Genomic DNA, 144,179 nt, shown 5'->3' with positions numbered 1-144,179 from the left:
TTGATTAACCTGTGTAGCCCTGTGCAGCCCTTCCTGTAAGCATATTTAAAATGTTTTACTGTAAATGGGTCTGTTTGAATCAAAAGAGGGCGTACCGCAATATCGCAAAGGAGTGTCACTAGAACTTTATGCCAGTGAGGACTAAAGCCTACACTAGGGGCCTGATTTTAATGAAAATGAATGTGAATACAGTGTTCAAAAATTAGTGTACATTTATTTTGGTGTGTGTGTGTGGGAGGGGCTAAAGAACATTTTAAGTGGATAAAGCCCCCCTAAAACAGCCTTAGAGACATCCCTGAATTAAAGGCTTCAGACCGCCAACTCTGGGGCCCTGAGACCACAGAGATGCTCAGTAAGCACTCCACACACGCTGATCTTCTCCTGTCATTTCCACGTCCCTGTTGCTGAGATCATTGTCTCACTCCTGGCTCAGTTACAGACCTTTTACTATTTGCCGTCTTCTTCTATACTATTGACTGCGCCAGATGGTTGCTTGTATTGAATTTCATTGTATAGCACAACTCACTTCCCTTATCTGAAACCCTTTTTTTTTTTTTTTTTTTTACAATGATGCACTAGCTGGATTTTCAAGAATGGTTTGTATCAAAACTGCCACTGAATGTTACCATAATCCATCCATCCAACTTCCAACCTCTCACTCAGCCTAGGATCCCAGGGACCCTGGGTCTTTCCTGGACAGCACCGAACAACCTCTCCTGTTTTACACAAGATATATCTATATATACTGCCAGTTTTTGAGTACCATAGACTTTCACTATCACAGTAATTACTGACATTTCTTTGGAGGTTAGAAACAATCCGCTGCATTAAAACGGATCTGCAAGAGAGCCAAAAGCTGGAAAATGGGGTGAACCCAGAATGATACAACTGTATTTCTGTTGCATTAGCCAGCCGTCATTGAGTGTGCCCGCGTACTTGTACATGCGCACTCTGTGTATATTAAAGTGCACGGAAATTAAACAGGAAGCAAAACAGAGCCAGGCAGAATGCATTTAAATTTGCATAAGTGTCTCTCTCCTTTTTTTACTACCAACAAATGCAATAAAGGGCACTGGTATTTTTGTTTTTCAGCAGGATGTTATCCTTCCAGGCCCAAACAGACCCTTCTCTGTATAATGTCTAAAACCTGACGCGCTGTTGAACGCGAATGAATGTGGTTTATTCTACCATTAAGCTGCGACTATTCCTGCCTCAAATGTCGCTTTCATATGAAGCCTCCTGGTTGGAGTTGGATGTGGTCTGCGTATAGAACAGGTCCCCATACTGTGTGGCACTCGTCACTGTGGTTAAATTACATTTTTATTTTTTATTTGTATTTTCCCACGAGTCCACGTAGTCGCAGTTCACACGTACTGTATACATATGTACAGTTTTCGTCATCGCATTTATCCAGCCTTCTTTTTTTGAGTACAACTATTACAAGAAGAATACTGTGTAACTTGCTCTGGGAAATGACATTTAATCCTGCAATCAAGCGAGCTTTCACTTTTATTAGTTTATATTACATTTGCGTTTGCTCGCGTCTTTTATGTAAAACTGAAACATTACAGGCGGGACATTTCGGTAACTGCATCTTTTTTTGAGGATGACGCACAACGCACTAAATCTGATGTACGTTTCACCTTTGTAATGTAAGGCAGCGACTTGAATATAGCCCTTTTAAGAAAGCCACGCAGTATCTCTGAACGGTATAGTTATATAAAAAAGCTAATCACACAATTATCCTGTTTTGAGTCGCGGGAGTAAAGCAATAATGCATTATATTCTTAATCTTATCCTAATATATTGCCCTTATTAAATAACGACGTTAGTTTTCTGTGCTTATATGGAGATTTTTATATTATCTCTGTTTCATTGACTGAGAAAGAAAAGCCTCTTTTCCATCTGTCAGCGTTCGTGTTTGCTTTTTCTGTTGTATACTTTCCCTAGCATTTGATAAAGAAAACATGACGTGGAAATGTCAATGGAAATATGAGTCGCAATGTTTGGACAGATTTAATTTTCAGCATATTTAAATAAATGCTTTGCTTACACAGATGTTGATTTGAATAAATATTGTAGAAGAAATCTGTGTTAATACATAAATAAATAAAATTCAAGGGTCTGATAATCGCTAATGAAGCGGGATAAGATAATATTGCATATATGATAAATTGATTATCGATTTTCTGAATAACCATGAAAAAAACAAGCTTAAATTAAAGAAAGAAAACACTGCGCTCTTTTCAAACCAGCCTCCCTCTCAGTTCAAATAAATCCCATCATCTCCATGACAACAGTTGTGCTGGTAACATGGAAACATATTAATGTAAAACCATGGCAACGTTTTCCAATTGAATTAAGCAGCACCTGTGCACATTTCAGTGGAAGATAAAAGACAAACAGTACTTTCAGTTGGTAACGAACAGCTGTGTGTTTCAGACAGAAAATCCATGGTTGTGTCCTTCATGCGACTTTTTTGTCTATAAAAATAAAAACCGCAAAATGTAAACGTGTCTACAAACGTACTTTTTACAAGATGATAAACCTAATGCTTTTAGAATTGTTCTTGTTCACATCGTGATAATCGTTTCATGTTTAGCCTACTTTATTTGCAATGCAGTTCAAAAACCTCAAAACAAAAGGTTACAGCAACTTCCATTAAGATATCCCAGAAATTAGCAATAAACTCATACATTATAATACATTTTCATTGTGGACAACACACAATTTGTAGTACTAATGCAGCACAGTTCCAGTGATTTTATATTATTAAAGTGATGAATAAAAGCATTTTGCATGAAAGAATTAATACTTAATGGAACTGTAATTCATACCATCCAAGTAAAAACAGGTTTGTTACATTATTTGGTATAATATTTCTGATAACCTGTGGCATTATTCTGTCATAACTATTTCAAGCCAGAGAAAAAAATCACAGTGGTAAAGATATACATTTTTCTTTTTTCCATTGTCTCATTACAAGTGATGATCCAATCAGTGTTCTTTTGTTTGCTGGATGAGCCATTCAGAAGAAAGGGAACAGAGGGAGGGGTGTGATTCTGTTGAACCATAGTATATTTCCTCCATAACTGTGCCACCAGGGTAAAGGATTTGAAATATTTGCCATCAAGAGCTTATATAGACTGCAAAATGTAGTCTTAAGATTTTATGTTTTTACCACCTTCCCCATTTTCTCCCATCTACACTCACCTAAAGTATTATTAGGAACACCTTTTCAATTTCTCATTAATGCAATTATCTAATCAACCAATCACATGGCAGTTGCTTCAATGCATTTAGGGGTGTGGTCCTGGTCAAGACAATCTCCTGAACTCCAAACTTAATGTCAGAATGGGAAAGAAAGGTGATTTAAGCAATTTTGAGCGTGGCATGGTTGTTGGTGCCAGACGGGCCGGTCTGAGTATTTCACAATCTGCTCAGTTACTGGGATTTTCACGCACAACCATTTCTAGGGTTTACAAAGAATGATGTGCAAAGGGAAAAACATCCAGTATGCGGCAGTCCTGTGGGCGAAAATGCCTTGTTGATGCAAGAGGTCAGAGGAGAATGGGCCGACTGATTCAAGCTGATAGAAGAGCAACTTTGACTGAAATAACCACTCGTTACAACCGAGGTATGCAGCAAAGCATTTGTGAAGCCACAACACGCACAACCTTGAGGCGGATGGGCTACAACAGCAGAAGACCCCACTGGGTACCACTCATCTCCACTACAAATAGGAAAAAGAGGCTACAATTTGCACGAGCTCAGCAAAATTGGACAGTTGAAGACTGGAAAAATGTTGCCTGGTCTGATGAACCTCGATTTCTGTTGAGACATTCAAATGGTAGAGTCAGAATTTGGCGTAAACAGAATGAGAACATGGATCCATCATGCCTTGTTACCACTGTGCAGGCTGGTGGTGGTGGTGTAATGGTGTGGGCGATGTTTTCTTGGCACACTTTAGGCCCCTTAGTGCCAATTGGGCATCATTTAAATGCCACGGCCTACCTGAGCATTGTTTCTGACCATGTCCATCCCTTTATGACCACCATGTACCCATCCTCTGATGGCTACTTCCAGCAGGATAATGCACCATGTCACAAACCTTGAATCATTTCAAATTGGTTTCTTGAACATGACAATGAGTTCACTGTACTAAAATGGCCCCACAGTCACCAGATCTCAACCCAATAGAGCATCTTTGGGATGTGGTGGAACGGGAGCTTCGTGCCCTGGATGTGCATCCCACAAATCTCCATCAACTGCAAGATGCTATCCTATCAATATGGGCCAACATTTCTAAAGAATGCTTTCAGCACCTTGTTAAATCAATGCCACGTAGAATTAAGGCAGTTCTGAAGGCGAAAGGGGGTCAAACACCGTATTAGTATGGTGTTCCTAATAATCCTTTAGGTGAGTGTACATGCAATTTGATCACGACACTTGGAGTGTCAGAAGGGGAAAGGTGATTTACGCAGTGGTTGGCAGGGTTCCTTTAATGCGTTACCCGCTAATCAGCTAAGATAACTTTTTCCTTAGCAGATTTGCTTGTCCGCTAACTTTGAAAACAGCAGACCAATTAGCTTCCGCTGTTTAGTTCCGCTAACTGTAAATCTGCTAACATTTCGCATGTAAAGTGAATAAAGTTTAATGATCAAAAACGTTTGTAAACGCTAAAATCATACATATTTGTTCCAGTCTATTGCGAGCGTGTCTTAGTGCTGTACGTAGTACTCCAGACCCGTCTTGGTCTCAAGACCGCTTTTTTTCGGTGTTGGTCTCGTCTCGGAATCGACTTTATATTGACTCGAGGTTTTATTTCAAGACCAGTCATGACCATGGCGCCATGTTTGTAGTCCCCAAGCAGCTTCACCGAGGGCAAAATGTAAGCATGGGTCAGGTGTGAAATAGGGCTTCTCCGATAAAAAGGTTCATATCTCGCAAACGGAATATCACAGAAAGAAATTTTCTGCCCATGTTTATTACGGAGACTGCAGAATCCAACAATACCCAGTTGGGTACGTCCTAAATATGTAATCTGGTAATCACTCTAGTCCTACAGATGGGACTCCAGTGCTAAATAGGCTAGAAGTTTAGCTCTCTAGGTATGTTTCTAAGGGTTTCAGAGCCGAAAACCAAACCAAAGCTAAATTAATATAATCAAAGTTAGTGGTTATTGTTAGCTTCCACTACTTTTATTTATTTTTTTGCGGTTTATCAGTTTAGCGTTAGTGTTAAACTTTGGAGTTAGAGGATTAGCGACTATTGCAGCTAACTTTTCGGTTACCTGTGGCCATCATTGGATTTAAGTCGCAGCTATCCATGCATCCACCTTCCAATGGCTTATCCAATCTCCGGAAAAGAACAGCAAAAATGGTAGGGAAACAGGCTGGGTAGGATATCTATTGCAGAGCACACACATTTAGAGACAATAGGCAGAGATGCCAGTCCACCAACCTGCATGTTTTTAGATTATGGGAGGAAGCAGGATTTTCCAGAGGATATCCATGCAAACACAGCAGAACATACGAACTCCAAACACACAGAGGTGAAATTTGAGCCCTTCCTCATAACACAATTAAAATAACGCTAAGTGAAATGGAGTGATTATAAGGCAAAACCTGTTCACCAAAAACTACAAACTAAAATGGTTATAGTTTAACAAGGAACATAAAACAGATTACTACATTTTTTTCTATTCAACATCTTACCTCTGATGGACAACTTTTAATGGGCATGATTTTACCTCTGAGCCATTACAGTATATGTTCTAGCACTACACAGTAAATAAAGTTACAAATACAACTATAATAAATAATGAAAGACAGCTTTTGGCCAGACTCTCATCATTTAAAATGAAAATAATCGAGTCACAGATATTGTTGATTATTTAATATCCCAGTGGATGAGGATTCTTTAAATGTTTATATTTTAAAACTCAGAATTTCTATGTCATTTCAAAATGTACCGAATATGTTTGTCTGTGGAATTTATAATGTTTTATTCACAAAAGTAGGAATAATAAACTGGCCAGAAAGTACTTGTCCCAGCTCTATGTGCTTATTTTTCCATATCCTAGTTTCTGCTCCTCTTTACCACTGTTTAGTGGTAAAGAACTCTTTAGAACTCTTTTAAGAACTCTTTAGAACTCTAGGATATGGACAAGTTTTTTTTTCTTTGTAATTTTATGTTTTTCATGTCAGGTATCTGTTGTAGGTCAATGGCACCTCTGATTATTCTAAATAGGACTGTACTGTACCCCTTAGTGGCCAACCAATCAAAATTACCCAATCATGGTATGTTGCCTTACATTTAAAATGCAGCTCAGCAAGTCTGTAACACTGGCTTATATCAGCAGTCCAAAGGTATGTGAGTAGGCTCATTTGTGTCACTAAATTGCCCATAATGTGTGTGCATGTCCCTGATGATAGACTGCCCCCCCCCCCAATAATACTTAGAATGGTCCCCCCCAACCAGGATAAGTGGATAGAAGATGGACGGTTAGTTGATTACATTTTCTTTTTGCCATTTTTATTGCCATTTTCTACACAAATGTCCTGAATTTTATTCCAAGTCATACATTTATATGTTTACAAATGCATAATTTGATCAGACCATTTATCATGAGGTGCATTTCTGTGCATTTCAACAAGCAGATTATTTATAATTACTAATAAGACCAGATGGCACTGAAGGGAAGCTGCAGTAAATATATCACTGATCACATCGCTACATTTGCCAAGTTTGTATGTGTGTCTACATGTGGCAAACAAATATGATTACAGTGAGGCCACAGAATTCACATTGTCACATTGTTGTGCTGGACCTAAGGATGTGTTCGGTGCTGTCGGTATTTGCCCCTACTAGCCATTGTGTCATAAAATACAACCAACTCTGCAGCTGCAGGCAAGATTATAGGAAGGGAAAATGTCTTTTTGTGTTGTGAAGTTTTATAGTATGCAGTAGCAGTAGTGTAGATAAAGAAAGGAAATCTGAAATCACAGCACAGGAAGTGCTCTTTGTCCCATCCATAAAGTCATAGTCCATTTAAAACTGAATTACCGCACAAAGTACAAGTGTCCATTTAAAGACCTCTTTGATACATTTCAAAGGAATGAAAGTTGTGTGTGTTGTGTGCTAGCTGTTGGTTTGAAATGGGCCGCATTGTCCGTGTCACCAGTTCATGTTAAAAGTGAACTGATTTCAAGAGAAGGAAAAGCAGTTGGCACCCTTGAGCTCTTCAATGGCAAGCAAGTATTGCAGATGTAAACCTTCTGCATTGTTACACCAAGGCTGACAGAACACATTTTACAGTTTTGCTCAAAATCTTCATGGACGTGCACCTAATCATCAGAAGGACACTTCAGTCAAAGCTGGTTTGAAATGATAGTACAGATAAATCAGGTGGAATAGCCAGTTCTGTTCTATCATGTTGTGGTGCTGCATAAATGAAGGACTGAATACATCAGGCAATTAATAAAATACAATTCTGGTTTAAGAATGTAATTATCTGAAGTGAGACATGAATAAAGCAGTAAAACTTAATTACAGGCCTTCAGATTTTGAAGCACTGATTTTTGAAATGACAGCCTTGGGTGAGAACTGATAAAAATAGTATATTAGAAAAATATTTTTAAATAGTGCGTCTGCAATTTATATGACCAGTAGGATAAGTGGTTATAGAATATGGATAAATTTCTGGTTGAGTGTGAATTCTCCTTCTGTGAGCATGCCTTGTTTAAGGTTCCATTTAATTATTTCAGGCTATTGAGCCTTATGAACTGAGGGAATGTTGAATAGAGGCCCAGGTGTTGTTGGGTAACCTTGGGTGTCCTTGGCTTTCAACATAACACTGTTACGTTTCTTTCCTCTATTGTATTCTACATTGTCAATTAAAACAAGTATGGATGTCACTGGCAAGCTGCACAGACAAGTAAATGTTCAATTTTCAATGTTCTCAGGATGTTATAAGAAAACATGAAAGTAAGCGTTCCCTGAGATGGACTGGGATCCTGTCCAGAGTGTCTTCTGTCTTGTTCCCTATGTTTGCTGTGATGAGATTCAGATTCAGTGCACCCTTGCACTAGATAATTAGTAATGGAAAATGGAATTGTGGGTAACAAAACCCCTCCATGAATTGCCACCTTATCGTGGTGGAGGGGTTTGTGTGACCCTATGATCCGAGGAACTATGTTGTCATAAGCGCTTACCTTAACGTACGGCTCGGACTCTGGAACCAAACTCCTGGAGAAGAGCTGCACTCTACTACACTGTGCAGTTGCCCATGGTGATAGACTCTGGGCAGGTGTGGATCTACTTATAGCCCCCCGGTTTGGTGCCAGTACGTTGGAGTTTACCCCGTGAACGAGAGGGTCACCTCCATTCGACTTTGTGTTGGAGGACGGGCTCTGATGGTTGTTTGTGAGTACGTGCCAAACACCAGTTCAGAGTATCTGGCCTTGTTGTTCTGCTGGGGGACTCTAATGCTCACGTGGATAATGACAGTAAAACCTGCAAGGCTGTGATTGGGAGGAATGGCCTGCTCGACTGGAATCCGAGTAGCGATCAATTATTGGACTTCTGAGGAGCTGTGGCCATAAGGTTGTTGGTGCCTGTTGCAGCTGCAGTCCCCGAACCCAGTGGTGGACATCAGCGATAAAGGGAGCCGTCAGGCTGAAGAAGGAGTGCTTCCAAATTTGGTTATCTTGGGGGCCTCCTTAAGCAGCTGACAGGTATCGGCAGGCCAAGTGCAAAGCAGCTTTGGCGGTCGGCGAGGTAAAAACGAGGATGTGGGAGGAGTTTGTCGAGGCTACGGAGAAGGACGATTTTGAGTTTCAGCCACATGATTTGCTCTGTGGAGGAGCAGGGACTTCGTGTTAATAAGCAGGTATACCTACTGTATAATAATGTCCACTGAATGTACTGGCTAGTTGGCACTTTCCTCCAGGTCATGCCATATGTAATGGCCGTACCAGTTATGTTTTTGCAGAAAACAACTGTAGAGGATAAATGCATGAATGTTTGTACAGTGATTCCATTCACTACTAAAATCCTGTGCGCATATTTAATTTTCTGTGTCACTGACAGGCTGCAGTTACATGGGTTATGTAATTTTTGCTTGTTATTATGCTTCAGAGTCCTGAATGACTTGCATTACAATACTGTACAAAACCGCCAAAATCTGCTCTGATACCTGATATAAAACACATATTTTTCATTACACTAGCAGTGATCTGAAAGCTTACATCTGCTGATATTCAATATTATTTTGTTTAAATCTATACTGACAGTTTCATTTTAGGTGATCCAACAATCGACTGAATAATGGTCTTTCAAGCAGGAATGTGTTGGTGAAGCTGCCACGTTGTGACCCCTCCTCTCTGGCCTTCTTGTTCCAGGCTGGCTGGCTGCCATTTTGTCTTAAAAGGGCCAAAGAATTGGTGGAAGTAGCATAGACAGGAGGTAGACAAAAACATATGAACTAAAGTAGGTGCTTAGGTAACTTTGAACTGGGTTTATTGGCATTTATTGACTGGTCATTGTGAATTGCCACCAAAGGGCCAGTGAAGTTCTCCTTCCTGAATTTATAATGCACAACTTGACTGAGGTGATTAAGTTTGGATATGAATTTGAGCAGTTGATACTTTCAATGCTGTCCTGTGAGAATTCACTACACATGAGTGTAAATACAGCAGGGAATTTTGTTGGAGCTAAATGGAAATAGCCTTTTTGCAATAAAAGAGCAGTCATGTAAATTTTTTGTTTTTATAGTATATAGAAAAGTACCAAATTTAAATAATCACAGCCCCGTATTTCATATGCAGATAGATGGATGGATATTTATATATTATTAATTGGTGAGCAGTACTTTTGTCATGATTTGGGTGTTTAGCCAGTTAGTCATTCAACCAGCAAGCTGCTGTCATTTATGTAGCTATAAAAGAATTTCAGAAGTTTCCCCCATCACAAAGAGCAGAGATCTTACCAGGAACAAAATGGCTGCCAGTCCCCCATTTAATCCCTGAATCATGAGGCACTCATCCTGGGTAGTCATTGACAGCAATCGCTGAAACTATCTGCTGCACAGTATGACCTTTATGATAAATATACCCACTGAATGACTTCCAAATCCTTTAACAAAGGGTGGACATTCCTGGCTGGTACACATGGTCCATTTAGCAAAGCAGCATCATGATGAAGTCATGTGAATTCATTAGATTAATTAAGAAGCAGCAGGCTATAGTACTTCTGAATGAAGAACTGCAACCTATCCTCCCAAAGGAAATATACAGAATTAAATGCAGCAAGGCATCACAGGGAAATCTGAATGTAATAAATCGAATAGGAAAAGTGACTCATCAAAGGTAACCCTTGATGGGTCATGAATGCCAGTATTATATGAAGGTGTAACCAAGTTGTTATTGATGTATTCAAAATGAACATATGGACCAACCTTGATGTTGCATCTTAGCACCTCCTGTTTCATGCCTGATGATAAAATTTGTCCGATAATTCAGCCCATCCATCTTCTATAACCATTTATCCAGCAGAGTCCTGGAGCTTATCCGAGGAAGCACAGGTCGGTAAACATCTTAGGTAGGATGCCAGTCCATCAAAGGACACACGTTCATATTATGAACAATTTAAAGACACCGATTCACTTAACCTGAACTTGGAGTGTTGGAGGAAACTGAGGTACCCAGGAAAAAACCTATATGACATAGTAGAGCATGCAGATTCTACATGCACACATGCAGCATGACCAGGAACCAAACTGCCAGCCCTGTAGGTATGAAGGTGCAGGGCTTCATGCCCATACTTTCAATCTGTTAACTAAAATCACCGCAATCAGCCTTAAAAGTCCCTGGCTTAACTTTTTCCTTCGAGATATTAACTTTATTAAGGTGCCTGGTGGAAATAGGCCAGATGTCTGAAGGTATTTTACACTTTCCCCCACAATAATAGCAGCAGGACAGGACAGGGGAATGACTGTCATTGTAGGCTGAACCCAGAAAGATCTATTTTCAGCACTCATTTGATAATGAAAACAGAATTTCAGAACCACTAAGCTCTAAGGGTTTACAAGATTAGTTGAAGTGTTGGACTGATCAGCTATAATAATATTACAGGGACATTGAACAAAGGTACATTTGATGTTGATACTTCTAAAGGTTCTTCAGCATCCAATTTCCATCTTATTTTCTTTCTTTGCAGAACTGGACATTTTAATACACTGATGGATGTGGATTGGATGTTTGCTATACATTATGATATCAAGAATATTTTTTTCAGGCATTTTCAAGGCGGAATGAGATTGAATGCCATATTATTGACCTCCACAATCTAATTTGTTTTCTGTCCAATCTAAAATATTTATATGAAATTTCATTTTATTCAAAGGGTCCTCTAATTTGTGTATAATGCAATCCTGGATATTTGATTTTATTCATTTTAAGGAACTTTGGTGGTTTAATCCAAACAAGTTCAAAGTGCTAGCCTTGTACAGCAAGTTTTCCACACAGCAGTTCTGCTTATTGTCATTTTTAAGTCTAATGTTGCAAACAAAGACTAAATTGAGACATTCCTACATGAAATAAATATTAGTCTCAGTGTTTAGGATCAAGGCAGAAATGAGATGCAAACTGTCTAACAATAAGCAGTGAAATATATTTAAAAAGTCAATAAATGTAACATATAATCATTAATATTTAATTGGTAAGAGAAATGCTGTTAGGCAGCTGGTGAAATGAAACACAGGTGGGGCTGTTTGTAAAATGATTTTATATTAATTCATTTTTTTTTACATGTTTCCACTAGTTTCAACCACCTTTGTTTTGAACTTTTGTCTCCTATCATTACACTAATCGTACGCTTCAAGCAGAATCTCTGATTATTTACATTTTCTTTATTTTTGTTACGTTTGCCTTCCTCTGACCTACTTCCGTTAATGGTCCCTTTTTTTTCCTGTTGGAATATCAGTTATATTTTAAAACTCATAGGTTAGGTTTGGCCATAGTAGAAAAATGGCAAAAACACGTATGAAAAACATGTATGAATGATTAGGAAAGGGGCATTAAAGGGACGTCCTGTGATTGTTTCTTAAAGGGACGCTGTATCTGAGCAGCTGGACCGATGCCACTGCCAGCAGTGATTTCCTCCCTAATACTGTCAGATGCAATTAAACCTAGGAAACCAGCCAGGAAGTCGGCTACGAGCAGCTTCCTCAGGCCCAGCATGGATATTAACTTTCATGAACAGTCCACAGAGCTTTTTTTTGATCATTGGAAGGATTTACAGGAAAAGCCTAAAATTAATAAAAATACATACAGCCAAAGTTATATATAAGATTTTAACATTAAAATACCTTATTTACTCCTATATCAATTTGAAAAAGTAACTACTTTAGATCTATCATTAAAGTTAACTAAGAACTTAATTTCTATGCAATTCAGCCACTTTTATGTACATTATTCTACAAGCCATGATATAAATGCCTGTTATGATATCATAACAGAGCCATGATACATTGAGGAAATGCAGAAAATTCACGCCGCCTTTTGTCGCTTCAATGATTGGGGAGGTGGACGTGTGCTGACCAGCCTGTCTTGATCGGACTCACCAAAAGAAAGTGCTGCTTCAGCAGGTGGGTCCACGTTTCTGCTGACAGTGGGCCCAACTGGGACGACCCCCATCTATTCAAAGTTTCTAACGGGTCTGGATGCTGTTCAGCCAAATGACTATTTCAATATTAGTCTAAATACTAGAACTCGTGGCCATAAGTGGAAATTAGCGGGAGAACATTTTAAAACAAATTTGAGGAAGCACTTCTTTACACAGCGTGTAGTTAGAGTATGGAATAGTCTTCCTGCTAGTGTAGTGGAAGCTAAAACCATGGGTTCCTTTAAATCAGAGCTAGATAAGATTTTAACAACTCTGAGCTATTAGTTAAGTTCTCCCCAAACGAGCTTGATGGGCCGAATGGCCTCCTCTTGTTTGTAAATTTCTTATGTTCTTATTGAAAGTATTGATTTAATTAATGCATTGTGAGATCTTAGGACCCCCATGCTATTCAAGCACTATAATGTTACTATATTTGATCTGGTTGTCTTCATGTTCCTTCATTTGCAGAGGAATTTTCCCCATCTCGCTATTTGGTGGGTAAAAGGCTTTCAGCAACAGGGCTATAGTATTTCATGTTGTGTTGACTTTCGTGCATGCGATGTACTGGCATCCTGTCCAGTGTGTACTCCTGTATTGTACCATATGTTACCCAAGATAGGTTCCAGATCCACCCATGACCCCGATGAAGATGAGCGGTTAGATTATGGATGAATGAATTTCATGTATGACACATGAAACATTGAATGATGTTGCTGGTCTGCTTCTTGGGATGATCAGCACTTTTTTTTTCCCTGCAAAGATTGTTCGATATCTACATCAACTACTGCACACAAAGTGGCCAGTTGGTACATGATATTGGGGGGAGGGGGTCTATATTTTTGCAGGCCTCTGTTTACTGTGCGACAGAGTGGGGAAAAAGAAAACATCATCCTTACTATTATGTATGAGTGACGGCTGAGCCAGCTAGGAAAACAATTTCCCACCAGGAATAGAAATATATGTGACTGAGCAACCAGCCACTTTCTCACAGCGCCGTCCAGAAGAGAAAACTTTCTCTTTAGTCATTTTACCACAAAAGAAAGAACTATTATATAAACAGCAGAAATGACCACTGATCCTGTTAACTTTCTGTTTCTTATATCACACGAAACAAGCCGTGCAGTATTTACATGTTATTTCTTTGAACAGTCTTCACGTGGAAGCGCATAAAAAGTTCAGCTTTTTATGTATAAACTGTGAATGACTGAGAGAATGAGAAACAGAAAGTTCCAGAGCCAGGGATTCATGTCAGCCTGATCCAATTCACTGATCTCATCCTCTGCCACAGTCCCCTCAATGGCTCCTGTCCAAGAACCAGATCACTCTGGATCAACAAGCCATTTTCAGCTATGATCTGGAAAACTGTATGTTTCAATGTTTATATACATTATATTCTAGAAGTATTATGCTTTTTTATGTTTTTCTTTTCATTCCCTTTAGCAACTGTGCTGTACTGTTATGCAACACTTACTTTCAAGAAAGCGCTATATCAGTTAACTTTTGACTGACTGATTAAATGGGGTGTACAGAGATACCATTATCCGGCAATTTATCATGCAGATTACCTCTGGTATAACTAGTACATATTCATTTTTAGGGTATAACTCATGATGCATGAATCCTTGATAAGTGCAGATGAAGATTTCTAGCATATAGGACTATTGAGCCCCATAAAGGAGATGAAGAAATATCATGTTTCCTGTGGTTTTCCGTCCTCCACAGATAGGAGTAACTATGCATAATTGGAGCACATTTAGTTAGATTTTCCCTTTATGCAGTACAACATGCAACTGAAATGGGAAGTAATGATATATAATTTAAAAATCTATAACTCTGTGGTTGTGCGTGTGTCATTGTGTGTCCTGTAATGGATTGGAAATGTCATACATAGTGTCCACTGCCTGCAACTTAGTCACATAATCACAAGTTCATTTCAATAACGCATGACAGTACAATGTTATTAGGGCTTTAAACTGATATCCATTCTCACCCGTATTAAAAATATTATATATTGAATATAGTGGTCACGTAGAGAATACCTTATTTCATAATAACTTTTTTGTAGGAAAACCTAAAATGTTGTATTTTGAAAAGCGCTACGTGCCTTTTATTTCCCTGTGCACCTATGCAGTATGAAGTTTTGTGAGCCATAAAGGTTGGGGTGCTGGAAACAGGCAACCTCAGTGACTTCCCTGTAATAGCTTCTGTGACCTCATGAAGCCCCTGTGATACCCAGTCAAATTTCTACCATGCAGGACATTTACCAATCCCATGTTAACGCAGTTGTGATCATGAAGGGTCTATGGGCAGAGACCCAGAGTAATGCCACAGTCCAATGATATTTAACACAGAAAAGAGAAAATGGAATATTATGTTGTGTCAATGGATAGGGTGCTCCATGTGGGGAATTGGCAGAAGATTAAAAACATCTGAAACTATATTTTGACATCATCTTAATGTCAAGGGCTAAATAAAAGTCTTAGTATTGAGTGTCTGAGTGTTTTTTTTTCTTTACGGAATGTGTTTCTGACTCTTGGTCCAACACTGTAAGAGATGAGTTCAAGCTTGACTTCAATACATACTGTAAAAGATTTAAGTATTCATGAATTAGTATATGAGTATCTTAATGAATGTTCAGATCAATTTGATATCTTAAAACTAGCTCAAAAATGCAAGCAGTGACAGACATACCAATGGAACAGCTGTGCGTTGAGATTTTTGTGACTGGCTGCATCTTTGTTGGTCTGTAGTATCTACTGGTGATAAACAACAAGATGAAATCATACTGCATGTTGGTAAGATGATGTCAAGACAAACATGGAGAGCAAAGCACAATGCAACATAATTCGCAGAACATTTATCGCTGTCGACTAGGAGCATTTGTGAGAAAAATATATAAGTACATGAAACCACATGGAAATGACTCCTGTTCCAGGGATTTGGTTTGCTCTTACGTGAATGTTTGTACAGTACATCAATTACTCTTGTTCTTGTGATAGCAATCATATTACAAAATCTTGTTCCATGGTTTATTTTACCCTTAGACAGATGTAATAAGCAACCTGCATTTGAAGTCATTGTGTATATTTAAATTACTCCTATATTTAAGGTACATGTGGTTACATAAAAACACCTGTTGTTGCATATGTATGACAATGAAGGACAGAATAAAAACATCATCAAAGACTGATTCAATCTAGTAGCTCGAGGAAACATATTATATACTACAACAAAAATGCAGTGTGCATGGCAAGCTGTAAATGAGAATTGCACGTGGTGATTAAATTGATCGCTTTTCACAATTCAGTGAGTTAGAAATCAAAGACCGCTTACTCTCTATTTAGACAGATGCTGTGGAATTGTGGGAACTAATGACTCTACAGCCAGTTTAGTGACTCAACACAACTAAAAAAGAAAAACTCAGCGACTCAACCTGACTGCTTCTTTATTGCTAATGACTTGAATCATCTTTAGTCACATCATTCACATTCTAATAAACAGCTGTCAGTGTAAAAGAGTGTATTCTGTAATTCTTCACCCTTCTGTATTAAATAAAATGATATTCCATAGCAAATTGCACACTGCGGTAATCCATAACGTGGATGGAACATCTCTGCACAGTACTGCATTTGTGAATAATGAATTTGCAATAAAATTGCAATCAGAGCACTTAGTCTCCAGTTTGAATGCAAGCTTTAGTATGAGTTGATTTGTTTAGAACACTCCAAAGAAAAAAGAGAGAGAGCTGAAGTCACAGCAGGTGCTGCCAAAATCAGCGGAGGACACCAAACGGGTGACTGAATCCAGGAGCAACGTGCTTTGCTGCACAAGGGACTGTTTTGACACTGTGTTGCTCTTCGTAGCTATGCTAGAGACTCAGTTATCACTTAAAATAAAAGGTCACTGCATGGGTAATATTAAAGGGGGTGCCAATTTAACTCCTATTGCTTTTGCCTTTGTAAATGATTGCCTCATTATTTATAAATGTGCTCGCAAATGAGTCTTTCAGTAATGGAGAAATATTTCTACAGCTTAAATGCTGCTGTTAGGCAGTAAGGCACCAAAATGATAATGTGTCACAAAGGCCAAATGGCACCCTTCACATTTTTATAAAGTTGTACGTAAGTCTGCACATGCAAATGCTTGCCTGTGACAAAGGAGGTCATCCATGCAAGCACACAAACTGCAGGTGCAAGAAAATGTAAGGCGCAGAGGCTTCCGTATAATGTTACTGAAAGCGCATGATGTTATCAGCAAAGACCTTCTGTTTATATAGCAGAACAAAAGTGCGAGTGGAACACTTTCAGTCTCTGCTTAAAGACCTGGGGATTGCACAGCTCAACCCAAAACGCCCCTGCTATTTACAACCCTCCAGAGTTCAGGGATCACTCAGCAAGGCCATAGATTTGGGTTTGGATGGTAGGGACACGTCTCTATTAATATTGTGGGAGTATCGTGTGTTTTGTGGGGGGGGTTGGGGCTCATTTGGTCCCTACCGATGTTGAAACCAAACCTACACCCTTGGCTCTGAGGCACCTCCAGAGCTTTTTCAGGGGCTTAAGCAAAGGTTTACAAAGGAGGCCTATATCAAAAACACTGATGATCATTCTACTTCTCCCAAGACGCAGGTAATTTGGGGGCCCTAGGCAATTCCTGTTCTGCCTTTAGCTAGAGCCAGCCCAGGGCATCTCTATGTTAAGTAGCAGAGCAGCATTGTGCTTTTGTTAATAGACGTGAGACGGGGTGATTCTGAAGGTCTGAACTTGGAACAGGCCAGAACCAGTCAAAGGAGGTCAGCAGGCAAACATGCTCATGTGGCCCGAAGGATTTTTTTAATGCCAGGGATGAACTTGAAACTTTCTTACTGGTCACACATTGGGAGCTCAGTCGAGCAGCACTGTTGTCACTGGGTAAGTTGGCTCCTTGACAGGTGTATGGATCTGATGCATTATGTACTGCATAAGCAGCATGGAAGATCGATGGATGGAAAACAAATGTTATTCAAACATGCCATTTATTTTAGAACCTATAATAATAAATTACAGTAACAGATGATGCATTTCAATGTTTCTCTTTTATATTTTTCTGCCTCCTGCTCAGCTTTTCTTACAAAGGCCCGCGGGGATACAATGTCATAAGAAAGTTTAGTTTGAATCAGTCAGATGTTTCCAGAAAGCAAAACATTTTCATTTAGGTTCAGCTTCTAAAACCTATTTTTATTATTTTAAAATCTTCCAGTTTGGGGCAAGATAAAATTCACCATTATATAGCTCAACACTACAGTGAACATGAATTATTTGCAACCATTAGTGGATTATCAGGGATGAACTGCCAAATCTGTTTTTTTTAATCAATGAAGGCAAATTTAACCCCCCAATCAACATTTTTACTGTATATCCGTACATATAAGGAATATATTTCTATTTCAATTAACACTGATATTCAAGACATCCAGCCTTCAGGTTTTTGAAGGATTGTATTGCCATGTGTACATACAATGAAATTCTTGTTTGCTTCCTGCAGAACACAATGATAAATACAGCCCAATAAATGCAAGATAAGTACAACAGCCAGTGATAAATAACAATATATAACATATGACAGAAAGTAACACCACTGTCATGCATATAATATAAAAACTGTTTCATGACTAAATGATTAATTTTATTATATCAAGCAGAATTTTATGTGAAGAAAACAATGTTCACATTTACATATGAATATTGTAAATATGCAATAAACATATTTATTTAAGCAGGACTGCTGACATGTCATATAAATAAAAGATGGAAAATTTGCTCATTTGTTTTGCTAACTGAAAGCATTTTGGTTTGTATTCATATTGTGTGCTTGACAACCAGCAAATGTTGATGTTCACATATTATTGGAAGGTTATGGTTCCATGAAACCATCCATTTCTGAAATGCACGCCATTGGCTTACAAAGAATCCAATGAATTTTGAAGTATTTGAATCCGCTAGTATTCATAACAGTACCAGTAATTATATTTATGACATCATACAATCTTGGAAAGTTGTTTACATGTAGATGAGAGCCCCCTAGCTTTCTGTCTTTCTCACTTTGACAATTTAGCTTGACATGAAAAAATGTTCAGTTAAGCCTCTTATGCCAAGTCCTGGGCCTGGTGGTTAATCTGTTAAGGTTACTTCTTTTAGATATGAAAGAGAACTCCTAAAGAAATTAAACCTACTTTGAAATCCAGTTAGTTTTTATTGCTTTTCTTTACTCAATTTCTGTTAGACCAGCACTCTCATTACTTTGGGTAACACGAGGAAAGACATATTTCTGGGTGATTGTATTATGCAGGAGGCAACTCGCCTCTTTTCAGGGGTAAGAGCACTATCATCTAAGAGATGGAAACAATTTCCATTAGCTAATTGACACTATACGCCGCACTTGTATATTGCTAAGACCTGCTAAGATGTGAGCTATGTAGACGGCTTTGTTCTACTAATGCAGTTCATAAATATTCAGGGTTTTATCAAAGTAACATCTGAGGTTCCCCTGCCCCATTTTGTTTAATATCGGTAAATGCAAACAATGTAGCTTCATGTTATCACCAGTCCATATGTATATATATACACACACACACACGCACACGCACATGTCAGGTAAACATATCTTTGTGGGGACCGCTTATTCACACACACACACACACACACACACACACTCACACAGGTTTCTAATTATATATTTGAGGAGTCTCTCCATTCATTTCTATGGGGAAAACTCTAATCTAATGATGACCTTAACCCCTTCCCAGCCCTAACCTTAACCATAAGTAACCAAATAAAATATGAGACTTTTTTTTACTAGCATTTTTACTTTTTTGATTGCAATCACATGTGTGGGTCAGAACTGCACCATGGGCCAACGGCAGAAGCTGGCCTCGTCTGATGAGTCATATTTTCTGTTACATCATGTGGACGGCAGCATGCATCTGTGTTATTTACCTGGGGATGAGGTAACCAGGCACCAGGATGCACTGTGGGAAGAAGGCAAGCCGGCAGAGGCAGTGTGATGCCCTCAGCAATGTTCTGCTGGGAAACCTTGGGTTTTGGCATTCATATGGATGTTACTTTGACACATATCACCTACCTAAACATTCTTGCAGACTAAGTACACCCCTTCATGGCAATGGTATTACCCGATGGCAGTGGCCTCTTACAGCAGGATAATGTGCCCAGTCATGCTGCAAAAATTGTTCATGATATGTGCTGGACAAGCCTGTCCAGTCCATGGAGGCCACACCTTGCAACTCGTAAGACTGAAAGGATCTGTTGTTAACATCTAGGTGCTGGATACCACAGGGCACCTACAGAGGTCATGTGGAGTCCATGCCTCAGAGGGTCAGAGCTGTTCTGGCGGCACATGGGGAACCTACACAATATTAGGCAGGTGGTGTTAATGTTGTGGCTGATCGGAGTACATTATAAAGGTACGCCTAACTAGTACTTGGCGGGACCCACTTTTGCCTCCAAAACCGTTTCAATGTTTCATGAGTTGTGCATTGAGAGAAGCCATTCTGTACACCATTGTGCTGAGCTGTAATATTTGCACTTGTGTCCTTCCTATTCGCTTTAATGGGTCTGGCTATTCTTCTCTTATGACTCTAATTAACAAGGTGTTTTTGGCTACAGATCTGTTCCTGACTTTTTTTTGTTCATCACACGATTCTCTATGAACTATAGTCAATGAATTATGTGGAAAATCCCATGAGGGTGTCTGTTTCTGAGATGCAGAAATCACCAACATCTGGCACCAACAATCACACTACGTTAAAAATCGCTTAGATCACGTCTTAGCCATTCTAATGTTAAGTCAAACAGTAACTGAACCTCTTGACCCTGTCTGCATGCTGTATATATTGAGTTGCAGTCACACGATTCACTATTTAGAGGAGCAGGCTGTTTTCATTACAAACAGGTGTACCTAATAAACTGGCCACTGTATGATTGTCTGTATTACAAGCTGATTCAATCAACCATTTACTGGCAATTTCAATCAAACCATGTCTTGATTGTACCATGTTAGTCCAAACACATAAATATCAGATTTCAGATTGCCTTACAATAATTTAAATGTTGATGAAACTATTTCATTTACCAAGGGTCATTTCACTCAGCGAAAATGTTTGTTTTCAAATCAGTCTTTTTTAAAATGCGAAACAGCAACGTTGAATTTATGACTATCGGTAACAATGGATAGATTGTTCTGGAATTCCCCCAAGAAAATCTATGCCATGTGTTCTGTCTGCCTTTTTCAAAAAAATTATGACAGAAAAAGTGTATTTCAGTTCAAGCTCCAGAAAGGAAAATACAGTCAGTACAAAACTGGGCGGCTAATTACAATTTTGAGTGGGATCAGCCAAAGGGACTAGGGGACTTTTTGATTGGCAGTTGTTTCAATACACGATTGTCTCAGAAGCAGCAATGAAACATATTCTCAGCTTTTAAAGGTGGGCGGCACAGTAAAGTTAGCCCAGGTTCAAGCGCAATAGTGCTGTACTTTAAGGTTTCTTTGCTAAAGCATCCGTTTTATTCATAACAGTCTTGCAATCAGTGAAGTGTCTGAACTTCCAACAATTAACCAGCCCAGATAGTTTTCCAAACAGGCAGTTGTCTTATGAATAATTAATACTATATGAATTCTGTACAATCAGTTCCTGCTGTCAAACAATGTATATACTTGGAATGTTACAAATATGTACTACTAATAATTTTTTCAACTTCAATTTCAAATTGATTTTGTAGCGTGATTAGAGAAGTGAACTCTCCTGTCAAATCAGTAATTTAAAAGTTCTAGTTCCTCCAGGTCATGCATTAGCATATCTTGTAAAGATCACTGGATTCTTGTCTGTCCCTGGAATATGACCTGTGACCTCAGAGTGAGCTCAAGGGTCAAATCTGAACCAAAGTGATTATTGGTTAGTGGAACAAGGCATACCCCCACCTCACAGTAACATCAGATTGCAAAAGGTTCACTTGTGCTTCTGTGATACTGAAGGCAGTGTTGCCAGGGTTACAAGACTCAGGGTTTGAGTTCTATTCTGGCTTACTCTTCAGATGACATAATTATGCTGAAATAATTACTTAAAATAAAAGATGAACTAAATACATTCAAATGGAAAATCTGACTAGCAGTGGGTCAATTAATCTGGCACCATCAAACTCATACAGCTGTACAGACAAAATGGAGTGATTTCTGTTTCGTCAGATGGAAAAAATATTATGGCAGACAGAAGCACATTCAAAAAGATAGCAGGTAGTGGTTCTCTCACCCTTTCTCTCTATTACTTTGAAGTCAGCTTGACTTCTACTCCTTAATTTTCTCTGGTGCTTCAAAGGTGCAATTTGTTGTGTAGGAGTACAGGATCCGAGCTTTATATACTGGCTCGGCATAAAAGTGAACCGGTGTAAGTTAGCCTCCCTGCTTTCATTCAAATACACGTGCTTGATAACTGTCACCCATTAAATATTTAACCAGAAAATGCTACTGATTTTAAAAACAGATGAAAACACTTTCCTCCTAGAAGATACATTTCCTCTGAATTGTCCTTTATAATGGGGAGCATGGAGCTTCAATATCCTGCACTATTGCCCCATACTTGTTTAATTGGGGGTTTAAATCCTGCTGAGGGTGTAGATTTGAGTATGAATGGCAGGGACTGTGGGAATACTGTGTGGGCTTGGGGGGGGGGGGTGGTGGCTTGGGGGACGGGGGACCTATGCCCTTGATTCCTTCCCCTGGTCCCCTGATCCCTGTTGTGCCGATATGGATGCAGTCTGTGGCTCCCCCCCAGTCTGTGGTTCCTCTGCTTTTCTGGTCACTTACAGAAGTTATGAATGGGTACAACAATACAGAAGAGACTTTGATATTGGGTGTGGGGTCGGGGGGGGGGGGGGGGCTCGTGGACACAATAATTTAATTACAAAGGTCTGTTTACTGGGGGGATGAATGTAGCCCAACATTGCTCGGAACACCTCCACACCTCCCCCTCATCCCTTGCGGTTCCTACACTCCAGAATAGGCATATGGAAATTGCCAGTAGTGTGTGCCTTGTGATGGACCGACATCCTCTGGAGAGAGTTCCCCAGCCTTGTATCCCATACTGCCGGGTATAGACTCGCGGGCACTCTGACTCGCGGGCACTCTGACTCGCGGGCACTCTGACTCGCGGGCACTCTCTGACCATGCACTACACATGTGGTTGACGGATGATTGATGGATGGACTCCTGATAGTGTTCACTTCCCTCTTCCACAACAATAGCTCTGTAAGACTGGATGGAGAAGGATTTGGAGATCTTCCCGAATAACTGATTATGGTCTTCAGAAGAAGATGAAATTAAGCACTTATGAACAAACAAAGAAGAAAGAAAAAGGAGGTGGAGTGTCTAGGCCATGTGGCCAGCAAAGCACTATCAAATTTACTTCCTGTCTTTTTCAGTTACGTTGTGTGAAAGTAAAATATAACACACAGCCTGGAAACACTGCTTCTCATTATGGGCAGTTGGCTGTGTCTCAGATCATATGAAAGGTCATGTTTGTTATATGTGCCTTTCACATGTGTTAACAAACTGATGTCTGTAAATTGCCCCTAGTGCATGATAGGGCCCAATCTGGCATCCCACCCACCGTGTCTCATGCCCTAAACTCTCGTGGAGAGGCTCCAGGTTCATTACAGTCCCTGTAATGACAGTGTGGAAAGTGCATGGATGGATGGACTTGTACACGTGTTGACAAATGTATGTTCTGCATGTTTCTAAGGTCATTGAAAATACACTGTTTCCAAAAAAGTTGGGATGCTGTAAATAAAAAAGAATGAAATGATTTGCAAATCATATAAACCCATATTTTACTGAAAATAGAACAGAGACAGCATATCAAATGTTGAAACTGAGAAATTCCATTGTTTCATGACAAATATATGCTCAATTTGAATTTGATGCCATGCAACACGTTTAAAAAAAGTTGGGACAGGGGCAATAAAAGTTGTGTAATGCTAAAACAAAACACCTGGTTGAATTTCTGGCAACAGGTCAGTAAGATGATTGGATATAAAATGAGCCTCCCAGAGAGGCAGAGCCTCTGTGCAGTGAAGATGGGGAGAGGCTCACCACTCTGTGCAGTGAAGATGGGGAGAGGTTCACTACTCTGTGCAGTGAAGATGGGGAGAGGCTCACCACTCTGTGCAGTGAAGATGGGGAGAGGCTCACCACTCTGTGCAGTGAAGATGGGGAGAGGCTCACTACTCTGTGCAGTGAAGATGGGGAGAGGCTCACTGCTCTGTGCAGTGAAGATGGGGAGAGGCTCACTACTCTTTGAAAAACTATGTGGGCAAACAGTACAACAATTTAAGAATAATGTTCTTCAACGTAATATTGCAAAGAATTTGGGAATTCCATTATCTACAGTACATAATATCATTAAAAGACATTAAGAGAATCTGGAGAAACCTCTGTACACAAGGGAGAAGCCTGAAAACCAATACTGGATAGCCGTTATCTTTGGGTCCTCAGGCAGCACTGCATAAAAAAAAATGACACGATTCTATAGTAGAAATCATTGCATGGGCTCAGGAACACTTCCAAAAACCATTGTCTGTGAACACAGTTCATCACTGCATCCACAAGTGCAGGATAAAACTCTACCATATCTAAACATGATCCAGAAATGCCGCTGACTTCTCTGGGCCCGAGCTCATTTAAGATTGATTGAGCCAAAACGGAAAACTGTCTTATGGTCTGATGAATCAAAATTTCAAATTTTTTTTGGAAATCATGGCTAAAGAGGAGAGGGACCATCCAGCTTGTTATCAGTGGACAGTTCATAGGCCAGCATCCGTGATGGTGTGGGGGTGCAAGGGTGCCCATGGCTTGGGTAGCTTGCACATCTGGGACGGGAACTATTAATACTGAATGATGTGTACAGGTTTTGGAGCAACACATGCTGCCATCCAGACAACATCTTTTTCAGAGAAGGCCTTGTATATTTCAGCAAGGCAATGAAAAAGCACGTTCTTTCTGTTATACAACAGCATGGCTCCATAGTAGAAGAGTCTTTTCCCCGTCCCAACTTTTTTAAAATGTGTTGCTGGCATCAACAACATTTCTCAGTTTCAACATTTATTGTTTAGTCTTTGTTCTATTTTCAATTAAATATGGGTTTATTGTATACAATTGGTAAATCATTGCATTCGGTATTTATTTACATTTTGCACAATGTCCCAACTTTTTTTGGAAACGGGGGTTGTATATACAGACGATATTCACAAGTGTGTCTCAGTGGCAGACTGTGACCTTAGCTCTGGCTTCTCAAGATCAGTGCCGGAAGAACAGATCCCCACACCAGCCAGCCAATGGGACGAAGCCTTGGGCACAACAGCCTCGGTGCCAGAATGTGGTCTGAGCTCAGGTCTTCATTCATACCAAAGAGAATGCATCTATCCGCTGCAGATCAGTAACAATGCTTCATTTAATACTTATATCCAGGGTACTCTGGGTCTCTAGTCCTAGTCACATTATGGAGGGACTTTTTTTGTTAGGAGACACAGTGAATCGAAAGTATTATGTCACTGCCTTAATGTCTCATACATTTTTTTAAAACCCATAATTCAATATGGGAAGTGATTTTCTGAATTTTCTGTCCTGAGTCAATGACGTGCCCAGAAGAAGAATGTGAGCCTCCACAGACTTACACTGAAATCCTTTAAATAAACAGGCAGTTAAGGTTCAGGATTAGGCACTCATCTGGTTTTGGCTGAGCAGACGGGTGGGGAGGGGTCAGAGTAATATAATTAGATTAAAACTGGTTACAAAGGGTAATGGCAAACATTCCCAAGGCAGCCAGCATATACGAAAACATGAAATGGGTACATAGTGAATAGGACCAAATTACTTCCAATATTTTCAGATTAAAGGCACACAATGGCAGAGTGACTCATTCAGTATGAACAACGTTGGAACACTGGAGAATTTTTGTCGACGCTCAGTCAATGCACCGAAAGCAAGTAGCAGCCTTGCTGTTTATAACGTTTAGATCAAAGAATATTTTTGCTTTATTGTTTTTTTTCTAAATAAGGCAGCTACATGCTGTTATTAGATCGATAAGTTTAATGAACACTTAATAACACAGAGCATCTTAAAATTTAGCTACAAAAAATTCACTTAAACATTTATTTAGTTGAAAAACAAAGAAAGAAAGAAAGAAAATGATTAAGACAGCAAATACAATGACAATATGGTGCAGTATACAGGTACCAATAAGGTTGTTGCGTGACAGTATTTTGTTAACATTTTCTCCCATATGAAACTTATGGTATGTTGAGTGCCATTTGCTCATGATTTTGCTTTAAAAAATCATATGTGGCTTTTTGTGTCATCAAAAACTAGAGAATTTCAGCACCAGCTACTATTTGCAGCATATAAGACACTTAGCATCTCTTAGCGTAATTAGCATCTCTTCTTTAGCTGTAGTAATCATTAGCATTCGGCATGTGTGTGTTTTTGTCAGTGCCGCGGGGCTCTGGAACAGGAGAACTGCACAAGCACTACACATTCCATTCCTATGAAGCCACCCCACACACCAAGCCAACGGTTAACCCTACGCTCCCCCCTCTGCACCATGACTGCCATGCCACACAACCCCCCAGCAGAGCAGCACAGGTCCACGGGAGAGCTGGCCCTTGACTTTCGCTAAAATGAAGCTCACAGGTAAAAACTATAATATTAACCATCTAGGTGGATGCAACAAAAAAATTGCAACCTTGGATGACAATGACAATTACAGTACATGTAGCTACATACACCAAGAGATGATATTTGTGTAGCAGTGACAGACTCCCTTTCTTAGTGGTACAGCCATGACAGACACACATTCCTTGTTTCATTTCCTAAAGCCATAGAATATCAGTGAAAATACTGAAATACTTTGGATTATTAGCAAACAATAGTTTTTTTTTTGGGGTACATGTGGCAGTTACAGTTACATGTGCCATTTTAGAGATATATTACATTACAGTTGTGTTTGGGTGGGGTTAAAAGAAAAAGTTTTGTGTATGTTTCGATGATCTTTCACTTGACTGCTCAGGTGTAAGTATAGCTTTCATAAATATTGAATCAAAACTGATATTTTTGAAAACGGAGCCATATTATCCAAATGTAACACAGACAAAACACAGCGTGTTAACCACAAGATGTTGCATGATGATTTGGATTTTGTGGCATCTACACAACCAAATGCTTTATTTCTTCAGAGAATCTGCTAGAAAAAAAAGATTGACTCAATGATATATGATAATTTGTCTGTTTACATGCTATCTGACAAAGATTTTATTTTATGAATTTCTAAACCCAGCACAGTGAGGGGAGCTGAAGTTTCTTTCTCTGTTAACAGATTTTAAATGTAATCTCTCGTACCTCAAAATACATAATTTCCTGTTCCCCCAACGCTCTGCCATTATTCTGTAGCTAAAAATGACTTTACAATAGTTCCTTGTATTATACGGTGAAACTCAGAAAAAGTCGCTGTTCCCATACAGTACTCTGCCTAATAAATCATCTGCAGACATCGCACTTATCCGACTCAAATGTACCGATGCATTATCTGTGCAGTTATTAGTCATTGTTATTGTTTTGCATTAAACTTGTTTTTTATGTTCATGTGACTGGGCTGTCATTCTTCTATGAGGCCCTTTGTTCACGGGACAGTTCCACCTAGTGTACTGGAGCAGAAACCTGCATGTCACAGGCTCCCAATTAAAGGAAACGTGGAACGGAAATGGAAAATGTTTCCTTCATCTTTTTATTGGAATATGTGAATCTAGCGACTCATACCCAGAACCCCAATATCTTACATGGATTGCATGCCTCCATTTTAATTTTAATGTTCATCTGTTATGACAATCAATTCACTGTCTTCTAACATATCAGTGCTGGGCCAGACTATTGGAGTGGGGTTAGTTCTTATCAACAAGTCGCCGGTAGATTTGACCACAGTCACCCTACGAAACCTAAGCTGTGCACTGCAGCCCAAGAACCAAATGCAGCCACACTTTTATTAATGAATATCATATTTTCAATATCACTTCTGCAGTCACATTGGATTTGGAAGCGATCCCAAGAACCAAAATGAACCGAAACCGCATATTCTCAAACATCAGAAGGAAACCAAATTAACTGGAGGAAATACAGGGAGAAGGTGTAAACTACACGCACACACACACACACACACACACACACACACACAGTCAGTGATCAAACCCTCAGACCTGCAGGTGTGATGGTACAGCAGGCACTACTTATTTCCTGAGACACTGTGTAGCCATGTCCTGTTTCATTTGCACCATTTTCTTGGATTAATTTTTCCATTCATGTTGAGTATTTATGCATGAAAATAATGTACTTTAATGGTTTTCCTGAATCTATTGCTCCCTTCCCAGTGAAGTAGACATTTGCCTTGAATTTTGAGGTATTTCACTGCAAATAAATGCCATGGTGTATATCAGCATGTTTCTTTTACATTCAGGCCACACAGCTGAATGGAAGGTAATTGCCAGTTACTATAAGCCAAAACTAGGGTAAGTAACCCTTAATGTTCTAAGCAGAAAAACTCTGGAACTCAGAAAGATTATTGCTTGGATGCTAAGCATTAATGAACATTTCAGTATTATCAGCACCAGATATAGCATTACATTTTACACTGCTTATTGCATAATTTGCCATTATTATTTATCCTTACAAACAATGCCTGTTTCAAAATTGTTGAATTTTAAATCAGTGTGAATAATCACTTTTATTATGTATTATTTTTTAAAACTATCCAATGGACTTAAGAGTAAGCCAGTTGAAATATATTTTTAACTAAGTCGCTTGTGTTGTCTGTGATCTAACAGCACAAGTTTAATGTAAACAGGAAACACAGACCAATCACGAGATCCAGTTTTGCAATGGTCAGCAGTTTGACCCTAAGCACTTCTTTATTTTGATTGATAGACACGTTTCTTTTTGGTTGCGTTTCACCATTTGAAATGGACCAAAATGACAGGGAAAGTCAAGATGATGGCCTAAGCAGAAGAGCACTGTATCCAGTCTAAGATTACCGAAGAGGTGTTACTTGAAGCAGTTAAAGTAACTGAACTCAAACCACAACATCTGAATTGGTCAAAAACTTTGTAAGCATACCTCTATTAACTGTACCCCAAATTGTGAACCAAAACAGATCTGACTGTTAAGCCAGTATGTCATATAAAGACCAAAGGAACAGTAACCTATCAAACCAGTACCCTGCTCAAAATATTAAACAAACAGTGACACAACTGGCTAACAGATGGATTGTGAGAGCCAATCATCAGACAGCAGGTGACTGATCAGTAAGGAAGCCTGATTGATCCTGGAGAATATTGTTTACATTTTGTAAATAACAGATTCTGCAAAGACTTAGCACATGGAAAAACACAGCCCTGGATGTTGGATTTTTTACATATCTTCTTAAGGCAGCATTAAAAAACAAAATTACTTTTAAACATGAATGATGTAACTGGCCCAGCTTCTTATCATGGCTCTTTCCCTCATAGTGGAATCAGTTCTTAAAACACAACAAATGAGATTATCTGTCTGTTTGCAGTATTCAGTTGGCCTTTTGCTCACAGATATAACAGCATGGTGAGTCCCTACATATCATTTTGCAGGCTCTCTGAAAGAGGGCACCCAAAGTCCCAAAATGGTCAATTTGAGGAAAGGGAAATTTGTCTAGCTAGGCCAAAAAATTGGCATGCATGGAAGGCAGCAAACTAGAGAAAGAGAGTAAGCACTCAAGGAGATGCCATAACAGCACTAACAGGATTGCTGAAAGAAGGGAAGCCCGAAAATGAAGAACTGGTCTGGTGCCAGGAAAGAATTGAAGCATTTATTCAGTTGGAAAGAGCATTAGCATCTGCCCCTGCACTGAAATCACCTCACATGGGAAACCCTTTCCATTTGTGGTGCTTGGTAGGTAACCTCCTTCATCACTAGGACAAAGAGTCCCAGAAAGTTCCTCCTATGGAGTGGTGGCCTAGAATCCCAGACGAATGTCTGATTCTATAAAAGGACAACACCAACGTTTGACTGAGAAGAATTTGTTGTGAAGGCCTGCAAACTGCATATCATCAGAAAATTGCCATTTATACTACATATCCTTTAGTAAAACTGATCAACTCCACCAACACCAGAAGCCATCCCTAGTCCCTGAAAAGCTAAACAGAACATTTCCGACAGTAGTTTAAGACACAGGAACTAATGCAGCATCCCTCTTAGCTGAAGAAGGCAAGCCACACAACACTGAAACTAGGACAGCTGACTACAGATACTGCCTAGAACTGGTCACAGAAGCAGATGAAAACCACTTATTGGATGGGATGAGTTTCAACCATGACGGAGTTACAGTCACATAATAAGCTGTGGTTGATGAACCAGATGATACTGTGGCCCATGGAACAAGGCCTAAAACAGGAAGTCTGCTAGCTGAGTTTTGTGCCTTGTTTATTGCTTTGGAGTAATCAGGACAAAAAATACTCAAAGGTTCTACCAAAAACTGCTCTGCATATGGAGTGGTGCACAATTCCAGACAACAGCAGATGCAAAGGGGAATCATTATAACAGCAGGGACACTAATTAAACATGCAAGTTAGGTGACGATGCTGATTGTCACATCCAAGTTATATCATTGCAGCACAGTGATAGCAAATCTGTCAAGTCAGAAGTATGGACACGCCAAGCCGCCTACAAAGGAAGAGCGATAGTGCCGTATCACATGACCTGCCCACCTGACCTAAATACAGCAGAAATGGGTTTGGAGGACTGAATGAAAAGCAGCCAATGAGCGTTCATACAATGAGTGCATATATCTGGGATGTCCTTCAGGACAGCAGGAACAGCATCCCAGGAGGCCGCCTCATGGAACTGGCATAGAGGAGAAGGTAGGATCAGCCGGTCCCTGGAGCAACTGGGGTTAATTTGCCGTCCACTGGATTTGAACAGGCAACCTTTGAGTCCCAACCCAGAGAGCTGCCCCCACCCCCCCCCCAACAAATGATTTTTTCGTTAAATGCTTTTTTGGTCAATGCATAATCCCTATACATGTTATTTTATAGTTTTGATGTCTTTATAATTATTCTAAAATGTAGTGAATAGTGCAAATAAACCTTTCCATGAGTAGGTGTGTCCAAACTTTTGACTGGCATTGTATAACCAGCATAAATAATAGTAAAGAACCTAAAGAAGCAGGAAAAACACATTCTAGACAGCCCCCATAAAGCCACCAGGACAGACAAAGCAGCTCCATTGGAAGACAAAGTGATGCCCCAACCTCTGTTACAAGAGCCATCAAGAAAACTCAGATTTTGGAGATCAGTGATCATTGTTGGCACACCACAGCACACAACAACGAAATGTGTCCTCTGCATTTAACCTATATGTGACATAGCAGGGGGCAGCTAATTCAGCACCTGGGGAGCAGTGCTTGGGGGCGGTGCCTCGCTCAGGGTACCTCAGTGGTGCCTTGCTGGTCGGGGATTCAAACCAGCAATCTTTCAATTACAAGTGCACTTCCCTAACCATAAAGCCACCACTGCCCACAAATCCACTGAGGAGTGAGTTAAATGTGATTATAGAAGTTATACCAGATGCTCTTACAAATGTACCATAAAGAGAGACACAACAGACCTCCATCAATTACTGGCACACTGGCAAACGTTTATGAATACAGAGAAACTTCTACATAGAATATAGAACTACCCAGTGGTGGATAGTTCAGGTCCAGAAAGTAAAAATCCAAACCAAGGTTTTATTTCAGACAATCGATAGAGTCCTCTGACACTGACTCTTGATACTCAACTGGTTGGTTGAAGCAAAATCCCTGGATTTTTACTTTCTAGGCATGAACTATCCACGTTTGAAACTATCACAATGTACACTGGCAAATAACATTCCCACTCTAGACAGCAGAAGGTAATTAAGACCTTTGATATGAGACCATAAAACCTCCCTAAACAGCACCTATATTATTTGCCCAAACTTTGACAACTTGTACAGTTCATTCATACCCAAATGGTTTAAAAAAAAGTGGTTTATAAAGCTGCGAAAAACTATACCAATAAATGGTTTCCAGAATGCAGTGCGGACTGATGTTGGCAATTAATGAAGGATTTCAGATTTAGAGCTGTACCAACCTCATACATACATACTGTATACAGTGGTTGTTCTCTGAACCGAAACAGGAACATCCCTTTATCTTGCACCCACAGCTACTCCTGTTGGGTTTTGTCCATCCTTCGTGGCGGTACGCTGACATTACCCTGGGCACCGTGGCCCTCGGTACACCACAAAGACTTGCTGTCCTGCTCCCAGATCAGATATGGCAGGGAAATGCACACCAACAATCTGTCCACTTTTGAACTCTGATATGTCTCCCATTATGTTGTGCGGATTGCAGTATTTTATGTGCAGCTGTGCTATTGCTCTGCTAATTCAACCTTCACACTCTGCTCTTACCGATGGAGATTGGCCACCAGGTTGCAAATATATAGGCGTGAAAACCTCAAACACTATTTTGACCAGTGTTTCAGTTTCATTGTCCAACCCCTGTATGTAGATGCAGGGGGGAGAGATTCCTTTAAGGATATTTTATAGTTTCCGTAACATTTTGCCAGTTGAGCAAAAATAGGCCGATTTAAATGTGCTACATTTAATTGTGCTGTTTCCGATCTTAAAATATAGCTATATAAGACAAACGTTTGGTCATTAGTACTGAATTCTGATGTTGCTATGATGATGAAGCACTCACCAGGTCAGCTCTCTAATGGGCCAGGACATTGACAAATAAAGGCAAACTTTGTGATCCTGAGAACTGGTGAAAATGAGTAACTTCCTTGACCTATCACCGTTCATTCTCATTGGTTCACTGGGTCACTCTTCCTGAAAAGGGGTCATCAATGGGGGTAAAAACAAATAAATAAAGTAGAATCACTTGATTGTTCCTAAAAGCATTTTGTAATACTTCCCTGCATTGGCATCCCATTCAGGGTGTGTGTCAGCCATGCATCCTATACTACCCCAGGTCCTTCTATGAGCTTGACCAGGATGAGCGATTAGAAGATGGGTGGATGGAATACTACCGTGTTATAATGTAAAATGCTTCTAAGGTGTTTTGTGTACAGTATTTCTGTGCCTAGGGAAGATAGTCTAGAATTATAGCTTGGACATTCCTTAAATATGATACCATTATTGTTTATATATGTTTTTCAGTTATATAGTTCATAATAAACTTAGCACTTCTTTTTCCTGACCTGTTCTATGACTTGGCAGGATTGTTCTTGGAACTGATGAGTTGGCTAATTGTTATTGGCTAGGATAAGTATTGATATGCCTTAGCAACAGATATGTATGACTGTGTGCCAATAAGAATTACGAGCTCAGAGCATATATTTGATGTCAAATAACCCGAATCCCCATTAGTCGAGGAGTTTGATCCTGAGCCTGAGATTTCACAGTAATTGAATTGTATAAGGCTATTAAAACAGAAACATTTGCTGCTAAAATTGATTTCAAAATTCCTCAAGACAACCAATGAACGTGCATCCCTCGCGACTGTTTCAGCTTAGTTTTGTGCATCAAATTATTAGTACTTCCTCCTCAACGAAAACTATATATTCATTGTTAACTCCACATCAAACTCGCACTGAATCCACTTAGATGGTTACATGCCATCATTGTTTTATAATGTACTTTTGATTCGATTTACTGTCAGACATAGCCAAAAGTTGTTTTTTTATACAAATCTAGAGTGGAGGGCTACAGATAAATGAAAATAACTAAATCTAGAAACCGCGCTCCACGTGCACGTAGTTCCAGCGTAAGCGTAATGAGACGAAGCAGCTTTGTTCAGCATTCTGCGAAACTGTGAGCGTCAAGATATCCGAAATTATCCATCGCAGTATTAGAAACAAAAGTTCTTAAAGAAAAAAATAAAGGCAAAAAAAAAATAAAAATTGGAGAATGTAAAAATAGTTGCACAAATTTGAAAAATGCATGTGCAATAAAGAAAGAATTATATATTTTTAAATCTTATGTTAGACTTCCACAACAAGAAGTTTGGAACCCGAGATGTTAGCGTTTGCAGGTAATGAGTACAAAACGCTCTATGCTATATGTTGTTGTATTGTTAATGAAGTCAACATAACTTAATGACTTTCTGTGTCTGAAGGCTTACATGTACATCAGTTCTACATTAATAACGATTTTATATCGCTACGGAAATACATAGCTACTGTAGATGAAGACATAGCATAAACAGTACCGTGCAAATTATTTATATTTTAAACGAAACGCTTCTTTTATATGACGCATAATCGCATATGATTGCAATCTGAAAGTGATTGCTACTTGAAATTATGTTATTGTAGTACAATTTCTGAATAGCTGGTCTGACGAACGTCATTATATTTGCGGCAAGTGCATTTGAAAAGAATCATTAGCATTTAGGTGAAATAAAGAAACCATCACGGATATGCATGCTCGATTCCCCGCCCAGGTACAGTCCCGGAATAATGTGAATCTCCCAGTAAGGTGGACTTGCTTCCAGTGCAGCTCGGTGGCGCCCCTCCCCCTTTGTCTTTCTGTTCCTCCCTGTTATCAGTAGAGGTCGCATGGCATTGAGCATGGAGAGGAACAAGCCGAAGTGTAACTCCAACTGAACGCATGGATATAAACACTCCTACACGACAAAGCAGACAGGGGACAGCGGGAAAATAAAAAAAAACATGACCTGTCCGCAATGACTCTAGGGTATACGGTCCACGATATGGAACGGCAAAGTTAAAACTTAGATGCAGCTAACTTTATTCGAGACTTATATTGTCAACGAGTGCATTTTAAAAAAACATTTTAGTTTTCTGAAAAAAGGAAAGCAATTTAAAAAGGAATATGAATGCAAATATTCCAGTCAATTGAGCATCACTCGTTGCAAGCCTGCTGGTGCTGAAATTAGACCACGAACGGATGTGAGTAAAGGGTGCACTGAAAGACTCAACCCCCTTTTTCTTTCTATCCTTCTGTTTCTTTTTTTCGGTTAAACAATAGAGAGAGCGAGCTACATGCACTGAATCTGCTTTCATGTCGTCAGTCTTACGGACTCTGAGATGGACGTGAGATTTTATCCGGCAACACCTTCTACCGTGGGTTCATGTTCATTACCAACTGATTCAAGTTGCCTGAGCTCTTTGGAGTATTACCACTGCAACAAGGTAATTAGGAAATAGCCGACCTGCTTTTTGTTAATTGCGCCGCGAGTTTTCTCTATTTTCAAGCTGCCTGACGTTTTGCCGCTCGTTTTCGTTATTATTATTACTATCATTAGTATCATGACAATTTTAATAAACTATGTGTGTGACAATATGTCAGTACTCGTACATGCAACGTTTGCTGAGTCCTATGCTGTCGATCGCGTCTCCCGTCGGAACCGAACTAAACTGCAAAGTGGACGCAGAATGAGCAGGAACAGCCCGAGTTTATGCGCGGATGAGGGGCTGCGGTACATTTCTCGGACTGATTGCAATTTCAACGAATATATGCCCGGAAACACTGGGCTGGGGTGTCGCTACATTCAGAAAATAATTAGTTTGTAGGTGGAACCTCTCTCGGGCGAAAATGCTGAGTGGAGTAACCGCCTTCTTTAAACGGTGTTTTTTTCCGAAACGTTGTGAAAATACAAGGATCAGGTACAAGTTGCACAGCTTAACAGTTTTAGGTAAAAAAAAAAGCACTCACTGTTACAGTTACACGATTTTTAGTTTATCCGTTGTGTGGCATTTCCCTGTATGTAACCGACCGCCGATTCACTTGTAGCGTACTTTACACGTGTAGCTAAAACGTATGTTTGAATCAAAAAGTGCAAAAAGTTAGATGCTTAATGTGGTATTTCCCTGCTCTTATTATACAGCCTGAACAGTTTACATAAACGCTTTGCCGTTTCTGAGGCTGTATCATAAAATGAACGATATTATTTCTCAACCCTTATCGGACCTTAGATGCACATAAATGTCATGTACAGTTCTGATTTACTCAGATGCAATGGTGGTTTCAAGATTCTAAGAACATTTTATGCATTTAGCCTTACAGAAATGTGGGTAGTTTTTATTCTTAATCTTGTGTGGCATAAATTAGCACCGGGTTCCATTTCCTGTGAGCGGCTCAAAACAACTGGCTACTTTAGTTTACTTTTTAGAAATCAGACCGAGGCGTTAGCGCCTCCCAGCTCCTCAAGGACAACGATACAAACGCCGTCGACGTATCATGTAGCCCATCTAGGCATAATGTACCATCTTTCCAATCGGAGTACGTAATGAAATGAGCCATGAGTTCACGCCGTAGTTAAAACAGGTCAGGTTACGTGCTTGAGCTGCTAAACTTGTAGACTGGAATTCACGCGGATATTTGTAAATGTTACGCCTTTGTCTGATTCTTTTCGGTTTTTTTATTATTACTTTTAAATGTAAGATCTAACTGCTTAGGCGTTACTTCTCACGTACATGAATCGCTTTAGACTTGCACATTAAAATCCCTCGGCCACTATAGTCCTTTTTTCCACGTGGCTGATGTTATATTCTTGCTTTGCAGATGATCCGCTCCAGGTCAGTTTGCGGAGCTTATTATTTATGTAAAATGGTGGCCGAACATATCGATTTTGTTTGTAGCTTTGTATCCTCTGGCCAGGATCCGCCCAGCGGGCGAGAAACTGCGTGCGGCTACAGTTGCACCTGTCGTCCGTCCGATTTTATCTTTTTTATGAAGTTAATTTTAGACTGTACTAACTTTAAGAAAATAGTCTAATAAATAAATGTAAAGGTAAGATAGTGGTATCTTTTGACATTGCCCCCAGAAAATTACAAACTTAGCGTTTGTACGTCTATTACAAATTAAACTACTTTTATGCTGTTCTTGCGCTACAAGATAGGAATGTAGGCCCAGACTCGGTAAATGAGATTAATGCTGAAATTCAGAAAATAAAATTATTTGAAAAGATTTTAGGTTATTAATATCTCAGTAATAAACTAACAGTGTAATGTTTTAGCGTATGATTTCCAGTTATACTACGGATACATATAGCAGTTGCATAATTCATAAATAAATTTTTATGAATACTAACATGATTAAAATCGATTTAAATGTACAATATGACATAATGCGTTAGTTGGGTGAAATAACGCTCCGTGCAAGACGAACTTTGTGCAGCACAAGTTAAAAAGAGGGACGCTGCATAAGGTATCCTGTCGCTCACTTCGCACTGAAACTGCAGCTGCATGTGCGCATGCGTGCAGACCGTAATTTTCTATGGCGGTTGGTTCGTCACTGCAACGAGATAAAAAAGCAGTTTGCACCTACATTAAAATGAAAAATGGAGTGATCTTTGGGCAGTAGAGAAAACCATGGTTTTGTTTTTCTTTAAACACAAAGCATACTGCATTTCTTAACTTTTACGCATCCTAGTTAATACTTTTTGCCCGCATTGCTCGGCATGCATTCGTGTTTTTATTTTTCAGTTTTTGAATGAAACGTGACCAGTTCGTATTAGTAACATAACAAGGAACACATTATTTTTGTTTCCACAATGTAAGTTAGGATACTTTCAGATGGCATTATGGAAAAAAAATACTGCAATTGATTTCTGAGGGCATGTCTGTTAAACATGAAAAGAGATGCTGTGATGGTTGTGAAGCAAAATGTCTGTGTTGGTCTGAGAAATACATGAAGAATTTTCCTTACATTGTAAGCCCTTAATGACATCTTTGTTGAAAAAGGGTCAGAGCTTTGTGATTGAAATTTGTTAAGCTTTTAATTTACTGTTTGGATTTATGAGTCATTTATTTAACATGACTCACTAAATCTTATGCTTGATTAAGTGCTCATCTTCAGGACCAGCACTTTCTGAATTAGAGATGTATTGTACTTCTTTTTTTTAACTACTGTATGTCATAGAGAATAAACAGTCAAAGCCGGATTTAATTGCAAAGGCAATAACGGTGATTTTTGAGCACTGAAGCTGCTAATAGAAGATGCATTATTTCCATTATTTGGTCAAACACTGTTTAAGAGTAACAAAAAAGTATCTAGATAAATTACGAGCCATTCCCAGTGTAATGTATTCCAGTTTGACTATTCTAAAAGTAAATAATGATAAATGCATTTTTTTAATGTTGGTAGAACATGTCACAAGGAATGGGCCTTGTATGAGTTTAATGTGTTAGCATGTTGATACTGGAGTGTCATCAGGTTGTAAAATAACTCAAAAATAGGCGCATAGTACAAATACTTAAACTGTGATTCACGGCTGCAGTTATGCTTTTTCTTTTTTGTGCATTAGACCACAAGCGTGATCTGGTTATTCAGCTTTCATCACTTTACAGGCAACTAAAAAAGAAAATACCATATTTATTGTACTTATGAAACATCTGGCTAGCTATACTTTGTGTGTGGTTGGGTTAATAAAGCCTTTCTCTTTTGCTGCTTTTAATGGCCAAGCATCTGTGTCCCAGCCTGAGTAGCCTCCCGTCTTAAGAACTGGCTACCAAACAAAATACCCTGCGATGATTTCTCAGTTTTGTGTTACAGCCTTCATAATAAATCAAAGTGTATATTCATTTTCAGTTGTGGTATAACTGGTGGTACTGAACCTGAACCTGGAAGAATTGTTTGGTTTTGCAGATGGTAGCTAGCTAATTATTGTTTTGTGCGCACTGACCTTTAGATTATATCGGACTTGCCACATTTGCGAAAAACAATGAAAAAAATGAAAAGTTTCTTAGAATTGCTAAGCTGCGAGACTTGGAAGATTAAACAATATGAAAGCAATAAATGGGATGTCTGTATTTGATGAGAAATGTCTCCAGAATTAATACTCAATCACAAGTTATACAGAAGGCAGTGCACATGGTAATGTTTGTTGTGTGAGGCTCCCTCTAATAATAAAAAAAGGGTACATTTTGTTCTGTTGATGCGTTGTTTTGTAAGTTTATGAGTGCAAGAGTTTGATGTGTGCATAGTGAATAATCTTGAGGTTCCTGTTGGTTAACTTATTCAGAAGTTGTGGGAGATAAGGAGGCCTTGGATTCTTTATGAAGATGTGTGTCATGTCGCAGTGGCTTGGCAGACCCAAATGTGTGCTGCCCTTGAGATTCATGAAGAGGCTGTGCGTGAAAGCAGGGAGGGACGTTGTCAATTGCATGACGCGGCCTTTACAGGACGAAGGGTCTCCAGTCTTCTTTTACAGCGGGAGCAACTTTTACGAAGCAGACCTGGCGAACTGCGGGAATAAGATAGTGGCAGTAGAAGTTGTTATCCTTCAGTGTTTACTCTGCAGTGCGCTGAGACAGTCAAATATGCATGTATGCGCAAAATAGGAAAAAAAAATCAATTTCTAGTTAGTGTTATGCAGGCTACTAATGATCTCGCTGCTAGTAGCTTACGGTCTATGCATTGATGACCACTTTTGTACAGTTTTGTTACAGGGTCTTTAGTCATCTGCTTATTACGATACAGTATGTTTGTACTGGGGATTTACTCTTTGATCATTTCCAGGTACTTAGTACTTAATGCTGAGTCCATTTTCAATGTAGAGCTGCATGTAGAATTTTTTTATTTTTATTTGTTGAACGGAGACATTGCTCACCTGTATATATTTTTGCTTGTATGTGTCTTTTTTTTTTTTCTCAATAAAATGAAAGGGATAGTTTTATTATTTAAAGATTCTTCATCAGGATATTAGTTCATTGTATTTTTCTGAAATTGATGTTTTTGTATTATATTGAATAGGAAATGGGCAACGGTACAAAATTTATGGAAATGTAAACAATTTAAATTCATGGTTGAATTTTTCAAATGTATGTGTAGTGTGTAAATTACTGGTAAGGTAATGGAGGCTTGCAGTCTGCAGGTTGACTTGACAGGAAGTTCCGCATGACATGTAAATGTGTTGATAAGATCATTCCACTGGATAATTACACCTTCTTTGGGCATTTCTCTTGTTTATTAACATCTTAATAGAATAATTATCCTGCAGATTTAGTAGCAAAATAATTATGCAGTACAGATTGTTCAACATTATGTTAACACCGTACAGAATTTTATTTAATTTCTTTTGTAATTCTCAAATGTTTTCACACTGGTATTTGCCATATTAGGAATGGAGCGTGTGGTTGGTTCCTGCTTGTTATGGATGTCATCCATTGGACATTAATAAGCAGATAAAAGTGCCATAATATAATTCAACCCTGAGCTTATGAATTGGCCTGCTTGAGACAACCTGATGAATTTTATTGTTATGTTTCCACCTGAATTACATGTTTAGGATTCTGGGGACAAGCCTTGCTAGGTTTAATAGCTCTCTGAGCTCCAGGGCATATTGAGAAGTGATACTGGTCCATGTTCAAGGAAATTTCGAACAGTTGGCATTTTCGGGGGTTATTGTGAACAGATTGGTCTGGGGCTTACCTCCAGTGGCTAATTGGATTAAACAAAGGCAACTTTCTTGCATCTGCAAGCCTCCTGTGTTTCCACAAACAAAACAAAACAATTGTGTGAGGATTTGCTCTCCTTTGGACTGCAAGCAAGCCGCCCTCCCTTCCTCACGATGCCAACCAAGAGCATTTTTAATGCTATTTCGTGAAAAAATAATACCATAATTGACATCAACAATTACGAATTGTACGTAATTGTTGTCGTTTCTGACAGTTTAATAGTGTAGAATTAAAATATACATCGTTGGGCGCACTCTGCTTATACACTGTAAATATAAAGGCAACTTTCGTGAACAGAAGACGTGAGTCATGAATCATTCTTGTCTGTACGCAGGGCCGCATATAACCACTGTCAGAAATTCCATTCCTCAATATAAGAGTTCACTTTTGTGCATGTGCTGACTAGATAATGAGCTGAGAATGATTGAGTGTGTGGGAAGTGAGCAAGTTGTGCAGCGGATGGCTTGGAGGTCCCGGATCATTTTTTAACCATTTTGAAGTCTCATCCGCCGGCTTTCAGGGCTTCGCTCATTTCAGCACACGGAGTGATGATTTAACAGGCTAAAAATAACACCAGGCTGTGTAATTACTGTTAACCTTGTGCTGCTACATCCATCTAAAATAAGGTCTGGTGAGGCCTTTGTTAATTTCAATGGTAGGCAACTAAATTTTACATTTCTTATGAGTCAAAATGCCGTGGCTGGTTTTATAAAGATGCATACTGCATACATTTGAATACTACTAACTTATAATATTACTCTATAACTGAACTTAACTGTACCTATAATGATTAATTTTAACATAGCTGTTTTCCATGTTATAAAAAAGAAGCATTCATTAAATACGGGAAGCTTTAACATTTCGATGTATACCTTGCTAATTGTACAATAAATGATTGTATATGCATTTTATATAAGTAGAAAATAAAATGCATTTTAATCTGCAAAAATTCTGTCATATTTTCAACACCCCACCCCGTTCTTGCCGTGACCTGGGCTTCAGAAAATAGGTTTGCTATTTCGACATGACTGCAGTATGCCACAGAGAAAATGCTAATTAGGTAGGAATAATCAGGCCCGGCTTGACTAGCTGTGCTGGCGTTTACCGCAGTCATTCGTCTGTTTCTGCTGACTGAGGAATCTGTGCACCATTGCTATTCATAGTTGGACAGAGTGAGTCCATTCAGATAATGCAGAAAGGAATGCAGTTAGAATAGGCAGCAGAAAGGATTCACTCTGGGTTGTTTTTTTTTCTTTTTTTTCGTGGTTTTAACGTTAAAAACGTTTCCTCCAACTAGCGAGATATTTAAGAATTTGAAAAAAGAAAACAGTTGTAGGTTGTTGTGCTTTTTTTTTTTTTTTCTACTTCACAGAGTATTTCAAACATTTTAAATATCAAAAGTATGCAGTTTTACAGGTCCTGCTGCTAATCGGGACTATACTTACAAAAGGCCATTTTTAAGGTTTAAACCAGAAATGTCCGGAGATCATGGCAACAACATGAGGATGATTTTTTTTATTTTATGAAAAGTGACTTACACTTTTACTGTATTACACATAAAGAACATACGTTACTTTGCGTACATGTTTGGAGAAAGGTATAACACTTGATAAAACTATAAATAATTAATACTCAGTATTAAAGCTAAATTGTTAGAATATAGCCTATAGATGTTACAGTAGTGTCTGGGTAAATTAAAGGGCTTGGTCCTCAAATGTATTTCTGCCATTGGAAATGAAACGCTGAACTAGGAGTCGTCATATACAGTACAGAATTTAGAAGCACGTTTTAGCATGTAGAAATACAAAGGAAAGGGAAAGTGTATTTGTCCTGCAAAAAGGTGTTTGGAGTAGGATCACAGCATGTGTTCACTGCACCCTGGGTTGCTAGTTGAATTTGTTAGTCAAAGTTTGGGACAAGTGCAGGGACAATTTGATTTACTGAATCCCATTGTCCTGTCACGTGTCAAAGTGGAAACAAGAAGCAAGTCAAATTAAAACTATCACACACAGCAATCTTATTTATGAGTCTTGCAGTCTGTGCTTACTGATCGAGCGACTCGCTTGTAGAGTGTCAAGACAGAAACAAGAGCTGTTATGTATTTCATGTGTAGATAAGTCTACTACTGCAGTAAGGAAAGATTTCTGCTTTTGATAGTCTATTTTTCCCTTTAAATGTCAAAGGGAACATAATCACTTTTCCCCCCCATTCTTCCCTTTCGCTCTTAAACACAAAAAATATGAAATTCACATTTACTGCTGGAAGTTATTACTACTTAAACTTAAGTTCCTACTTTGTTTTATCCAGAAAGATCTGCCTGAAAATCAATCTTTTTGCCGCAGCATCGTTCTTGTAATTAGAGGGGCAAATCTTCTGACTTGGGTCTCTCTGTGAATTATGTTTGCCATTACGGTATTGTCTGAGAGCTGCTGCGTTTTTTAGGAAAAGTGAATATTATTTAGTGAACAAATTCAGCACGTGTTGTAATAACCTGCTTTCCATTGAGTTTTCATATTATCATGTGGGAAACCAGGACGGCCTCCGTGTTGTTGAGTTTTCCTTTTGACGGTGCATTGACTTACCGCCATCGTTCATGTTTCACTTAAGCTGACTGACGGAGCTTCAGCATTTTGGCGGGTGGGGGGGGGGTGGACTGGAATGATCATTAATTATTGTTCAGCTTGAAAAAAATGATTTACTAATCATTCTTAGATTATGACCTCCGTTGATGCATTTTCTGAAAAAGCTGATTATTTTAATTTGGACAAGATATATGGATGTCACTGTATGTGTGGTGAAGTTTTTATTTTTTTTTTGCATTTTTTTTTGCAGTTTAATCTGGAGGGTGATGTTCCACATGGGATAGATCAGTGTACCTGATAAGGAAAATATTCTCAGGGAAATGGTTTTATTCCACTGAAGTACAGGACCTGCTAACATGGGGAATTAATTAGCTTTTTTTTTATTTTTAAATTGTTTGCACTGTACATTAATCAGCTCTGGAAAAGAAATCCTAAAAATGGACAATCAAGTGAGTAAAAGGGCCGAGTCCTAGTGCTTAATGCCGCATCAGTGGTGCAGAGAGAGATAGCAGAGTACTAATTAGGTAACTTGGCAGACGGGTGAGTGTCTGCTGTCTGCAGGTGGGCTGTTATTTTGACGGAACCTGCTTCAGTGGGACTCCTAGTAAATAAGAGCTGTGGTCCTGTGGGGCATGTGGGCCGTACTCTTAGCACAACCTGCAGCCAAATACTTCACAGGCTCTGCCAGCACCTACTGAGGAGCTGACTCGTGGGTATATTCCATTAAGTGCTCATTATATTTGGTAATAGTTTTTTACTGCTAGGCAGAGGAGGAGAAAGAAAGAAAAAAAACTAATTGCTCACATTTGCATATTACCAACCATCTGCGTTTGTTGAAATGCAGATGCCTGATGTCCACACTTTAGCCCCCAGTCGGCGGGAATGTAAACATTTCGTCAGCGTTGTTTTTTTTGTATGATTTAATTGTGGGATTTGCAGCACAATGCACACAGATAGGACACATATTAGTTGTTATTGCGTTTTTTTTTTTTCCTGGAATCGTAGAAGGTAGCAGTTAGAAGCAGGATAGAAATAATGGCTGTGGGTTACTTGCGCATCTGGGTAGATGGAAGCGACGTGTGAGGCGAGGTAGTACTGATAATAAGTATAGACTGCAGTCCAAAGTCAGGTTAAGTTCAGGGCAGAGACACTTTTTCAATGTAACATGGGCCTTTTTTAATTGCGCAGTTCTGTACTATTACAACTGAATCACTTCATTGCTTCGGTAAAGTTTGTTACGAATGGGATACGTACAGGTAAGCTGTAATGCAAATGAGCTGATTTAGCATGCAGAGCATGAAGAAAGGGTTTGGAAGATTTTTTTTTCCCTGGGGAGGGGGGTGTGTCTGTAGAAGAGAGGCATACTTGATTAAACGTAGTTCAGAAACCTAAAGGGCTGGGTCATGTTTTGAATAAGCACCTCTGACACGGGGCAGCACGAACGTTAACAAGATGATTAACGATTGGCCCCTTGTCTCAGTAATTGGTTAACTTTAATCCACATCTTTAATCCAAACCAAATCCTTGTCAGGTCTTTATTCCCTAGATTTTTGTTATTCGTTGCAAACTTCACAAACTGTTTAACTAAAATGAGTGTGTGATTAAGAATTGTTTTTTTTTTCTTCACCAGCCCTTCAGTCCCTAGACAATAAATGTTATGTAAAAAATGGGAGAAATATTTTTTCCCCTCAGTGTCTCACAAAGATGTGAGAGGTTTTAGCGGTTTTGCTGTTTTTGTACATGCGCTGGCACTTTTTAATGCCTAACATTTTTCAAAAATCAAGAGTGCATCACACAGGTGCCCTGTTATGAGTGATATGAGATGTTAGTTTCATTATTACACAGGGGCTGCTTTTCTTTTTTAGTTGTTTGAGGTTCTGCAAAGTTTAGAACGTTTCCTTCCTTTCAAGCTACTTGCTTTCAAATGTTGTCAAATGTGAGTTTTGGCCACACGCTAACACGCTCAGTAATTTCTTTAAGTAATTTTTCTCTGCTCTTTTAAAAAGTATACTAGCTTGCACTTTAGAGTGTTGGTTAAAACAATCAAATGCTTTAAAATTCATTCACCTATACACTTTCATGTTCTATCTTTGTGTTTAGCCTGTAGTTTTTGTTTTATTAGAATCTACACAAATTATTTAATACATAAAGCGGGTAATATGAGGATGCGGAGATGGTCTTCAGGACAGAGTTATGAGGCCCTTCACAGTCCCTGCTGCTTCGTTTACTTCTGTCATCTGTGCCTCTGTTCTGTAATCAGTCCATCCACCAGATGCAGTGACTTGAAAGAAAAGCTGTCATTCTCGTAAGATGTGCCTTTGCCTGGTTCATTTCCAGATGAGCAACTACTGTATGACCCCAGCAAAGAGAAGCTGAGGCGCATAAAATTTAATCTGCCACAGTCTGGCCGCCAAGTGCTGGCAGACAAAACAACAAATAAGTCTCCAAAGTCCTCTTTAAAACTCTTTTTTTTTTTTTTTTTTTTGCACCAGTAAAGTGACTCTCCAATCCAGGATTGCAAATAAATGCTGAACCGGATCCTCCGAGTATAATTTCCATTTATGTGGGTTTTATGGATTTTCCTTTACAAAGGACTTAAGTTTAAATTGCTTTTGACAGATCAGGACTGAGGTTTTAATATTGTCTCCTTAAAATAGAGGTCATTATTTTTTGATATTGTTAAGCCATATTTTTCAGAGTAATCACTTGCTGTCTGTGCATGACAACAACAATGACCAGATTAAATGTTATCTGATTGACTATTTTCGAAACAATATGTAAAACCTCCAAAGTGTGAGAGTTTGTAATACTTTATCTCAGCATGTTATCTGGACTTGATGTTAGGGGCTCTTAAGCTGTAGATTGAAGAGCATATAGTCTTTTGGTGCCTAGAAGAGAAGAAAAGTACATAATCGCCGAGTTTCTCTTATTTATCATCAGTGTTGTTCTTATTTTTATTGCGAAGTTCCTTACATAGAGCTGCTCCATAACTACTGCTTTTGGATGGTAATGAAGAAATGGGGGAAAAGGAGGGAAAATCAAGGGGGGAAATGCTGCTGGGAGTGTGTTCTGGGCAAATGTCAGCATTCTTCTGGACTTCAGGAGGCCCGTGCTGTGCAAACAGATCCTGAAATGGCCAGCTTCAGACCTGCCTTTGGAGCAGCCGTCCCAGGCCAGGTCACAGCTCCCAGAACACCCCCCCCCTTTCTGTTCCCCAGGCAATGGCTGACAATGAAATTAGTCACACATATCAAATGGGTGATAAATTTAAGTGAGGGAGTCCATGTTATCCACAGTCCTTATGGCCCTCCCCAGGTCTGAGCCGATGCCGTGCATCCAAACTGACAGTGGTACTGCCCCCCCCCCCCCTCACCTTCAGAGAGAACAGCAGTGCCGCAGTGTCACTGCTCTGTTCATATGGTATGACTAATGTATTTGGTACATTTCTATATATATATATATATATATACACACATATAGAAAATTTACTAAATTAGTAACTAATTAGTAACATGGCCTGATGTCTCTGTACTAATAGACGGTTGAGTCCCTTCTTCTTGAGTCCAGACTTATCCTTCTCATGCTACGCTTCCATAGTGGATGATTAATTAAAAAGTCTCTTATACTTGCAGCACTTAATGTTAGGGGGGAAAAAGAACATTAGAACATGTGTACTGCCTCAGGCAGCACTTATATCTGACAGGCCTGTACAGTCTGACGTGATCCCAGCGTGAAAGGATTTCAATTAGGTCCAGTAACTAAGACTGACGAGTGGGACGACAAGGACGGGGGTGGGTGGGTGTTTTCACCTGCTATCTTCAAACAAATCTTCAAGATATGTGGCATAAAAGCAGAATATGTCTGGCGTGACTGATGCAAAGGTCACTAGGTCTTCCTAAGTCTCCGTTTTTAAAAACAACTGCATTATCTCAAAATTGTCCTAAATGTAAAACTTTTTTTTCCTGTCTCTTCTTGACTGTTAAGCACACTTCTTAAATTACCTCAGAGGCCCAGTGCTCTTGAGCAGACAGACCACCGCTGATCCTGCCTGTCGACATCATGCATTTACGGAGCAGTAAGTCATCCGTTTTTTAGAGGCAGAGGCCTGGGTGGGTAGGTGGGTGTAGATGCTGTTTGTTGTTTCTCGTCAAAAATAGCTTAAGGAGAATATTCGCACCGCTCTGCGGTGTTGTTTGAAGACGACGTCGCCGATATAAAGCTGTGTTTGTAGCTTAGCGCCTCAGTGTTTCCTCACATGCTAATGCGGCAGCAGCATGCTTCGGATCTTGTTCCAGCGCAGGAGAACGCTGCTGTTCCTCCCTGTGCGGTTCCACCGAGCAGATCCATCTCCATAGCTACTTGCCTCTATAAGAAAAATAATGAACTCACTGTCCTTGGAAAAAAGGAGGGGGGAGAAAAGACCAAAAAAAATCACCTGTAAACATGGCAACTGTTCGAGGTGAAACAGGTCATGTAGTATTTAGTGAAACACAAGCATGCCATCTGGTAGAAATCATGATGTTTTATTAACTAAGATAAAGTCACTGCTGTCTAGGGTTACCCACTGCTATGCAAGTAATTAGAGCGACTGTCGTATACCTGTCCAGACAGAGAATGACATTTTTTCCCCCCCTCGCAAAACACAAGGGTTATCAGGATAACAGCAGGCATGAAATGAGTTTCTGGCCTTCAAAGGATCCATTCTTTAATCTATTGATCCAGTGTGTACTTGTTTGGCACAACATAGTCACCAGCTTGTGTCAAAAACTTACATTAAAAAATAGTAGTTATTTTTTTTTACATGATTATTATTATTTTAATTAACTTGAAGTACTTTCACAGAAAAAGTATTGTTAGGATTATTCTTTTCCTGGTATTCATCATTGTGTGAAAACTGTAATGAAATAATCATCTAAAGGCACCAAAACCAATCGAAATGCATGAGACTGCACTTCGAGTGCATTTAAAAAACCTTTTGTGCATTGTTGCTTTTGTGGCCTTGTATTTCTTTAAGTGCTGTATTGATTGATGTATCATTTACCTGTTTTTGTTGTCGCAGTTATTTTTCTGTTGTTGTCAGTGTCCCACCACATTCAATACTGATTTTAATCAGATGGTCAAAGGCACTCTTTTTTTTCCCCGTCCGATGACATTTTGTATTTTTCAAGTTTTTAGGTGTGGAAAAATGCTCTGGAATTGATGTGGGCTTGTTGAGAATTAGCAAAAAGTACGGCTGGAATTCTTGGATGGGAATAATGTGCAGATTGTTTGCTAGACTGGCTCCATTTTTCACTGCTTTAAGTATATATTATAGTTTGTGCAATCATTTACAAATATTGTACACTGAGACACAGTGACACATTGTATTTTCAGTCTACTAACCCAACAAAATAATCAAGAAAAACCATGGAATTTAGCAGTCACTGAGACTGAGGGTTATCTGTAACTTTTAATTTTCTTCTGGAATAAATATGCCGTTAGTATGAGTATTCGTTTTATGTAGAGCGGCCACGGTGCTCTGCCCTTACGGTTTTCAGCCCTCTGTGTAGTTAATGATCTGTGAGATGTACAGCTTTAAAAAGATTGTGGTCAACTTGCTGTAGAATCTTGGACATGCAAGATACAATTAAAGACCTGCAGAGGAAAAGTGATGCATTAGTGTGGACATTTGATTCAAAGATGGGCTTGGATTAAAAGTAAACAGAGTACACTTGCATTTTGAGGGCTCCGATTAATATTCCTAACTCGGCTACCGTGCCAAAACTTGCATGTCGAGAAGCTAGTCTTCAGAATGCATATGCTTATATATATATAAGCAGAGGAACATGGACAGTTCATAAAGGGCATTGTTAAGCGTTTGTTTGCTGGCTAGTTGTGGTAAGGAAACATGGGTTAGGTCATCCCCTTTGATTTCTCCCCATTGACCTCAATGGTATGTAGTTCCTGAACCATGGATTTGCTGTAATCCTTTTTCCTATTATTGATAGTTGGTTGAGTTATAAATTGTAAATGAGGCATGCATGATTTTGATGGGCCAGGCTATATCGGAAGAAGTGACATAATGCTGGAATAACAGGCCTCGTCCACTCAGTCTCGATGAACTTTCTGAAACAACTGTAACAGTTATGCGATGTTTTACTTGTGGTTTACGTGTCTGTCAAGGAATTTTAGAGGAGGCCAGAGTATTCTGTAGAGTAAAAGTGAAAGCAAATATTATAAGAAAACATATTTAATATCATGTGTTTGAGATTTATTTATGTTTCATTTTTGTCATACTGCCTCCGCCAGGTTACAAAGTTTCTTCAGCTTTTGGTACTTTGTTGACTTTACAGGGACGCAAATTATAGTTTTTCAGGGAGGGTTGCATTTTATTACAAGCCCTCAGGAGTAATAAAAAATGGGCATTCTTTTTATTCATTGTTTATCTTTTATTTCTGGGAAAGTTTACAATTGAAAATGAACGGTTGAGCAAAGAAGAGGAAATGTGCGACAGAGGTACAGTACAGTGAGCGATATGTGTGTTTGCAAAGGATTTATTTATTTAAATGTTTTTTTTTCTTTCTTCCGAAGTTTAACTGTGCTGCTTTATTGCCATCTGGCCATCTGCTTGTGGAAGTAGCTCACAGAAACATGAACCTGTCATTCTTTCTGAGAATTGCAAACGTGTGAATGACATGTTTCACTTCAATACAACATTTATAGTATTTAATTGCATAGAATATAATGCAATGTGTACAGCTTGAGTTACAAATTCATAACCTGGTTTACTCTGTCAGCTTGTACCGCGAGGTCATTAGGTAGCTGTATGTCTGGTTTGTACCGTGACTTTCACTGGGAAACGCAGTTTGAACAGGGTGCATCTCTTGTGGTTTATGTAGTGCTTATGAAGGCATAATATGCTGGTTATTAAGGCTTTATGACCCTGTTGTATCACCTAATTTATGTGGTATGGGCAAATGCATTTTAGAACCTATTAAAAAGAAAAACCCCATAAGAAGAGAGGAAGGAAGGGGGTGGGGCATTGGTAAAAGGGCCATTTCTGCCCCTTAGTGCAGTCATAAGATGCGGTGCAATAGAAAATAGGACAAGGTTTTTTTTTTTGTTTTTTTCTTAAGCCCAATGATAAAAATCGCAAAAGGCATGTTTAGCAAAACACATAATAGCTAGTTTTTCTGGCCTCCTCTGAGACAAAATGCGAAAACGCCTATCAGCAATATCTACCAGAGATAAAGTCAGATACACTTCTGTCGCTGTTTATCTTTGCGTGTAAACATTTCAGCTGCTCTGTTTGTTGCCACTTACAGTGAATTCAAGGTGTCCTTGATAACCAGGGGAAATTAATGTACCTTTGAATGATTGTACACAGGCATGTTGAAAGTAACACTTAAGGTGATTAAACATTGTGTTAGATGCTGAAATGCAATAAAAAGTTGTATGGAGGTTAAATTAGAAATATGTCAGAAGTGTGTGTGTGTGTGTGTGTGGGTGTGTTTTCAGTTTTTTTTTTTTCCTCTGTCATGAATTTTATAACAAGTCTTCCTGATGTGGCTCCCAGATAAGTCTGACTGCTCCTTTTGGATACTTCAGCAATTTCTATCATTAAACAACAGAGCAGAGAATATCCTGAATTATAAATTCTGGCTCTTTCTCTATTATCAGGCTCACTCACTCTTCACACACATGGATCATCTTGATTTAGTTTATTTATTTTATTTTATTTTATAATGGGGCAATGTGCACACAACGTGAAGCTCTGTTTAAAAGCCGTAACTGAAAAATAGTTGTACGGCCATTTTTTGACAGTACTTAGTAAACCGCATTATTATTGCAATTATGGCGTTTGCACATTTATAGAGGCACAAGTATTCAAGATTAAGAGGTGCTTCTAGGTTACAGTCCATCTACAGATTACAGGTTTGTGTTCTTGGGACATATTCACAATGTGTGGATGTGTCGAATACTGTATGCATGCATGCGTGTCGACAAAGTACCATCACCATGTGAAAAGGACTTCAGCTTTAATGTAACAATCACAATTACAAATATAGCTACAAAGGTGAGTACCCGTAAGCTGAATTAGCAGGATGTGTCACCTATAGAAGAGGTTTGACAGTCTACATAACGGTATGCGAGTTTTCAAAGTAACACAAGGCAACTAGCATAATTTCTAAGAGGTTGAACCTCCAGAGCCGTTATTTCCTGTCAGAAGAACTGCTAAATTTGTTAATGTTAAGGGGAACAGTCTAAATAATGACAGCATATCAAACACAAATAAACTACATTGTCAGGGAGTAAGAATGGACAGCAGTCCAAGCTCACCAACAGAGATTTAATGGGAAAATTGCTAATACGTTTGGAAAAAGTAAGAGGAGCCGTCATTTTCTGGATTTGCATGTGACAGCACAGTGTGGGGAATCCGTAATGGAAATGGTCAATCATCTCGTGGTGCAAGACGCGCAATATTTAGAGGAGCACCTGCCCCATGGGCTGCAGACACTGTCCCCTCATTCTGTTCCCATATTCCTATCTGATAATGGTACATACTGCTAAGACTGGCTTCATGAGCAGCAGGATGATGCTGAACAGCTTCCATGGCTTCGACAATCATTAGATCTGACTGAACAGTTTTGGGCCACAAAATAGATGTTCACTGTCTTCACCGCCCAGAATCTGTTCTAAATTATATTTATTAAGTGTTTCAGTTATTATGTCCAACACCTGTGTGTATGTGTATGTGTGTGTGTGTGTGTATATGTATATATATATTCAGCATGTGTGTTCGTTACTTCATGGTGCATGTCAAACACAGTCTCAAAGCCTGGGTGCACCATCCTCAAGGTTAACAGTTTTGCTTTGTGACATCGTATAAAGAGATGGTTATCACTATATTTGTTTGATATGGAAATCGTCAGAGAAGATCCCCTGCCAAGTGGGTTTCTGACATAATGACATTAATGCTAGCTGTTGGTTATTAAAATATCGCGGTCCAATAATGTTGTTATACCTAAACAGAGGTTTCCTACAAATGAAAACAGCAGTTGATGACAATTATTCCCCCAGCAGATGTACAAACACACTAAGGAGCCATGTGGCATGGAGATTTTAATTTACTGGCAACAATTACCTGTGACAATTTAATGATTCTTTTAAAAAAGACACAGTGCTCTCTTGCAACAAGCTGTCAAATAACTGAAATTTAATAAAGACACTGCTTTCCTGTTGGTTCTTGAAACTTCCGTATCATGCTCAAAAATTAGTCCAGAAAAAGTGAAACATAAACATGTAATGATTAATTTTTAAATGTGGAATTATCGATTTAAGCTTGCAAAGTGTATAAAGTGCAGAGTTCAAAGGTTTCTATAGTAAAACTGCAAAAGAACATTGAGCCATTCTTCTGTGAGGTAATAATTCACCGACCCACATTTGCATAATGAACCCTTTATTTTTTTTTTATGTGCTTCTGAATATGATATACTTATGTAGATGTTTTTCAAGCGATTTCATATTTTCTTGAAACCTGGAAATTTGTCATGTGAAAATGAACTGTCCAATTTCATAAATCAGTTGTCACCAGTTTGTTTTATAATAGAATCCACATATGTGGGCCAGAATAGTATATGAAATTCTTAGCAGGATCATTTTTCAGTACCGCTGTCGCGTTTTATGGTGAAAGTTTACACATGGTAACGGTTTGGTGGATCATCAGCGCTGAAAGTTGTGGACAATGCAAGATTACTTAATTAGGACAACCCTAATCACAAAGGCAACGTTTGATGGAGAAAGACTCTCGATTCTGGATCGAGTGCAAGTTAGACTCGATAGCTACTGGCAGTTCAGGTTCTGTACCTCCTTTGGGTTTAATTCAGACCTTGCAAGTAGCATGTGAGGTGTACAAGAATGCTGCTAGCATTCCAAGCAGTGGTTCCACATTTTTGTATGACATTTATTACAGATTTATTACAGGTTCCTATGTGGGTTTTATGTTGATTACTTCCGTATACCTGATTGACGTCCTCGTGACTGGCTGTCACCTGCGTTTTACCTGGAGCCCGGTGTCCAGAAGGCGAAACGCCCGGATCCGTGACGGACATGAAGAAGATGGTCTGTAAATGCTTTTCAAGGCTTAAAGGTACATGCCTGAGGTCACATCAGTGCCCCCTGTGCCACGTTGTGGGCAGTGATGCTTCGTAGCACCCATCGCTGCATTTCAGCATGATTAGCGCCCAGCCACGTGCACTGCAGTTTGGCCCCTGTCACATGACGAGTTCCACTTGGTAAGCCAACATAATGTTAATCCCTTAAAAAAAATTACCTTCATGTCTTCAGGCGTACCTTTCTCCAGTTCCCAGGAATCCACGAAGAGAGAAAATCTTGCCTATGAGATGGAAAAATATCCACAGGGAGTTTTATGAATCTGCCTGCTACTGACTTGAAAAGGCATTAAGTTGCATTTGATCTAGATTCTTACTGCAGTAAACATGTTAACTGATTGCTGATGTTAGTCTGGCTGCAGTAATTCCTGTTTAGTCTATCACTGCCTACTGTTTATCTTATTACCTCATTAATATGTAAACTTGGGGTTTGGAGTCTTCAGAATGTAATACTCTTTAGTGTCAAAAGACAACACATTGTGAATTAATAAGGCCCTTTTAGGAAAAATAAATTCAGGGTATATTGACCGAAATAATGCAAGAACGCATGACAGGGTTACATTTTTCGCCATGATTCCCTGCTAGTGCAGTCATGTTATTTCTTTATTTAGGTTCGAGTCAGTTAATAAACAGTCACACAGAAAGCTAAACGTGTGAAACTGTAAGCTGAGTCACCCTGTATGTGAGTCAGATAGTATGTAACTGTAAATCAGTAGATAAATGGTTTTGGTAATGCGCAAACATTTTCCGTTTGCTTCTGTGCACAGAGCTGCTTAACACAAAGATCAGGATGCCATCCTTGGCCTTTTTGGCTGCCGAAGGCATATGGTTGTGTAGCAGTTGTGAAATCATTATATCTGCTGCAGTTTGCCCTGGTTGCCGGTAATGACATCACAGGCACCTATGACATCCCAGGCAGGAAACAGAAATGAAGATGACATGGAAGTGGGATGCTTAGCTGATGCATGATCATTTTTGCGGCTTGTTTGGTCTGTAAATTTATAATAAAACTCTTTTTGTTTAGGTGTGCTGGGTGGCTTGAAACGTCCGTACAGAAACCTGAATGAAAAGTAACGCATGCGAATACAAAGTGAATTATTCGGTTTTCAGTGGATCTTTGAGTTTGATGTCTGATTTCTTCTCCATTTCGCCTTCCCCCACATAAATTCCACAGAGATGGTCTGTGCATCAGATATGCATGGTGAGGAACGCTAAGGGTTCATTTAAACAAACAAACAAAAAAAAACTAAGAACACATAAGAAAAGACATAATTGTCGCATTTGAAAAATTGAGGGTGAAATTACTTCTCTTCATATTCTACTGATTGTTTTGCTGTGGCTCATGACTCATTCACACCTTTTTTTTTAACAATTTTTTTAGAGGAAACATTTTGCATATCTCACAGTGCGGCTCCCTTTCCTTTAATTGGGCGTCGAAGGACCCAGGCATGAAAAAAGAAGCAGAAATTCTGACATCCAGCATACATACGCAATGTTTATTTCCTTAGCAGGGACAAGAAGTTGTGTCTGTCTATTCTCACTTTTTTCTTAACTGACGTGACATCCTCACATTTGACCAATTACGCTGCTGTGATGTTGTTGGATGATGCCTTATCAGTGGGCTCAGACGATTCGCTTGAGATAGTACTTCAGGTGCCCTAAAGCCTCTCCTGGTTGCCTGCACACCTAAATTTTGATGATAAAAAAAAAAAAAATCAGGGTCAGACAAAACCTGGTTATTTTTTCCACTGCATTCTGCTGTTGTCTCATAGCTACTGGTGAAATATGTATGTTGCCAATGGAGTTTTCTTTAGACATGTGCAGGGTAATGCGCCCAGACGGATTCTCACAGTCAAGACAACAACGCCTTTGTTTACATTGTCACACCCCTCAATTCAGATGAGCTCCTTAATGAATCAGCGTCAAGCACAGAAACGCCCTTTTTAAACCAGAGGCTTTCTCTCTGATGCACGTGGAACATGTGTAGTTATTTCCTGACACAGCTAAACCAGATTTAATTCTGTACCCACTGCTGCGAATATGCATCTATAAAATATGTCCCACTTTGTGCCTATTTGCCAAATCTAGTTTTGGTCACGGGTGGCTCCGTAGGTCACCCCGGCTTCACACTTGCCAGTTTGAAGGTACAAATCCCAGCTGACTATGTGTGTCTTTGGAGTTTCTTCTCCCTGAGTTTCTATGTAGGTTTCCTACCACAGTCCAAAAACATGTGGCTTGGTAAATCGGTTTGTCTGCCCTGTGATGGACAGATTTCCCATCCAGGGAGGTCTGTACCCTTTTCCCTGTGTTTCCCGGAACAGACTCTACGGTCACTGTGACCCTGCACTGGGTCACAGTATGATAGATGGATATTTTTAGTTATAATGACAGAGATGCATGCCTTTGGCACTTTTATTAGACTTAGCTGTTTGCTGTTTTGGGCATTTTGCTGTAAACACGTTATATACTCATGTAGATATCACACTTAGGTCAATTCACAACCTATGTATTTGTACTTTGTGTAACGTCAGATTCTAAAAATCCATGACTTTGTCTGAATATGTAAATCTATAGCTGAATCTGCTGCTTTCTAACCAGCTGTTGCTGTTAAGTCTGGCTGCTGCCGTAATGAGGAGATGCTGAGAAGATGGCCTGGTTGGGCTTCACAAAAGTGTTAAATTAGTAGCTCTTATAAATCAATTGCATGAAGCAACCGGGATGTTTTGTACGCACTTCTGAGATTTCACATTTGTATTGTTTTCATTATTCACATTTTCACTGATACAAAGTGACTCACAGACTCTGTTGAAGTCGAAGAGTTCTGCTGCTATCTGCATAAAGCATGCAACATTTCCCCAACTCACATCCCTACTAGGAGAACAGAATAATAGAGAATGTTTGATGACTGTAGAACACCAAGTGGATGCATGGTTTCGTCTTCAGCTCTTGGGGTCAAAGCAGAGTTCCTGGGGTGGAGAAAGAGGGTCATTCCCAATTCTCCTTGAAATTTGTGAAACTATCAGTCAGAATGCCAGTCGGAATTCAATGCAGCCGCAGTCTTAAGTGTTTTTTTGCAGCACAGAGAGGGAGAGAAGGTTTATATAACAAGCTGGATGAGAGGGCAAAGACCACAGCTGGCAATGAAAAGAACGATGATGGAGCATTTATGTTTGATTTTAGGTAATCGAGCTCTCTGCCGCCCGCTCCCTGACAGCCATCCGTCTAGCTTTTGTTGAGGAGTGAATCCATAGCACTGTTGATGAATAGGGTGCCAGGCATCTCATTCTCATCAGCGATGTAGCACCTATGCTGGCTGCAGATGCACCTGCGTCGAGTCATGCAAATCGGGCAAACAGAAACCTTGCGTAACGGCCGCGCAAAGTGGGCCACCCAAACGTGGAGGGGAGGAGAAACGTTTAGAATAAAAGGAGTGCAACCCAAGGAAGCAGGCTGTTTGAAATGTCGTTGGAGAGGAGAGAAATGTCAAAGTGAAAATGGCAGGAAATGTGTCAGTGGCAAGGAAAAAGCCGTCAGTGGTACTCTAGAGTGGAGAGTAAAAATAGGGCATTGGGCAAGAAAGCCGGAAATCAGTGGACTGTGGCTTGTAGTAGGAATTTCTTCTGGAGGCCAGAGATAAGAGACTTAACTCTCTCCTGTCTGAAATTTCAGCTCTCTGGCTTTTCTGTGTGTGACCCCCCCATGCCTCAAATGGAGGCGACTAATGCAGTTGAGGAAAGCGGTAAACTCCCCAGAAAAGAGGAAAGGGGTTATCTCCCAAAGTACAGGTATTTCATTCCCAGCCAAGCCATGACCAGCTTCTCAGTGGCCTCCTGGATTTTATTTTGATGGAGGACCTGAATGAAGCCTCCAGCGTGGACAATGGGGTCCCCAACACTGAGGCCCGCCTTTGCTCGTGAAGCCGGTAAACATGCAGAAATTGCGACTAAATCTGCAGTGTGCATTTATGTGGCACAAGTGGGATAATAAGCACCATCTTATCCAATAATCCTGTACAAAAGTGGCAGAGGTGGCCTTGGGGGACCAGAAATTGTGTCTCCCACAGCTTCATGAGGCATGAAGTGTATGGAGCGCTGTAAAGAACTGAAATCACAGGAGCTGCAACAAATTACAAACATTTGTGGCTTTCTTAAAATTCTTTCCAAGTAGACCTAATTTCAGGCTATTTGCAGGTTTTTACTTTTCCTTTTTTTAGATTAATTTGCCGATGCGATGAATGAAAAATTGTAAGCTGAATCTGACAAATATTTTCACATGTCATTATCCAGGGCAAGCACTATTGTGGCAAAGCAAGCTAGAGATTTGAAACAGGTTTGAGGTGTATCTGTTTTTAATCGATTTAATGTGGTAAAACTTGAAGCTTACTGGAACTGCACCGGTTCATGTAGAACAAAATTCAGACAGAACCAGAAATGGTTTCAGATCTGGGGACAGTGGCTTTGAAGTGCTTTATTGCTGGATAATGTACCGGTTGGAAAAAGGGATACAAAATATTTTTAGTCGCTATCAACATAACCACATGTCTGTCCTAATCTGCACATGCAGTTTGCTTTTGATTTAAAATCTGACGAAGCCTTTCATCAATCTTCATGACAGAATATGTCTAGGGAATTTTCCAGATGGCAGGAAACCTCAGAAATGTTTAAGCGATGTAATGCATTTTATAATTTGTTTTCTGAGGAAAAAAAAAACTCATACTACAGAGATGATGAATCTTAATGGCTGAAATATTATTTTCTGAAGCCTTGAAGATGGAGCACCATCATTTTCTCTGTAATAACACAAAAGAAGGGAATGGAACTAAACAAACTTTAGAATTACTAGTGCTGCAGCAAAATCCACTTTTGTGCCATTATTGTATAATTATTCTATTAATATTATCATTGTCATCATCAAGGCCATTATGATTATCATTATGTTTTTCTAGGCCTGCAATAAAACCATCTGTAGCCTTTGAGTGACAGATGGAGCTGGGTTTAAATTTCATTTACCGTTGATGCCATGCTCTCGCCGTTACCGATCACAGGGAGGCTGGGTTTTATTACATGGAAGCTCGTAAATGAAAAGATGATGGGGCTGTTTCTGCTGCGTCCGTTTAATCTGCCCCCGTGGCATGCCATTAGCCGGCTAATAAGAACCGGGGGGGGGGGGAGGGGAGGGTGAAGGGGAAGGCCCCACCTCTAACAAACTCTGACACACTCGTTAGTGAGCTCAATGCGCTCCGCCATCGCCGCTACACGCTCGCCATCCTTACACCCCTGTAGTGTAGAACATGACAGTGTCTGACCGCAGTCCTGTGTTCTGTTGATATAGTAACAGGCTATAAATAAATGGCTGAATGAATAAATGAATAAACAAATAGGTGGCACATGGCCATGGGTGGTAGTTCTGGGCTCCGTCGGGATTTCTGCCTTGGCACGGCTTCCCCCCGGGTATTCCGAGGAACCGGTGTCTCTAAATGGCCCTTGCGCCATAGGGCCTCCCTCGCCTCGTATCCAGGCTTTCCGTGAAATGGGCCGGAATAATCAAGACGGGTAATAATAATAATAATGATTTGAGTTTGTTCTCTAATATGCAGCCTAAAAATAAAATTATATCATTTAAATTGGTGCCAATTTGGACATGAGTGTACATATACATTTTTATCATTTAGCACTCAGACTGAAATGTACAGTATCAGTCAAAACACACACACCCATAGAAAGGTTTTTTTTGTACTTACACTGTACTACAATGTAGAAAAGTTATAAAGACATCAAAACTGGCCGAAAAAGTATGAAACTGTGTGTGTGTGTTTGTGTATACACACACACAAACTTTTGACAGATGCTGTATTGATATATTATGAAGGACTTGCAGACAAAGGGGAAATATGCCCTAGAAATAATACTTTTATATGCAAAAACAGCAAGATGTTCACTATTTAATAAACAAACACATCATCAGAATGAATATGACCTGCTGTGGTTCAAACAACACCACTGTGTGTGTGTGTGTGTGTGTGTAATTATTGCTTTTTAAATATTCAAATGAAAAGTTTTGGCAACACAAATATGCATAATTTCATTTATAATATTTGTCAGCAATAACTGTCCACACTAATAATAAATATGTCTAATAACAGTATAGATTTAGCAGAAAGCCAGCTAGCTAAGACACATTATATACATTCCACATTTGGTTGCTAATAGTTTGTTTAAATAGGCTGCAAAAAGCTCATTTACATAACAGAAACCCAAAATATATATATTTTTTTACTGATTATTGGAACAGCAATACTTAGAAAATAAAAAGACTGTTTTAATCTGATGCTGTGTGTTCTTTCTGTCCTTTGATTTCTCTGCTGTTAAAGATTAGTCAGACCCAGATTTGAGTTTTATGTCGGCTCATTTGGTGTCACAAGTATTTTAAGCACCAAAATAAAAAAAAGGAAATTTATTTGTATCAGGAATTCCCCATTTAAAAAATAATGACTGCATTCATACCCCTTGCTCAATCTCAGCGCTGTTTAAGTAGGAAAGAACAAATCCCTTTTTTGTGTGTTAAGGAGAGAACGGAGATCATTATATCATTATAAACATCTGTGGACAAGGTCGTGTAAGAGCTTAACACTTACTGCACCTTTAAAATGGCATATATAGTACTCTGTGGTACAGGAAGCTCAGGCGACATGTTCGTAAAGATAATGTTGGCAGACCTACTGACTTTTTTGCGGGGACTCCCCCTGAGCAAACACCAACGCAAACAGCACGGGGGGAGCTCTGACATCACACGGCAATCTCTGTGCAGCACCTCGCAGAACTAAAGAGCAAAAAAAAAAATTATAGTTAAGGGTCTTTAATAGCACAACAGTAAAGGGGCTGGGATTGCTAATGTCCACCTCTGTTATTTTAGTGGCTGCCTGGACGTAGGGCCTTATCCAGCCTATTTAATTTCTTTTTCAAAATTCCCTTCACCCACAAGTTCATTTGAATTATATCAGCGCTGTGTGAGCTTTCCATTATGCAAATATAATTAAGTCCTCTGCTTAGCCATTTTTTATTAAGTTACAGGTAATGTAAAGCTGTTACATCAATAAGTGTTTATCCATCTGTTTCATAGCTATATTCAGTACAAGGCTGAGGAGAGCCAGGAGACTATAACCAGGGGCTCTGGACATCCTAGTACAGTATGGGCCCCGATTCCACTAAACTGTTTAGAATAAAAAGAAATAGAATAGATTCTTTAGACTGATGCACGGATCCATCGGCAGCGTTCGAACCCCCAACCTTGGTCTGACGAGACTAGTGTTAGCCACCGAGTCACCATTTAGTGATCCAAACTTGAAGTAACACAACTGTCTTCATTCGGGAATCTTACCATCAAGGGACATTGCAACGGAAATCAGAAATGTTACATACTGTTTTGGTGATGCATGACGAAACTTTGGCATAGATTAAATAATGAAATTGGTCACATGTTGAATGAACAATCAGAGTCATCTTCTGACCCATTCCCACTGGCCGTCTGACAGCTTTTCATAAAATGTAAAATTGTTACGTTTCAGCCGGTCACCCTCCGCCCGCCCCCCCATTTTCTGGCAAGGGTTTAAATTTCAGTTTCAGTTTTACTGGCAGATGGAATTGTTTGTGATTGTGTACGAGTGAAAATGTGAATCATTTAACAGCGGTTTAGAGAGAAGCCAGCATGCACTCTCACTGGTTCCCCTCGATATCGTCGAGGAGGACAAGGACGTTCAGCTGGGATGGTGTTATCTCTCTGCTCTCAGTTACATAATCCTTCAGCTCACTGGGAAGGCGGTCAGCTGGCAGATTGTGCAGGCAGTTAACTGAGAGCGTAAGGACTATATTTAGAGGCGATGAATAACTTGACCTAGGAGATGCCTCCAAGGCAAAACTGCTGCACTTCGTGCTCAGATTCTCCATTGGGAGTAAATTGGCGGGAAGAGGAATCCTAGGATAGGACCAGCTTTCCAAGATAAAGTGCGGCTTTCCTGCATGATAATAGCTCAGGACCCAAGAACATGGCGGGCCTGCTACCAGAACATTTCTGAGTGCAGAAGCCAAACGTGATGGAATCTCTGGAAATGTGTGCCGAGCTCTATTAATGAGCGAAATGAAACATGGTGCTTTCCAAGTAAAACGGTTTTTTACAGCAGTTACAGCTACCATGAAACAGGGTGTAATTCAATAAAACTCCAAGGCTGAGAACATATCTCTTCCCATGAAGCACATTTCGTTTAGCTACAACGCGTAATTGTCAGGTGCACTAGTATGAAAGCAATTACTTGTCACTTTCCTAATTTAACACTGGCGGAAGCTGATTTAAAGGTACGGAGCCACGCAAAATTGCGTCGTTGAACGGCTTCGCTTTCAAAAACGGAAGCTGAAGCTGCCCCAGTTTTGACAGCGGCGCAGTGGGGTGCAGGGCCCGTAAGCTGTGCCAGTGTTCACAGCCAGACAGCCCAGGACCATTGAGGAAGACCCCGGGGAACCGAGGAATGGCGGCCTTTGTTTACACACTTCTTGTAATCTCAGCTTGCGTTGACGTCTGACTCATCGGCGATCGGTCTCCACAGTGCCGCGCAATATGAGGCATCCACCTCCGTAACTCCATGGTACACGGCAGCAGTCGCAGCGTGGCGGCGCCCTTTAAACTTACGACCGCAACAGCCGCAGCTGCACAGCAAACACTTCAGCCGCGGCCACCGTTGCGTTTATTAACGCGCCTGGTCTCGCGCGCTTTGCGCGTCGCCGTCACTGTGCTAATGATCACTGATGCCTGCGTGGTGGATGGGAAGAAGAAAAAAAACGTGACTTGTAAGCTGCTAGCTTAGCATGTGCTGAAAGTTCTGACTGTGACAGTGCGTACAAATTCGCGTCATTTTACCCCCGACACTTGCTGTGACAAACTGTGAGAAATTTCTGCAAGTGTGACATCGGATTGTTTATCACCGTCCACAAGCGCAATGTGCAGAATGGAGTAAACCACACTGTACATAGTTTACATGCTGATTAAAAAATAACACAGTTTAACAAACATTTAAGCACATGTGGCTCTCATTAAGTCATTAATAATAATGGCAGCGGGGCTGAGTGGAGATAACACTGAGATGTTTGTTTGGCTATCGCTCACAGCCTATCTGCAGTAAAATAAATATATTTTGCCCAGTAAAGCACTTACCGTTGATATTCTGAAGCCGAAGGATACTGTAGCGAAAAAAGCATTGCCTGCCGTTATTTACGTTATTTACATTTTTTCCTAAAAAAACACTTAATGTATGTTAATAGTACAATGGACTGAAATGGTGTTGCAGGCGAAGGGGTTTCGCTGCTGACTTTATTAACTTCTGTAAAATTCAGCCTGTTCTGCTCAATATCTAGGGGTACTGATCATTTTTCATTATCATATTGTAGACGTGGAAAGATCTAGCTATGTAGAATGAGCTTTCAGAATTCATTTCTGTTTTTACATCATTTTACATTTACATCAGTTAATCAACCTCGAGATTAAGGAAGAAAGTCCTAATATACAGTGATTCTTCGACATGACAACATTCTTTGCAAATAATTAGAAACAGGTTATACAAGGCTTTCTGAATGTTCTACTTCAAACATCGGGTCCCATAACCTTTCTGTAATCCATCTAAAATCTATCCAAAAATGCATAAAAAACTGCCTGACAAATATCTAAGTCCATTTTCAGAGTCCTATCTGATCAACATACTTCCATTTTTTTTGTTTATAGATTTGTCCTATACAGTGACTGTTTAAGTGATTTTTTTTTCCAAAAGCAAAATTACCTATTACCTATTTGTGACTGTTCCCTGTGTCCCTGACCAATGCACAGTAGTACTTCCAAATCATCTGCTTATATACTTTCTCAAAGAGTTAGCATCAATTTATTAATATTAGTAAGTATTGCAAGCCAGTGTTTCGAATTGCCCTGAAAATATTTCACGGCTTGTTTAAAACGGTAATAATCTATCTCTGAGAAATAATGTTATTCTGAGTACCATTCACACAGTATTGATCAGTGCCACCAGCAGGGGCAGTCCGGGAATGTGAGATTAACTATTCTGATTTGGTTTACCTCTCTCTCCTTCTCAGTGATGATAAATGCGTACTGTATGTTAATAATAATAATAATAATAACACAGGTCTACAAAAAAAAAACAGGGGCCAAGGTTTTTTGAATGGATTTAGGGTATTTTGAGGGTGCTGAATTAAAAAATCACATTACTTTTGCTGAATTGGTTCTAGTTTTTAAGATAATGGACATCCATGAAAATAATACATTCCCCCAATGTGACTTGTGTGTAACAACAAATGCAATAGCTTTTGGTCTGTCTTTTGACTCTTTAACAGTGTCTTATGTAATGAAATGAATGATGAAGCGTTGAAGGAGAGTCTGAAAATAAAATTAGAGTTAAGTTCACATGTGCGTGTTTGCATGTTCATTTATTGCTGTTGTTACTGTGGTGGTGAATATTTACCCAGATCAAATCTGCCAAGTCCTTCCGAAAGAAGGGCATCATGGGAACACGTGTCTGGTATTTTGCCAGAAATGGTTGAAATACTTGTGATAGGGCCATGAAAAAATGTAGTTTAGCCAGAAGAAGGGGATCCATTCGGGCTTCACAAATGCAGTCAAAAGAAAATGTCCCTTGGTTTTTCACCTATTTTGACTTCAACAGGTACACATATTTCGCAATAAAGGGCCAGACTTCCAATGCTCGTTTGACAGCTGGCAAATTTACAAGCCACCGATGGCCACAGAAAGGTAGAGGGAATCTTGAGGATGGTGTTGCAGCTGTGAAGTCCTCTCTTCTGGCTGGTGAGGAGTGGAAAAGAAAATGTAGTGCTTTGAGCACTTTCTCCACCATCCACACTTCAAAACCAGTCTTGAATGAGCTGTGAAGGGTATGTAGGCCACAACTTCCTACAATTACTAACTGTGTCCCAGCAAAATGCTCACCACAGTGTGAATGTCATCATTGGATGTATAGGAGTGATTTCGGCTAACTGTTTGCAAAGCCCATAGCACTTCTGCTTTCAGTGTGTCGGTTGAGGAGAATGTACTAAAGGCATTGCTTGTCGTGGGATCCAGAGACACTACCAAAGCGGGTGTAGGCCTATCTGTAGAGGTTGTACTTGCAGGACTGGCAAACAACTGGATGGAGAGAGTTGTTGTCCGACTGTCGACAAAACGCTTGTGCTTCTCTCCCCTGATATGTGAGTCGATGCCTTTAGAGCCCATTGTTGCCCGTTTGATGACTTTTCTACAAAGGTCACATCGCGCTTCGTAGACATTAGTCGTCTTTTTCAACCAGCCACGTTACTTTTTTTTTTGAAGCATTAACATTACTAACAATTAATAACTAATTAATATTGTATTAATTAATCAAATCATACATAACTTTTTCCTGTCACTGTTAGGTATTTTTAATTTCTTTTTTGTATGATGTTAGACTGTTTACTTACTAGTTGTAACTAAAATAAAAATATTCTTGCAATTCTTAATATTTTTCAAACATGTTGTGTTAATTACTTAATTAATTAACTATTAAATATCTCAGAAACTAGAGCCAATCTGGCAAAACCAAAGTCATATTCTTAATCAGCACCATAAACTTAATATCAAACCGTTCAGACATCGTTGGCACCGAAATCACTATATACCAGTGTAATTATTATTATATTTAGATATATTGAAATATAGTGAGTTGTGTTTTGTTTTTCCCATAGCAACACAGCCTTACCTCCTGGCACCAGCAGAGACCTGTAATAGGACACTGCCTGTTGACTTTTTCCTTTTTGTCTGGTTCCTGTTTTACTCAGTATTCGGTTTTTCTTTCCAGTCGCTGCCAAAATGGTGGCTGTATTATTTTTCCCGCGTTTCCCTGCCGGATCGTGCCGGTCTCGCCCCTACCCGATCCTCATTATTCCTGAAAGGAACATCATCTTCCACAAGAAAATGCTCTATTCGCTTCCCCCAGTTCCCATTTGCTGCTTCACATAAATGAATGTCAAGAGATCAAGAATTATTTATACAAATGTACAGCTGTTAGAGGTCAGTTACTCACTGGCTCTTCACATAAACAGCGAAATAGCATCGTGTTTTCTTTATGTCTAGCTGATGTAGCTAAGCTAACCGACGTGCTATGTATCTGAAATAGCCACATGGTTGTTAAATCATGCGGTAAGTAATAAACGCTTGCCGAATGGAGCTTCTGTCTGTCCCCTTCACCCTGTCCTTCACCGAGAGCTTGAGTGCTCTTTCTCTTGAACATGGAGCTCAATGTCTCCGAGGCTCCGTGTGTTAAAGTGCAAACTGGAAAAATTGCTTGTCTTGTGCATCGGCTGCTGAGTGCAAGTTTCCACATTCTGGTGGAGACCTCTCCTTTCCACAGGTATCCCATGATAGTCCTCCGCTTGTCTGGCTTTTTGCACACAAAGGTGCAGCTCTGCAGCCCCAAAATGTGTTTGATAAGGCTTGTTCGTAGTGGCTCAAACTCGTAGGAAACTTCATTGAGCTTTCCAAAAGAACAAAGGATGTCAACTATTAAATATAAACCTTTTGAATTCATAAAGGGAAACATTTATGCAGAGTGCAACAAAAAATAACTATGAAATTCATATTTGCATTAGGCCTAGGATATTTTGTTTTGCTGAAACCGTGAATTCCGAGTTTGCCTCCATACAATGCACACACGCATAGAATCTGGAACCTTCCCCGGTGCAGGATCTAGAAAGCTTTAATAAATATTTCCTTTGTTGGCTCCATTGTCAGACTCTCTAACAATCCGCCATCAGTTGCTGATGTCAGGAGGATTGGCGGAGCTGAGTGTATCCAACTGACATCATATGTTAGCGGCTGACACTGCATAACAATGCAGCTCCACTCAGGAAAAAGGAATATGAAACGCATGCAAATAAACACGTCACTCCAAGGTTGTGTTTCACATCCAATCGGACCTGCACAGGCACACCCTAACATGCATTCATACTGCATACTTACTCTACATGAAACCAGACAGTTTAAAATCCAAATGCTGCACATCCTAGTACAATTAACAAATTATTCAGTATTGTTCATGCATAACGATAAGCAGCTAGTCATAGTGACTTCGGTGTAAAAAAAAAAGCAGCATTAAGATTTGCTGCAAATCTAATATCCCTTTTTCTTAACAGTACACATTTATCATTGATAATAAGTTTCTAAGTCTCTTTTTTGGTCTAATAATGTTTCTCTCCACAAAAATAACAGATGGTAAAAATGCTCTCAGCAGTAACAGATTGTGCGCCGCGATTTTAATATGTGTGCAAATCCAGTCTCTCCCTTTTCTTATGTCCCTGTGTGTCTGTAAAACATGCACCAGTCCCAAATATCAGCATTTGTTTGTTTGTTTTTTTTCCGTTCCCAATACGAATCCAGTTTGACTATCTTTGCAGTGAACTGAAGCATAGAACCGGTACCTGAGTCTCCAAAGTGCATATCCTGTTAGTGGTGGCAAGAACGTTGGAACAATTTACATAAGATGAAATCTTAAATTGTTTGGAAGATGGACAACACTTGTGGGTTTTTGTAATGTTTATTATATTTTTATATTATTATATAAAAGTATATTATATTGTAGCTGCCAAAAAAATGCTGTTTAAAAAAGAAATTCTAAACTTTTATTAAAAATAATGTCCTTCCAGATTAAGTGAATCTCTGTGCTGTGGAGTGAACAAATGTAGCAGTCAATAATAACATAGAAGTCAGTAATTAAGTCATTATGAACACATCAAAATGCTATGCTCTTTACAGATTAAATCTAACATCTTTTCATCTTCTTCATAATTAACATTATTGAAATGCATATAAAACAAGCTAATGCATATACTGTCATATACCCCCCCACCCCCTCCATTCTCCCAGTGGGCTGTGAAATGTTGTTTGAGGACCTCTCATCCTTAGAAGTTCTCTGCGCCAACCCATTAGCAGCAAGGTGAAAGAGCATCTGTTTGTTATGATGTCTCTAAGCACTTCTGTGTGGGTTTGGTAAAAACGAGAACAAGGAGCCATGGTCCCCGCAATATCACTGCGGTGGAATAATGCAGTTGCATTAACCATGCGGCACAGGGGTGGTAATGGGTTTGTGTGCCTAAGATTCAGTCATTTTCTCACCTCTGTCAAGATTTTATGCCTGTACTCCGCTCACCCCAATTTTGAGCTGAGTTGCAGGGGAGATTCTGGTGCCGTCCATCCATCTTGAAACTGCCTGTCATGGTTAGGCTTTCAAGGGGCACAGAGCCTGTTCCAGGCAGCATGGACAACAAGGCAAGGGGTCTCCCTGGACAGGAGGTCAGCTCTACACAGGAGACACACTATGGGTAATTTGGAGACACCGCTTAACCTAACTGCTTGTCCTTGGACTTGAGGTGGAACCCGGAGAAACGAGGAGGAACCCTTGTGAGATCGAGAGAACATGCAAACTTCACTCACACAAAAAATATGTATTTGAATGCCTGTGAGGTAATAGAGCTACCCACTCAGACACCATGCCATCCAGTGTAAATTACTTGCTAAAATGTCTTTATTTTTGGAAAAAGTGAGAATGCAGTATAAATTAACTTCCTGTAGCTGACACTGCCCTTTGCAAACCACTGACACATAAAGAGGGGTAAATATAGGTGGTACAAAAATATATATACAGTAAAAAAGTTTCTGTACACTCTTTTGCACTTGGGTAGAAATGCTTTACCGGTCAAGAGTGATGGTACTTAACCAGCTAGTTATAACTTACTTTCACCTAGGTTATAATTGAGCAAAGGAAAACTGTGGCTGATATTATATCTACCTGTTATGATATTTGCAAAGTCACATTTTCTCAATGCATGTTATCGGGACGGCTGGACATGCATTCCCGCGACTGCACCTTTTGGGTTCTCCTAATGCGGATTTTCCCCAGTACATGTCGCCAGTCAGCAGTGGGCAACGTGATTGGTGCTCCTCTTGCAGTCGTTAGCTGTGGCGTTCGGTGGCCTGACCATGCACGGGGCACTCAAGCATTGCACTTGTCTGCAGCTCACTGCTGAGTCTGCTTCTCTGCAGCAGTTTCGGCTGTGCTGTGAAATTTATAAATAAAATAAATTTGCAATGCGCTACAAGAAGGTCGTCGCTCCGTTCAACGGAAGGTAGCTTTGTTATACACCAACGTTTCCTCTTATCACCTGCTGTCCTGATGTGAAACTCTTTCTCTTTTTTTCTAAACCCATTTTCACCTGCAATGCATCAAAGATGGACGCGCCCCCGAATGCCTGATTAGATAACGCTTTGAGGACCAGTGTGGGATCTGCCCTCACAACCTGAAGGCTAAGTAGCCAGAACGCTATGAACAACAACAGCGATACAAAAAAAAAACACAAACAAACAGTTGTAGCCCAAGCTAATTCATCCGTTGGTGGTGTTACGATGGCCGGGCCGAGTCATGGCTGGCGCGGCGTCGCTCTGAGTCACCGAACCTCCCGCCGCTAAGGCCCGCGGCGTCAGTGCCAGAGATCCAGCAGCTTGCTGTTGCCCAGACAAGAGTGGCGAATTAGCGGCGCATTGTGATGCACTGTGGGCCGCAACCAGTCCCGGGGAAAAAAATAAACTAGAAAAAGCCTACAACTCTTATCACCCCCGGCTATGAAGTGTGACATATTGAATTTCCTCCCCCTTGAACAAGGGGTTTGGATGTCAATGTTTTGTTTTCAGATTGTTGTTTTTTTGTCTTTTTAGCCTCTGCGTCAGGTTTTATTGTGGGTTTGCTTTATGCTTATGGGCCCTCTGTTTAGACACAGCGGCACCGAATAAATGCAGGATGCAGTGCAGAGAATGAATGCCGGGTAACGTAACTGTTATCACTGACAGCAGGGTTGCAGTGATGTGTAGTCCAGTGCTTGGTGGAAGTGCCCTCCCCCCCCCCACCCCAACACCCACCTCTTCATTTCTTCTCCCTCTCTCCACAGAGCAGATTCAGTGTTGCAGAGCGAGGCGTTAGACTGCACAGCACATTGCCAGTGTGCCCCGACCCTGGTGGGAAAAGACTGCCCTCTGCTGGGGTGAGAGATAACTTCCCCAGCTTGTTGCAGCCGTAGCAGGGCCACTGGGAGCCTAATCCGTTCTGCCCCAGTGGCCCGGCAGCAGTGGGATGGCCTGTATCAGTCACTAATTGACTCTCCCAGCAGTGTTGCCTCTGGTCCCCCACCGGAGACTCAATCCAACACGATTCCAGAATGGAATCACACCAATACGACAATAGATTGCTATTGATCTGAGTCATGAAAGCCGGCACCACTGACCTCACTTAGCTTTTTAAACCCTATTGTTGTTCACGTTGGGTTTGCTTTAGGTATTTTTTTAACGGTCCTGAATGCATCATTCATGTCAGCTGCTGTGATTTTTTACCTTATTCAGTTTATGACTTTCTCCATCTGATTTTTGTTTTTTTTCCCCCAATCAAAATGTCAGATGACTACCGTAGTGAATGCATCATATTCTCAGTTAATGTAACTCAGAGACCAACAAGTCTGAATGCAATAGCGACATCTCTCTTATGGCTCCTTTAGATTTACCTTTATGCTAAGAATACAACAGTTACTGTTTCCCTCTCTGCTAATGATGCACGTTTCGTCTGAAATGACATGGGGCGAGAGAGAGAAAAAAAAACGAGATAATCATGCACCCAAATCTCGAGTTGGAGGTACAAGACCAACCTGAATGTTTTTTTAAAAAATAATATTGTGTCAAATATCACTTTTAATGAGGTCAGGGAAAAAGGAAAGGAAATCTGTCAGGCTGGTGCCTAGACTGCTGCAGCCGCCTAGCTAGCAAACCTTCAATTATAGATGCCCTCTTTAAAACTAAGGTATGTAGAGGCACCACTAGTTTGCTCCATAACAGGCTTCTCAAAGTTAGGTCCTGAACCTCTATAGGGCTTGATGTTACCTTCCAATCAGCGACTGATTTGATTGTGGCAGCCCAGCCAGCCAGATGGGGTTTAGCCACTAATCGGTTACTTACAGTAACCAGGTCACGGCTGTCACCAGGAGACACCACTTTCCTCAAAGATGTGAGGTCAGAACTTCTCTTCCAAACTGTAGGAAATCTAAATATAAGGGGACTTCTGGATGCCTAGAAACCTGAGTATACTCTGTGTGCAGAACCACTCGTGCCAGAAAGCTTACAGGGGGAAAAAAAAAGGTTGCTTTGTGAGTTCTGATGAAGGAAACCTTTAGATGCTTCAGTCTGTATGTTAAAAACAAAAAATAGCATCATAAACAGCATAACTGAAACATGGGGAAATATAGTTGCAAATTACCCCAAGGAATTGTAAATTTAGTCAGGGATGGATGATTTATATGGCTAATCTTATTGAAAATGGTAACCATATAGCCAAGAATGTATGCTAATTACTCTACAAGTACAATAGACTGTTGTACTTTTTGTGCAAAGTCTGTATTGAATTGTATTATATTTATTATATGTAAAATATATTGCTTTTTTAAGCAAGCAGTGTCGTGTTTATTTGAATTCTTAAGTATGCCACTGGATAATGAAATATTTTCAAAACGGTTCATTTTTTAATTTTTTAATTTACTTACACAATGGTGTCTTTTTTCAGCAGATTAAACACCAGCCTCCATCTCCTAAAAATGCAGCAGTTGTGCCAGACAGGGGCTAATCCAGAGAAAGTCGCTGGCACATTGACTGTGGCTTTCGTTAGAATTTCATCGCATCTAACGTACAACGAAATCTCAAGTAGAGTGTCTGGCACATTTAATAATGCCATGTCGCAGGCCTGAGTATTTTCCTCTGATCCTCATTGTGCAGCTGGCACAATGCAGGCACATGAAATGGCGAAGTAATTCCATTTTCCAAATAGTCATTTTTTTTATCCTAATTACTTGGAAGTGGTTTTTGAATGAATCTCTTATCTCCTAAGATTCAGCTCCTGGATCTGAATAGACTGTGTATTGTTGATGCGCTCCATTTTTAATTACAATACAGATTGCATTGATATTTCAGGCTACACGTCCACAGTCTTGTATCAAGTGAGGGGCCGTTGACAAAAGAACGTTCCTGATCCTGCGAGATCCGGAGACAGGAATTGTGCAGTCTCACCAAAAAATTTATAAACTCTTATCTTTTTGAGAGCGTCTGTAGAATTTATCAAAATGAGCATATCACTGTAGGCTCATTATAGTAAATAAATACTTATTAAACAAAATAAAAACTAAATTTCCATTATGCATCTTCTATTTGCTAAACGATGCTGAAGATGCTAAACTTGGAAATACTGAGAACCTCACAATAAAGCCCCACAAAAACTCATCGAAATATTCCTTTTGTATCTTCGTACATTTTTAGTTTGTAGCATTTTTGAGCTCATAGCAGGAGACAACATTTATTTGGAGAGAACAAAAAGAAATGGCAAAAAAAAAAATAAAACAGACAAAAGCAAATAAGCCTGGTTCCTCTACCTGTGTGCTTTGAGGACGCAGCTCCATTTAGGATTATTTTGAAATCGTTTGAAGACGTGCAGTGGCACTGTAGCATTAAGGCATCTAATTATATGCTCAAGGAAACCAGAAGATTTTCCATGGCTGTTATCAGATGTTGCGGCGAGCAGCGGCACAGCGAGGTAACTCGCAGCCCTGTTACGCTCACCCCGCCACCTATCTTTTCATCTCCGTTTGCCATGTTCAGTTAAAAGTGGCTCCTTTGCTGCTTCCTCTCCCCTTGCTAAATATAACCTCACTCCGGTGCTGTTGTCTTGCTTTCTCATCTGCAGTCTGCGTGCAGCTTGTATTGTTGCACTCTTAATTCACATATACTTTTTTGTCTTCTTGAGACTTGCATGTTGTTTTTTTTTCTAAGCCTCCTGCACTCTGCGACTTGGTAGAACCTTTAAAGGCCGCCAAAGCGTGATGTTTGAAACACGGCAAGAAGTGTTTTCTGTAACAGATCGAGATTTATCTTTCTTACATTCATAAGGCTGCGTGTTGCTTTTCAGAACTTTTAATCGGTAGCTAAAATCTAAAAATAAGTAAAACTCCTTCAAAATGTTTTTACTTTACATTATAACAATGTACCATTTCTTGGGGGTTTGACCATGAGTATAATCGTGGAATCAGAAATCATGTTTAAAGAAATATTTTTTTTGTATATTACTATCATACATGTAACTGAGGACATGTTTTGAAAGAAGAAAGATGTGTTTGTTTTGTATACGACTGTTCAAGCTGCTTTTCATAATGGGGGCAATTTGACTTAAAGATGTGACTTTGCAGCTATTATATGAACGAGACGTGACCCGCTGAAGCGGAAAGATTCTATCGTGCGCTAAACTTTTGACCCGCCGGGGCCGTGTGAATGGAAATCACCACCGCATGTCATTCTGCCAGCCTTGGGTCCTCCCGTTTCACCCCCCATCGTCTCGACTCCGGAGAATTGCGTAAGAATATACCAGCGGAGACACGGTGGAGTGAGAGAGGGGATGACCTGGGCGTTCCGAGGTGTGCATGTATGCAGTTAGACGTACTGTACCTTCACAGATATGCCTGCCCGTGTTTCTGCGTACGGGGAAATAGATAAACAGATGTATGATTCTGGATGGGTGAGTAGATGTGTGACACGGACTCCAGGTGGCAGGAGACATTTCTCTTGAGTTCGTAAAACTTTGCGAGTTCTCCACAGAAGCCGGAGTTAATTAAATTCTCCCTGTTGGGGATTGTCTGATAAGTTTCACAGCTCCGCTTCGCATTATTGAGACTTGTACTCTAACAGCTGTGTTTGAAATACCCAGCACTGCCCGGGGGGGGGGGGGGGGGGGGGTATGATGACAGGGTGAAAAGAGAAACAGGGGATGGTGCTCTAACAAGACTCATGGCACTAATGGACATGTAAAGAGGCAGTGTGTCATTCAGCCTTATTTTTGACAACTGAGCAGCTGGATTCTATATCCGAAATATGTGAAAGTGCACAGCCCAGATTGCCTGGAGTGTGTGCTGTGTGTGTGTGTGTGTGAGGTATGTGTGTGTGATGTATGTGTGATATGTGTGTGTGATGTATGTGTGATATGTGTGTGTGATGTATGTGTGTGTGATGTGTGTGTGATGTGTGTGTGTGATGTGTGTGTGGTATGTGTGTGTGCTGTGTGCTGTGTGTGTGTGTGCTGTGTATATGTGTGATGTGTGTGTGGTATGTGGCTACTTGCTTATTACTCTGTGCCCATGATCAAGTCACCGGCTCAAATCCTGTGGTCAAGAACATGACTTTACCATAAGGCTCTTTATGAAAAGGGGGGGGGGGGGGGCTTCTTGCAGTGCATTTTTCATTTGTTCCACTGCCTACCAAATCTAATAACATAATAAGCTCAGTACCCCAGTAAGCCAATCTTACCTGGACCTTGAGTGAAGAGAAGCTACTGTTACTGGTCTTGCATGCACAGATTTGCATTGATGCTTGAATACACCAACATGTAAGGTACTGACAGAGCAATGGTATGGAAGTGCTTTTTGTTGCTGTGAAACGTGAATGTGTCTGCATAGACTCGCCTAAATGTTTCAGGTACTGTAGCTTAAATCTTAATCGTCCAGTACATAGTGTATTCAGTGACTTATGTAGAACTTTGACTATCTATTTCAAATAAGAAAAAATCTTCATACTGGTTGGCACAGTGGTTCAGGGAAGTACAGGGGGTTTGAAATCCACGCTTGCTCTACATGTGTGGAGTTTGCATGTTTACCCCGTGTTGCACAGACATCCTGCAGTACACTTAGGCAAAATGGCGTCCCTAAACTGTCCTCGGCTTTGTGACCTGCATTGAGCTGCCACCCCATCCAAGGAGCTCCGGCAGCGATCCGTGTGCTTCTGTAAAGCGGACAGAGAGACGCCAGCAGCAACAGGAAATGTTTCTCCAAGTCTGCTTGCCAGGTAGATCTGAGCAGCTGATTTTGTATGGAAGTGAGGATCAGACATGCTCTTTGCCAGGATGTCGTAGTGGCACAGATGGTGGGAATGGCGAACGGCTAAAGTTTCTGTCAGTGATAAGAAACCCCATGCAACGAGTGTCACATGATTATGCAGTTTTGCAATCTTAATTAATTATCTGTAAATATGGCCAATATAACCAAGTCACACTCAGTTAACCAAGTAATTTCACATTTAGTCCAGCTATCAACGGCTTCATCCATATTCATATTTGATATAACAATTCAACTGTCCAATAATTTTGTGTATCGTCACTATGTAAAATAATTAAACCGCCTACTGAGATGATTCCAAGCTGAGGTCTAAACCCAGACTGTTGACACAATCCTTTTCCTAAAACAAAAAGAAAAGATGTGTAGTTTGCTCCATGTAAACTACAGATGGAAAGTCTCTATTTACTCATGTTCCCAAATGAAAACAAAACGGCATAATTACCTTGTATGCTGATAAATCCTTTTCTTTACCCGCCTAGCTTTTAGTTAGCAATGCAATGCGCTTATCGAACCTGAATGTTGTCAGAAAAAACATATGGGTCCTTTTCAAAAGCACAAAATTTAAGACAGATACTGCAGTGAAATGATTTGCAAACATTACCAGTAGTCTCTTGAAAAGCAGGCTTTAATTTAAGCATTACGGCAAAATAAAGAAAGCCAAATGTCTTTTGGCTTTTCCTGAAAATTATTTAAGGGAAAAAAAAAACACTTTGTAAGTGGTTTTGAAAGTTCCACAATATATTTATTCAAGTCCTATAAATATTGCATGAGTCCTAGATTTACTTAGCTGTTAGTGCTATTTGCACTATGCTAGTGTATTATTTTAGAACTATGCCATGTTTATCACGAACCATGACCCACTTCCAGTTAGCGCCTTTTATTCTCAGTAATCTGTGAAATCTCAAACTACTGTCCCAGCTGAACAATTACACTGCACAGCAGTCCAAATTGAGATGTTTGCAGTAAACAACGTGTGTAATTAACACTTAATGAACCCCTTTTCTGCAGCGAAGGGGCAATTAGATTCGTAATAAGGAATATTGCTTCAACATCAGTCAGGCACCAAGTGACAGTATCCTCATGCTGAAAACAGAGGATTTCACTCCTTACATGCAGACGGGGATGGATTCGGAATTAAATACGGGCCTCTGGAATTCCAGGGCAGTCTCGGATGAATGCCCAGGTTTCAGATGTTCCTGGTTGGAGCATTTCAAATCACAAGACACTTTTGAGAGAACTTGTAGAGGTGTTTAATTAAGCTCTGCTGAAAGGAACAGAGTAACTGCAGATAGCACAGAGAATCCCATGCAAACCAGGTAGAAAGAGAAGACAAATAAGATGCAGCATTGTCTGCTGAGATGACCTAGATCCCAGCTTTTTGTTTTTGGTGGAGCACCAATCCTTCCTTGGAGCTTTGATGGGGTTATAACTCATGTTTTCCACAAAGAGTTTTCAGATAATTGCTCTGGATATTAATTTGACACTCTGACAAAGAGCAGGTGGATCATGTTGACGAATGCTCAACCAGACTACTTGAGAATTTAGCTCGGGTGTCTTGGCTCAATCCTGAGCTGAACCATGTTCTTTGCACCTAGCAAACTCCAAGTAGTAAAAACGTTCCTTTATGGAAGTCATGGCAGAGGACACGGTACATAATGCCGTCCACCTTCCCATTAATGAGGAGGCGCTGCACGTCCTCTAAGAGTGCTATGGGTAACCAGATCAAGCAAATGTGGGAGTGCAACAGAGAGAGAGAGAGAGAGATTCATTTTGCTCTAAGAGTGCTATGGGTAACCAGATCGAGCAAATGAGGGAGTGCAGCAGAGAGAGAGAGAGAGAGATTCATTTTACTGTTTTGCTATTTGTAAATTATAAAGCCGCTCTCTGAAAAAAGCCTTTGTATGCCTCTCCCTGAGACTCTGCCCTTGGTAGCCAACCATTGTGCAGCACATGATATAATGTAGGCAGTTTTAATAGATTTAATGGAAACCGCAGGCAAGGTTCAGTGGCTTTTTATCAAGAGACCACTTTATGACAGGCTGACTATGAGGGGGTATCGCTTAAATAAATGAAATACTTGATATATTCTGAAAGCAGAGGTCACATTGAGCAACACAAAAGGCAAGTGTTGTCGAGAGAAAGAAGTGTCCTGTCAGTCAGTGAGTAGCAAGTATCCATCCCTGCTTCGATGTCTTTGCAGCTGTGCTGGAATGACATACGCTGGCTTTAAGAAAGCAAGCAGGTATTGCGCTTAGCATCATCAGGAACAATGAAATCCTGCCAGGCTAAACACAATGAAGTATATTTTGCGTAGTGAATTAGACTGGCACATTGCATGTGTTTTGAAGGGTAATTTCTACTCTGATAAGCGATCTTATTCTGTAGTCTTGCATATTGAAAAACCTGAAAATTGTGGAAATATAGAAATTATGTTTATGTTTCGAAAAATACAACATATGTTTAAAATATTGGTTAGTCTTCCTGGTATATAATTATACACAGTAGCAGTGCATTTGATGTACGCTGTGTTTTGTTTGTCTGAGTAACAACAGTTGCCTGTAAGTGAAGTATTTGTGGTCTTTGCCGTCCTAAACATGTAATAATCCCCCCCCTAATTTATGTAAAAAGTTAGAAATAGATGGTGCATCTGTCTTTCATACCATTTGTCTGATGTACAAAGAGAGAAAGTTTTCTTTCTAAAAGAAAGCGAAAATTATCAAAAATGAAAAGAATTATGAAAGTCATGATGGGCTGTTGATCTTCTGCCGCTCTTAATGAACATATAAAATTTCAATAGCTGTATATTAACCATATGCACATTCAGGGACAATAATATTAGGTACATCTAGCTTTTCCCAGGTGGGACCCCCGGTAACCTCCTAAACTGTCTCGAGGGTAGAAGAGTTTTACATTGAAAGAAGCAATTCTATACACCACTTTACTGAGCTGTTATTTTTGCACCTGTGTCCTGCCTGTAGTCCTTAAAAAGTCTGGTTATTCTCCTCTAACCTGCTTCATTAAGAGGGTGTTTTTGTCCACAGAGTTTCTTCTCCCTTCTGGATGTTCTTTCTTCATGGCACTATTCTCTGTAAACCCTAAACACTGCATTGTGTCAACATACAAGCAGTTTTTTGCTTTTTCTGTAGAGCTGAAAGTACCACATGTGGCACTAATAATCACACCATGTTGAAAATCAGCCGTTCCAATGGTGTGTCGAACAGCAGCCCAACCTCTCCACTCTTCCCGCTTGCTGTGTGTATTCAGCTGCATCCACATGACTCGCTGTCTGGAGGGGCAGCATTAGCCAGTCGCTGTACCTAATAAACTGGCCGCCGAGTGTAATAGCCGAACATATTAGCATTTAAAGAATGTGCTAAAAGAGGTAAGTCTCTCTGGCAGCAGTTTAACGTATTTTGAGAAGTGTGGCCGTGACCTATGACCGGTTTTGGAGAGAATCCGGAGGGAGATGGAAGTCAGCTGGCCATCCTGACGTGTCCGTTTTCATGACTCGTCACTGTTACTCATTCCAGGCACAGCAGCGGAAAAAATTAAGAGACCACAGCACAATTTTTTGTTTCACCCAGTTCTCAAATTCTGGGTCTGTGAATAATAAATATATATATATATATATATATATATATATATATATATATATATATATATATTGCAAACTGAAGCCTGGTTCTTTCCTGTTTCTCATTAATGAAAAGCTTCTTCTTTGCTTTATGGGACTTCAGTCCTGCTTCTAGGAGCCTGATACCAACTGTCCTAGCAGTGCACTTCACACCTGCACTTAATGCTTTCCATTCCTTTTGAAGGTTACTTGATGTCATCTTACAATTCATGAGAAACTGTCGGATAAGTTAACGGTCATCTCTGGCATTAGATAGTCGCTTCCGCCCTCTACCTGGCAGGTTTCTGGTCGTTCCCAGTGTCTCCTGCTTCACCCTATTCCTGTGAACTGCTGTGTTAGAAATTTTGAACCTGGAAGAGACCTGCTGCTCGGCGTCACCTTCTGCCAGCAGAATCACGATTAAACCAGGATTTAAAAATGCAGATTTGTATTAAAATATAGAGTGCTCTCTTAAGTTTTTCCACTGCTGTATGTATGAAATGGTGAACTCTCTTTTAACTTCCAGCAACTCAATACATAGTCCAGTCCAGATAGCAGTATAGAAGCCTACAGCTATTCCCTTTAATTCTGCTCTGTTCTTCGTCCTTGAAAATGGTTGGATCCTGTTCTTACTCTTTGTGCTTTATTGATCGTGTTCCTCTTCAGACCCCATTGCTGCCGAAATGGAAAAGTCCCCATTAAATGTGCTTCCATTTGCCATTGTGTTTCTCATCTCGTCAGAGCAATACAGGGCCGACAAAGTTTACCATTAATCCCGAAATGCTGGTAGACAAACTGCAGAAGCTGAACAGCCCTCAAGTTGCGGGAGTTGACTTTTGTTTTGATGGGTTTCATTTCAACTCTAAAGCATTTCTTGAATTGGGCTGCGGACTCGAGAATGTGGCTCTTACTGTTCCTGGCCAGTCGTTCATGTTTATCATTATGTGCCATCAACAGTCATGTTTGTAATGGCAGTAAAGTGGAGCAAGGCCTCTTTCACAATCCATATGGGCATTTCAGCATGTTAGACTCCATTAACATGCAGAACAACAGAGCTGGACACGTGAAAGTACTCTAAATCTCACATGGACATCTACAGAGATCACATGCAACAAAGCCTGCCCCCATTCTACCCAGGCAGCCTCTGTTTGGCTCTTCCTATGTGGTTGTGTAAATTTTCACTGATTATAAATTTTTCACCCAATTATGATTATCACTAATACAGAAAGAAACTTTTGTGTTGTCGCCTAGTCTGGTTATTTATTTTTTTGCATGCAGTCTATAGGCTACAAAACAGCAATATTGTTTTACATAAATCATAAATTACTCCTCAGATGATCTTCATAAATGTACCAAATTCATGTTAAATACTGTATTTCAATACAGCAATCACTATTGTTCAGAAAGAGTTATTGAGAACTATTATTTTACATGGAATTCTAGTACAGTTTTGAAAGAAGCACATTGTTTTTATCAGGAATTTGGGGATTGTACATAAATGTAGCTTTATTAGCTGAAAAGACGGAACTAAACCTTGTGATCTAGTCCACAACTCTTAACTTTCCTTTGTATTACTTTGTTTTTGTTTTTTTTATTCCTATTCTCTTTGGAAATTAATCAAATGATGGAATTTGTTTTCCGACACTTCAGAGTGACTGAATTTGTGTATTTTATTTTCTCCGCTTGCGTGGAACAAAGGGTCAGGCAGGCTTGCTGATGGTTCCCTCGAGGAGATGCTTCGCAAAGATGAGACAAAGTCGAAAAATGTGTGAAAGCGGATTATCGGAAACTGATGAGAATGCCGAAAAGCCGGCGTTCCTGGTGATGGCCCCGTTTCTTCTCGGGAGCGCATTGACAACTGACGTGCTCAAGAAAAGAGGAGATGTGCGCATGTGGAGAATCGATGAGGGCCCGTCATTAGTTAGCATGCTGACAACGCCGACAGGATTCCAGAGCCAGTCTACATTTTATGCTCCCGCGTTTTATGTGAATCAAAACAAAATTTTGCTGTTTTGGGATTCCTCTTTTAGTTACTATCCTCCGGGATCCAATAAAGTCCGCTGACCTAATGACGTATAATTAATACACAATACAGACAAATAAGTAAACCAAAAATATGAATTGCATTGCTTTAGTTGGTGACATCTTTCAGCAACACTTGCTTGGTCTGCTTTATAATTAGCCCACAGCCAGCTATTTGGTTCTCTAGTAGCCTCTGTCTGGGTGACCCTGATGGGGGGTTAATCTGAGTGTAAATTCCCTAAATAGACTTCTGCTGTCTCTGACCCCTACGAAGGTCCTCAGTTCCTGTGTGATTTATTTGGCAGTCTAGCTGTCTTTGTCACCTCCCTGCGCACAAGCATGGCACCCAACCTAAGTAGCTCTTCTGATGCCTTCTGTCCATAATCTTCCTGACCAGCCTAATTACTGTACATACTCTCAATGAACTGCAATTACTGACATCTAGAAAGTCAGTTGAGGTTTAAAGCTGATAATTAGATTTATGTTTTATAACCTCTTTGTGTTTAACTTCTTTATTTATAAGACTCTGATTAGAAGTTTCAGGGTGTAAGTCCCACAAACATCATTTTACTTCTGCTCCTGGCCTGAATTCTCGGCCTTAATGTAATCTGTGAATATCCCTGGGTAATTGTTTTTTTTTTAAGCAGCAAACAATATCAATAATCTCTTTACGTTTTATTTTATTATTATTTTTTTTTTTTTTTGCAGTTTGATGGTGATAACATGTACATGAATGAAAATAACCAGGATTTTCTCTCTCCTAATCAGGTGAGTGGGTCCATTTTCTGCTGTTTTAACCTACCGTTCCCCATATCACCACCTGATTTAAGAGTGTGATTCACCCCTCCCACAGCCCTTGTTCAGAAAATAGCTTTGCCACAGTGCATTTCTACAGCTTTTACTATTTGTGCTCTCATCGCTGCATGGCATTCCCTCATCTTCTGCTTTAGGTGCAATATGGTAATTAAAACCCCAGTTGTAAAATCCCTCCCCCGATGAGCTAACCTTAAAGGATTCTTTTTTCTCTTCTGCTGAATTTGAAAAGAAATTCATCATGTCTCTGACAACAAGTCCAGCCCTGTTGCCCGTGCATTTCCATCAACATGACTGCTGATATCGACCATACAAAAAAAGTCTAGAATCTTGCAAATACTAAACTAATGCACATATCTAGATGTTTCTGAGAATAATGATGTAATACTTTCCCTAAGAATCATCATGATCATCATTGTGATCAAAGTCTTGCATAGTTGTCCTTGTTGTTGTTTATGTTATGAGGAGGATATTTCTTAAAAGTGGTGCCCAAAGTGAGCTGAAGCGAAGGCAAAGGCAGAGACTTCTTCATGCACTTGCCCTGAGCAGTATCTAACGGTATCTAACCACTCCTGGCCATGTGTAGGAGTGCTGATCCTGTAACAAGTGAAATGCTCAAAGGATTGAATTTCAGAGTGACCTTGCTTTTAGGATTGATTGCTGTTCATTTTAACCCACATAGCCGGAGAATTGAATTCCATTTAAAAATACCTTTCACAAACTTATGACCCCTCCCCCCAAAGCCTTGTGAGTTTCAGAAAAATATCTAAATAATATGTTGGTATGCAGAATTCAAAGGGCACAGTGATCTTGATTGCTGGATGCAGGACCACTGCAGCGTGTTCTCCGAGCCAGCAGGGTTCACCAGCCGAGATGCAGCCGCATGGCTTTATGTGTGACTGAGTTTCATCCCTGCATTTGCCCAGCAAGATTACATGTTGCATGAAAGGGAAAATGGTAACTCTCCCTTGTCAATTGTCTTTCAGCATCTTGTACTTCCAATACATATCATATAGATATTACGATAAAAGGCAGTGTGAAATGAAATATATAATCTCTGCTCACAGCGTTCAGTATCAACGCTGAGAGAAAACACGCCGTTTCCATACAACTGAACTTAAGCCTCCATTTTGGCAGGTTTGCCATTACATAAAGAAAGGGAGAAAATGACTCACTCTGTCAACCGAAAACTAAATACATAAAAAAAAACGTGATTGCCTTTTCATAACGTTAGTCATGATTGTCAAGCTAGTTTATTACTGAACATGCACAGTTTGGTTGGTTATATCTGCATGTTCGGTTGCGCTGGTGCTGCTGTCCAGGGCTGCTCACAAATGCAGCGTAATTATAAATAAAATATAATTAAATAAAGCAGCTGAATTACATTCATGATTGTTAACTGCATAGTTTACGTTCATTGATTTATGAAGTCTGAGCATGCCCAGTCTGAGCTTCTCTTGGCCTGTTGTGTTGCCTTTTTAGATACTGTTTCTTTTATTGGTTGCCCTTGGAGGACATTCAATCACTAACTGCAACAGGGCTCTCGTAGTCACGTTTTTCCTCAATTATTATTGCTAATGGTCCAGACTGCGCATTAGCCGTGCACAAGTTTGGATTATTTTGCAGCAATTTTCCAAAATACCCATCTCGTAGAAAACTTGATGAGATTGATAACACATTCCCGTGTTCAAGCAAACCCGTTAAACAAGATTATTTGAAAGGTTGTGGATAAAACCTAGAACTTCCTAGAACTTCCATAGTGAACTTACTATGAACACATTACAGGAGTTCATAGTCATGACCTAAACATATATTTGTGCGGACACATTATGCTTTAGACTTCAGTAAGTTTCTTTGCTGATGTTTTTGAACTGTACTTTAGGAGAAAATATTCATCTAAAAAACTTACCTGTTAGCCTCAAAGCAGTTTTAATTTATGATTTTCAAAATGTTCTGAAGTTGAGTTTGATGTGAATCAATAATATTCCTATAAGAGTATATAGCTTTTACTTAAGATTAATGTGGCCTGTCGTGGATTTAGATCTGTATTTGAATTTAATACACGAATTAACAGGTATTTTTCTCCTTTTTGACATTGTTTTTGGTGCATTTTTCCCTCCATGCCAAATACGAACCTACCGTTCTCTTTACATCTTAAACCTTAATTCAGACAGCTGTAATATTTCACAAGATCCCAGTGTCTGACTTCATTACTGCTAAGGCTATTTAAACATACCCAGGCAGTTTGGGATTGTGTCCAATATCTTCAGAGCTACAGAATTAAAATTACAGCATCTCTGTATACAGAAGCATCTCTAGTTTTTAATCATTATTATGTAGTCTGAATTATTTTATCACTTTAGGGTGCATTTTGGTTAACATATTGCTGAACTTTTAATTGGAATGCAGCTTATTATATGATAAATACTTTCTCCAGGATGACAAATAGAGGTTTTGATTGTTAGGCACATATTAACTTTGAAATAATCCCTTCTTAAATGAATGTTAAAGTTGCAATTTACTCAGACCCAAAACCACAGAATTTAATTGTGGGGTGATTAATACATACATGTGGCTGTCTCTTCTGTGACGCATGCTAGGGATAAGAAATGGGGTGCAGGAGTGTTAGTCCCAGGTCTAATGTAATGCTTCTGAGAGTTTCTGTCCGGACGCATTAAATGCATCAGACTGAAACTGCTGCAGTTGTGCTGTTATTGTGAAACCCAGTCACAGGAAAATGCAGGAAGTTAGAAAGTCTGATCTCCGTTGTCTTGGCCCCGAAGTGCAACTGGCCACGTGCCGACGTACTTTAAGGAGGACGGACATTGTTTATCAGCTGACGTTTTGATAATTATATTTATATATATATATATATATATAAGGGGCACAAAAGAGGTTAAAACAGAAACTGGTCTAAGAACATGAAATTAATATCAAACAGTATCACTGGGTTTTCTAAAAAAAAAAGTTAGAATTAATTTAAGAGGGCAGGGGGGATAGCTGCTCTTTGGCGGGGGTTTGTTTTGCTCTTTGGCTCCATGATGAAGGGGACGCAGGTAGAGGCGTCACGTACGGGCGTGTGGCGGCAGGGCAGCTGAAGCTCGCACTCAGGGTCGTCCATAGCTGGCTTCTGTCTCCCTGTTTTCACTGAACTGCGGCCCAGTTTTGCCACAGCGGCGGCGACTGTTGCTCATAGGAAAAGCGCTCTCTGCTGGGTCACGGCCAGGGAGCTGAAGGGCAGCACTCATACAGTCAGGAAAATGAAAAGGCAGAATGTGTATGACAAACCTGCAAGAATGCAAAACCAACCCCCCCCCCCCCATGTCTTATCACACTGTTGCCCGACTGGCCTCTTTGTTATCCTTCCACATGGGCTATTGTCTGTGTGTGAGAGAAATATTCTCCATTATTTACACTTGCTCACCTAAGTAAATGCTTTTCCAAATTAACTTACAGGGCAGCCCATACAGTTGTGATTACATTAAACGGACAATTAATTAACGCGACTTAATTAATCATCACATGATCAGTGCGCAATTTATATTCATTTGATAAAACGCATTCTGTCGGCATGGGCAACATCCGCACGCAACATGCGGAGGATTCTGAAAGCTACCAGAAATTAACACGGGGTAAGATTTGGTGGTTTAACTGATCTCACCTGCATGTTTGTGATAATTAGATCTCATGTTTTCCCCTTGTGTATGTTTTCGCTACAGATGTTACTGATATATGCATGATTGTTGGGCTTCTCTGCCTCAGTAGCCTCTCCTAAGCATGTTAGGTGGAAGGTTACATTAGAAGCTTATTAATATTAGCATTGTGACTGTCCTTTGGTTGCCCCTCTACGTCACACAAGGACCCAGTTAACCCTCAGCTCCTACGGTGGCTGATGCTGCCTCAAAACAGAGAAATCAAAGATTGCACTGAAGATTTGTAATCACATTGATTTGTATACCTCTAATTTCTTTTAGGATCTTTTTGAAGAATTGTGATCATTTGTGTAATTATTACTCAAGCAGCCAAAGATGTATGATAAAAACAGAAGCACAGTTCAAGGTTCAAAAGTGAAGTTTCTGGGCACCTTCATTAAAAAACACAATGTTAAAAAAGCAAAAGAGGAAACACAACCTCTTACACCAATAAACCAGGTTAATTTTAAAATCCCGATGGATTTAGTTCTTGCCCATTCACTGGTGATGACTGATGTGTGACATATGTCCGGTCAGCATCTGGAAAAGAATTTGCCTCCACAGCAAGCGTGTAATTATTTTAACTTCTCTCCAGTGCCGATAAGCAAGACTGCTTACAGCCTCTGCAGTACAATTATGAGTTTGGGTGGGGGGGGGGGGGGGGCGGTGGTTCAAACCCATTTCTCTGAGTAGAATAAACATGTCTTCTTCCAGGCTTTCTCTACTTCCTGTCTTAACAGGATATCTGATGGAAACCAAAAGCTGGGCCACACAGGGCTGATTGTGAGCGAAACTCAGTGTGATCGACAGGAAACACATTGATTGAGACTCAAATCATCGGCTCATTTCACTGATTAAAACTGCCGTCACTCTGAGTCACTTGTTTTAGCCGTTTTCCTGCTGTTTTGAGTTAAACTTATGATTGTAATTTACAACTTCCTCTCGCTGTTTAAATCCCGCTTTATGTGTAGTGGATATTATAAGCCGCCTTCTGTCTCGTTTTCTGAGAACGGAGTCTGTCTCCGGACACCCCGAGAAAGCCCTGGATGGAATACTAGGTCATCGCAGGGCACTGACAGAGAGGGCAATGTAGACACACCAATACAGTTAACCGAATTTAACGACGTTGGGGGGGGGGGGGGGACTTGGAGGGAAAACCACCCAGACAATTTGCAAACTCCACTGTGTCAATTTTGGACTCAAACCCGAAGGCCTGCCTGGAGCCCTGATTTGACACAGCACCACTCACTGAGACAGCATAATGCCCTTCAAAAAGAGTCTCTAAGACTTTCGCTGACAATCCTGTAATTCACCACTGTAACATCGAAGCTACCATAATGCATGCATAATATATAACATACATCTCTCCTTGTGTCTATTCATCTTCCAGCCTCTTATCCCAGTTAGGGTCACATAGGGGCCTGGAACCTGTCCCAGGCGGCGCAGGGTGTAAGGCTGGAGAGCACCATGGACAGGATGCCAGTCCATCCGGGGCTCACTATGGGCACGGTGCCACCCATTGGGTGACAGTCCACCATGCCGCCCATAACAAAACATTCTAAATGTTTTATGCATTATCAGATGTGCAAAAGCACCAGTGAGGTGTCCAAAATGGCTTTTCTTTTAACTGCCCCATGACTTTAGTATTGAAATTTTTAGGTTTTGGCGCTTTTCGATGGCAGGCAGGAACCGATCCGGACCCAAGCCGCACGGTAAAGAGAGACTAGTCACAGTGCGGATCCAGCTCACTCCGGTTTTCCACTGCAGAAGGGTCAGCTCCATAAAGGCGTTGTCGGGTTTGGAGAGCGACAGTGATGTGAAACTAAAAAGACGCTTATTTACTGCTCACACAGTGTACATCATGATTTACTGTATGCAATTATTATTATTTATTTTTACTGTATGCTAATTTCAGTTAGCACACCTCTGCGAATTGCTGTGTTATGCAAGCATCAAACACTAGCAGAATTAGTATTCACTTGTGTAAGTTTTTCTTTATGAATAAATTTGATTTATCTGGACTATAGTACTTTTTTAAATAGGAAGTTGAACATTTTCAAGTTCCGAGTTATTGGAAATGCACCAATACATCACAATGTGCGACACTAATAATGAATAATATATAGAATATACCCTTTTTCCTTCAGATAATCCGTGCACAGAACACCGGTATCTCTGTGCATTTCGACCAATCAGATTAGACATGTTTAGCACTGCAATTAGGGGGGCTAAGGATGCTTCAGCACCCCCTCTGGTCGTTGGTGGTAATGCAGTATCAGACTACTGTAGGGCAGCATCCCCATGCCTATAGAAAGAAAGAAAAAAAGCCAGCCTATTTTTTCATGCTTGTTATGTTGTTGTTAGCTGTTGATAGCTACTGTTGATACAAAATAACTTTAGTAAAGTCTATTGGTCATTCCAACTTACCGCACCCTGTGCTCAAAACGTCTTCCCACGCTTGTGTGTATTGGCTCACACTTTATCTTCTTTGAAGTCAAAAATGGTGAATTTAGTGTTTTGTTTGGTCCATTTTTTTGGTGGGAAATGTCAGGAGAATGAAAATGGAAGAGATGCCCTTTATCTGATTGGATAAATCTCAATCCAGTAATAAAACAGGTTGGAAAGCACTTATGGCTAAACCCAGACCTCACTTCCAGGCTCCAGTATAAACATAAATCAAAACCTGCTAATGTCCAGCCTAGTGGCAAAGCCAATCTGTCATTATCTGTTAGACCTTCCCTCCAGATGGTGACGAAGAGGTCTGATCCCTCGGTCACTATGGAAACTCAAAGTAAACCCTTAATTGCATGATCACTGATAGTAATGTCTGGATGTGTGAACAGCCTCATTTAAAAATATTTACCACCAGGTGAAAAGGTGATTATAACGACCAGGGATTATAAGGTGAAAGCAGTGCATTGTGAATTATCTGCAGTCTATGTTTCAGCTAACGGCATCAGCTCTTTAGAGCTGCTCCTTCCACGTCCGGGAACATAGAAAGATGAAGTTTGCTGCTTGCATGTTGAGCACCGAGGTCGGTAACCACGTGTGGCAGCCATTTAAGCCCATGTGTGGGAAAAACACAACTGGGAATTCCATATGGGCTCACTGCTTGGGGGACGTCGGCCATATCGTGTAAATGCTCCGGGATAAGATAAAATAACGGAATAAGCAGACAGCCTGAAAAGGACTGCATTTCAGAGCATTTGCATAAAGACACACAGGAATTGCAGAGATTATTAATAGATTCATTATTATCAGGAAAAGCTGTGTAATCACAGAGCTGCTGCACCTATTTCCATTCCGACAGCCAGATAATGATATGGGAGGGTCCCATCAATAGCAGCCTGTGACATAAACGATTAAGGCTGATGAGAAGTGCAGTGTGTCAGGTTGCTTGTTTACTATGTCCTTAGATCTCCATCTGATTAATACAGTAGTACTTTTATGTATACTACATACATACATACACTCAGTCCCTTTTTTAGGTACACCTAGTTAGTACTGGGTAGGACCCACTTTTGTATCTAGAACTGCTTCAAGAGTAAATGAATGGTGGGTTCTGCATACAAATGTTGTACTAAGTTGTCGCTTTTGTGTTGCTTATCTTTGTTAGCTTTAACCAATCTGGCCGTTCTCTTTGACCTCTCATTAACAAGGTGTTTTTGGTGACAGAAACGCCATCGACTGAATGTTTTTCGTTCTTCGCACCATTCTCTGTTTACTCTAATCACTGTATTGTGTGAAGGTCCCAGGAGGGTGTCTGTTTCTGAGATGCAGGAAGCACCAACATCTGGCACCAACAATCTCACCATGTTCATAATCATATAGATCTGGTGTCTCGGGCAGGCTAACGCTGACACACACAATAACTGAACCTCTTGTCCCTGTCTACATGCTGTTTGTATTCACTTGTAGCCACATGGCTTTTACTGGGTGGAGGAGTCGGCCGTCAGTATTGGCTAGCAGGTATACCTAAGAAACTGGCCTCTCAGTGTATGTTGCCTGCATGACTCATAATAGATGGAAAGCATCCATGAACAAGTGGCAGCTACTAAAACTCATCGTGCTAATGTAAGTAGCCTTTACATTTTCTGGGATTACAGTCTCAGCAATGGAAGATGGGGTCACCTGTTCATGGCCCCATGCCGATCCTCTACATGACAATAAGCAAAGCAGGGATCAACATAGCCAGTACCTCTACAGGAACCGTGCGGCTTGGGTCCGGATCGGTTCCTGCCTGCCATCGAAAAGCGCCAAAAGCTAAAAATTTCAGTCATAGGGCAGTTAAAATACTGTTTGTATTGGGAGTGCAGTGCTTAAGTTTTGTTGTTAAAAGACCAGTGTGTCCCAATCTGCTCCTCAAGGACCCACAGACAGTCCACGTTTTTGCTCCTTCTCAGCTCGGTAGGGAGCTGTGAGGGAGCAAAAATGTGGACCAAGTGTGGGTCGATGAGGACCGGATTGGGAAACACTGCTCTAGACTGTATGTAAATCTCTAAGCAAGAGGCAGGTCTGACCTGATGTGTGTCTGCACTCGCACTCAGAACAGAATTGTATGCATTACTTATTTGTGAATATATTCTTTGCCCTTGAGATTTTCCTTCTCCCTATAATGGTATGAACAGCATCACCTTTTGATTCTTTCCACATCCGTCTTAATTTTCTGATAAACCGAATGTCGGCTTGTATCCTTTTATCCCCTTTCTGCTGAAACTGTAAAGTACACCACACACATTCAGGAAGTGCATTAGGTTCTATGACACATGATATGTAACAAAATCAAATTATGGGAGATCAGGAGAATTACAGTGGAACTTCATTCATCTTCATTAATCCATGGTGCAAGTTTATCAATCATCAGTCGTTAGATATATATGTACAAGTTGCACAGGCTGCCTACAGAATATACCGTGCATACACGGTTTATATATACTGCATATTCAGAGTGGAATAGATATTCTCCTACACCTGAGGAAACTGTCCTCTACATTCAGTCCTTCAAACAAAAGTTCCCTCAAGACTAGAGAGAAGTAGCATACCTAAGCAGCAGGGCTCATAATACTTAAACCCTGGCAGACTCAATAGTTGATGTCTGGAACACACTGAATGCAACAACACAATGGCATTGTGAGCGATGGTGGAGATGTGGAGTTCCCATAGGACACTGACAGCGAGCTGCAGCTCACAAAGCACCCACTGTTTACAGCAGATACTTTTGTTTCCTTCCAACAATTATGAAGGAAATTGAATATCAGGAAATGTTAGTTTTCTCGTCCATTAGACCAAACAATAACAATACCCTTGAAAGCCTGAAAAAACATGTCTTCAAAGTACAATCTAGTACATTAATCTTTAATTTTTATCAGACAGTAGGTAGGAAAATCAAATAAAATTGCTGCAATTTTTGGTGACTCTCTTAAAATGAAGGCACAATTAACTGGCATGATTTTTTCAGTATGGATGCATAGTCTGATTTATAGCATTTGAAATGTTGTGAACCATTACATGTTTTTATCCACTATAGAAAGTACAAAATAGTTGCATTACCAAAGGAGAACATATATTATATAAATATTAATGAAAAAAACATGGAAAAAACATCAAACCTAAACTTAAAAATGACCACGATCACCACTAGCAATGTTGTTACAACATACAACAAAAATAGCAAATAAAAGTAATCCACTATTTCTGAGCATTTTCTTTCTCTGAAGTAGCCAAGGAGTATTTCACAGTTAATGAACAAGGAAAACTGGCAGCCCCTAAGAAAAATTTGCTTTCATTTCGTCTTGCTCATTTATTTGCTAAAAGTATTTATTTTCAAGACAAATGGCTGGTCTGCTGTGGAGGATATCAGCCAACACAGAGATGATATTGAATTTATTTCTGAAATGTTTAAGAGCTGACTGTTTGATTTATACTGCAAGACATGAATCATAAAAATTCTATTAAAAACCTCTTGAATTCTTGACACTGGAATATTTTTTGTGATGATTAATATGACTCAGTCATTATAAACAGAGTCAAGTCAGATTGCCTCAGACAGAATTGCCTTTAGTTCCCCAATGAATTTTCAAGAGAAGACTTTCATATTGCGTTATACATATCTATGTCTGGATGGTTTTAGCTGATAAAAAACAACTTTCAGAGGCCCATACCAGTTTAAAAATGTTACAAAGATTGAAATTACATCTTATGGTAAAGATTATGTTAAAAGAGTTATAGGTTTTCAAGAGATTGTAACAGGAAACTGTCAATCTTGACCTTACACTTGGGTTGCACCGTATGCTAATAGGAAATGAAGCCAAAAACGTTTCCCCATTGACTAAATAGCACAAGTAGAGCAGAAGACCTGGGTGGTAGCAGTGACAGATGTGGAGGGGTGGCTCTGTCTCATCACAGAGACGATCCGGACGGGCTGCAGTGACTGCCTGCTACCTTTAAAGCAGACGGGGGTGATTGACGTTGCACCGGATGAGGGACCAAGGCGGCACCCCAGGGGGCTGATAGAGCTGCCTGCCTATTACTGTACTCAGAAACAGAAACACCAGCTTGAGAGACATAACAGTAGTTTGCTGTTTTGGCCATGAAAGCTCCTTTTGAGTTTAATGTTACTACTGAGCTTTTGCTTTTTTATGGATCCTATTATTTTCTTACTGGGTATTTAAACGCAACTTTAAAGAGAACACAGAACTTATTATTTGTCTTACCTTCACTATGATTCCAGATAGAAACTTTCCAGAGATGTGGGTTGACAATCTTCATTTCCCCTTCTTCCAGAACTACTCTGGTCAGGGCGGGGGAAGCGGCGGAGGTGACGAAGACTACGAGATTCCCCCCATTACCCCTCCCAACCATCCGGACCCCTCCCTGCTGCACCTGATGGACCCTGAGTCTGCCTACTTCTGCCACCCTCTGCCCCACAATGGGCTGATAAACCCTTACAACTACCCAGAGCTGCCGGCCATCATGATGTCCAACATGTTGGTGCAGGATGGACATCTGCTGTCCAGTCAAATGCCCTCTGTAAGTCACCTCGGAATCCTTGGAAGAATAAGTGTTAATTTAGCTTAGAGTATTTAAGTCTGATGTGACCTGCTACCACGTTGGATCCTTGCTAATCTAGTTCTTGATTCTCACATTTTATAAATAAAGTCTCAAATGAAAGTGACTGTGTATTTAGAGTCAATTGAGGCCTTAAATGCTAATTAGTAACCCATTAGAAGACACAATGAAGAAGTCACTGGGTATTTTTTTTATTGTGTCTATGAACAAAGTATCTGTTTACTGAAAGCCTGACCTCTTAGTGTGACAATTCCATGGTCATAAGTTCAAATCCAGACAAACAGCCCTGTAACTACAAAGGGTGAGCACCTTGACTTGTTCTGTAAGTATTTACTATTGTTTTGTTATTTTTTTAACTTTAACAGGGAAATAAAAGAGGCAAAAAGTATCTCAGATATAATGCCTAAATGAAAAAGGGAAATCTGGACAAGCATTCATGTAGCATGATGATTTGTTCTGTTACGTTTTAAGCTCTGTTAAACTCTGAGAATAAATAGTCAATATAATTTGAGCCTATGATCATTTTATATTAGTCCTAAATGAACAGACTTAGAGTCAAAGAGTTTTCATGGCTTAATCAGTCACCTAGCATTAAGTGAGGAGATCCAGAGGCTACCAGAGCTGGTCAGTCACCCAATATTAAGAAGTTCAGAGCTTCCTGGAGCTGGTCAATCATCTAGTGAGGAGGTCCAAAGGGTTCCAGGAGGTGGTCATTCACCCATCATTAAGTGAGGAGGTGCAGAGGTTCCAGGAGCTGGTCAGTCACCCAGCATTAAGAGGTTCAGAGGTTCCAGGAGCTGGTCATTCACCCAGCATTAAGAGGTTCAGAGGTTCCAGGAGCTGGCCAGTCACCCAGCATTAAGAGGTTCAGAGGTTCCTGAAGCTGGTCAATCACCCAGCATTTAGTGAGGAGATCCAGAGGCTGCAAGAGCTGGTCAGTTACCCAGCATTAAGTGAGGAGGTCCAGAGCTTTCTGGAGCTGGTCAATCATCCAGTGAAGAGGTCTAAAGGGCCCAGGAGTTGGTCAAGCACCCAGAATCAAGTGATTAAGTCAAAAGGTTCCATAAGCTGGTTAATCACACAGCATTATGTGAGGAGGTTCAGAGCTTACTGGAGCTGGTCAGTCATCCAGTGATGAGGTCCAAAGGTCCCAGGAACTGGTCAGTCACCCAGCATTAAGAGGCTCAGAACTTCCTGGACTTGGTCAATCATCCAGTGATGAGGTCCAAAGGTCCCAAGTGCTGGACAATCACCCAGCATTAAGTGAAGTGGTCCAAGAGGCGACATTAGCTGGAAATGTGATTAATTGGAGATAAATGTAATAATAATTAGGCTTTCTTATTACCAAAATCTCTGGGGCTGTAAGTTTTTTTTTAATCAAATATAAATGAAGTGGCATAACAGGGGAGCAGGAGTGAAAGAAAGAGAAATAATAAAATGGAACAGAAATGAACACTCTCTGCTTTGAGGCATCTGATGTAAGCACCCAGCTCTGGATTAAAAGCATGATTATCAGAGTTTTACCAATCTAACAGGACTGTAGAAATCCTTTCTTTTTGTGCTGTGTACCTCTTTAGGGTTTGAGGGCGTTGTCGCAGGTCAGTTTGCCTGTACAAGGCTGCCATTGATTTTTTGCTAGAAGCTCTCCGTTGCTTCCTTGAAAACCCTTCATGTCACAATGGCTCTAAGAGGTTCCGAAAAAGAAAGGGACGTGTATAAAAGCAGGCAAGTGTGCACTCCTTCTGTCAAGAGTCATGATATCAAAGTAACAGAGTCATGATATGTGCTGGGAAAAACAGAATCACTCCCTTTGATCCTCGTGTAAAACATTAGCGGCATGCTAATTGAGGTGCAGACTAATTCGCCCTAATGTGGCTAATGGATCCCATCGCTTGCATGTCAATCACACAGGTGGACGCATTCATTCCTGTGCGACATCCATGCCGCAGCGTACCCCATAAAGTTTTCTCCCTGCAGCATTTTCACAATCTTGCAGATGCCTCCTCTCATATGTCCCATCCGTTCTGGATCTTAGTGACATCCCGGTGATTGCTTAACAAGTAGCAACATTCAAATCAAACAGTAAAGCTTCATGGGATGATCTTTAACAGGAAGGAGAGGTTTTACCAGTCCATGCAATGCAAACAATTTAGGGTTTAAAGATACACGTATTGCAAGTCTTTCTGTGTAAGTGTTGTCTGGTACATTTAAGTCCCTTAAAATCTGTGTGTGCTTCTCTCATCAAAATATTCGCACAGCTACAGCTGGCTGTAGAGGGAGAATAAAATATCCTTCCATTCAGACTTGGCTTTTGACTTGGTAATGCATAACACAGGCTTATGTGACCACAATGACCATTCTTCTATGTATGTAATTACCTTGGTTTGAAGGGAGGACGAAATATTCACAAAACTGGAATTTGGTAAGACTCAGGACTGGAATTTTGCACTGCACTTCCATAAATAGCCATGGGACAATGAGCTCGTCTTGCATTGTGACTATTTATGGGCGCGCTATTCTAAGGTTCAAATCCAACTCTTATCGAATTACTGGTCATTTATCCTTTGATGAATGAATACGTTCTTTGTGAATATGGCCTTTTTTGTCTAATTTTAACATTGCTGATAATTACCCTGTTCAGAATATTAAAGCGCAATGCTGGGAAAGTTGAGGTTATTTTAAAATGGAGCAGCGATGAAGTTCCCTCATTGATCACACACGGAATCTGATGCCACTTTTAGCAGCGGATTATGTAGAGTGATCACTGTCAGGTGCCCTTGAGGAATTCAATCACAGTATGTTAAAAAACTCTTAGCTGCCACTGAACTGACTGCTCGTTGTAGATATTTACACTTTTGAGTCTTATGTCTAAGAACAGCCAGTATATCAATTTTAGCTTAAATATCAGTGTACTAAGTGTACTTGTGCCTCCTTGCCTCATTCTCATCTAATTTGGCCAATCTTCCATCCCTAAGGACAATAAAACACTCAATGCATAATTATAACAGATATTTTTGCCATTTCCATTAAAGCAAAAGAATTATTAATTGTGATCTTATCTGTAATCAGTAAGCATCATTCATGTTATCGATAAATATAATGACCAAATAGAGAATAATAATTTGGGGGGAAAAAAGTCTTAAATGGCAGCATGCACACTTCACCCATAGTTCACCCATGGCTACGAAGATAGCTTAACATGCTCCTAGTTTTTATTGCAGCAGCCTTATATCAGGTGAGCGATCAAGGGAGCCTCTGTTGTTGTGGTAGAAAGTCAACACCCAGTCTGTGGAGACTTATTTACTTGTTTACGTTGGATTTGGGTCAGTTGCGCTCGTATCGAGATGTACATCACTCACCGGGCCGGGAGCCGGAGGGAGCCCAAGCAGTCGTTTGATGAGCTACATCCACCGTGACATGAAGCTGCATGCATTGCATGATGAGTGCAAGATAAGCCTCCAGTTTTTACCTTCATCTATTAAACATCCATCCAGTACTGGGGCACCGTGAGCCTAGATACTAGATGGGCAATCAGATCATAAGTGAACAGCACTAAATACTAGTGTAAACAACCACCAAGACATATTGTGATCTGATCACTCAAACCACTTGCCGAGGTGCTCTGGGACGCATTTGACCACATATCCTTTGTAGTGCAAATGTTAATGGGTCCTGATGCGTCCCCGACAAGGACGTCACAATAACTGTGTGTGAGGCCATTTGGCGTTTGATGTAGGCAGTAACAAAACCTGAACACAGACAGTCAGCTGGACACCTTGGGGATGCTAGGTGATAGACCCCGGAATTGGGGGGTGGGGTGACGTCTCCCCCCAAATATTAAATTTGGCTTAATTAACCCACCAATTAACAGTACCTTGTGTTTACATTATTAAGTTTTGCCCCCCCAAGACCCTCAAACTCTCTTCTATGCCATTGGATACAGGTGCAAATAACGATATGTTGCGGATGTCTGCTCGTGTTCCAGTTTTCCAAGACACATTTTAAAACCAAATGTATATTACCTCACTGAATTTTTAGCCAGGGGGAGGAAATCTGTGCAGACTTGGGGAGAACAAACAAACTGCACACTGCAAACTGAGAACAGGGCTTTTGGAATCAAACCATCAAATCTGGAGGTGAGAGGGTACAGTGCTGCTCACTGAGCCACCAGCAATTAAACCTCATTTGTATAATTGATTGTATTGCATAAATCTGACTGAAACTGAAGGTGATTAATGAATCCTGTTGAATGATCAATATCCGAAAATAGAATATCCATTTTCTGAAGGGGACTTCACTGCTGGCTAAGTTGCTTTTCCCTCTCAGCTCCAACACTGAAACCTTCTCTTTAAACGAAAAGGACAGTAAAGTATATCAGAGCAGAGTAGGATATCAGCCCGTCTGGTGCTAAACTAGACTAATTCCCAAAGACAGCCAAAAGTGAACAAATCTGCCGTCGTGTCCTTCAGCAAGTTGCTTAGCCTGAAATGTTCACGTAGAACATTGTAGAGTATCCATCCATTTCCCAGCAGCTTATCCTGGAAAGGTTTGTAAGGTTGGGGTTGATAATGAAGTGGATGCCATTCCATCGCAGGGCACACACGTACAATTTTGAGCTGCTGATTAGCCTGACTGCATGCCTTTGGACTGCAGGGAGAATCTCACACAGCTCTGGATGGATCTACAATCTCCATAAACACGGCAGAGGCAGGAATTGAACCCCTAGCCCTCGAGGTACGAGGCAACAATGTTATCCAGTGCACTAGGAATATCAATTATTAAAATTGCAACTTCCTTTGGGAAAACAAAATAAGATTAGCTCAGCAAAAAAAAAAAAATCTAAAAAAAAAAATTGTGGGAACATATCAATAAATGAGAAATGAGAGTTATGACATGTATGTTTTAATGACGAAAAAAAAAAGGAATTAAAGTCTTGCAGAGGAGAAGCAAGGCGCGTGACTGTCCAGAGCAAACAGCCTTAAAATTCCGAATGTTAACTCTGTGTTTACTTTTAGTTGTCCAGTTCCGAATGGGGGCAGTAATAAGTTTCTTACCGGGAGAGGATAATGTCATGTGGCTGTAACAGAGGTAAACCTAAAGAAAGAATGAAGTACCGGGTCACTCCTTAACCTTAATTTACATCTAGATTACTTTAAAGGGGAACCATTATTCTTTGAGCTTAACTGAATCATTTTAGCATCCTCTAGGTTAAAAGATATTTTGCCATTTTTAACAATAACTGCTGAACACGGCCATGACGAAAAGTGAAAATGCACTGCTGGTTTGCTACAGTAAGCACTAATTGCATTTTGTTTAAATAAATGCTTTTTCGAGGAAAGAGCTCAGTTCAGTTTGCTTACAAATTTCCTAATACTACTGTGTAAAATGTTTCAAGGTTAGAAGTTTGCTGGAGGAAATACTGCTTTTAATCGTGACGGTTGTTGTGCAAAAGCACATTACTGCAAATTATTCTGAAGGATACACATATAATTATCCATTTCAACTTTCAAAGAGGTAAAAAAAATTAAATTAGTATTTTTTTCCCTTTCTGTATAATAAGACAATATAATACCTGTATAAGAAACCAGGACTTTAAACAGCTCTCTTCCCACCTTTGCAATTATTTATTTTCAAATAGCCCTTCGGGGTAATGTTCCATTTTCTTATTTCACACTGCCTATTCTCATAAATGAACCATCATTACAATAAATCATTGCACAAACAGAGACTTGTGCAAACCCCTGAAAGGTCTAAAGATTTATCTAACACATTCATGTTTCCCACTTCCCCATTTTAGTACTCCTCTGGTAAAGCTAGCCCAATAAAAGCTGCTATTAATATTTCCTGTTGCTTAGCAACCACAGGCAGCAAGTAATAGCTTTCTCTGGAAAAATAGATGACCGATAAGAAAAAAATTCAATTTTTTTTATTATCTCTGGGGAATAGGGGCCTTATTTCTGTTGCAATATGATATAAAACTGTAGAGCTGTATATTGAGAAATGTTTTAAAGAAATGAAAGTTATTTCCAATTTCATTATGTCAAAAAGCCTTTCATTTCTGACTCACAACTCATCTTCTTTTTAATGAAGTCAATTAGCCTTAAGAATATGTAAGTCAGGGGATGAGATTTAGTTTAATTTCCCCTTTAACAGCTATGCTTATAGGTGATGTGGGCTGAGACAGTCTGCGCTGTGATGTTGCATGATTATTGTAAACCTGAATGCAAATATTTTTATTTTGGCCAAAAAACAAAAAGCAACATAAAAATGAAGATGGGATTGAAATTGGCAGTAAGATGTTTGGATGAGGCTCTGAGGCAAATTAAAGTTAAATAAATTCCAGTTTCTCTCAGGGATTTGCAAACCTCAGAAGGCCCTACAGCCTTTGAATCGCCTGTTATGGCGAGCGCTCGCATTCCATTCCGACACATTCGGATCAAACACGGCTCTATGTCAGTTGTGTAGCTCTGGGAAGCATCCTCCTACAAAAGTCCTTTTTTAAATATAAATTTATTGTGTTACAGTATGTCGTGTACCAGCGCCAAACTATTAATTCAAAAAAAAAAAAAGCCCAGAAACATTCATGGGAGACACTGGGCTCCCGGGACACAGTTACGAGGATAGATGCTTTTATAGCACGTTTAGTCATAAGCTTCTGCGGCTCATCACTCAATAAAATCCTCTCCGTTGTGATATTGCTGGCCTTAAAGTGTTTGCCAGCTCCTTCTGAAACACTCTGAGGAAGGAACTGCACGTGAGAAATGGAAAGACCCAAAACAAGCTTTCTCAGTCTGCAAATTGTTGGACACACACTGGGTACCTGGGTACACGGGTTTGATTTCATATGTGCCCTAAAATGCACTGGCACCCAATTCAGGTTTTATCTTTTTTATCTTTTACTTCCTGGGATGGGCTCCAGGCTCACCCTGACCTTGTACTGGTGAAGGGAGGAAGGATGGATGGATGGATGGATGGATATTATTATTAGCAGGCAGCTTGGTGGCAATTTGTAGCTCACAGGGTGAAGCTTCTGTCCTTGTGTTTGAAAGGATGGTGGTTCAAGTCCCAGTATCCAGCCCTCCCTTCCAAAAAAAAAAAAATGCTCTGGGGGTGCTGGATAACTGGCTTCACCCTGTGCTTGGACTCGAAGCTATGCTCTGAACTGTATATATAAATATGCATGTCTCAAAGGAGAGCAAGATGGGGCATGTGCAAACAAGCACTGCAATGTACATGTGCTAGTGGTAAAATAAAGCATCATTTTGCTTCCAGTGATGGGGCTCCGAATCTCACTACTTCTGTGTGTCTGTGGAGTTTGCATGTTCCATGTTCTCCCCAGTGTCACACGGGTTTCCTCCCTCAGACAAAAGATGTGTGGTTACCTTTGACCTATAAGAAAGAAAAAAAAAAACACTGGAGTGAGGCGGAGCCAATCAGATGTTTGCATTTCCATCGCCGTGTCACCCCGTGAATTCCAGTGAACCCATAAATCAGAGAGAGATGAGTCTGGCATCCAACAGAAGGTAGTTCCTACCATGACAAAAACACATCGCAGGAGACCACACAGGCCTGGAAACTGTGTGCAAATGATTTAATTGTTGCTGAGCGTGCCGCCCTCCTCCACTGAGAAAAAGAGGCACGAGGGGGGAAGCTTACATGACTGGAGGGTGCCGTCCTCATTAGGGAGAAATCTCCGTATGCAGTGAGTTTGGGGCCTACACCCTGCCAGTCTGCAGCTGCTGCTGCTGCCTCTGCTTTTTTAAAGATATTTGCAACTCATGGCATCGGGCACGGCTCAGATCTGTTCTTTCGTGAAACAGGAGGCAGTTGTTTGATGTCTCTTGACAGGGTGGCGGCCCTGACAATCCCGGTAATGAGGAACGTGAAGCACTGCCAAGGGGCACCGCCAACTTGTTTAAACACGGAGCGAAGGTCTGGGGTGCCGAAGTGGTTTGGCAGAGACACTGTTTTATTGGTGCAACTATGGGCATATTTGTCATTATCATCACAATATGAATATCTGTCACATGGTGTTTAATAATCTTAGCTGCTCATCATATATGAAGTCAGTGGCACTGGCTTTGTCTTCTAAATGATTAACAAAAGGAATTGGGGTGAAGAAATTACTTGCATAAATAAAAATGCCTTAATGTATCATTCATGTTCCGGATTTCGTGTTATGTTGCATGCAAGCCCTATATTTATTGGCCGGCTGTAGTGAATGGTACGAAAATTAATGCGATGCCAAAGATGGGCAGGTTAAATATGCATTGCTGTGAAAGCGAATCGCACGATAACAAACACCGAATTACATTTAAAAGCTACAGAGTGCTAGTATTTAATTATAAAAAGAACAAAAGATAAAGTGTATTGTGGGGAAAATAATGATATTTTAAATAAAAGGCTTTATTTTTTTATCAGTGGAGTTAGTATTGTTACAAAAGGGTAGGGATATTAAGTACTAATTAAATTAAATTAAGTGGAACCACGGAGTATTCATAAATATTCATCTTAATTGCTCATTTGAACGGTACAGAATAGAGTATAACAACTGTTGTTAATGCTGAAGAATAATTAAAATCGGCCAACATGTTCAGGGAAACCAGAACGGTTAAGCAGCTGCCTACCTAGAACGAGCGGTGCAAATAAATTATTAATTACTCCAGCAGAGTTTAATTTGGAGGAAATTAGCACTATTTGCAAAAGGAAGTAAGATTTCAATTCTTCTGAGCCCTAGAATTGTAGAGAAGCTCCACACTGTGCATCACGTATTAATAAAGGACGGCATATTTTCAGGGATTCTTTTATGTCTCTCAGAACGTATTGTGTTTCTCTTTCCTCTCATGATATAAGTGTAATATGAGTATAACTAATGAACGTTGAGAGATATGTTACTATATTGCATTGCGTGTGTGGTCCTATATGGAGGTTTCATTTAATGTAAATGACTTTTGGCAATGTAGGTGGCCCTAGCTTGTTTAGAAACACTTAAAACAGCGGACTTATAAATCCCATCTGTTTATGCTTAGCGTTCCCAGTTTATACACATCTTGTGGGGACAGGGCAGGTCTGAGTGCAAACAGAAACAACGGCAGGAAAAAACGTGTCGGCAGTGATCTCCTTGGGGGTGGAGGAGACGGCCACCGCGGTGCCCAAAGCGCGTCTGCGGCTCCCTTCCCCGGTATCTGCGTGGCGGCGGAGCGATAATTAAAGCCGCCGCGGCCCTGAGCCTGCGGGGATAATGTCCTATTATTATAGTCATTTGTTTCAATTAAATGCTCAGTGATTTTTACAATAGCGATCGTGAACCTGGCAAGTAAGCTATTAGCCTCAACAAGATGTTTCCAGTCCCTGGGAGTTAGGCTGCGCTGCTGATGGTGTTTAGAAACACAAGACTGTGTTTACTTAACGCTGGCGGCTGGGTTTAAGGAGGGGGTGCCGTCACCATCAAGCGCAATAAGGCAAAAGGAGGGTATTTACTAACAGCCATCTCCGCAGTGTTCATGCCTGAGCTCGGCATTAAATTTCGCCCCCCCCCCAACTCCCGCCTTATACTGTATATACATACGCGAAACATTGTTTAACTAAATATCGGTACCATTCGGCGTTAAAATCATCCTGTGGGAAATTCTTGTAAGGATATATGGACCCCTGTTACATGCGATCTCGGATGACAGTGTTGTTGAAGGCAGTGCATGAGCTGTCATAAACAGGAACGGGAGGACAAGCGAAATGTATACATTTCTGTGGCTGTTATTGTCTGTTGCCTTTTGAGCCTCGCAGACTTGCCCCGGGACTTTTAAAACCATTTTGGCAAATATGGTGCAGACCTATGTACGCTGAAACAACTTAGGGTGAACGGATGTGAAAAGGAGGACTTCTCCAGTGCCCTATCCTGCATCTTTGCAACTTAATTTATACAGGTATGCTTCTAGGTTGAAGGTGTGTCATGAAATATCAGAGCATGCAAATATCTGCTTAACAGCCTACTAATTAAGCTGGGTCCATACTACGGCTCATTTTGCACAGATGTGTTTATCAGTGGCAATGTGAATAGGTAACAGAAGTCATTCAGATTAAATTAATACATGTACGTAACAAAATAAAATATGGTAATTTAAACAGATATTCCCTTTTGATGTAGGGTTTAAGGGTATGCTTTCAAAAGAACCTGCATTCGGGGACTCTGCACAATATTTCTCAACAGTTCTTCTCAGGGATACCATTTGTTTGCTGTCATCATTGTTTTGAATACGGCACTGTGTTTTTTTTTCTTCTTCAATAAATCAAAGGCTTTATCTCACATGTCCTGATTTTCCTCCTTCAGAGCCTGGGCGTGCATGGTGGAGGTGCAAGAGGTAGGGTGGGTCATGTTTCATGTCTGAAATACAAAAAAAAAAAAAAATGTTTCTTATGCTTTAAATTAAATCAAATCTCCCCTGAGGCAAGATGGAGAGAACAAAGGACAAGTGAAAATGTGAGGTTTTCAATGGGACTTAAAATAGATTAGCGTTTTCCCCCTTGTCTTTGCCGTTGAAGTTAATTTGATATACACCTGTTTCCCATTGGCTCGTGCAAGCGAAGCATTATTAGCCAAACAAAGCAATTTGCCTGGACATTAGCTCCTTTTGTGGTCAACACTATAAAACAATTAGCGTGCACTGCTATGGCAACCGCTGTGTTTGTGTGCCAGCCTCCCTGCTCACTCTATCTCCCTTTCAAAGATGGATGTTAGGAATGGCTCTTGTGTCACTCAGCTGATGAAAGGCTACAGGAAGCCACAACTTCTCTAAAACAGAAGCTAAAACCAGGAATTTTCAACGCATGTATCATACAAGGGCAAAGAATTGTATCTGTAAAATTCCCAGATGTCATATTTGTCAGGTGGCCACTGTGTTTTTGGGATATTATTTCATGTAAAATGTATTTATAATATTTATCTTTTCTTTAGGAAAAGAATATTCAGTAAATATATAAATAAGTCCTGCAAAACCTGCTTAGGATAAGTGGCTGGATGAGGCGTGGATGCATGAATAATTTATTCTTAATAGCTGAACAACTTACTCTTATTACCTTAATTAGTAGATTGTGTTTCTATTTGCAACCTCGTACTGGGCAAGTGGTTGAAGATGGGTGGCTGGATGTGTGGCTAGATTGGTTCTGCCTTATTTGCAGGGCAGCCCCATACAGAATGGCTGATAAAAATGAGCAGTGTTCCTGCTCATTCAGACAGCCCCTTTGTTGACAGCTAAGGGGGCAGGGGGATGGAGGCTATGTATATAGGCTAGGTTTAATGATAGTTTTGGCTAACTAGCCTCATTACTTAATATTTTATTCCAATAGCTAGCTGTGGCTGATTATAATGGCTGGGGATTTGGGTGTGCATTACAGCTTCTTTTCCAGTCCTTGTTAAGTACTGATCCAGCAGGACCTTCCAACTTTATTTTATTTGGACAATGTTAATGCAATTACCCTTTTTAACGAATTAACAAATACTCGTGCAGCTATGATAATTACTTTGCTAACGCCATTGTTTGGCTGGCTGAATCATGGGTATTTCACAAACACAATAACAGTTATGGAAATACCCTTTGTTTTACTTCTGGCAGTATTTTACCTTTTAGTGTAGCTACAAGGCTCTCCGGATGATATATAATTAATTATCCGCCCCTTGGACAAAAATACATAAGAATGACATTATCATTTTCATAGAATGCTTTGGGTAAATGCCATTAGGGGAGTCTTATGACGCCAGAAATGAAGGTGCACTGTTGTCATCTGTGATCCAAAGGGTAACACACAGCCTTTGTGAATTTGGTTATAAAGCTACATTTGCCTTGTGCCTGAATTTATTTTATGCTTTGTCCAAGTTCCATGGCAATTGCTTGGAAATACGGCGTTCGGTTATTAAGCATTTTGCAAATGTGACTATTTACCAAACAACAATCACATTTAACAAATTGGCAAGTTTCAATTGCTATTTTTTAATGTAAATTTCATTACATTGCTAACAAATTTAGCCACAAACAAATCAATTGCTTAATTTAATAGCACCCGTAGAACACAGAACTTATCACAGGAAAATATATTAACCTCTATTTGTGGTAGATCTCATTATTGATATCAGGGACCCAACACACTTGAATTCTTCATAGGTATGAAACACTTACTGAAACAGTCATGAATCTCTTTAACTCAGCACATATTCCTAGGAATGGGAGAAGCTCGACTTTTTAATCTAGATTGAAACACTGATTTAGTGCCTGATCCTCCAATAAAATTGGATAAGATGTTCTGTAGCTGCAGGGTTCTCCAGGAGAGAACTCTGCCACCAGTTTGACGGTTTTTTTTTTTTTGTGATCATCTGAGTGAAAGATAATCTGCTCTTTGTGAATGGAGCAGTTGCGGAGGACTTTGAAGAGCTTTCAGTTAAACATGAGGGAGCCGCACCATTCAACACGTCAATAGCAGAAACCTATAAAAACATGTCCGTCATTTTTTAAATTCTGTGCTTTTATGCTGGACCACCGCAGCATTCGCTGATAGCTGGGAGGTTTATTAAGAACTTGCAGCAGCCAGAATGTAACGCCTTGTAAATATTCAGGTAACACTCGACTTGCCTCATGTAAAGCCTACCATTGGCAGCGCTGCGTTTTAGCTGACAAAGTACCAGTCGGGGTAGTCTATATCCAAGGAGGCTGAATAGGCTGGGAGTCTGCATGGGCTGATATTTATCCTGAGGAGAGAGGGAAAAGTGGGTGACTTGTCCAACCATGCGTAGGATTGCAACCGGGAGCAAGTGGCCTGAGGGAAACCCCCCCCCCCCCCCCCCCATTTTGTCCTTCCCTGGCCCTCTAGCGACAAGGGCGAGAAAAGGAGAATCCTCGCTTTTAAACGATACAGCCTTGATAGTAGACAATTGGGAATGAACAATTGGTAAAGTTCGTCTTCTTCTCTCACCCAGATCCAGGAGATGACCCACCTAGATGGCTCACATTATGATGCCATCCACCACAACCCCCTGATAAACAGATCACCTAGGATACTGCCCCACCACATGAGCGCCCTGTCCCAGCTGAGCTCTCAGGTTGGCCTGCGAAGTGCTATTACCCATGGTTCCCCCTCACCTCCAGGAAGTAAATCAGCCACGCCCTCTCCTTCCAGCTCCACCCAGGAAGAGGAAACCGATTCCCATTTGAAGGTACTGGGGTGGAAACTATTTTTAATTTTTTTTTGGGGGGGGGCATATTCGCCAGCTGCACCATATGCCTTTTGAGCTTTTCCATGGTGCCTTTCAGGTCTGTAGAGGATCAGAGTGCCCCAAGAACCTGGGCAAACCTGGGGGGAAAATGACTTGGATATTGTTCATGATCAACAGTTATTCCTCGGCACAATCTAGCGACACACGATCATGAAGGATCGCATACGATATATGATCCTTTTTGGTATGAGCCATTGTAGGCAAAGCCTCAACAGTTAGTATTATGTAAAAAATAAAATCGTGAATTTCATTGAAGACATTTTGGAGTAATTATCAATGTGGCTACCTACTTGTCAGACATCCCACATCAAAAAAAACTGTCTTTTTCTATTTTGCTCTTGTATTGTTACATACTCTGATCTGCGGCTCTGAGCTTGTAGTTAGCCAGTAGTTGCCTTGAATGAACTATGTAGTTTTTTGTATGTTGCCTTTTGATCCAGCCTGAGCTCTTAAATATTTAAGCATCAGAACCATTCTGATCCCAATTTAACCTACCCTGACATTCCTGAATGCTTCTTAGAGAGATTTGTTTTAAGGGGTGTTTATGTTGAGAAGTAGGCTGGGAGAAAGGTATTTCTTCATTTGACCCTTGAAGTAATAAGCTATTGATCTTCGCAGATTTGTCATGATCTGGAGAGAAAAACGGTGCCACATCAAGCATGGCCCATTTTTGAGAAAAACACTTTTTTCCCCCCTGAAAAGTATCGCGGTGTGTGCAATTTTATAAAAGGGACAGATTCTCTTCACTGCAGGGATCAAATATAACAGCCAATGCTGCTGCTGTATTTTAGCAGATGCAGATATGTTTCTAAAAACAGTGCAAACAAGATGGATTGAAATTCAAATATTAGCTTTGCTTTAGTGAATCATAACAACCCTCATTTCAGATCACCACTACAACAGTGCTACAACCTGTAAGTACACAAAACAACAAATAGGGAGAAGGACATTTTTAATGCACTGCAGTCTCATACTATTCAAAAGGTCTAGAGTATTAGAGTCTAGAGCACCACACATAAGCGGAGTTTGATGTTTGCGCTTGTGGGGGCAACACTGCATCTTGCTTACCTTATGTGTCGACGCACGTATCTGATGCACACATAACCTATCATTTTATCTACCTATTAAGTACCAACAAACCACTTGTGGAAAGTGCCAGTGCAGAACATGTGCAGTGGTGGTCTCGCCAATTAATTGCAATTTGGACTCAGGGCAGTTTAGAGTACCATGTATGATGTCTTACCCGTATGTTGAAGATATGTGGTAAATGATGTCAATTTCAGTTCCAATTATGATTCTATTAGCTCTTTAATATATTCAGCCTATGAATGAACAGAATCACCCTAATTTGTATGTACAAAAATGTAGTTTAATAATACAGTGGAATACTGTGCTTATTTTAGGAAGATTTTTAATGGAAAAACGTGGAATTGTGACGTTTTGTGGCATATTATTGCAAAAATGTCATGTATCTTTTTAACATTGTTTTCGGAACGACAGCTATGGATGCAGTATTAGCGATATATTTTGGGGACTTTATATTTTCCTCTTTTTATTTTCATGAATTATATATTTTAACAACTGAAAATAAATCCCTGAAAGTGGCAGGAGAATGTGGCTGAGTTACTGAAGCTCTTTAGCATTTAGCCAGCCAGCCATCGTTTAAGACATACTATTCTTCTGTATTTAAGTTGGGCCATATTCTGTGTTTCTTTTAGGATTTAGCATTAACCACTGTTCAACAGAAAAATGTGATGAATCCAAGCTATTTACTGCCAAGGGGAATTGGGTTTCTGCAGTTTTCGGAAAGCAAATTCCCATGCAATTTTTGTATTTTTCTTTTTAACACAGTTTGGTTTGAATCATACTTTTACACAGTCCTATCTGATTAAATTACCTCTGATATGGTTTGCATAGTGATACATGTGTGGATCAATTGACGACATAGTCACTGCAATTAGGTCAAAGTAAATCAGTGTGATGAGAACAGTATTTAATGTGACTCACACAATCCGGTGTGGAAGAGCTGTTGAAGCACCAAAATAGATTAGCTGGATTTGCAGACAGGCAAATTGTTAGATCTTAAAAACACAGTTTTAGTTCATTAAGCCTCATGAAACCAAGTTTTCAGTGGTGCCTGAGGGATATATCAGGGATGAAAGAAAGCAGTAAAACCATGTTCCCTTGTTGTGCGTTCACTTTTCTTCCCACCCTTGTAGTTTAAGAAGCATGCATCTTAGCAGATTTCTCATTTTGATTAAAAGTCTGGACGGGGGCTGAATAGGCTTGTTGGAGTTTGCACTTATACAAAAATGTTCTGATGGCAGAATGAAAAATGATTGGTTCAGAGAGATAACCAATTAGATTGTAGAGGAGGTTGGTCCAAGCAACTAGAAGAGGCGGAACCAAGACACCCTGATTGTTGGTCCCGTCTCCACTAGTTGCTAGGACCAACCTCCTCTACAATTTGATTGGTTATCTCTGAACTAATCATTTTTCTTTCTGCCCTCAGAATATTTTTGTGTAAAAAAAACTCCCAAGAGCTTTGGATATCCCTGTTGTCAGGCTCTGCAAAAGCCCTAGAAGCCTTGTAGTATCAAAACAAATGTACACCAGGCGAGCAGGTTGCATTATCAGATGTGCAGGCATTATGAGCATCTACTGATTACCAAAATTAGCATCCAACACAGGCTTTAACATCATGTTCCAAGTTGAATAAGTGATTAGCAATTTGGATAATTAACTGGAAGTTACTAGTTTGACACTTGGACCTGGGACCCGAAGATGTGAAGGCCCAGATTATAATCTCTAAGCCACTTGCATCACTGACCACGTGTTATACTCATGCAGATTGCGGCCATTTGTGCATTACCATCAGCTGCGGCAGTCCTGATTTGCCACAGACAACACAGGTCATGTTACTATGACATCACAATTATTACAGCCAATCAACGTGGCCCAGCTGCTGTGAGGATTCTTTTACAGCTGTCCAGCATCATGCCCAGTTTTATGATGTCACACATTTATGAAATGCAATAGGGCTATCATGTTGGGGAGGGGCCTGCGTAAATATGAAATAACTTATGCCACTAAATATTTCACTGAAGAAATTTGGCTCAATGACCACCTGAAGGGTTGCGGCAGCTAGGTGGTCTCAGGATTAGAACCCATCACCTTCCGGCCTTACACTATTTGTTTACCACACAGCTTTTATCAATGAACACTTCACTCTGGTCGGCTGCGTTATATTTCTGACTGTGCATTCAAAATAACCTGCCATGTTTTAGGAATAACAAACTCTCTGTAAAATTAAGGCTTTAAAAATAATGTTTCAAATAGCAGAGAACAGCCCAGCTCATGTAGCACCAGTTATAAATAAATATTTAAAATAAAAATTTTCATTATATCCTTGAGATTTCCCTGGATAATTAATGTGCCTTTATATCAAGCTGACCGAACACAAAATATCAGTATCTAATCGTTGTTAATTATAACGTAATATTCCATACAGTATAGCACACAATGGATTCCAGAAATATCTTCGTATTACAGTTTTTTCAATTGTAAATCAGTAATGTAATTAAGTGTAGACGTAGACAGTTACATTGTTTATCCCCAAAGGAATTCCAAACTTCCTCAGAATGCATAATGCATTCAATTGCTTAAAATGAAACAATGTTGTGGTATGGTTTCTGTTCACTAATGTTTAGAAGGTCCATTACCTGGGTACTATGGGCAACCATAGTTAGACAGGCCAACTATTATTGGGCCACTGATCGTCCCCCCCCCCCCCTTCAGATTGCCGGGGAGAAGCGCCCGCCCTCGGAGATGATCAAGAAGCCCAAGCCCCAGAAGAAGAAGAAGAAGAAGGACCCCAACGAGCCCCAGAAGCCGGTCTCGGCCTACGCGCTCTTCTTCAGGGACACGCAGGCTGCCATCAAGGGCCAGAACCCCAACGCCACCTTTGGGGACGTCTCTAAGATTGTGGCCTCCATGTGGGACAGCCTGGGGGAGGAGCAGAAGCAGGTGAGGCGCGCGGCCCCTGCCATCACGCTCACGTATTTCCCTGGATATATCACGAAGTACACCCGCTCACGTAAATTTCTATAAGTAAATTACGTGGTGATTTTATTTGAATACTATTAATCACAGAAACTGTGAGTGCATTGAATAGCTCACAATAAATGCTGGGTTAGTTGCAAAGAGCCAAATTATGTTAAATTGTGTTACATTTTTCTGCTTTATGTACATCAGAGGCACCGCGAGCGATGCCTTGATGTAACCACTGAAAAATGCAGACAAGGATATTCCATCAGTTGACGACAGTCTATGTTTATGAGCTATCTACGCTTAACTGGTTGAATCGCACATCAAATAAAAGAATCAGACTCCTGCACCAAATGCTGCTGGGGTGCATTAATCCATCGCATTACTTCTGCGAGTGAGCCCCCCCCCCCCCCCCCCCCCAAGCCACTTTATGGCAGGGGCTGCATATCCCGCTGAATGCAGTGCATTTTTATCCTCCCCCAGTCGGCCCCCTCACAATGAATCTTCATTTCTCTCCTGACACTCTCAAATGTGAATCCCTCATTTCCTGTCTTTTTATTTATATCTGTTGCCTGGTGATTTGATCATGCTGAGAATATAAGATTCACAATTGCCTCATCCTTGAATTTGCCTCAAGGACATCTGTTCAGGAAATGCAGGCATTGTTTGTGAATCTTAACCCTTTCAAATCTGGCGATCTCATTCGCTTACATTTTCATTGCTAAAGATGCATGTTTTTTTTCCCCTCACAACTTTTTTTTTTTTATTATCCACAATGTTTCATTTCACTGTGTTTAATTACAGCCAACCTAAATTTCTGCACATCAGTAAATCTGTGGCTGCCACGTAATTTTAGCCAAAAAAATTATATCAGGATTGTGTAGTTTATCAATGATTTCCTTATATATGCAAACAAAGTTTATTCTCTGCACTTTTTAAGGTGCATGTCAATATTTATTGAAAAATTTCACCCAATTTCGTCATCAAAAGGCACCTCTTTTTCTGACTGTATTATAAGCTCTGGGGAGATCAGCGTTTTTGTGCTTTGCAAATCAGTATTTTCTGATATCGGTATCAACAACCACCATACATTTTCTATTAACTGACTTCTCAAACCCTTTTAAAATGATTTTTGGGTGCAAATCAGTTCTAACCCTCTGTAATATTACCCACAATTTCCAGTGAATCCTTGATTAATGGCAAAGTTCTTGCTATCAAATGTGGCCTATTATTATTATTCTTATTATTATTATTTATATTATTATTATTGTTGCTTAAATATCTGATTGATGCAAAATCCTGCCCTATAAATATGAGGAAGAGCTCTTATAGAATACAGTTGTACAGTCCTCCTTAAGAGTTCCATCCATCTATCCATCCATCTATCCATCCATCCATCCACTTTCTGTAACCGTTTCCCTATTCGAGGTCAGGGGGGGGGCCGGAGCCCATCCCAGAGGCTGAGGGCCCTTCAGAATTCCATGTCCATTAAATCAAAGAAATAATTAAATATCCCATTTCATAAGAAGAAAGAAAAGCTGGCTTTTTGCTCTCTTAGCTAAGACTACGCTCAGGGTATAAAGTTACCTTTAAAGAAGTTTCAGAACAAAGTTATAATAAATTTTTAACACTTTTTCCCCTAAATGAACTCAAAAAATGAAATAAAAGTTAATTACCCAATAAATGAAATTGCTGGCAGTTACCTGTAGGTAAGGATTTAATAAGCTGACTCTTATGTGGTGGTCTGCCAGACTCTGACTTCTGTCTTCAGTTTCTTCTATCATCTTAATCATTCCATGCAGCACTATTGTGATTTACTGTTGCAGCTGCAGCCAAATGTGTTTTCAATGAATTTCCAATTCGGAATACTCATCTGGCCCTGTGGGATAAAAGGCTTACTTTGAAATATAATACGCCTGTATTCCTTTGAAGTTGGTTACAATCTAACAAATGTCACCTGCAAATATTTCCTATTTCAAATTTGCGCTCGAGCGTTGAAGGGGTTTTCATGATGGGTTTAAAAAAAATGCCAGCAAGCTTGTGAAGTCTAGCAACCTTCACTTTCATGAAATTACTTTTTTTTTTGCATAAAATGATTCTTTACATGGTTTATATGTTTAATTTCACCTGTTTCATTACCAGAGGAGGAGATCTCACACCTTCTCACGGTTCACTTCTTTTGATCAAATCATAATTGATCGCACGATTACGATGCTAATTTTTTCTCTCTCTCTCTCTCGAGCCCCAGGGCAAATGATTAACAACAGGTTTCAGTAGGTAATGACGCAAATAGCTGTTATTGTAAAGGATGAGGAGACATTTATGCTCAAAGAGGGTTTAAGGTCTTTTTTTCCTTCTTCCAAATGACTGGGAATGGAAGTGATTTGGGAGTGCAATGGAGGGTGATACCATTGAACGGGGGTTGGGGGGTGGGGTGGGTGAAGGCTAAGAGACCTAGCGTAGCTTTAACTCCTTACAGCTCAGCGACTGCCAAAGCTCCTTTTTCTCCCACTGTGGGCACAAACAGGAAATGCAGTGGAGGGGGTAGGAGTATCGCTCTGGGGGCATCCAATGGCTGCTGGTCAGTTTCTCTTCCAGTTGAGGTACTAGTTTGGAACCATATAAAACCATGTAAAAAATCGCAGGTCCTATATGGGCAAAGTACTGCAGTTTTTCCCAACCCAGTCCTTGGGGACCTCCTGCCAGTCCACATTTTTACTCCCTCCCAGCTTGCTGCCACAAAATCCACATTTTTTGCTGCCATCCCTGACAATCGGGTTGGGAAACACTGCAGTGATGTATGCAGGCCTATATCCTCTCGGAAGCATCCAGCATCCATTCTTATGCCTTATAGCAGAAGGATACTATTATTGACAAATGTGTATTAACAGTCACAGCAAGGCTGGAGCTCAGTCATATTATCTGCAACATTTTGTAATGGTGCAAACTTATATATAAATAACTAAAATTACTAAATAACTAAAATGGCCCCAATAGTATGAAATTATTCTTTGCTGATATAGATATTCTATAGCAATATAGCAAACATGTTAATATTGGGTGTAAATTTAAAGGCAAGAAATCACACAGTGCACAGTGATTTAAGTGAAGGAGCAAGTTATGAAGTAAAACAGCAAAAAAAATCATTTAGTTATTCATTATAAAGTATGCAATTTGCTTATGTCATAAAAACCACTAAGATTACGGTACTCATATCAGACCGTACATCTATTCTTGAAAAATGGGGCGAATGCTGTATAGTGTTGATATGAATTTGGGTCAGTTATTTGATTCTTTTTTCCTGACTTTTTCGATTCCCAGGGGAGCGCAACTTTTCAGTCCCCGACTACCTGCACGTGTGCATTAATCCGTTTGTTGCTGATGATATCGGTGTCGCGACGCTAGTTCATCTTTTAAAGAGTTGGGTGCGATTCCCATCTTGCCAGTGATCAGTATCCGAAAAGAAAACCACGCAATTTATGCGCGTCACCGCGCCATGCCGCCATCCCTTTGGCAATAATTCGGCGCGCGTCACTGGAGCTCACCTGCCGCTAAACAGGCGTCCCTCTGTCGCCTTTCACAGCCTCTGGTAATTGTTCTTGCCTGTGCCAGCGGGGTCTGGAGTTATTGTCTTCTATAATTAACTGGTTATCAAACAAGAACCTTTCATTAAGGTACAATTACTGGCTAATTCTAGCGGGACGTCTCGATGTCAGGATTACGACCACAGCATATGCGCTTTTCAGCTTAGTTATTTTTAATATGTTTCCGACCCTGTAGCCTCGCACGGCTACAATTTCTAATGAATCCGCTCACTTTGGGATAATTAGAGATCCTTAGGCATGGTAATTTGCTTAGAAATACCAAGCTTTCTATGAATCATTAGCTGTGCTAAATTAATTAGAAATTAAAACTGCTGGGAGTTTTTTTTTCTTAAAAGAAGGAAAGGTGACTTCTGCCAACATTAAAGGGATGAGAAAAGAGAGGAACGGTTCTGGATTTTTGTTTGGAAATATGAGTGCTATCGAAACTGGATCCGATATAAACAGCCACAGTAAGATGGGTGAGAACAGTATGTCCTCAAAACAGATCCCCCCCCCCCCCACACACACACACACACACACACACACACAAACATATTTCACTACCTTTCTTTAGTTCTCTCACTATCTCTCCACAAATGTTACGTTTTCATGTGCAGTTAACAATCCAGGAAATGCAACCGGGATCTCTGACCACACAGGTCGTGCCCAGGTTAGGGGTCAAAGGTCAGCAAGCCCCTGCTTCCCTGCTCTCACCGCCACTCTGTTCGTTTTCTCCCAGGCATACAAAAGGAAGACCGAGGCAGCGAAGAAGGAGTACCTGAAGGCTTTGGCCGCGTACAGAGCCAGTCTGGTTTCCAAGGTAACACGGGTTACGTGTTTCATATACAAGGGTCAGCGCAGATATGGTGCTGATGAATTAGACAGGGCCTTCTGACTAAGTGTGGGGGAGGGACATCGCCAGAAGTAGGAAGTAGGAATCATGCCGAAGTGGCGCCGCTCACTATGCTGCCCTGTGTTTGTGCCTGTCAGACAGTGTAAGCAAATTCAAAGCTTTATGCTGGCACTCTTACATACCTCTCTGAAAAGAAGGACCGACTAATAGGTTAGTAACTACCTGTGTATTCAAGAGGCTTGTCATTCAGCTTTGAATTGCCACACTTGTCATAGACAAGCTTCCGAGTGTCTTGGAAAAGACGATCTCCTCCTCGAGAGTGAGGGTTAGGGTTACAGTCGTTGAAAACAGCCATGAAAATGGCGATGAGCGTAGCTGTGTTCCTGTCCTTTTTCCTTTGAGATAATGCAGAGTAGATGCCGAATAGATTGCCTGTCATTGTTCAATGACTTTCACGCCCCAAGTGTCTGAATCATTTTGTGTTTATAAGCTTATCATCAATTTAAACTTCAATATTCTGCTCTCTAAATACTGTTTTTTATATATATATATATATATATATATATATATATATATATATATATATATATATATATATATATATATATATAATTTATTTATTTATTTTATTTAACCACATCATATTTATAGCCTAGGCTGAATTGTGTAATATGCTGATTACACAATTATTCAGTTTTTTAATTACAAGCACAGTAGATGTACAAGACCAGTGTGAGGATCAAACTGAATTTTGTCGATTAAAAATATTTTAGTTATGAAGCAAAAAATGTACGAACATTTTCAATTCTGGATCCCCCCTCATTTCATCCAGCTAATTAATTAAGTAGCTACAGTGCAGTCAGACAGGCAATTAAGAAATTAGACGTTGTTAATTCCTCGCCTCTTACAGCCTCAAATTGCCTTAGCTTGCAAAACCCGATCCTGTCCCTCAGTCCCTCCAGCTGTCTTGCATTTCCTTTTAAATCCACAGAAGCCAAAACTGCAAGAACTATGATTATATGCTGGATGGTTTATTCATCTGCTGATGCAGCCCTTGGTTCACGCGGCAGTGTCTATTAAGGACCAGTCCCCTCTGTCATTCGCTGTAATTAAAAATCCTGCTCAATTTGTAATGCAGACTCTCAATGGATATTTCAGACACGTTTGGTGTCTTAATAACGTGCGCAGAAGAAATGTAACATATAACTGTATCTTCAAGGAAATATACAAAAATACACACATTGACATATTATGGCTTTTTTATTTTTGTTTAGTGATTTTAATTGTTTCATGGGTTAAAGCTGGAATCTGATTTAAACCCATTACAATAAAAAACTTTTGCGCTACATTTTCTAATCAAGTATCTTCCTATGCATCTGTCTTCTGACCACTTATTCTGGTCAGGGTTATGGGTGATCTGCAGTAGGTCCCCAGCAACACAGGGTATGAAGCTGGGGCACGACCTGGATACCTGGTACATTGCAGGGCACACATACATACACACAGATATGCTTTCACACACTATGGATGATGTAGAAAGTGAGAAAGTAAACCAGAGTCACCAGAGGAAACTCAGATGACACAGGAATAACATGCAGGCTGCACATACGGGTACATTCCTGTAGTCTAACGGCCTTATTTAAGGATTGATATGCTGGAATGACTCAGCAGAATTTAATCGATTGTGTTGCAAACTGCTTGAGAGCTTTCGTCTCAGTCTCAGGTTTCCCGCTGCATTTCTCATGCGCTGATTCCGCCAGAGCGACCACAGTTGCCGCCTTCCTTTTTGCGGCCGCATCCCTGCGCTTCACATCTGGACAGCAGAGCCAAACCACAGATGAAACAATTAGCCGGATTATAATGCACATGCAGCAGATGTTCATTGGATTTATTGATATTGTAGCAGACATGAAAGGTTGTATCGATGTTTAAACAATGCAATGCTGTCTTTACAACATGACCCAATTAATGGAGTAAGTCCTATTTAGGGGAAAGGTGGAAAGGTGGAAAGAGTTCAAATATATGTTACAACTTTTTAGACACTCGTTTATTGTTTCTATAACTGCAGCACAATGATGCCTGTGCTCTTTCCACCAGTCAGCTAGACTTCCCTGCACCATGCACAATACCATGGAGGAATAACCTAATAATAATCTACATTGATGTGTCCTGTCTGTGATTCTGCTTTAAGATTCAATGACAGATGGAAAGTTATCATTATTTAGGATTTGTATATACAGTATATGCAGTTTGATTAATATGTAAATATATTTAAACTACACTACTGAACAAAAGTTATATTTAGGGTAAAATAAGCGTGCTGCTGAAACAGAGCAAAAAAAAAATCTGAACAATTTCTCAATGTGTTCATTGTATTTCATGGTTTATATTTTTCGTTCAATGACTGCCTTATGGGGCACTGTGCGGCTCTGTGGCCATGACCGGAAGGTCGTCGGATCAGATCCTGTGGCTTGCAGCGACTGGTTGACCCTGCTTTCACTACTAAACAGATAAATGGAAATCAGATTTATCATGTTTTGTTCTTTGGTAGACTGGCAGAAATGGTGATATTATATAGCCAGGATATGGGGATTCATAAATCTGTGCTGTACTTTTTCAGCCCTACAACGACCCACCGGAATCAAAGGGAGCCCAGAGCAGCCAGACGTCACACATGATGCCCCCCAAGCAGTCCCTGTACAGCGTGCCTCCCCAGCCCTCCTCTCCGTACCTGGGCCCAGGCTCCTTCCCCCTGGCTGACCTGCAGAGCTACGGGGGTCCACCCCGCCACAACTTGTCCCGGACCCTCAGCCAATCGCAGATCCTGTCCGGCATGAACGCCTCGCCGCCCGCCTCCTTCCAGATCAGCCCGCCCTTGCATCAGCAGCTCTCGCTCCACCAGAGCGCCATCCTCAACCAGCCAATCCGCATGCAGCAGGTCCAGTCCCAGCCAATCATCCCCCATCAAATGGGGCTGCAGGCCCCCCTCCACTCGCCACCGCCAGGCCAGCAGGTTAGTTAGCATTTATTAATAGTATGGGTGAGGCTGCCCCGTCATAAAGTCAGATGTACACTGTACCCAGATATTCTCAAATCTGAACTGAAATACCACTCGATACAGTCATAGCCTTTTGCGAGTCTGTTCCACTATAATCATTGGGCTGTTCCAGCTGCCCGTCTTGTCATTTATTCTACACAGATGTGGTTTAAATGTTCTTCCATCCATCTTCCATAACTGCTTATCCAGTACATGGCTGTGGGGACCCTTGTGCCCATTCCAGGAAGCACAGCATTGCCCTGGATGGGATGCTAGACCATCAGTGGTCATGCAGTCATGCACAATCACAGACTAACGGCAATTTAGAGATCCAAGTTCATCTAACCCCATATTTTGGGACCGTGGGAGGAAATGGGACAACCTGGAGGAAACAGATAAACACAGGGGGAGTATCTCCACACACACAGAACCGGGAGTGGGAACCCGACCCACTGCCCTGGAGGTGTGCGGTTACTGTGCTACCCACAGAGCCACCATGTTACCCACAGATAATTCATAGCTCATAATTCTGTTATGTAACACAACCTGAAGTGCAAGCAGGCTGCTTAAAAGGGTGGGGCCAGAAATGGTACGTTCTCCTTGTGCTCTTGTGGAGTAGAACAGGATTGGCGAACCTGGGTATGTCTAACAGGAGATCATTGCCAGCCTACACTCCAACACATCCCACCATTTTTTTCCAGGGATTCCCAACAATCCAATCTGATTACCAGAGCAGTGTTGGCTCCCAGTCCCCAGGGACCCCCAACCCAGTAGCGGGACAGAATCAGGAGTGGGACAGCGAGTACTGCAATCGTGAGTGTGGGGGCAACCTCTGCAGGTAAGCGGCCAGCGACGCAGCAAACGATCCTCTGCGCAGTTATAACTGCGACAGTTTTGGCAGAAATCTTCTGTTCATTATGCAGTCTAGGATCTTTACGTAACAAACGGATGGACCTGGTTTTCTCACTGCTACTCCTCATCTTAATTAAACTAAAAGCTTCTGGATGACATGCAAATCCATTCATCCAGAGCTAGAAGGGGGGGAAAAAAACACATTATTTGGATCTTGTTAAAATGAGTATATGCTGGATTTATTTCTTTATATGGGCAACACTAGGCAAAGCTGACTTCAGTAAGCCGTCAAAATTTCCTTAGACTGTATCTTCTAAAGTGCCTCTATGGACTGGCTTTTTCTCCGCAGCCTAGCCATTGTTTATGGCTTATATATTGAATGTTTTCGGAGTAAAAGGAGCCGACTTGATGTATGTTAGTTGGTCAGTGATGGGTGACCTCTTTTTAAACAGAATGCTTCAGTCGGGTAGGGGGCTACCTCAGATTGAGTATATTTTGTTTTAAAAAAAAAAATTGTTTCATTTTTGTTTTGTTCATTTTTGTGCTTTGTCCTTTTTTTCAGCAGTAGCATGATAGCCAGGGACAAGCCACTCTACCTCACTTAAAGCCTGGGGACTTTGAACAGAAAAGACACCAGAAAACCAGCCCCCCCCATCACCACCCACACTCCCCTCCAATATTGTTCCTGCACCCAACAACTTCAATATTTGCAATTTTGTTTGTTTTTAGAGGGATTTCATGCAAGTCCTGAAGACTACTAGTGAGCCTCTTATTTTGCCAAGCACTTAGAAAATCCTGCCCAGGTATTAGAGCCTCAGCACAGCCCTGTCCCATCACTGACATGGAAATCCTCTTTTGGGCCTCCCTTCTGGGCTCATTCAGCTTTAATATGTAAAGTGTGGTCAAATCTCCTTTTTACCGATTGATCATTTTCACTGTAGTATTTTATTTATTTCTTGCTTGCCACGTGCTTTGCCATGGACGCGTTCCTTTAGGGAAACGCATAAGGATTCCCCTTTGGTTTAAGAGTGGCCTCTGTGAATATAGTGGAAACAATGGAACAGAAAAAAGTTAAGATACATAAATTGAACATTTTGTAATATTAAAGACCTGTTAAGGTTTACCAATCTGTCACAGTGTGATTGTAAATATCACTTTTATGGGATCAAATTGGGATTCTCAAGTCCATGTTTTTTTTCCTTCTTTTAATCACTAGCTGTAATACCATGGTTTGTATTTTCATTTGTGTGTGTGTGTGTGCGTGTGCGTGTGTGTGCGTGTGTGTGTTTTGTGACTTTAAAAATAAAATGTGCAGAAATATTTTTTCAGGAGGACTTCACACACTAAAAAATTGCATTAAGAACTGTGCTCACTAGTGTGCTTCTCCAATCAGGAATGGAATCAGGAATTATGTATCTGGATTGGTCATTAAAAGCACCCCTGACACATGCACTCTAACTGCATGATTTATCAGGCCTATGGTGAACTTTGGGTTTCCATATTTCCCCATTTGATTGGCTCTCGGTCCCCCAATCAAAAAACAGAAAAAAGAAAAAAACTGGTTTAGGTAATTTTTTTTAAGTTAAATGTGAAAGGCTACTACTACTACAAAAGTAAAACTTAAAAGTGGATTTATAGTTTTCAGGTAGTTTTGCTTGGTGTTTCAGAATTGTGTTAATATCATACTTTTGATTTTTTTTTACGGAAAAAAATAATAATGCATTTCATTTCTGAGATAATTTTATATTCACTGTAGCGTTTTTTGGGGGGAAGGGTTAAGTTTTTGAGGAATGAAAAAATGAAAACATTGTGTACAAGTCTGCCAAAAGTAGTTCATTTATCTGTAAAGCCGGTTATGATTATTAAGTTGTATCTTGTAATTGATTATAGTACTTTTTCCCCACAATTTGCCCATCTTTTATTTAATTATATTAACTGGTTTCCTATCTATTTATGAACAGTATGACAAAATAACTTTTTGGCTTTTAACAATGGTGCATTATTATTTTTTTTAATCTGTGTTCATTTGATAATAATGATTATTATTTTTACATTTCTTGGTTCTGGTGTTTTTGTTTCCTTGCCAGCGAGTTCATTTTTGTCATAATGCTTCTTTTATTTCAATTGTCTGTAATAAAAATGTTAAAAGTGTATTTCATGTTGTCATGTATATTTTCTGTACGTACAGTTTCTGCGTTTAATGCAAATGATAGTTCAAATGTGTCTTAAAATGTGCAAGACGTAGAATAACAAAAAAAAATGATTTCATATATCAATAAATTTCAAAATTTAATGCAATTCTATAAACAGTATCAATTACTACTCCTTCCTGCTTTTATTGTCATGATGTATCTATGAATGTTTGACAGCCCTTGCAGGGTGCAAGGTAACACTTTCTGCAAACCTCTCTATATTACACCTTCGTTTTGCTTCCAGAACGCACCATACTTTCAGGATATCATATGTTAAACAACGTATTTTCATCATTGTATTTTTTCATAAATATTATTATTAATATTAATTATAAATATTGATTATATAAAAGTCCTATGTGGGATCCTTTGCTTTAAACATTAAATGTACTTTTATTATACATTGAACAATGATATTAACCAACTAATTCTTTTAGCGTCTGTGAAATCGAGTCACTTTCCACATAACTAATACTGGAAGCTATAGACCTATACATGTGCTAGATTTCCATGTTGCATAATACTAACTCTAACTTACAGTTTTTGCTAATCAATGGGCAACTGAAGCATCACATCCCTGTATCCAGTTTAATTTGAACCTCCACAAGGCTGATTTAGCTTCATCAGAAAAACATTCTTTTGCTCAAACCACATACACCAAAAGCAGGTAAGAACAGCTTATGCGTAGTGTTACGAAACATTCAGTCAAGACCAAGTCAAGAAAAAAGTATGACCAACTTAAAGGTACTACAGAGTTTGTAACTTTTTTTTTTTTTTGCAAAAAAATTTATTTGACTTTGGTCTGCTATGGTCATATAATTTTCCGGACCGTTGTTTCCATGTTAGCAAGGTGTACGTTAGTTTTTACTAAGAAACTTAGAAGGAAAGGCCAGCGACAGCATCGGCCACAGGGAGACCGCAAGATTCATGGGCTGAGGCGCGTAGCGTTTTGCAGCAAAAAAAAAAAAAAAACAGGAAGTGTAGGCGGTTTTGACAAGAAAAGGGTTCCAGCTTCTGGTTATAAAAGTATATATTTATTTTTTTCCCTGTGTCTATGTTTAGATGCTGCGACATAAAATACTTGAGAAATGTCAAGTGCCACGCGGTGAGGCGTAACCTGCGCGCGCTCGCTTTCGCCGCGTGCCCTGCACGTCGCGCGGGACGCAGCGGCGGATCCCTTCGCCGCGATTCCCACTTTGTCAAGTGAGCGCACGTCGTTTATCTGAAAAGGGGAATTATCCCGGCGGTTCTTGTTATTATTGGATAAGAGAAGAAACAAATCCGTCACTTCACAGATATTCTTTATATTCTTCACAATGCCATCGAGAGAGAGGTGTAATGCCGCCTTTAGTTGCTGCTGGTTATTAGATATTTCAAATCGAAGAAAGTATGTTGCGAATATCCAGGGCTTGACTTGCTGGCTGGGCGCTGCACAACTAACATACATGAAGAAGCTGCATTTATCTAACCCTGGGAACTCTCACCACCTATATCAGGGCTGCCCAACTCCAGTACTGGAGGGCCAGAGCCCTGTGTAGCTTAGTTCTTTCCCTGTTCCACCATAAATGATTCAGCTCAAGAGCTGTGTGGTAATTAGCACAAGGAGTTGAATCAGGTGTGTTAAATGAGGGGAAACCCAAAAATGTGCAGGGCTCTGGCCCTCCAGGACTGGAGTTGGGCACCCCTGACCTACATCATCCCTGCATTGCCTTCTTCTGTTTTAAAATTTACTGCCCTGATGAAACATGAATACATGCAAGTCAGGAGCATTTAAAACAATGTGGAAGAATACACATAATTCCAGTATATATAGTCTGATGCACCTTAGTTAAGACTTAAGTTCAGACCTCGCAGTAAAGCTCACGTTATCACAAGTGCTAACATATAGACCCCTGTGGACCCCTGTGGACCCCTTTGGCCAAAATCATTAATTGCATATGCAATGCTTGGTAATTTTACTAAATCAGTTCATTTTACAAGAAGTGGGTGTTAAAAGTCTGTTTTTTCGTTACCCTAAACATAGTTACCTTCACAAAACAAGTTAATTAGTGAGAAAGAAGCATTATCCATTTTGGAAAATTGCTTTGTCTCTCCATTTGGAGCAAGTTCATTGTCAATGTTTTAATTGAAAGACTCAGTCTAGAATTTAAATGAAAAATGTAATTACAGTGCATACAGATATAATAGTTGATTAATCTGATGATAGATTAATTAATTGGCTAACAAATTATTGATGTTTTTAATTGACTGATATGTGTAAATACAGGCTGATGTATATAATTGCATTATATATAGCCTGATAAAACTGATAGGCAAAGCAATTTTAGAGGATGTATTCTTAGAAACTGAAAAAAGACCTTTCATTCTGTTTTCTTTTTGCTGTGGGGTATATCAATCCCATGTTCATGCGGATAGACCACTGTTCTTGTTCAGCCTTTACAAAAGCAGAACCTCAGCTTATCACTGCTCCAGTCATCTCTGGAGAATGACTGAAACAGAGAACCTCAGACAAGTGCACCGTGAGAAATGATTGGTGCTCATACAGCACGCGATTCAAATTACTGCCAGCATTGTTTCCACTCAGGACTAATGCAGCACAGACAAACTGGGAAAAATATGATTGAAATACTGAAAATGTGCAATACAAAAAGGATTTGCAAAAGGATTAATTGCATATTTTCTCAGTTCAATATTGTTGCTTCTTCCCTGCAAACATTTGGGTTTTTTTTTCTCTTTTGTGCGTTTAAGGATTTGTTCCTTGCAGCAGTGATTATAATTCTTGCGCAGTAACTTCAAAATTTCCTGTCCCCTCCTCACCAATATAAAGAATCGTTCTATCTGTTTATTTACTTATTTATTTCTCATTCACATTACTTTTTTACATTGGCACCCAACCCCACACATGTACACGTGCACACAAATACAGAGATACAAGGAACCCTTCTAAAGTAACTCCGCACAGTCATAAACAATCAGAAACAAGGAGGGATGGAGCAGGGAGAGAGAGAGAGAGAGAGAGAGAGTGTGTGTTGAGCAAGAAGAAAGAGTGAGATTGAGAGCGACTGCGGGGGGAAGGGCTGCGGGCCATTGGGGGAGGGGAATATGCCTGAGATAATGGGTTCATTTCAGAGCGACTGCGGGGGGGGGGTTTCTGAGTCAATGCAACAATACACAGACAGAGAAGCAGCCCCAATTTACAATACAATCATCTCCGCATAGCAGCACTGGATATCTGCCAGTAGAATTTGATTCAGCCGTCCATCCGATGATGCTGCTTATGTACAGCTCCATGCAAACCAACATGCCGCATCTATTCCACGTGAAACGAATATCCATCCGCACGTGGTTACCGGTCCTGCTCTTCATAAACAGGTAGTACGATAGTGGGCATTGGCTTTCGATTACGCTGCTTGGTGTCTGCACCACAGAATTCGGGATCTCCTTTAGCTACCACCTTTCTGTAATAATAATGATTTTAATATATGAGTGATGCAGTTCCAGTCCTATAGGATATAGTGGGTAAAGAAAATGGATGGATGGATGGATGGATGGATGTTCCTTTTGTAATCTTTTCTGCAGCTGGGCCTATCTAGCTTTCTCTCACCCATTATGAATATAATCATATGAATTGTACATTCAGATTTGGCAGTAGGAATCTGTGACGTGCAAGGTAAGGTGGAGACTTCAGGTCCACAGAGTACAAATCCAGACCAAGATTTTGTTTCAACCAACCAGTTGAGTTCTCTGTGACTGCGGCTCAACTGGTTGGTTGCAACAAAATTTTGGTCTGGATTTGTACTCTCTGGACCTGTGATCTCCAGCTCGGGTCGAAAGGCAGCAGAGCGGCCCTGCTTCAGCGTGACGGCTGTCCGCTGCCCTCCTCCATACAGCAGGTGGAGCAGATGTTCCTGATAAGGGACCTCTGACCGCTGTCTTACAAACAGGACCTGTGGTTTCCATCCAGCTATAAGGCCCGACCTGGGGCGGGGGGGCATAGTGGGGAGTTGTCATGTATGTGTGAAACAAACTTTAGCTGTTAACTGCAACCCGGAGAAAAACTACATGTGTCATTCCCCCCCCCCACACATTACTTTTTTTTTCTGAAAGAATCATCACCCCTTTATTTCATTTCGGGTCTAGAGTTGTAATCTTTTTCTTTGTTTTGGCCTAAGCTGTGTGAAAATGGGGCCAGTACAGGATATATTATACTTCTTGGGCACATTAGCAGTGACTCTGGTACAGACTAATGTTTGATAGGCCAGACTTGCTGTAAAACATCTAATTTAACAATTTAAGAGATCCTTTTGATACACTGTATCATACTGAATTATGTGTATATGGACAGTTTGTGCTGTATATATATATATATATATATATATATATATATATATATATATATATATATATATACATACACACATATATATATACACACACATATATATATATATATATATATATATATATACACACACACACACAGCAAAGCAGTTTATGACGAAAACTGTTTCGATCATCCTTTATAATTATCAAGTACATATTTACCGTCGTCGTGCAATCCCGTACACATATGGACATACTCAGCTATGTGGACGTGTAAATTTGCTTTCAGGGGGAAAAACAGTGAATGGGTCACATTGAGAGAGTTTTTCCTGCACTGCTGCCTCTGTAATATCCTTGTATAGGAGACTGACACAGCCTCATCGCTCAGCATTCAAATCACAGCCCTCTCCCCCAGTAACGTGCGTCCACTTGAAAATTCATAACTACATTTTGATGAATAAAAGCGGTCTGATGGAATACTTCCACTGCGCTTACTTGAGCAAAAATACTATTCGCTCTGGAATATTTAATAACCTTGAGCCGACTCTTTAATGTATACTTTAAAAAGCTGCTCAAAAAGCAAGCCTTAGCACGGAGCGATTGGCCGTAATTCCGCCGCACAGGAGCAAGGAGCTGAGAAGAGTCCTGTTAAAGTTGGCAGATTCGACTTGCGGTGTGATTTCTATTCCCCCTCCCCCAACTGATCTGAGAGACAGTTTCAATTGGGACAAACTAGCTTGATGGATTAAACTGCAATGAATAGCAACACGATTACGGCAGGGCCTCTTTTATTTTCTGTTTTGTCAGCGGTTTGCTGGCAAACGCCGAAGCGTGAGCTGGAAGGAGTTGTTTGATGGTTTCGTTGTTGTTTTTTGTTCTTTTTTCCATGTGCCACATTATATGGAAGTACGCTGTTTCCCACTGTATCCAGAATATAACCGGTGTTGATATTGCCGGAAATATACGAGGCGTCCAATTCAGCCCCCCAAACAGCGCGCGAGCTACTGGACGCACAAGGACGCAGTTTCTAAAATTACTTTTTTTTTTTTTACCAATTCAATCAATTTTGATTACGGAACAGACACGCCCCCACCGTCACCATACCCCGGGATTATAAACTGCACAATCTACTTAGCCTTGTGGTTTGTGCGTGAGTGACCGGTTACTGTAGCATTTAAAAAGCATTTTTTGCTGCAAAAAATGATCAAATAAGCAACAATTCAAAACATTAATAATTATTTTAAACAAAAACCCATATCAGTCTCATATGGAAATGTTTCAGTCTGATGATATAGATATATCTGATGTCCGTATTGCTGTAAAGAAGTTAGTACATACTATCACTAACTTGTGCTTTTATTAAGCATATTGTTTTCTTTTCTTCTGCCATAACCTCAAAAATTGTCTTGTTTCAAAAATCGAAAAAGAGGAATGAGTGCGTGTACGTGTACACGTATAGTGGGATGTCTTGACCTGATTCAGGTCATGTTCAGTCTGCTCTCACTCCTCAAAGTGCCCCTGCTCTCCTCTCTCACCGCGTTCATTGTTCAGAAAAATGAGAAGTGGAAGAGAGACCCCTGGTGGTCATCTGTTATATGTCCCGTCGGACACTTTCATACACCTAAGAGACTTATTTAAAAATATATATTTACACTCAGTGACAAAAAAGTTAAGCACCTAGAAGTAATGGTCCAATTTGGATGTAATTTGGTACACATGCAGACCACTATGTATGTAAATGATTGGATTTGCAAGGAGCTGGCGGCTCTAGTCACCAGACACAGAGGATGCCTCATAGACGCATTAGACAGCTTTAAAGCACTTGACGGAGTTCGATAAGGGTCACATTGTGGGTTTGTATGAGGCTGGGTGGTCATATCACGCAATTGCCCAGCATGTGGGGCATGGAGATGTCACAGTCGCCCGATGTTGTAAGCAATGGGCACCTGAGGGGACCATCACACACATTGTGAAGTTTCCGGGATCCAATTCCGATCGTTGTATTGAGTGTAAATAATTACAGAACCCCATGATACCTGCACATGCCATCCAGACACAGGTATTGGACTCTCTACAACACTCTGTGTCATCCTGCACCGTGTCTCAACGACTGGCATCAGCCAGACTACGGGTTCACCGTCCCATGCGCAGGCTGCCGTTAACACCAGTGGCGGCTGCATTTGCAGTGGTGCCGTAACCGGGAGGCATGGACAGATGAGTGGCGTCGCACCATGTTCAGCCATGAGTCTCGGTTCTGCATTATCACAGATGACCGTCATGTGCGTGTATGGCAGTGCCAAGGGGAGAGGACCAATCCTGCCAGTGTTGTGGAGAGACACACCGGTGTTACTCCTGGCATCACGGTGTGGGGAGCCATAGGGTGTGACTTCAGGTCATCTCTGGTAGTGATTCGGGGGACCCTGACGGCACAGCGCTACGTCAGTGACATCCTGCGTCCGCATGTCTTACCCCTCCTGAGACAGCACCCTGGTGTCTTTCAACAAGACAACACCCGTCCACACATGGCATGTGGGTCTATGGACACCCTGCGCCATGTTGAGGTCCTCCCGTGACCAGCCAGGTCCTCGATCTTTCCCCAGTCAAACGTGTGTGGGATCAGCTCGGACGCCAACTCAGTCCCAGTGCCAATCTGCAGGATCTCGAGGGCCAGTTACAGCAGCTGTGGGCCGACTTACCACAGGAGAGGATACAATGGCTGTACGACTCCCTTCCGCACCATATCGCCGCATATATCCAGGCCCGGGGGGGGGCGTGCCACAGCCTACTGACATGGGACCAGCACTGTGCCCATACTCTGTTATCCATTTGTGATTCAGTCACATGACCTTCCACCACATGCAGATTCATTTTATTTACAATACTCCGACTGGGTGCTTAACATTTTTTGTCACTGAGTATATTTTTCATATTTGACATCATATTTCATTTCACTGTTGAATTAATTCTAAAAGTAGAGAACGCCTCAGGTTTGGTAAGCAATAAACGCATCCAATGCAGAAATTTCAGTCATAGTACTGTAGCACAGTCTGTCATTTGAATATGACAGTCAGTTGTAGCACATATAACATTCATGTGCCCAGAAGATTGTATTTTGATAAACGCTAATACAGTCATTTTTATGGACCATGCAAAACAACACGTTATGGAGCAGCAGAGCTACTGACCTGCAATATTTATACTAATTTAAAAAGTGTGTTTAATTTTAGTCTGATTTGAGGGTTTTGGAACATGTGTTAATTTGGGTTAAATGAGTGTTTCTTGCCATTATATTTCAATCATTCCTCAATCAGAGAAGCTGTAAAGCGTTTGTTTTAAGATTTGCTGGTGTCTTATGTAAGCTGCTGAACTGAAAACCCCTCAAGGCAAAGTGAAAATTAAATCAGTGACTGATACATTGGTCTTCATATCTTCAACAGTAAATTTCTTTTTACTGTGGTATGAGGGCACTTGTTGGTACTAGTTGGTACTATTTAAAAAAATCTCCCGTCCAGGGTGTTGTGCTGCTTTGTGCCCCATGCTGCCTGATAGGATCCACCCCCATGACCCTGGACTAGATAAGCAGATGCATGGGTGGATGAATGGATGATGAATAGATTTACAAAGAGGGCTAAAAAGGCACGATTAGGCAAAAGGGCCTGAGGGCCAAACCTTGGGCAGCTGATGTGTGTTATGGCCTTGAGTTTCTACAAGTTATAGTCCCAGTATATGTGAAACATTATCAAATATTTTAATATACTTTTGTTTGCTAAATAATGCATAAACATAACATAAATAATGTTATGTTACATCCCAGTACAGCATTGATAAATTATTGACCCGTGAGATGTGAACCAAACATGGAGAACTCAACCTCACAGACTGTCTTTCTGTTGCTGTCCTTGAATACCTGGTAGAAATAATAATAATAAAAAAAGTTTCTCTCACTAAGAAATAAATAAAGGAAACTCCTGAACTTTTCAGATCCTCATCACATGTTTTTATGGAGCAGGGAGTGGAAGGCAGTAACTTCAAAACCACATTTATTAAAACAAAGCCTTATAAATGTCACAGAGCCCCACTACAGTGTCCTCCATGCATCCCTGGAGAGCTCACGAAGCAGCCAGAAATGCACCACTGAGAGGCAGGGTGAGCTGCTGAGGAGAGCATTGTTGGGGGCTGGCCAGCCATAAAAATGGCAGCTGAATGTCCTTCACGTCTTCCTGCAGCCCATAAGCCTACAACCCTGTTTGTCTGTAAGGCCACTTGTGGTAAGTGAGAACATGCACTGAATGGCTGGACATGGTTTTACAGCCCTATATTTAAATTATTACCCATCGCGGGCTACAGGCTATATATCTGGTCAAGGGCTGTAATTTTAGCCTCATACGTTATTGGTCAAAGTCTCAGGCACCATTAGGTACCACATGTGCCCTTTTTATAGCATGTTGCAGCACAGGAAGTGTGACCTAGACCAAGTGCGCACTAACTGAAGTGTACACTAGATTAAGTGTACACTCAGCTCAACTAAAAGGTAGGCACCTCAGACACAGCATGAGCAAGGCAACCTGGGCACAAAGTTCCAGTTAAGTTGTGGTTCAGGTTGACTATTTAAAGGTTGCAGACATGATTTGTTTTCAGTAGCAGTGCGCAATGTGCTATGAATGGGATAAATATTTGGAAAAGGAACATTTAAGTATAGCAATTTGGGCACAGCCATTCTTTCAGGAGATATTATTAGGTTATAGATCCTTCTATAGCCATATATCTAGTACAGGGTGACATTGAGCCCATGGTCTATCCCAGGACGCTGAGGACACAAGGCGGGGAACACAGCAGACAGAAAACCGTTCACAGAGCACAAATTCACACTATGAGCAGTTTAGTGTCGCCAATTCACCTAACTGTGTGTTTTTGGATTATAGGAGGAAATACATAGAAATACAAGCCAGCGCCATACACTCCCTACACTCCCTCAAACACAGAGAGCTAGGATTCCAACCTCCAGCGGAGTCTACAGTGCTTATTCGTAGGCCATTGTGCTAGTTCTTGGTTTATAAATCATCTAGGGCATGATTTGATATTTTGACCACTGGCAGTGTCTTTAGGAAGTCTCAGTACTCGGTGTATTGAAACAAGAGCAGCCAGACACATAAGCTTAATCCATTTATAGGCCCTGACAGATTAGCTTACAGCTTTATATTAACTATTTCCTATGCACAGCTGCTGTCTCCTCTATGCATGTTATATGGATGCCGGCTTAGAATGGTAGAAAAAAAACTGATAGTAGGGGGGGGAGGGGAAGCAGAAACAGTATTTTATCATAGTCCTCCCAGACCCATTGGGTTGTTTGTTTTCTTCTGAACCTTTTTTCCAATTCCAAATCAAAATACCCTTGCATGTTCTTTTCCCCCCAGTCTACCCCCTCCCTCCAGCTATTGCAAACTGATAAAAAAAAAAAAAAAAAAAAAAAAAAACTGGAGATACTGATGATCTCATGGCCTGGTTTCCATAGCAACCCCCGCACACAATGGGGAAGGCTGATACAACCCCTTTGTGCTCTGATTTGGTATTCTGATTAATAGAATCGTTATTCCCTCTCTCTGTATTTGCCCCAAAGCCAGGTGTACATTGGTTTTTTTCTTCTTTGTCTATTCACGTGAAATTAGTGTTACACTGCATATTTTGAATCACACAAACTTTATAAAGGGCTACAAATGCAGATGTATTCAATCTGTTGTTATTATTATTATTATTATTATTATTATTTGAGTGCAACCCCTTATGACAACCTAGATAACATAGTCCTGGAACATTCTGGTTATCTGGTGTTACTATGCAGGAAATAGGATGTTGGCCCAGAAGAGTGTCCAGCTACTAAACTAGAGGCACTAGATCCATAAATAAGAAACGCTGGAGCACTTGTGTCAGTAAAAGAAGCTGCCTGATGAGGTGGCATCGCTTGGGTAAGGGCTGGAGACCAAACCCAGCACTGCACTGGACAGAGGATGTTCTTCTCACAATTGGTTGTTTTGAATCGGTGTAATTGATCATTGAAAAGAAGAGAGCAATATCAGAGAAAGCTTAAAAATCGAGAATGTCAAAGCACTTATTATTGGACTGTGATAAAAGCGCATGTTCCCAAATGCACACACACACAGACACACATCTCGGATTTTCAGACACTGGAGTGTTTAGAGAAGTGTTTCCCATCCCGGTCCTCAGGGATCCCATGCCGGTCTACGTTTTTGTTCCCTCCCAGCTCCAAAAAAAAAATAAAAACATGTTCAGGCAGTGGCATTTCTGTGGCCAAAAACTCATTAATGAGAGAAGGCAGAGGACAATAGGCAAACTCATTAATAAAACAGTGATACTTTATTTATTGAGTAATTTTGCATATCCCATCTTGCTCTGTATGAAAGAGACAGACATATTCAGCAGTTTTGGGGGCAAAATGGGTCCCACCTGATACCAGCTAAGGTTGCCACTTAGTGTAGATAAACTAACGATATGTAATACATATCGCCCACCAGATGGCGCTGTTGGTTCACAAGTGGAGACGTGGGCGTTTCCTGTCAACCACGGCTCTAGCTCCATAGTTAGGGCCGTATGTATGTTTGGCTGTCCTACGATGGACTGGCGTTTCGTCCTTCATGGATGTAGGTCATCATCATCATCATCATCATCATCAACAACAACAGTAATAATAATGTGTCATGCGTTTTCGTCCAATGGAAAAGACCTATTTTGAAATGCAAAGTGAGAGTTCGCAGGAAAAAATGGATTATATGCTGGCTGAAGCCGATTGACTTAATTGTGCCATACAGTCATCCACGAAAGTTCGTTTCAAACTAACCTGCTTGTAATCCTGCTTGTTTGGAGTTTGATATCCCATATCGAAGGAGCAGAAGACTGCTACCGGAAAAAAAATCCCTACTAAATAATAGATAACTGAGCGTTTGATTTGGCTCAGCATTTCCCACGATAGCGTATCCCAAAATTCCATTTTGCTGCCTATTACGAGCACAGCTAGACCGAGTCCAACCCTGTGGATTTCTAATGTAGAGGCATGAAGTTAAACCAAAAACGCAGAAAGCAGAAAACAAAGATATTTATAAGGAAAACGTGTCACACACACATTCATTCATTCATTCATTTCCTTGATAGAGTAATCCTAGTCTAGTACATGGCACACAGGACTTGTCCTACGGCGGTCCCGAAGTCCCTTCACACACTGCATGATCACAACCCTGTAATTCTTCTGGGCCACAGTAATCGTTGAATGGCCACGGTTGCTTTTCCCGATTGTCCAGCCAGCGGACACGGATCCTGCTGTAAAGCAGTTACTAAAACTCCCTCCGCATCCCTGTTCGCACCTCCCGTCGACCCCCACGTACGCTGGCCTATGAACTGTCTGCTGATAACAAGCTGGATGGTCCCTCTCCTCTTTAGCCTGGAGGACGCAGCAGCCATGATTTCCAAAAGAATCTGAAATTTTGATTCATCACAGCACAGGACAGTTTTCCTTTTTGCCTCAGTCCATCTTAAAGGAATTCGGGCCCAGAGAAGTTAGTGGTGTTTCTTGATCATGTTTAGGTATGGCTTCTTCCTTGCATGGTAGAGTTTCATCCTGCTTTTGTGGATGCAGTGATGAACTGTGTTCACAGACAGTGGTTTTCGGAAGTGTTCCTGAGCCCATGCAGTGATTTCCACTATAGAATCATGTCTGTTTTTAATGCAGTGCTGCCTGTGGACCTGAAAATCACAGCTATTCAATATTGGTTTTCGGCCTTTTCCCTTGTGTACAGAGATTTCTCTGGATTCTCTGAATCTTTTAATGATATTATGTACTGTAGATAATGGAATTCCCGAATTCTTTGCAATATTATTTTGAAGAACATTATTCTTACATTGTTGCACTATTTGCCCACACAGTCTTTCACAGAGTGGTGAACGTCTCCTCATCTTCACTGCACAGAGACTCTGCTTCTCTGGGAGGCTCTTTTTATACCCAATCATCTTACTGACCTGATCTTGTCCAGTGTTTCGTGGCCCCTGTCCCAACTTTTTTGAAATGTGTTTCTGGCATCAAATTCAAATTGAATTAAACATGGGTTTATATGATTTGCAAATCATTGCATTCCGTTTTATTTACATTTTACACAGCGTCCCAATTTCTTTGGAGACAGGGTGTTACTTTTGTAATTTTATGTAATTGTATCCAGAAGGCAGAAATGCAATATTTTGTGCACAAATTTGTTAGCCTGTTGGTATGTTACCCAAAACTGTAACGGAAAAGTGTGAAAACTACATATTAAACAATCGTTTCATTTCAGAATTTACCGAAAATATAAACAAAAACACAAAACAGAATAAAGGTTAATAAATCCAGGTTTATTACTCTTTTTCTTTATACAATCAAGCTTACAAGGCACACAATTATTTGAATGCATTTTAGTTTAAAATATATTTATTTAAATAGATTTTTTAAACACTGCTGAAATACCATACTGAAGGTTTCGAAAACTCTGCCATATATATATGTCTGTATTTTTACATACTGCAGGTTAAGTAATATATCATGAATGTAATTTGTTTTTCTCATTGCCTTGCTCTTAATAATGGTAATACCTTGATTTAAAATGTGTAACATATAATGGTTTTTAACCATGGGTTCAGTTTACAGCACAATCTGTTGTCTTTTAAAAGATCTTATACACAACAACATCCTGAGATAGCGTTTAATGTGTTGTTTCGTTAGGATTATTACATTTTACTTGCAGAAGGCAGAGCAACAATAACAGGATTGAAAGCATCCTGATTTCTGCATAAATTTAAAACAAGTTCTCCACAAAATAAAATATTTCAGTATTAGTATGCGATATACTATATACAGTATATAAATAAATGATTCATATCAAAGCCTAGTTTCATCATTAATGTGGTATTATCTATTTGTAGATAAGTTACAAAAAGTTAAGAACTGCCATGTAAATGCTTTGAATTCTAAAAATGGTGCTCCGTGTACCCTCACAGGTGATTGGTTAGAAAGCCCTCACAGATGATTGGTTAGAAAGCCCACACAGGTGATTGGTTAGAAAGCCCTCACAGGTGATTGGTTAGAAAGACTTTGAAATTTTCTTACTGCCTCACTTTGAGTGAAGGGGAACAAGGCCCAAATGCATAGTACGATTACAATCAAAATATGACTACAACGATGCAAAAAAAAATTAGCATAGTAATATGTTGCATTATGTGCTCATAGAAAGATGTGAAAATTGTGTCCTATAGACAAGATGGCACATCCCATGCGAGGAGACAGTCCTCTACCCTGGACAGCGCAGGTTTGTCCAGACTTGGCACACTAAACAGACGATACTGTCTGGGGTACACAGGTACTCTGAAACCTGTCATTCAACATCATCTGCAAAAGGCTGATGATAAGCACAGACCGTATGGCACTAAAAACAATGCAGACAAGAAAACTGTTCTTTTTTTTTGGTTGTTATGAGAAAGGTATGAAATTTCACTGGACAGTTATGGGTTTGTGATGTTGCCCCTAAGGCCTCATTGCTCTGTGTGTAAGTGGGACCACTTCCATTGTCGGTGTCCTTTTGCTGAAGAACAGAGGGTTTCGGTTCTCCGTGGCGGCTTGGCTAAACCGCGGTGGGCTTCTCTGCCCCTGAGTTCTCACTGCTAAAGCACTTTGCTGGCTCACATCCGCCTGGCTGCCGTCGTCATGCAAAGAGGCCTAGCCGCCTCACCTTAGCAGACAGAAAGGAGTGCAGGATGAACACAACGGTCTTTGGGCAAGAATGGAGGTCCAGTTGCTGTCAGGGGAAAGACGGGAGAACAAAAAGGCCCATTAATCAATAAAAGTGAAAAATACACCATTTCCATTCTGCAATGCCTTCCTAACTTAATAAAAATCCAAAGCTTTGTCAAGCATGTTACACAATTCGTCTGAATTACAATGAACCATTACAGGATATGGTCTGAAATCCCAGAATTTGTTAGCACTGAGCTATCAGCCACCTCACACCCATCTAAAGTGCCTCAACAAAATACGTGTACAGACCGGTTTACGTAGATCAGTTCTTTTGTAGCATCAAAAAGGATGGAACTAAAGGCCGACTCGTACCTCACTTTTCCACATGCACGATTGGTCCACGCAAGGGTTAGTGAGCTGGATGATGCATGTATAACCTAGATTTTTATGCCCGATGGACATCATGCACCTCAACTGCGCACGCACGAGGGAATAGATTCGGCGTTTCCAGTAGGTGGTCAACAGTAACAAGAAACAGTAGAGGAATAGTTGTTGTTGTTGTTGTAGTTTTGGTGAGTGGAGGGTTGAAGGTACCAGCATATCTCATTTGTCATACTGTCCAGACTTATATAGCGTGGTGTATGGAATTTTCAAAAGCATCTTTATTCTGGCGTTTTGAAATCCTGGCAATATCATTTGCCAGACGGTGAGGTCCCGGCTAATTTTGTCATAAGGATTTCAAAATACCACGGTACACCTATTACCTTAATACCGCCAAGCCATACAACTTTGAAACTGTTCATAAAAAGGTCGCCCATGTCACTACACTCCTTGTATTTCGGTTTGCTGCACATACATCTGCCCTCTTCTGGTCCGGTGGAATATCACTGCTGTGTGCAAGCACCGACCACAAGCATCTGTGTCTATGGACAAATGTAGTATGAACACAAGATTCCATTAGTATGAACGGCCGCGGGGCAAAGGCACGTGCGGAAGAGTGAAGTATGAACGAGGCTTAAGAGTAATATCAGAATTCTGAAGGATTCTGGCTACCGCTGGGTAACATCCATCCATCCACCCATCTTCGTTTATCTGCTTACCAAGGTTATGCTTATTATGATACTGGAGCCTATCCCAAACCCCCCCCCCCCCGTCTTTCGCTGACTTTTAAGAAGCTTTTCCCCCCACTTTTTTCACTTCTGCTGGAGCCAAACGGACAGTAACAGGGCACACTCACGATCTCCGCTTCTGGTCCGCCGAAGTCCAAGACCATCGTGCGCACGTTGTCATCAGAAGACATGCGGAGCTTTTCGAAGGGCCGCTGCAGCAGGACCGTCTTCCTGGAGCCCGGCTCCTCCGTGAAAATGCTGAAGCCCTCCTCAATGTGGATGCCCAAGATGCACTCCTTCCCATTCCAGTTGCAGGCTAAAGGGGGTGGAGCGCGTAGAAAATCTCATAAATCTTAAAAATTCCATTTCAGAATTACCCATGGTGCCCTATGCTTTTCCTTTCGAGGACTCCAACAGGTCTGGAAAATGGAATATTCTTTTATTGCACAAATGAGATTAAAATTGTAGCAACAGATGAATTATCACGTCCAGAGACTCATCATACCAGAGCAGTTAAATACACTGCTTATGTTTTTACATGCTTGCAGACCTGATGCAGAATATTTTTCTTAAATGATGGGGGGATAATTTACCTTTTTTTCAGCAACAGGGGTCTTTAACATGAAGGAAATCAGCAAGCCAGGAATAACGACAGCTTTAGCTTAAAGACTTAAAGACTGTCTGATTTACACAGCAGTAGGGGGCACTATAGGCACAATTTTGCTGTTACTTTGAAAGTCTGACATGACCAGTATATTGGCATATTCTCACTGTTTTTGCACGTTTCCATTGGGTACTACTGTTTCCTTCCACAGTTAAGCTAAATGGTATCTTTAAGTTGCCCGTAGTGTGTGCTCAAAAATACAGTGTCTCTAACTTAGTGTATGACTGTGTTTGAGTGTATGACTGTGTTTGAGTGTGTGACTGTGTTTGAGTGTATGACTGTGTTCGAGTGTGTGACTGTGTTTGAGTGTATGACTGTGTTTGAGTGTGTGACTGTGTTTGAGTGTATGACTGTGTTTGAGTGTGTGACTGTGTTTGAGTGTGTGACTGTGTTTGAGTGTGTGACTGTGTTTGAGTGTATGACTGTGTTTGAGTGTGTGACTGTGTTTGAGTGTATGACTGTGTTTGAGTGTATGCCCTGCAATGGAATGGCATCTGAACTTGGCGGTTCCCCTGCTTTGGACCCTGTGATCCCTGAATAAGCAATCAAGGATGGCTGGATGGCTGGACACATTGTTCATACCAGTAGTAACCTCTTTTATGAGCTCTGCTGCGCTGTGACAGCCGTCCACAAGCATGTGAGTCCAGGTCGACAGCTCTTTGGACGAATCAACCTGAAAAACATGGGTCTCCACCCCTTTTCTAGTCCCACTCCGGAGGACGAAGGTGAGTTCAGGATCCATGATGGTGGAGGTCTTCCCAGGTCCTGAATGCACCAGTCTGAGAGGAGAACGGAGGAAAAAAAGAGATAAGGAGAATGGGAAGGATGACAAAGAAACTCACAGGAACAAGTAACCTTCCTGTCGTTGGAGAGACATCTGATGTCCCTTGGGACTTAAAAAGTATTTAGGTATGTATGTATCTATCCATCCATCCATCCATCCATCCATCAACAATAATAACTGATATCACCGAGGCACGTGGACACAGATGTTACAGCAGGTGTCGGACATGCCCACCTTGTGGTAATGAGGGGGTAGCTCTGATCAGGACTGCAGAGGGACTCTCTGCTGTCAGGCAGGGCATGATAAAGGACCAGGTCTCTCTCCGTCAGCATGGCCAAAACTGACTTCTCTGGGCCCTGTGGCGGCTGGAGCAGAGCATCCCACCAAGAGTTAGTGCCGGCAATCAGCGGTATCGTTTCAGAGATTCCTCCTGGCCAATTAGTCACATCTGTTGGATTAAAGCCACGCTTCTCATTTGATTTATTATAAAACCATTTTAAACCGCGAGTGACTCGTCCCTGCCTCGGCGTCCTGTGTTGTGGTCCACAACATCTGGGCTCTATTCTCATGAAAGAGCTGTGCTCAGATTGCCCCAGGCTCTGTTTATCTGAGTTGATGGTCATTTGTAGACTTTCTTCAGCAGCAGTAATCTGTTCAATGTGACCTAGAGGAACTTTGAATTAAACCGGATTCGATCTGCCAAGGAAACTTTTGAAGCCAACTCAGATGTCCCTATGAAAACATTAAACTTTTCATTCAAAGCCTGAACGAAAGTTCTGAAACCAGAACCTTACTATTGTACCTTATTCGGCATACCTGGATTTCTTCTTTACAATACCTAAAATGTAAATGGTCAAATTCTAAAATTTTAACAGAAATTGCTTTGGCGGAAACAAACTACTTCACCATCTACAGTACTGCAGAATACCACAAATACTGACGTCGGAATAGCAGTTACTGCTAGCGGCACTGATCCATTACCTGCTCAGTGAGCCAGCCGATGTGCTTGACCTCCTGCCCGCCATGCATCCCTCTCAGCTCCTCTATCACCTTCGGAACCAGGCCACTGGCAGCAGACTGAATGGTGTTGTACCACGACTGCGCCATCGCCGCGTCCTTTGCCCGCAAGAACAGAGACGTTCTTCGGTCAGCGGAGATGACCTTGAAGTACCTGAAGGACAGAGGAAGGCTGAGTGGCTGCTCTTCAGTTTTTCCTGTCAGAAATCCTATGCCATGTTTAGGCTGAACCTAAATGGCCAGTTAGAATAAAAGTAATATGCAAAATAATTCCAACCTGATACCAAAAAATAAATAATCAATAATCAATGTGGATGTAATATTAAGGAGCCATTAGCTGTGCACTGAGTGTTTTCAGTTGGGGGAAAATGGTAAAACAGATCTTATTTGTGCCTGTCAGCTTCTCTGCATCTAGTCACCAGTTCATCGAATCAGAGCAGCATTTAATGACCCTTGTAGAAAGAATGCCTTGAATTTTCTCTGCGGTTATGACTGCTAGAGGAGGTTACTTTGATCAATCAAAGAAATGGCATTTTCTTGCTAATAAATGTACTCACACGGTGAACATACTGTAAATTTATGTTAGCAAAGAACATTGAGTGCATTTTCTGTAAATGTTCGTAAAAGCGAGTAACGTGCAAATGTAGAAAATCGAAGTGTGTGTGAAAACTTCTGACTGGCGGTGTATAGCTAGAGGAAAGTGGCCTTTCTCTGACCCTAAAGACTCACTTATCACCAGACTGAAAGCTAACGTTGGTTTGGCCCTTTGGAATGGGAACCCCAAGTAAACACTGGCATCTGTATTTAATCTCCAGCTAACTGCTGACGTGCTGTTGGATAATTACACAAATATGTCTGAAGAAAAGAGGTTAAACCGAAGGTTAATCCACACAAACTATTCCAGTACGTGCCTCTGAAGTGTCTTGCATAATGCCAGGCTAAGCAGATGTACCTGTTTTCAGTGTCAGGCGGACATTGCTTCTTAGTAACCTGACACATTTTCAAGGGAATCTCCCGGGTCAGTTTGGGCTCCGCTGGGGAGTTAGGTGCTCCTTGCTTGTTGGGGGATCCTCCTGGTGTTTCCCAGGGTACAGGCCCCCCAGCATTGACGTTCCTGAAGTACGCCGACATCTCTTTCATGTACTTCACTGGGAGAGACAGATGCAACAGAGGTTTCGTGTCAAGGCCGCAAGTTTTTTGTCTCCTGCCAAGACAGATGAAGCATATAGAGAAAAGCTTTGGCAAGCCTCACACAGATGTTAGTGCTAGTATGTAGAGACAGCAGGACTGATGGATCAGCAGGCTTTACAGGACTTCCTGTGATGCGGCTGTTTGACCAGCAGGTCTCAAGCTAACGTAACAGCAGCCAGTGCTGATTGTTCTTCACAGCACCAGGGCCACTAACAAGTTAAATGTAAAATGACTTTAAATTCTACATTCCACAACTTTTGAAGTGACTGATTTCTTAAATTTAGCATCGCAGGTATTTTGATTCAGACACAATTACTCAAAGTAACCTTTAAACCCTTTTCATGAAATGTCAAATTATTGTTTCTATACAATCGTGAAGTTGCTTAATACAGGGTTTCTGCAGGTTTTCTAAGAGTAAATTTAAGACTTTTTTAAGACCTTTTTAAGACCAAATAAAGAAAATTTAAGGAAAAAAAAAATATCGTAGGGAAATTCATACGAATATATTATAATCATAAGAATTATGATATTATATTATAATCATAAGAATCATAAGAATATACATATTCTTCGGCCTTCCAATCGCACTACATGTCTAAATAGCGCGCTTTAGAAGAAAGGGTTCATCTGCGCATGCTTGTCAAGTTCTTCTTCGGGTTACTGACAGATGAAGCAGCACATAACGCCATCTACCGTTCAATGAATATTGAGCGATCTAAGCCATGTAGCACAGAAATTACGCTTTCGCTTCTCTTTAAAATCAAAACACATGAGGAAACAATCCCTCACAAAAATTTATGCCATGATCATATGAATTTAAGACTTGCTGGTCTGATTTAAGACCTTTTCAAGGCCTTAATTCACGGAAAAGTGATTTAAGACTTTTTAAGACTTTTTTAAGACCCGCGGAAACCCTGTAATATCAAACCATTCCACTTTTCACCAAAATACACAAAAACTAAACTAATAATTTAGTTTTCAACTATGCATAATTTTTTTTCACTATGCATTGGAAAAAAAAATCTATATTTGGCGTATATTAGATAGAACCAATGGGTAGAAAAGGGTTTCAGTGCTCGTCCTGAATGCTGTGAAATAAAATCAGACATTTAGTTGTTTAACTACAGTCACAATCACGAGGGTTATGGCCAGAAGATCATCCAAAGTTTGTAATACTTGGGCACGTCATTAAAAATGCAAAATGAATGGTACTGGAAAGTTTTAAAGTTACTGCGAGAAACACGGGATGACAGGGTCACAAGGACAGCTAACAAGTGAGGGGGTTGGTTCAGTGTACCCAGGCCAAGAGGAGTAGACCTCACAGGTTTTAACATTTATATATTATATTACATTAAATTATATTATATTGTATTGTATTTTTTTATATATTATTCTTGAGCATGGTCTTCTTGAGTTTCTGCACTCTCCCGGCCGGCTCCATAAATATTCCCATCTAATTGTTCACGGCCAACCCGCGAATCACGGAAACCACAGATGTCAAATTTGCAAATCTGGAGGGGCGACTGTATAAGATACTCAGTGTTACAAACTCAGGTAAAGTACCATGTTCTGAGGTACCATGGCAAGATCCAACGTTGGGTTTTAACCAACGGCATTCCAGACTGCAACTCCATGCCCTTAATGTTTAAAGTGTCCAGAGGCAATCTGACTTTAAGCGAAAACTGACATCCCTGTGGAAAAATGCTTCCCCCCCCCATTCCTCCCCATCAACATGCAGTGCATCTACAGGTCTTGCCTTTCTTGGGAGTATTTGGCACCCTGTCTGCTCGGGCCTGTTCAGAGGGCCGAGCCTGCAGTCCAGGCAGCTTGGAGCCATGTATAAATAGAGCAAAGGGACACTTCTCGTGGACAAGTATCGGGTTTCCAGTTGCTAGTGTGCAAAGTGTCCTTCCCACCCCAGACAAGGGGCCTACCACTGGCACAAATAACATCTTCGCTCATGTCCGGACAGCTGCTGTCGTCTCTGGCCACCCCCACCCCCCATGCTAAATCTTAAGCCAGCAAGAGCTCTCTGGATTGGCTGTCCCAGCTCTCTGGATTGGCTGTCCCAGCTCTCTGGATTGGCTCTCTGGATTGGCTGTCCTAGTGCTCTGGATTGGCTGACCCAGCCTAGGTGGCCGTGCAGTCTGACACTTTCTCCCGTCGGTGACCTGTGCCCTTGACCTCTGATATAGCACTGCCTTTAACCCTTATCCTCCAAAACAGTGTGGCTATGTCTTCATTGCTCAACAGGCTGCTCGCTTTTCAAAGTCCAGTCACAGAACTTCTATTATTTATCTTTAATTGACTGTTCCGTGTTACCTATTGATATGTTGCTCATTCCATCCCAAATCACACATTTTACCATGCGAGTTGGTGGCTTAGAATGCTGTCACTGTGATTGGAAGGACGCTGGTTCAAATCCCGGGTTTGGCATGATGCTTTCACTTAACCCCCCCCAATTTGTCTAGGGACTGTCTGATCTGCTTAGTGAAGTACATTGTTTTGGATTAAAGTGTCTACTAAATAAATAAAATGTAAATCTGCCTGTACTCCTTTCTCCTTTCTATGATTCTATGATTCTCAGTCAAAATTTGTTCCCATCTCAGAATGTTGAATAATGAAGCAATATGCAATCTGGGTGTGGACGGGATGGGTGGGGCATGGAAAAATTACTTTTGCTCTTAATATCCAAAAATGAACCTGGCTAAATGACAGCGAATGTAATTCTGAGCCAAAGGAGACTAAACCGATCTGACTCTCTGCAACAGGCGAGTAAAACCATCCTGGGGAGAGAAAAAGAAACATAAGCAGTGAAATGGAAAGTACTACTAAGGCTGAGTCAACATGAGGCAGATTGAGTTTAATAAAACCCAAACGTTACCATGAATGCCACTCTCTCCGGCGGCCTCCAGGCAGAGCTAAAATTAGCAGCTGCCGCTGTGCTGTTATTACTATCTCTTGAACAGCATTTTTAGATGCGGATGTACTGCCTCCCCCCCCCCAGTCTCTCCCAAACATCATGCAAACCCTCCTCTGTGGCCTCACAAAGTCGCCCCAAACAACCTTTTCATTATTATCTTAATGCAAAATGCCCCTGATTCGTCTCAGATGTTTATCTCACCTAGCGGTGCCACTTAATTCGCAGTTGTATATTTCCTGCTGGAGTGTTGCTTGAGAAATCATTTCTCGTTATAAGCAATATCTGGTGAATCTGAATGGAACTTTTTATCATTTAAGGGAGTTAGGTGTGGCTTCTGTCATAAAAACAAAGTAAAAAAAAAAAAAGCTGGATTGTTTTAAATTGCAGGCCTGATACTGAAACCTGAAAGCCTGGGATCAAAACCGGTACACTGTCACAAAAAAAGTACCAAATTGTCCCTCTGCTTGTCACTGGGTCTGGATCCTCAAGGGTCTGCCAACTGTAGGTAATTGTACCTTTCAAGGTACAGAAATGGACTCTGGGGAACATCCCCAAAGTAAAAATTACATTCATGTACCCCCAATAGTATTAAAATGTTCCTTATAGTCCATTTCTTTACCCTAAAAGGTACAATTACCCTTGAAGGTACAGCCCCTGTGACAAGCAAAGGTACAAAGTGGTATTCTTTTTTTTGACAGTGCAACCTGTCTGTTACTGACCCGGTCGTGCGTCTTTGACGCTGGTGGTTCAGGTTGCCCAGTAGAGACCCTTCTCCTGACCCCAGCGTGACGCCTAAAAGTTGCATTGGGTGAATAAGCCAAAAAGCCAGTGGATCGGCCACAGGCTGAGTAGTGGCTCGGTGAGTAGTACTGCAGTCTCACACCTTCAAGGTTGTGGATTTGATCCCTGTTTTTGTTCCAAGTGCTTTCTTGTGATTTTCCTTCAGATGATCTGATTTCCTACCACAGTCCAAAAACATGCAGTTAGGTGAAATGGTGACTGTAAACTAAGCAGACTGTATGACTGCGTGTGTGTGTCCCGTGTGACAGACTGTCATCCTGTCCAGCACGTTACCCTGCCTCGTGCTCCATGCTTCCTGGGACGGGCTCCAGGAAAATGGATGGAAACACAACAGGGATAAGCCCAGACCAGTGTCGTCATTATGTTCTTTATGACCAGAATACAGCAGGGAGATTGTGCTGGGTTTTTAACCCAGATCCCCCCGGTCAGACTTGTGCTGTTAGTGTCGAGACCGTTGTTGAGCAAAAAGCAGAGAGCAGCCCCAGCTGGCAAAGTCAACAGCTAGATCCCTCCCCCTGCCCCTCGTGTCCAAAACGCAGTGGGTCTGCTTGACCGGCTACACAGCACATTTCAATGCTTACTGTCCCACCAGCAAATCACGTTAGCCAGCGAATCGCCCATCTCCCATGCAAGACACTAAATACCTAAAATGCAAAAGGAGGGCACATACACACACACATAGATGCATACACACTCACATGCACACACTCCACCGGGGGCTTTGTTGAGTTATACATCAAACACGGGCTTTATGAAATGAAGACAGAAAAGGATCAGTCTGAATGCTTTGAGGGGCTCCCTAGCTTATGACCTGCGTGCCACATCACGGTAGTCAGGGGTGCTGTTTTCCCATAATTCCACACTGCGAGAGACAAACAGCGTCGCAACAGAAAAACATGTGTGCCCCTGAGAAAGCGACCCAAGCAACAGACGGAGAAGCTCAGCATCTTCGGGTTTTATTAAAAACTGAGGACCACACCCAGTGTTGATGTGTACAGGGTGACTCAGGCTCCTCGACAGGCACCTCCCTGTTACACTGCCAAGCCTCCAATCGACAAGAAACTGTCACAGAATGTACCAAGAGTATTACTTTAAATTTAATCTGGATAAGAAATTGGACTAAACAAAAGCAGAAAATCTGGCATCGGACTAAACAGAATCCGTTTTGTTAATGATCATGTGGAAATGTTTTTAACTCTGCCACAGGATCCATCTTTTCAACTTAATTATATGAAAGCTTTTGCCATATTTATGCAATGAAAAGCCATGGTTTGAGAGTAATGACATCTAATCCAAAGGGGCTTAAATGATTAAATAGTTAACATTCATCAGATACTGCTTGTGATCAAATGATTGCTCAAACACTAGAGAAGGAAAATACGAATTAAGCAGCTTTAGGGCTAGTAAAGAAATATCAAGAGACTATGGGGCATGTTTTACTAGATTGGGATCCAAATATCAGTGAAAAGCCTTTGATAATTTAAAAACTGTAGCGATTATAATAATCTAAAATTAATATATCTAAATTACATTTGTTTCGATAAATGTTATTGATCCCAGGGGACATTCTTGAAATTGAAGATATAAGATAACAAAATACACAAAACCTGAAAAGCTGTGAGTCAGTCTTTACATCATCTGTACATGGTATGGCCAAGCTGTGACTCTGTTACAGGCAGAGTTACGGCTGTATTTATGGAAAAAAAGAAGAAAAGCAGAACTGGGGCTCAGGCCTGGATAAAGTCAAACTGCTGCAGTGCAGGGAACAGCCCAGTTTTTTATAACCTCTGCCTGCCATCTGGGTCCAGCTGACTCACTGGCACCACCGTGAAAAGACAGGGCCCCCCTGCGGGGAGCCAGCGGCCGTCAGACTGCTGATGGGGGGGCTGTCGGGGGGCTGCGCTGCAAGCCTGAGACCTTTGCTTGCTTCCAGTGAGCAGGGCTTCAAAGTGACAAGGAGGGCAGCCTTAGACTGTAACAAGGGAAATGTGCCACTGCCTAAGGAGAGCTGAATATCTGGGAAAGGAGAAGTGAGAGCAGGAGCAAAACTTTGCTGAAAGAAAAACATTTTATTTTTGGTGCTAAAGAATAACAATAACAGGAAATTGCTCAGGGTCGAGCGTGTAAAATAAAATTTGGTTCTATGTGCCACAAATGCTTGGTGCAGCTCCCTAAGGCTGGATTAATATCCACGGCCAAAGTCGCCCAGATACATACGCCCCAGACCCCCCACCCCACACTGGCTGCCCTTTGTCTGCGTTGCTCAGGGGGCCGTTGGCGGGTAGGCCGGCTGGGAAATAGCCGCTCGCCATCACCTGTTGCTGCAGTGACAGCGGCTTGGCTGAAGCTGGCACCCGCCGGTGTGGGAACGAGAGCGGCGGGGGAGGCGAAGGGATACGCATGTGTGTACCGGCTCATAGCCTTTAGCTCAGCGGGTCAGGAGACGAAACGGCATCCCTCCTGCTTCGAACCAGGCAGAGGTGGAAAGTTCGGGTCCAGAAAGCACTAATCCAGACCAAGGTTTTGTTTCAAACAACCAGTTGAGTATAAAGAGTCCTGGTCAC

General features: G+C 40.6%; 2 protein-coding genes and 1 long non-coding RNA gene across 12 annotated transcripts in view; 1 reads left to right on the top strand and 2 right to left on the bottom strand.

Annotated features, from left to right (window-relative positions):
* The first annotated feature begins 34,365 nt into the window (after positions 1-34,365).
* Positions 34,366-119,164, top strand: tox2 (TOX high mobility group box family member 2). 10 transcript variants are annotated; one of them, XM_023836362.2, is made up of 10 exons: positions 34,582-34,967; positions 68,985-69,077; positions 80,347-80,406; positions 90,927-91,172; positions 104,176-104,412; positions 108,271-108,498; positions 112,843-112,923; positions 115,577-115,969; positions 116,695-116,831; positions 117,411-119,164. In XM_023836362.2, exons 1-10 carry the CDS (start codon positions 34,863-34,865, stop codon positions 117,448-117,450), a joined length of 1,620 nt encoding a protein of 539 aa, XP_023692130.1. In that variant the 5' UTR covers positions 34,582-34,862; the 3' UTR covers positions 117,451-119,164. The 10 variants fall into 10 exon arrangements, with proteins under 10 accessions (XP_023692131.1, XP_023692130.1, XP_023692129.1 ...); XM_023836361.2 differs by having other exon boundaries at positions 117,408-119,164; XM_023836363.2 differs by lacking the exon at positions 68,985-69,077 and having other exon boundaries at positions 34,366-34,724; positions 117,408-119,164.
* Positions 53,039-61,864, bottom strand: LOC111856425 (uncharacterized). Its single transcript, XR_002841137.2, has 5 exons — positions 61,509-61,864; positions 59,692-59,787; positions 54,510-54,654; positions 53,150-53,192; positions 53,039-53,067 (listed from the first exon to the last, which is right to left on the bottom strand). It is a non-coding gene; the product is annotated as an uncharacterized lncRNA (long non-coding RNA).
* Positions 119,165-131,730: 12,566 nt separating the features above from the next.
* The window catches only part of snta1 (syntrophin, alpha 1), a 20,801-nt gene continuing 8,352 nt past the window's right edge, over positions 131,731-144,179 (bottom strand). The window contains exons 3-8 of the mRNA XM_023836360.2: positions 137,653-137,848; positions 136,665-136,854; positions 135,918-136,048; positions 135,482-135,678; positions 134,364-134,551; positions 131,731-133,187 (exon numbers count right to left, since the gene is read on the bottom strand). Coding sequence (XP_023692128.1) covers positions 133,095-133,187; positions 134,364-134,551; positions 135,482-135,678; positions 135,918-136,048; positions 136,665-136,854; positions 137,653-137,848 — 995 coding nt within the window. The 3' untranslated portion in view covers positions 131,731-133,094. The remainder of the gene's footprint in view (positions 133,188-134,363; positions 134,552-135,481; positions 135,679-135,917; positions 136,049-136,664; positions 136,855-137,652; positions 137,849-144,179) is intronic.

This window comes from Paramormyrops kingsleyae, chromosome 8 (genome assembly GCF_048594095.1).
Source record: "Paramormyrops kingsleyae isolate MSU_618 chromosome 8, PKINGS_0.4, whole genome shotgun sequence".
Lineage (NCBI taxonomy): Eukaryota > Metazoa > Chordata > Actinopteri > Osteoglossiformes > Mormyridae > Paramormyrops > Paramormyrops kingsleyae.
Note: the sequence above shows the minus strand (reverse complement) of the source record. Positions and strands in the feature narration are given on the sequence as shown.

Excerpts from the sequence above, each read along its gene's own strand:
- tox2 (XM_023836361.2), top strand. The coding sequence starts at position 34,863 with ATGGACGTGAGATTTTATCCGGCAACACCTTCTACCGTGGGTTCATGT. Across the intron at positions 104,413-108,270 it reads AAACCGATTCCCATTTGAAG|ATTGCCGGGGAGAAGCGCCC; the intron begins GTACTGGGGTGG and ends CCCCCCCTTCAG. Across the intron at positions 115,970-116,694 it reads CGCCACCGCCAGGCCAGCAG|GGATTCCCAACAATCCAATC; the intron begins GTTAGTTAGCAT and ends ATTTTTTTCCAG.